The sequence below is a fragment of the Sceloporus occidentalis genome, unplaced genomic scaffold (assembly GCF_023333645.1).
Source record: "Sceloporus occidentalis isolate IW3139 unplaced genomic scaffold, rSceOcc1.0.p SCAF_252, whole genome shotgun sequence".
NCBI classification, from domain to species: domain Eukaryota; kingdom Metazoa; phylum Chordata; class Lepidosauria; order Squamata; family Phrynosomatidae; genus Sceloporus; species Sceloporus occidentalis.
Window position 1 is genome coordinate 914,560 of NW_028317232.1, and position 144,179 is coordinate 1,058,738.

Sequence of the window (144,179 nt, forward strand, 5' to 3'; positions counted from 1 at the left end):
GCCGCGATCAGGCTGGGAATCCTGTATGTTCTAGCCTGAAAACAAGTAATTTAATATATTATTTTTTTTTATTGAAATGCCTGTGCCCAAGCAAAAAAGTGGCCCCTGAGGACCAAAGTTGTGCACTTCTGCTTTAGGGAAGCGTGTTGAAAGTAAAACATCGACGTGTAGACCACCTCCCTGTTTCTGAGGCTCCTTGGGTATCACGTACAAACCTGAGTAAGTTTAGAGTCAGCTCAAAGTCAGAGATAAGTCATGGCAGGAATGAGAAACCTGTCTGACGGGTTCTGGTGTCATTCCCGCTTGCTTTCATTTGCGTCGGTTTTGTGTAACACTCTTTCCCCCTCAACACAAACAATGTAAAACAAACTAGCAGACCGAGCTCGTTCTTGCTCTTGCGCTCAGGAGTTCTGTTCACGCTCTTGTTCTTCTGTTGGGGTCAATGGAGAACGGGGCAAAAATCCGGAATCATCAATAATACAATAATCCTATTTTAGCTCCTCTAAAATGTGCTCAACGCCCCACTTTTTGTAAAAAGGGTCCCGATAAATCCTTTCCATAGAACTCTGGAGTAATGGGCTTGAGAGCTGAGCTCTCAACCATGGGGTGGAAGATATTCCATCTGGGTGACTTTGGATCTTTTCTGAACATGTCCTTTATAAGAGGAAATTCAGATAAAGGGGTTTATTCGTTAAACCGTGCGTTTCCTGCTTAATTATGCCTGATAAAGGGCCAGCTCTGGGGAGGATTTCCTGCAGTGATAGCCCAACTGGCCCTGTATCATGCATAGTTTTTTTTTGTTTTGTTTTGTTTTGTTTTTTTTTTAATAAACTTTCTGGAAATGTATATTATTCAGACATCGGGCATTACATACGGTGACCATGTCCAGGTAAATAAAATGGGGAAGACAGACCAAAATTCATATTAGCATAATCTATTCATCTGGTACAAGGATGTCATCTGATAGAACATCCTCTTTGGCATTGAGATTAAATCCCACTAATATGCATAATTACTGTTTGTTGGGATTGAGCATCTATTGTACCCTACTAAATAAAGTAGATTTAAGAGTAAATTGGGTTTATTTTTGTTTCCTCTATTCAGTTTGATTGTTTGCCGGAGGCTCTTCAGGCATTGTATACATTTTGTATTCCATATGCATGTGAAATGCATTCACTTGCCCAGGAGTTTGCGGTTAGGTGGACGTTGGATCATCTCAAAGGCTTCGCTTTTCATTATAAACGGATAATGTCAGAGAGACCCTCGGAGGGGCTGAATGGCTTCTGAATGATGCATAGTTATAATCACTGAACTCCGGAAAGAGTTGGAGACATGAAAGGCTCACTTGCATATACCTCCCATGTGTCAGGCTTTAGGTGTCTTTAGTTGAAGTTGATAACCTATATTGGACCAACACAGAAAAATATGTAACTTTTAAATAAGCTTTTGGAACCTCCAGAGGTCTTTTCATGAGATGGAGTCAATCTTTAGAAGGCCACCAAAATCCCTCTTTCCTCCCCTGATGTCCATCTTTTCCGGGAGCTCAGAATGTTTGCTGGGTATGAGGGTATCAGAGGGTTCTACAGCCCTAAAAGCCCCGATAATGTGAATAGAAGCAGCAGAAAATGGATTTCTAAATTTAAATAGTGTGAATAAGTTATAAGTAGTTGCTCTGTCAGGAAGTTTCCGGAAAGTCAGTGTTGAGGGTGGGGAAAGTGATTTGAATCATGTCTGGGAATGAAGAGCAGTGAGCTCGACCACATGTGCTTATGAATATAGAACCTATTTTTACAATGGTATGCAGAGAGAGAGACATGTCGTATAGCCAAGTCTATATGAAGAATACAGCTTTATACCATTCCAGCTGTTGTTGGCATTCACCTCCGTTGTGCTCAGCCAGATCGGAAGATCTTTGGAAGATTAGTTATTGCTCATCACTGTTCTCGATCCGCATTCTAATTGTATATAAAGCGAGTCTTTCATAAATAAGCCTTATCTTCTAAAATCACATGTAGCCTTCTGCTTAATCTCTAGAGTAGTATGAGGCAATTGGATTTACACGGGGTTAAACCAACACAAACCTGTGGATCAGCACATGCAAGAACATGGCTCAAAGGGTGGAGAACCATTTAAAATGGATTATATCTCTGCGTGGCGTTTCCCTCTGCTTAGAGATCCTGTGGTAGAAGTGGCTTTTTCTTGTTTTCCTCCCCCTCCAATACGTGGTAGCCGTACGTGGAATCTTTGTGGTCTCCATTGGGTTTAGATAAAATGTCTTTCTTGTAGATCTAGCTGGACCGGATCCCAATGGCTAAAGGGTGGTCCTACATCCTGTTTGGGGTATTTAAAGGCCAATTATTTAGCTGGGTGACATTTAAAAGGTGTATTTCCCAATTAAGACGCCAACACTTCAGGACTGCACAGATGACTTCAACACCTCCGGAGGGGGCCGATGATTTCTGAATAGGCCGATTGTTCTCGAGTTAGGGCTTTTCAAACACGACGCCATCCAGATAGAGGAAGGGAAGGAAGAAAGGGAAGGGCAGGAGTTACTCGGGTCCTCTTCCTCTTTCCTTTTTAACTCTGCCCCATGAGACCCGTCATCTGATTCATACAGCAGATGAGGGATTGGGTTTAACGGAGCAGGGAGCTTGTGCAACCTACAGGAAGTCAGTGATTTAAAGGACTTCATCATTAACAGGTGGGGTGTTGCAAGATTTACCAAACCTTTGGTCGCGTTAACACTGGTTTTTATATCCAGACTCCTACTTCATTGCTCTTCGTGTCCTGTTCTGTCTCGTTGTTGGTTCTAAGTAAAGATCGGAAACAAATTACGTCGGCAAACTATTAATTCACCCAGCTAGTCGGCCCAACGTTCTATAAAACAAAAACAACTCCTGGAATTCTAAGTACTTATTAAAATTGACCTTTGTGACGGTGACCGGCTTTCGATTTGAACTCTACATCCTGCTGGCCAAAATGATTTCAAATGTATAGAGCAAAATATATTTTGTACTAAAACTCTCGAGCAACAAATGTCTTGATCTATTCGGCTGCTGGCTTGGTGTAGCTGTAGATACGACGAACAGTCGTGGGAATATATATATTTTTTTATGACTTTAACTGTATTTGCACAAAGAAACAAAAGGACCTGCCCCACCTAGGATTTCTCTTCCACTTCCTTTTTGTGTGCTTGCGAGTAAGTCCTGCGAGACACGAGTCTCCTAGGGCCAGCAGGACCCGTTAAGACCTTCTGATGTCACAGGGTGTTGATTTGCCCCTTTGGACCCATAATGCACAGCTCACTTAGCTGGAGCCTTGTAGATCCTGGCCAAAAGTATGAGGACAAGCGGGGGAGTATTTATAAACAAAACTTGGTATTTATGGGTCAGGAGTTACATTTTAAGCTCGACTCTAGAAATAAAAAGGAACCAGTGAACTCTAACAATGCAATGCTGTTGGTTCTTCTGTATTGTGGGGGCATTGCATGGAAAGCTTGCGTAGGAGCGGTGAACTTTTTGGCCTCGTTCATCACCGTGTCCACTCCCATAACGTTCTTCATACTGATTGTAAGATTCATTGACTGTATTCATTCCCGTAAACAACGATGTTACTAGGACTGGTCTATCCATCTGCTTCACAAAGGTCTACATGTAACTTGGACCCCAGTACAGTGCCCGCATCTTACTTTATTCGAAACGAAGTACTTAATGACATAGTATAATCCCGTAAAAATGCTTTGTGTTTACTTTATCACCCAACCCGTGTAGTTTAGCTGGATTACTAATGTTTAAAATTGAAATATTGTGTTTCCATTTGTAAACAGAGCACTGATTCTGGGAAATAAAAAGTAGGTGAAAGGGCGCGTCGTTCCTCACAATTTCCAATGCCTGCTTTTGTTCTAGAGGGTGCAGTTTATGATATGTCTAGATGGCAGGGCTTTACCGGGATGTTTTGGGGATTTTGCGGCCCATTGGGCTCTCTAGATTTCATCCAGGTCTCATGGTGGGACAGATCAGTGCCCATTCCCTGCCGTTGCCCTCTCCCTATGGGCATCTAGCGCCTATTGTGAACTTCTGACACACATACTGGCTTTCTGCCTCCTGTAAGAAGCTGGAGACTGGGAGCTCCCAAGAGGTCAGACCTGGTAATGTCCATGTGTGGATGTCCTTTTAATTAAACCTAGTAAGGCATTAAGAATGTATTTTATATAATATATATATAACTCTGCAAATATTCTAAACTCTTGAAAAGAGGGACATTGGGGGAGGAAGGGGTTTGGATCCCAAAGAGGGAATGTCCCTCTCAAGCAGGGGACACTTGAGGCAGTTCATGAGCAGAATGAGGAGGACATCAGTAGAAGTAGATGACAATATCTCATATTTTCCCTGTTTTATTGTCAATGACACCTGTAAATAGTGTAACTCAGTAACTCCTAGGAATTGGGAGAGGCGGCGTTCTGTGTGCTTTTAAAGGCAGAACGTATTTAGGTTCTTGTTGCATCAGAATGTTCCTCAGAATTGTAGAACCTGTGCAGACCCACCTTTTTCTCCAGAGCAAGCTCTTTAGTGATAAATTAGAAAAAGATGATGATGCCCAAGGGTCGGCCGTTGCGAAATTCATTTCTCATCAAAGTGTCACGTGGAGTTTTTAAGTTCGAAACTGTGATCTAAACAAATCGGCACTCGCTGTCTTACAGCGGCAAAGTCAGCATGTCATCTATTTCCTATCCTGAGGTTCTCTCCTTTCTCCTCAACCCAGCCTTTACAAAGGCTGCCTGAATCAATTAACAATCAGCAACTTAACAATTGGTAAGGAATAAGTAAACGGGGAGTAATAATCATGCTGATCATAAGTAAAGGAAGTTATGGTACCTTTCCCCATAATTCATATTAGGTGGATCTTTAAAAAAAAAATGTTAAAAAAATTCCCCTATAAATTCTAGATATGGTTGGTGTAGGTTTCCCTTTTTGAACATTCTCCTCGCTACGTCGGGCGTAATTAATCTCTTTTAACAGCCGGTTATTTTGTTTGATATTTTTTAACATATCACGATTTCTCATAAGTCAAGAAACGTGACATTTCCCTGTAGCCGTGTCAGAGGTCCTTTGTCTACATGTCACAGTAGTGACTCCTGTGGGTTAAGCGTGTGGATTTTTTCCCCCTCGAGTAATTTTACAACCTCCTTCTCATTTTACTACTCACGGCTCGTTTTGCTGAGTTAGATTATTTTTTATTTTTCCACAGATTTTCTTGAAAGAAGATAGGGCGGATAAGGCAAGGCCGGCCTTTATCTGAACTTGCGTTCTTTGTGCCAAAAGGCAGACAGAAGGTGCTTTGTTTCCCGTTAAAGTGTCAGACACCATGGCGTAGCCAGGATCTGTTAAATATTTAGTTTTGCGGTGGAGAGATTTTTTTTTTTTTTTTTTTTTTCTTTTTTATTTTGCTGTTCCTCAAAAGTATGGCGCAGACAAAAAAATGCCTATATATTGAATATTATTATGAGTGAAAACAGTCGGTAATACTTTACATTCCAAATGGGGGGGGGCTCCCAGTATGGAAACAAAAACACGACCCTGCTTATTTTGGCTCAACTGGTGAATAAACACAGTTAATTTCACAGGAAACCAAGATTATCGGGCATTTAGATAATTTATCACTTGTCGAGGGAGACTAGAAGCAAAGCTTTGTTGTTGGTACATAGGGGATATAAATTTAAGTAAAGCGACTCTTTCTTTGCCAAGTATCCATACTCTCTCGGAAAGGATTGGGCCTATTGTGAGTAAAGGGGGTGATATACAAATATGTGGCAATTTATAGCTGCCCTGAGGTTCTCTGCCTTCTTCTCATCCCACTCTTTTAAAGGCTTCCTGAACCAATCAGCAATAGGGAGGATCACAGGAAGTTAACATGGAAGCTTCCATTTTACAGAGGGGTTCTAGTGCAAAAATAATGCTTATTTTAGAATGTAACATATGGTATTTGGGAAAGAGATCCCCATTAACACTTCTCATTATGGAAAGCATTCCATACTTTTGTTGCAAAATGTAACATTTTGACAAATGCTTGGTTTTCGATGCACCGTCCCAATGAGAAAAAAGGGAACAGTAAGGGTATTGACAAAATAAAGTGTTTCTTCCCCCAAAATGTTCCTTTTTCCTTCTCTATACGTGTCGGAGACTAGGTTGCACTACGTAAAGCGTACTTTTTTTTTTATTTTTTTTTTTTTATATGTTTATTACTTGTGCTTCCTCTCCTTCTCGCATCTGAGCCATAACCTCTGAAACCTCTCCTACATTCCGGAAGACATGCCTCGCACACCGCGCATACTTTCAAAAACATGTCGCATTCTGCAAATACGCGGGTGATATATAGGCGAAAGGGTAGTGCTTTATTTACAATTGATGTTTTAGTCTCGTAATATGCGTTTCCGATTTACTGTAAGTGTGGTGAATTTACAATTCAAGGCCGTCAAACAATTTTTTGTTTTGATCAGAAAAATCGTTCTTCTAAGTTACGTGCATGAGATCTAATGGCTGATAATGCTGCATAGGATCTTGGGCTTCTGTCCTTTGTATCTGCAAGGGTCAATGGCGAGTCAGTGTAAAATGATAAGTTTGGAGACAGATTGGCCACGCTACGTGATGAGTCTCCAGATATAATTACATAGGGTGTTCTTGTCAGGCCCTTCTATCGTCTTCCCTTCGCTGATGCTTTTGTTCTTGTCTGTTTGTGTTGAGGCTTCCTATTAGGTAATGAAAGCTACGTGCTTCCTAAGTGTATACGGCGTGAATGAGTGGCAGGAAGATATTTGAAGTGTGTTTTAGTAGATAGAATTGGATCCTGGGTTTGTCCTGAACGTTGGGTTGTGGTGGGGATGGCTTCCATGTTGGAGCGTTCATTGTCATGAGTTGGCGTGTTCTGTAAACGAGTGGTTCTTGTAAACATGGGAAGCTGTATGGGTGTGTGTCCGCATACCTGGCCTTGAACATTTTATATGAGTAACTAAAGCAGACCTACAACATTTTGTTATACAGAGCGTTTGCCGAGTTGAAAAATTTATAGAGATAAATCTTTTGTAATAAATTGTTTACATCTTAAGATATACGAGAAGACTTCTGCTGCACTTCTTTCCAGGCAGTAGGCTGCTGTAATAAATACCATTTTTTTTTTATGTTAATACATTTTACATTCTAGTTCTTTGATTGTCCACTCTACATGTTTTTTTTGTATTTATAATAAATAGCTTTACAAATGTTGTTGTTGTTTTGCAGATTCTGAGGCACAATGCCTATTCTCAAGCAGTCGAGCTCGCACTCAAAGAAGAAAACCCGCATCGACAGAGAGATGATTAGTGCTCCTTTGGGGGACTTTAGACACACCATGCATGTCGGAAGAGGAGGAGACGTATTTGGGGACACCTCCTTTCTAAGTAACCATGGGCCTTCCTCCACCCCAGCTGTGGAAGTCCAAGCCCCCAAGAAAAATGGCCTCACAAAACTCACGACAGTTTCAGGAGAGCACGAAGAAAGTAAAATGGCTGACTCGCTCAGTCAACGTTCACAGTCTTCTGGAATAGGCTCTGGAGCGGGAAGTGTCTCCTCCAGTCCTGTTAACAACGTACCATCTAAAGATGATAGTTTATGGAATACCAGTAACAGCGGTGGGCAACCCGATCAGCTCGACTGGCTATCACCCGGCAGTGACTGTGGTCTGAAGCACGCAGAATCTATGCTGTCCTTCCATCTCGACCTGGGTCCTTCCATCTTGGATGACGTCTTAGGCATCATGGACAGGGATGCTCCTGCTCCAGAGTGGAATATTCCAGAAAACCAGTGCGACTTTGGCTACAAGTTCTCCCCAATTCACACTACAGGTAATGAAAATTGTATATCACCTTCTTCGGCCATAGAGCCACAGGAAACGCACTTTAACCAATCCAGCACATTGCCAGTAGAAAACTCTGGTATAGACTATAATTCCAGCACTGTCTCTGAAAATCCACAGGAAAACCGGTCTGCCTATGATGACGGTAGCGAGGAGGAAAAACTATCAATTTATGAAGGCATTGCAGATGATCCAGAGCAACAGGACAGCAGTTTACATAGAAGTCACCAAGCCAAGGTAGAAGATGATGATGCTGATGATGACGATGAAGAGGAACATGAGCAAGGATATACATTTGAAGAAGATATTGATGATGAGATTGGTGTATAGGAATGAAAGCAGTCTCGCATAAACTTTATTTTGCTATAATGTTTCTATAATTACCATGAACATAAGTCTCCCAATTGCAAATGGGTTAAAACGTTAAAATTTAACAATTTAACCACGAAGTAGATGCCTTTTTAACGGTTCGCCAAGCAAAGAACATATTTTTGTACAGAAGCGATGCAATACACATGGCTTGAAAGTATAACCCTCCTCTTTATCCTTGTGATACTAATTAGGATTTATATATATATATATATGGAATTAAGGCCATTTTTTGTTAATTGTTTTAGACTTTGATGTTTATTATCCCTTTTTTTTTTTTTTTTTTTTGTAGTTATTTTGTCCACTTTCATTTAATAATAAAAATAATTTATAGAGATGTCGAACCTTTTTTTTTTCTCTCTATATATATATGCATGGAAGGGTAGCTTTTTTTGTTTTGTTTTCTTTGTTTTCCAGAAGACAAACAAGGAGAAAAATATAGAAAACAAAACCTAAGAAGGGAGAGGTTAGGAAAAAAAGAGCTCAATTATCAGTTCTGTTTCTATAGATCATTTTGCAATAACAAGTTTTAGTAAAGATGTTTTGTTTTTTTTCTTCTTGTAGAACGAATATAAGATACTAATAAACTCTACATCATGCTTCGGTGCAATACCAAAGAAATATATATATAATTTTTTTATTTTTTTTTTAGATAATAGTGATACAGTAAATAATAAACAGTACTGTACTAGTTATAGGAAAGTAGACTTTTAGAAAGCAAAAAAAATGTTTCCTATTTTTTTATTTTATTTTAAATCTTAATTTGGGGGGAAAAAAAAAAAAAAAAAAAAAAGCGACTTTACAGATTTTGGAGAAAACGGTAAAGCTGTTTCTCCCCGGTAGTTGAACATATCACGTTTTCTGTTTTTGATGGTCACCAATTATTGGTCCAGTAGACCAATGATGAAAAAGAGGATTTAATACTGTGTATATGTGTATATGTATATATATATATTATGGGGAGGGGCGGGGAGATGATTTTCGACATATTGTATTAAACACACTGGTTGGGTACACTTATTTTGTAAAGGAATCCAAAACCGTTCATTGTGTTATCTCCATATTCTTATAGCTACGTGTAAACCATCAAAGATCTACATTCACACTTAAATGGAGACACTGACTTTTTTTTTTTAATATATGTTTTGATCGTATTTGGGGAATTCTGCATTGCTTTTATCTATGGCTGCTGGTCAAAGCGTCATCGCGGTGTCCTAGTTCTCCTGTGGACAACCTTTTTTCGATCCAAAGGAACCAACGCCATTGTTTTTGTTGAACGTAATTGCGGAACATTCTCGCTTTTATGGAATAAAAGACTAAAAGAAAAATAAATTGGTAGGCGTCCTATGGATTTAATTTACGTCGTATTCTCAATTCATATTCTTCATCTGAGTCCACCAAACATTTTGGGTCTGGATTTCCTTCACTGCGGTTTTTAGCCATTGGAACCTCAACCAACACTCCCAATTTGCTACAAAAATGCCCCGCATTTTTTTTTCATAGTTTTCATCTCTGAGAATCAGATTAATCTATGCAAATAATTATATTTTTGTGCTTGTATAAGCGGGGGAAAAAAATGTTGCTTCTGAAATGTATTTCATATTGTATTTTTATAAATGTTCTTGCTGCATTAAAAACGTCTTTTGTCTTTTGTTTCGGTTCTAAAATACCAAAAATAATGAATGCAGAATGGCTTTTTTTAATATATTTTTTGCTAGGTTTTAGTTACGTTTTTGTTATTACGTTCCTGTAAGTGGTAACATTTAAGTAGTTTATTAAAGGTGGACGTTTATATTAATACAAAGACTACTTGACGTTGGGAACACAATGAGTGATAAATGGTTGGCTCTAAGGCAGTTGGCCAGATTCCTCCGTGGGTCATGGCATCTTATTCCTTTCTACTAAGGGGCACACTCAACCTATTCTTTATTCATTCTAGCCCTGAATAAGACGGACCATTATACTCGCCAGAGGTCGGCTTCACAAGCGGTGACCCAACTGAAGACTTTAGAATAAAGCAAATCTATCACTTCTCTCTCTTCCTACAAGCCTCGATGTTCTGACGTTTGTTTCCGATTTCCTCTTTAGAAATCGACGCTCTAAATCCTTAGTGTTTCAGACAAACTGAAAGCCTTTTGTTATATCTATTTTTGTTAGAGAACTATGCTAGAATACTAGGCTATTCACCACACAACTTGAAGGAGACCTCACACCAGACTGTTTTTATTCCTAGGATCAGAAAGAGAGTGTTTAAAACCGTTCTAGCTTTGGCATAATGTTTTCAGGCAGCTGCATATCAGCCGTTTTGTATGAGTTCTCGTTCTGTTATCTAGACAAACGCTAGACAAACACCCTAACTCCTTATCGTACTGTGTCTGTGGGAAAATTTAGAATTGCTCTGTCTTAATCACCCAGCCAGACACCCTGACCAAAGTCTACACAGGGTGGACTTCATTAGCGTTGCCATAAAGCATTAGCTCAGTGTGGTGTTTGAGCAGGGAAAGTCACCCAAACGGGACAGAACCCTAAAAGAACATTGTGGTGCTCCGCTTCAGAGATTCACGAGGAGGCCATGTAGGAGCTGCAATGGGGGTCTTTTACAGCTCCCTGTGATGGTCAGGGGAGATCAGAAGCTCTGACCCACGATCCCCACTGACCTCATTAACGAGACAACCGGATTATGCCCAAAAATCGGAATTGGCCCGTGAGAAACAAGATATTTGGTTGGTATGGGTTCGACCCTTTACTTGTCCAATATAGGAGGTGTAGAGTCCCATAAGTTTCTGGGACCTTGGTGTCTTCGAACATCTGTAACGGGCCCATTGACCAGCAGGATAACACAGGGCCCGATCACCACTACCTAGAGGAGCCTGTGATGCCTGCAAATAACGCATTATTCTTTATACTTTATTTCAACTTTGTAGGATAGGTGATTGGCTGTTTTGGGCCAAATCTGGTACTGCCACATCCAGCCTTATCCTCACTTTTACTAAAGACAATTCTCTCAGTTGAGGAATTTGCTTAGTTTGAGATGTCCAAAGTTGATGTGCTTGACAGGGAAGATATTCTGGTAACCCTGAGAGCCTCGTAAGATACCACTTTGAACACGCTAATATACTCAGCGATCCTATATATAGAATTGTATACATGATCGCAGGAAGCTTGCCTCCCCCCAAGTGATGGATGAGCACATTTTAGCTTCATAACCCCCATTGCTCGGATGCCATGAACTCTAATTCTTCAAAGCCAAGCTCCTGAACAGTTGTTCGAGAAACTTCAGTGTGATTAATAATGGAACTGATATAAAAATTCCAAGCTTTCTTGTAAAGCAGTTTTTCCGAGGCACATCTAAATATACATTGTTTAAAAGAAAATCTCCGTGCCGTTAATGTTATAGTCATGTTACTGACTTCAGAATACAAGTGAGTAATTGGCAGGAGGCCATCACATTGGGGTTTATTCACTAAAGGGACAGGAGAGTCTCGCTTGACCGTACATTATGAAGGACCACCTCTGGCAAGTGTCTCAGCAAGAAGAACTGAGCTTGCCCTGTACAATGCATAACTCAATGTGTATGGAGACATCAAGAAATCGTGCTGGTTAGCTATACATTATACGGGTCCAGCCAAGCCCCTCCTGGGGCAGAAGCTCACTGGAACGCAACGTGCATGATATACACCGTTTTGATTCAGACTTGTGGGGGAACCTGGCTTAGTTCATTTTAGGAGATATAGTCCCCCCCCCCGATGACCCTCATTGAACTATATAATTATATAATAATTTTTACCCACCTTGTTTAATATAACCCCCTCCTGAGAGATATACAAACCGATGCGTTTACAATATGCATTTCTCCTGGAAAAGAGGGACATCAGGGGACGAACTCGAGATTAAAGGAATTGGGTCCCAAGAAAGGAACTGTCCCTCTTCAAAAGTGACACTTGGGAGAGATTCTATGTCTCCTGCTATGGCAGTGAATAAGAGATCTGGTAAATATTGTGTTTTAAACACACAGGGCATATAAAAAAGCCATTATTTAAAAAAAAACCAAAAAAACATTTTTTAAACCCATATATATAATGGACGTGTCTTTCACGGTTTATCGATTTATGTTTTTTTTCTTTCTCCTGGTGACGGGTCTGTTTTTAGCAACATTCCAGTCAGGTTTGTGACGTTTTAATCTAGAAAGGATGTTTGCCGTGGGGCGTTTGGGAGCAGGCGCCCCGTCATTTCACACAACTCGTTTCGCTTGTCATTGTTGTTTCATCTGTACGCGTTTCCTTGCCCGCCGGAACGAGAAAACCCTGCGATTTGTGCTGTAAAAATACCTTTTTTTAAAAAAAAAGAAATGTTTGTTAAACCTCTGTAATCACGGCTCATTGAGGCAAAAGAAATCCGACGGCTTTAATACCCCGATCCATTGACCGCTTTGCACGGTGTCAGTGGACGGGTTATAATTAACAAGGAGAATGTGTAAAAAAAAAAAAAAAAAAAAATATACATAAGGGGACTTTTTGTGGTTTAGACATTGCTTGTGTTTGAATACAAGGGAACCCTTTTTTCTTCACACTTGGAACAAGGACTTCCACGGTTGAAAGGAGAGAAACTTTAGAAGCCGGAGGGGGCGCCCCTTTTTTGTCTATGATCAGCGGGCAGCGTTAAAAATAACATGTTCCTCGTCACTTAGTCAAAACCTCCTTCCGGATTAGGAAAAGCTACCTGATCTATATTTACATGGATTCTTTAAACTTTAAAACCCCTGGCCTTTGAACCCTGTAACATCTGACAAGGTTGTGCTTTTAAAAGATGGAACATAAATACCAACGGGCGGATAAAATTAAATGGAGGAACGTGGAGCTGTTTTAGATCATGAGCTTTGGGGGACCTTGCGTTGTGTTCCTTTTATCACATTTTAATGGTGATGTACCAGATTCTTTCACAAATATAGGTTTGTGTAGAAGAGTGTGATCTTAAAGTGATCAACACAGGCTGGTACACCAGGCAAATGTCCACCTGGTCGTTGACCAACAGTAGCCTACACTTGGGAACTCTCTGGGTTTCACCCGGAGACTCCTGGAGACGCGCCTCTTCTCCAGGTAACCACCAGAAAGCACTGGGTCGTGGGAGCGGCACCACCTTCCCTGCCCATTTCCCAATTTAACAACTGTGTGTCCCTTTACATCAGCGGAAACTCCCACCGACAACAACTGGATCGCCCGCAACGTCAGTGAGACCGCCCAGTGACATCAGCAGGACTTCCTGCCCGCATCCTGCAAGCGTGCTGTGGTTTGCGCTGATGAAGGCCCTGTTTTTTGTGGTCAAAACGTTGACCGGGCTATATAATAAATGCATTAAATAAATTTGTTTCCATATAGGATTGTGCGTAGGGATCAATTTTCTTCTTTTTTTTCTACTTAACCAACTACACCAGACTGAAATAAAAACAAGCATTAATCACAAAGCAACGGTGGCTCTAGGTGGCCAGGAGGCCCTTATAATTTAAGAAATGCTCCACACAGGGCAACGGTCATTGAAATACAGTCCTGCACACACTGCTTACCCAGTCAGCATGTTGCTCACAGTATAGGCCCAAGCGTATGCGTGTGGTTATATTGAGAATGCAGACAAAGGGTTCTATTCACTAAATAGAGAGTTTGCGGAAGAGTTTAACATTCCAGCTCCCAGTATACTTTACAGCTTCCTGGGTCTTTAACGGCTGGGCGGGATTTAGCTCTGACCCTTTTCAAGTTTCTCCATACTGTCCAAATAGATTAATATAATCCAGATTATGAGCGCCAGATGTCGTCTCACCGATTTACTAGCCTGGGAAAATGGATATTAGAGCGTAACGGGATATTCACTGATTGGGAGTTAGTACATGACTTTGGAGCTTTCCCCCCCAAAGTTCTATTCCCAGAAAGTATTTAAAATTTGATTCAAAGGAAACAAAATGGTGGCTTTTTATTGGGTAAACAAGTATCTCTCAGCTCCATGAAGTATGGTGTCCATGACGATTTGCCTGTTTACCCCACTACTAGCAAAGCTGCCACTCATTGAGTTGGTTCCTCACCACTAAGAGTTCATGCAGACTTTTTAGGAGCTGCTTAAGTTTTAAGGAGTTAAGATCTGGGCGTCCAGGGGGTCTCGATTTCCTTATTTCAGCTTTAAAGTATAGATCAAAGGTATCAGGATCAAAAGGCCTGCCTGCGTTACTATATCTCTAATTTGGTGGTTGGGACAACCAGAAAGCTGGGAGCCGCGGATCCAAATACTACGGCTAACCTCTAATTTAGGGTATTTCATATAAAACTCTTATACGCCTCTTCGTTGGCTGCTAATAAGACTATTTGGCAGGAGTTGTATTCTTATAAAAGTCCCACCCTTGTGTGGCCCTCAAGGACTAGAGTCTCTAACCACTGGTTCCGATGTGTTTCTGGAATGGAACCGATTAACACAGGAGCAGCAGGACCACAAAATCCACCGGAGAGACCTGGCAGGGTCAGTGATGGAAAGTAGGGTAATCTCTGCTTTAATCCGTGAGAAAAGGATCTTATTTCTCTCAGGTAGGACTGGATATCATGGAGTGACAGAGAGATAGGAACCGCAACTCGTTCTTCAGTCTGAAAAACTACTTCGGTCAACTGGCCTCTGTCTAAGAACTATAGTGCCGAGCGCTGATTAAACATGGAACCATCTTGTTACCACAATTTGAGATTACAAACAAGTTAGCAAAAGCGACAGATTCCCACAAAAACACATCTTCTGTAATGTCTACTTCACATCTTATAATTTGCACCTACAGGTAAAATTATAAGGTGATCAAAGCAGGAAATTACAAGGATTGTCTGCCGTCTTCAGGCTTGTGCCGGCAAAAATAAAAGTGCTGTTACAGCAAGAGCTTATTAAAATCACTATGAGAATTAGCCGTCTTGGTGTTAGCCTGGGGTATGGGTGCCGGGAAGAATACTTTCTGCACACAAAAGAAAATGCATGTTATTTTTTTTGTTTTTTAAAATGCCCTGCCCTTAGCTGCCCCTGTCCGAGTGCTTTCAACAGCCAATGGAAGGCAGCACTGCCGTCTAGTGGTTAAAATGTGCTTACAACATATGTGTAAATATATAGTGTATATATATATATATATGTTACAAAAGGGTTTCTAACCATCAATTAGCCCTGTTAAACTTAAACTTGGATCAGCGAACACAACGTACCATTGGAACACAGGAGTGATGGGAGTGATAAAGGGCCATTGGAACACAGGAGTGATGGGAGTGATAAAGGGCCATTGGAACACAGGAGTGATGGGTGTGATAAAGGGCCATTGGAACACAGGAGTGATGGGAGTGATAAAGGGCCATTGGAACACAGGAGTGATGGGAGTGATAAAGGGCCATTGGAACACAGGAGTGATGGGAGTGATAAAGGGCCATTGGAACGCAGGAGTGATGGGAGTGATAAAGGGCCATTGGAACACAGGAGTGATGGGAGTGATAAAGGGCCATTGGAACACAGGAGTGATGGGTGTGATAAAGGGCCATTGGAACACAGGAGTGATGGGAGTGATAAAGGGCCATTGGAACACAGGAGTGATGGGAGTGATAAAGGGCCATTGGAACACAGGAGTGATGGGAGTGATAAAGGGCCTCTGTACGCCTATGAAGATATTCCTTTATAAATCAGCCGTTTCCAGCTACAATAGTCATTTACAACATTAACCCCGTCTGCGCTAGATTATTTTAATGGACAATAAAAATTTTCTTTTCTTTAAAAAACAAAGAAGCACATTTCACGGTGACCCCAAACTTGTGAATGGTAATGTATATATTGTGACAAAAAGTTTTTTTAGTTTTTTTTTATTATATCTTATATATTACCGATTCTCTCTTTTTCATGGATTACGTGTGGGACTGGTTATGAAAAGATGGTTGTCAAGGGCGTACAGGCTTAAAAAGAACTACCACGTGCTCTTACCCTAAAGCTCTGGGCAAATACACTGAAAACAGAGCAAATAAGACAAATCTGAGCTAATAAACATAACTCTATATTTCACTTTATTCTCAAAGACCAACCAAAGAAATGATGCTACGAAAAAATCTTTATTATTTTTATTACTTTATATTATTATATCATTTGTATTATTATTACTTTATATTATTATATTATTATTACTTTAATTATTATATTATTTTATTATTATTACTTTATATTATTTTATTATTTTTTATCCTGTTTTGTGCACCGAATGGCAGATTTCGACAGCTACTAGTACCTGATCTGTTACAAAGCCTTGTTGCCGAGACCTTTAGCAGCGATGATGAACGGGATGATGGCTCGACTCTAGTTTTCCGGCTACTAAATGCCACTCATGTTCACACTTTACAAAGAAATACATGCAGACAGAGTCTTAAAAACTGGGAGATTGGCAAGAGTGTGTTTTTTCTTATTATGGACTATATGCAGGGGAGGGCTGGCACCTCCTGGTCAGAGGGCAGATAATGCTAAGTGGGTGCCACTTGCCCCTCCACATTCATGTTAACACACATTTACACACACATACACTCATTCTCACACACATTAATCCTCACACACACTCATTCATTCTAACATGCATTTACACTCACACACACAAACATTCATGCCAACATGCATTTATACACATACACATTTATGCTAACACACATACTTATACATAACTCTCACATGCATACATACACACATACATTCTCCCTTACCCTCTCACTTACTACCTCCCTCATACCCTGTCTCACGCAGCTTTCTTTACCTTACGTGACCCGCTGCGATCACGCCTCCCGGGACCAGCTCCTTGCAAAGAATTTTGGACCGACCTGGGAAGTAATTGCCCCCTCCCGTGACTATATGTTACCCTATTGTGTGTAAATGCCATTAACATAAGTGGTGAGCTAACGAAGCAAACTATAATCCAATTAATTGTTTTTTTCCAGACGTGGCTATTAATGCCCAGACAGAATACATTGTTATGCGGCGACACATCATCGGTTCCGGGTACTTTGCATCACAGATAAGCAACGACGCTTGTATCTTCTCGAGGAACGATCGTGAGTCATCGGGCATTCCGGAAATTCCCAGAAACATGCTGTAAACATGTGTGAGACGTAAGTCATCCGCACATCCTCAGTAAAACCCAACGTCTCCTCTACACCCCAATGTCATTCCTCCGGCAGCGTGTCATGCACCTCGCACCGTTAGCATGCCCCTCTCCAGGCATCGGTGACATAAATGGATATTCAGTGGAACTGCACCTTTAGGGCTACCCAGTGCCGCCTGTAGCAAACATATCCATATCTATGAGGGAGTTGTCGTCCACAAAACCGCTCCCTAGTGCCAAAAAGGTTGGGGGACCACTGGTGTACAGTATGTACACACTGCCAGATGTCAGTATGTCCGGCTCGGAGGAGACAGTGGACGGGAGAGAGACATTTAAAGACCTAAAGGCGTTTAACAAAGTGCAGGAGGGACGTTTATTTCAAAGGAGGAGACCAGAATGTAAAACTAGAGGGTCCGAGGATTAGATGGAAAGCTTTACTTTACGGGAAAGGTGGTAGATAAGTGGAACGGCCTCCCAGCAGAGGTGGTAGAGGCTAATACAGTGAGGGGATTTAAACATGCATGCGATAGGTATTTGGCTCCTGAAGCTAAGACGAGACCAACGGCTGATTAAGGTCTGAGTCTTTATATTTGTCTTTCTATACACATTATTATGACCTGTCCAATTTAAAGAGGAGACCTCTGAGGTCTATTTTTTTTTTGTTAGCCCAATGAAAAGCACAAGTGAAGACGAGACAGTGCGAGCATCCCCTACATGCAGTACCCCGCGAATCCCCAAGAGGGCGCTAAACTCCACGAGCGGCTGCTGGGCTCTCTCGCTGGTGCCGTGTATAAGCAGCAATACCATTGGCTGTCGCTCAGAGTGAAGGGCTGGTTACGTGTTGCGACGGAAAACACTTCCTCGGAAGGACAAGCGGGCGCCATTTTCTGTTCGTGCCGTCGCCGTCCAGTCTCTTTAGTCCGAGTGAGATTCGTTGCTGAGGTTGCGCGAGCAAAGGTCGGGAGTCCGTTAGCTGCCACCGTGTGCCGGGTCATCTCATAATATCGCTGTGAAGCTTGACGGAGCCACCAGCGGTCCGCAGGCCTGGAAGCGGGGCTGTGGGCACTCCCCATTTGGCCGTAGGGCACTCGGTAAAGGGACGGTGGCCTTCTACTCCATGTTCGTGCAGCCTGGGGCGGACGTGTGAGGTAATAAGGCGAAGCTAATTACGGGCTGCGGTACACGGTGTAACAGCTACTACTGCTGCCGTGTCATGGTGGGGCGGTGTAAGGGGCAGTAAATGGCGGCCTATAGGGAAGTGCAATGGCTACAGGCTATGGGGACCATATTTAATATATAACGTTATTGTAGAGAAAGGTTAAAGATATGAAACTACCGCTAGCACTTTGGCCCAAAATTGCTCGTTGTAAGTAGAACGCGGTCTGTTTATACTTTCTATAGAAAGAAGTAACTTATGTCGCCATTGGCTGTATTCAGAGGCATGCAGGGATTCCTGATGTATTGTAATAAATATTTGGGGGTTTTTTAAAATTTTTTTTTTTTTGGATATCTCCCATTTCTTATAGCAAAACATAATATTTATTTGAGGTACGGTACCCGGACAGGTCCTTTACACAGAAATACTCCTGGAAAAACATCTCCTATAAGCTTGTTGTGTCCGGACGCTTGTAACTTTTCTGATTGTTACAAAACTCCTTTTAGGAGAAACATTCCTCCAGCCTATAAATGTTTTTTGCTGATACAGCAGGATACCCCACGGGGACCGGGGAGGACTAAGACAGTATAAGATAAGGATCCTCAACAAGCTGTTTGGGATTCTCTTATCTTTATAAACAACATGCAGACATTTATTTACAACAGGGCTTTATAGAATTATGTAACCGCTATACTTGGTATAGGAAGTATATGTGTGTGTGTATATATATATATATATATGGTATTTGCTCGATTATAAGACGAGGTTTTTTTCAGCGCAAATGCTCTGAAAAATACCCCTCGTCTTATAATCAGACCCTAAATAGGTCTGACTATGAGACGACTAAGATCCGGATCCCCCGCAGCTGCAGGAGACCTGGATCCTCCTGTCTCCCCCGCCCCACTTACCGGTGCTTCTGAGTCCCCGGTGTGCAGCTGGGGCAGTGTCTAGATGTCTACGCAATTCGCGTAGACAATTTACGCTGCAGCTGGAAGGAGGTGTGGATAGCAGCGGGGGTTGTCTGCGTCCATCGCGCAGACCTTCCCCGGCTGTCAGAGATCAGAGTTTCCTGCATGGACGCAGACAACCCCCGCTGCTATCCACGCCTCCTTCCGGCTGCAGCGTAAGTTGTCTACGCGAATCACGTAGACATCTACACACTGCCCCGGCTACATGACAGGGGAGTCAGAAGCACCGGTAAGTTTGGGGGAGGGGGGGGCAGGGGAGTGTTAAATGGGGGCATAAGGCATTTCTGGAGGCAGAAATGAAATTAATGCCACTCTGCCTCCAGAAATGCCTTTTTAATGCTCTATACGCCACTCTGCCTCCTGAAATGCCTTAAACCTCCCTACATGCCACTCTGCCCCATAATATGCCTTTTAACCCCCTTAATGCCAGAGTGGCATATATGGGTATAAGGCATTTCTGGAGGCAGAGTGGCACATAGGGGGTCAAAAGGCATATCATGGGGCACAGTGGCATATAGGGAGTATAAGGCATTTCTGGGGCAGATGTGCATAACTGGGGGGGCAGGTTGGAAAATAGAAGGAAATAAAACCAAAATATTTTTCTCAATCATAGCTTTTATTAAAAAAAGTAATTTACATGAATTAACATTTACTGGTAACTTTTTTCCTATAGGGTCGTCTTATATTAAGGCTTTCTTTTTTTTTCCTAAATTAATATTCAGATTTGGGGGGTCGTCTTATAATCGAGCAAATACGGTGTGTGTGTATATATAATATATATATATATATATTTATAATTATGGTGCGAATTGGGGTTTATTGGCACAAATTAGTTCTCTGTAAGGGAATAAAAAAAAAAACAACTTTTGTTCAAGTATTACAGTCCATTAAGAGAAATGTAAATGTATGGAGAGGATAAGGGGGGTAAAGTTTGATTGGTGTTACCAGGACATCAACACGTTTGCTTTCTACATTTGTGTCTCCTCAGGCTTAACCTTTACTGTTTCTCAGATGGGAAACTGACTCGAGCTGCTCCTTGTCACTAACTATAAAGGACATTTTGTTGTTGCAACTCCTGTTACCCACCAGAAAAGCAGCGGGTGCTTCTGTGTTGGATCCCAGACCTTTTCCAAACTTTTCTAATGGCTACCAACTTGGGCGAGCAGCTGAATCCTGAATGGTGAGCTTAGTAACCCAATCTTACTTTTTTACCGTATGCAAAAAGGCGCAGGCTTTCTTTATCGACCTTCCTCTGCCTCGTGTAACTCCTGTCCTAAAAACAAGGCCCTTTCTACATTGTTCCTTGCACATGCTCAGTAGAGCTCCCATTCTATCGAGGTCAGTGACCGGTGAGCTTACAATCACTTTAAGCAGCCGCCAAGCGCACGTATGCTATCTGATTACTTATGTAGCGCTCACATACGTGTGATTGGCTGTTGCCTCGTTGACTTGGTTTTCTTAGTAGACGCGCTTCATTTTGTAACGAGGCACGGTCATTCTAAATATTTTCTTTTTGTTTGCAGGGTCCAGCAGTACACGGCAGGCAACACCAGAGATAACGGAATGGAAACGCCAATGCATGAAAATCCTGAATGGGAAAAGGCCAGACAGGCCCTGGCAACAATCAGAAAAGACAATACTGCATCTGCAGGCGGCAAAGGAGCCGCAAACGCGCAGGCAAATTCCCAGGTACCCTATCCGTGGCTGCTGATCCCAACCGCAAAGCTCTTGTCTCTCTAGTACGGGTTTAGTAGCTTCTCCGGGGCACAGCGGCTACTGGTCACCTGTTCCTGTCTGCCTTTGGGTGAAACCGTGCTGAAATGTTTAACAATTAAAACCGATTTCCCGTAAAAGTAATAAACCTGACCTATTATTACTGGCATATGTTGGGTACTGTAGATACAGAAGAGGGAATAATTGCAATATTGGGTTTAATGCCTTGAAAGGGTTTATTATAAACCCTTCTTGTCCACACTGTTTTCAGGAATCACTTTAAACACATTGCGTATTAATGCTGGCTTCGCTGTACGATGGGAGATTAGCACGACATATTCTGCATTTAATTCTGCGAGCTAAATGTCTGGGTATTCAGAAATACACACTTAAATACTGAAACGGGTTGATTTCACTGCTTATTGTGCTTTTTTTTGTTTAGCAGTATCCAGCACAGCCGGGCGATGCAGCCATACAACAGCAGCAGCAGTATTACCAGTGGTACTCCCAGTACAACTACAGCTACCCCTACAACTACTATTACCCCATGGTAAGCATCGTGTAACTGCTCTCCTGCAACAAGGCAGCTTTCCACCCAGCGGAATCGAACTTCTGGAAATATTTGTGATGAGCACAGTGCAAGGAAATGTTCCCTCATTGAGAGTTTTATTTCTGTTTAAGATTTTATTTTAAGGTTGTTGTTGCAGGCTCTCGGAATTTATATAACGGCGTCAGTTAGAGTAATAATAGAACAACGTTCATATGTCTTGCATGCTTTATTGTTAACTGTTTTAGCTGAACCCACTTTTCATAAGCATGTTTTAGACCCGAAGTGGCTGAAGCTCCTGCGGCTCGTCTAACGCTCAGTTTAACCTGCCTGTGTGTTTAACTTGTCTTTATGAACTGTTACAGAATATGTACGGTGGCTACACGGCGCAGGCACAGTATGGCATGCCGGGACAGTACCAAGGCGCAGCTGCCCAACAGTCACAAGCCGGTGGCCACCTCCAAGGCAATCATAACCAGGTACGCTGCGGTGACTTCCCTACCGACGTTAATTAAATACACGCGGCTTCGATAATAGAATTCTATCCCTCTTTTCCACAATCTTTCTGTATGTAGTAGTCAGGGCTGGACCGATCTCAAGCCTTGGGGGGGCTTTTTTGTTTTGTAATTCCAATAACTTTACCAATACCCCCATTTGTAAATGTAATGCGGTCTCCTAAATAAGGTATGTTAGTAAACTGTACAAATCATTGTTTTCTTAATGTTTTCAGCCTCCTGTCCCTGGATTGGAAGACGGCATGTCTTATTCCAATCCTCAGCCTCAAGTGTCTGCATCCAACAACCAGCCTGTATCGCATCACCAACACATCAATCAGAGTCTGACCCAGATGTGTCTTCAAGTGTCATCGAATAACCAGTCTGCCCCGCAGCTTTCCTCCTCGAATTCAAGCAACATTTACAATCAGCATTCTTACAACGAGGTGCCCAACAAGAAGAAAGGCCAGCAGCTATGGAATCGTATGAAACGTGAGCAAAGCGCACCTCCTTATTTCTTTTCGTCACAGGCTGGCTACTGGTCATGCCAATTGAAATAGGCAAAATGATCCGTTCTTAGTGTTGCATTCCCCTCCCAAGGAGTTGCAGCCTGTGACTTCTTGGGGGGGAATCCCCTTGCAGTACGCGTCAGCAAGGTTGGCATCGGCAGTCTGACCCTGTTAAAATTTGTAAAGATGGCAACTTTATTGCCTAACTGAAGCATAATCGATTGCAAGCTTTCAAGATTCAAGAAGTCTTCTCTTCCTGAAGCTTAACGCCTGAAGGAAAGATCTCGATAATCTTGAAAACATACATTCTGTTATCTTTTCCGTGGTAGAACTCTATACCTGTTAAGATAACAGGACTGAAATTCCAAACCAAACAAGCTGCGTTTATATGGAAATAGGGCAGTTTGTTTCATGGTTCGGGTCTACACAGTACTTTATCCAGATGTGTATAACAGAGTATATTGTATTTCTCTGAGCCTGTTGGATTGCTCGGTGTTCGGCGATCTGTCCTGCACTGAGATAAAGGCTCTGCATACCTTCTAGCCGTTCTAATGACTTTCATAGTCCAAGCAGTACATATGCTCATTAATGAGTCCTTGATTATACTCTCTTCTGATTTAGCACTTTGGAATTCCATTTTTATAATAGTTTGGAGGACGATCACTTTCTAGCACTCTGGCATTTAATTAACCCCTTAATGACAAAGCCCGTACATGTATTTTCAATGGGTTTAGGGACCGGCCATTGTCCTTAAGGGGCTAAGTACATTTAGTAAACCTTTTTATTTTTAAAATAACTGATAATTTGTACTGTGTCCATGGAGAATAGCTATCTTGCCCACTCGGATTTAGTGGCGGTATTAAGCGGCCTGCAGCTTTCTAATCGGTGACTAAATAGTTTTTGCTGTAAATCTGCTATACTGTGTTAACTAATGTAGCTGTACAAGAAGCAAAGCCAGAATTAATGTATATATTTGAGACTTTAAAGGTGTAAAAGAACTTATCTTAATTTTCTTTGCAGAGGCTCCTGGTTCTGGAGGACTGAAGTTTAATATTCAGAAGCGTCCTCTTGTAATGACAAATCAGAATTTTGGGTCTTCTGAGCACCGTGGGAATAATTCTGGGCAGCAGCAAACACACATACATAACCATCCATTACAGCAAACCGAGAAGGAGCATGAGTCCAGGTAATGGTGGCTTCCACCCTTTGTCATGTTGGGCAACGTTGCTTGTTTTATTTTATGTATTGCCAAATGCTATTTCCCCAGAAATGTACTTTGATTTCTGTTCTCCCAGCAATCCAACTGCAAAGCCAGAAGACTGGCCCACAGCCATGAAAGAATATGTCCAGCGCTGCTTCACGGCTTGTGAGACAGAGGAAGATAAAGACCGGACAGAGAAGCTGCTTAAGGAAGTCTTGCAAGCCAGGCTGCAAGATGGCTCAGCCTACACCATCGACTGGAGCAGAGAGCCACTGCCGGGGTAAATCATTTACTCTCATATGTATATATCTCTGTAAATGCCGCAGCAGTGTTTATAAACCCCGACCCTGACATTAGCGAAGCCCGTGTCTCTTAAAATGCTTTATCTCGTGCTTTATTCAAGTTAAAAACTATAAGTTTAGTGTTCCTTGTTACCCTGGAGCTGGATCTCTACAGTTTCATACTGTTTTTGAGTTTAAGTTGTGTCCTGGTCCATTGAGTTGTATATTTATCCAGTCGCATCTTGTTTTCTAGCAAGGATACAGTAAAAGAGAGCCCCAAGAAGAAGCGCTGGGAACCGCTTTCCCTCCAGTCCCACCGTGGTAGCACCATTACAGTCACGCAGTCTCCCAGGGGTGGCGGGGCCAACAATAGCATCGGAGCCCTAAGAGGCCGCGGAAGCAGTTTTCCTACAAAGTTTGGGAACAGGAACGTCTTCATGAAAGAATCCAGCTCGTCCTCGAGCACAGGATCTCGTTCAAGGTCCAGGTCGCCTTCACGCTCTCCTCACAGGAGACACCGTCGCAGGTCAGAAACAGATGGCTTACTCACCTTGGTTTCCAGTTATCTTTTTTTTTTTTTATTTTTATAATATTTGCACTTAAAAAAATATTTTCTGTTACAGTGATTCAGACTCTGACAGTAGCTCATCTGGAAATGAAATACATGCTGGTGGCCGAAAGAACTTCCAGAAAGGTCGTGGTCGAGGGGGACACATGGGTCGAGGGAGGATGCAAAGGGGCAAAAGGTGAGTAGGGGAGAGATGCAGTAAGACAATCTTGATTGGTTATTGTCCATCTTGTCTTAACTTTCCAACAAGTGTATTTTTTTAAGCTCAGCCTAGGCTGTATTGACCTGAGCTGGTAGGCTGTTCCATGTATGCAACACCTTCACATTAGCGTAAAACACATCTTACTAAGTATAGCCTGGATTGTAACCGTTACCTTTTGTGAATATTTATTTACTGCTAGAAATGATCAAGGCTTTAACAAGAAAAACCGTAAGAAGAACGCTGCCATGGATTTCGAGGACCCGGATAAAGAATTTAAAAAGGAGAAGCGAGCGGCGCGCTTCCAGCACAGCCACGGCCCCAAGAAACTACGCCTCGAGCCCCTCGTGTTACAGATCAATAACTTAGACTCCACGGGATCCGAGAGCCTCGACTGGAACGAGCTAAAAATTGTCGGCACCAGTCAGGATATCACCAAAACTTACTTGCGTCTGACTTGTGCTCCTGATCCCTCAACCGTGAGATCAGTCCCGGTAAGATTTTCTTTGCGACCCCCCCCCCAATCATTCTTAAAACTATCATATGGTTTGAATACACAGATAAGTCATGTTTGTATAATTAGATTGAGTGCAAAGACTTCAGTTGAAAAGTTTTCCCCTTATTGTCACATTCTGGGTTCGTGGGGCTCTTTCCATTAAACGGGCAGATGAAGCGATTCAGCCCATTGCAGCTTTCGAAGCAGGAGTTTCTCTAGCGTTGTGTTCTCTCGCTTACAGGTACTGAGAAAGTCCCTGACAATGGTGAAGGCTCACTTCCAGGAGAAGCAGGATTACGCTTTCGCCTGCGAACAGCTAAAGTCCATCCGCCAAGACTTAACGGTACGTCTTTGCGAGGAACTCTCGGTCTGTTACTGTGTCTGTGCTCACGCTTCGACAGCATAGTCTTTATAACATGTAAACCTTCTTGGCAGGTCCAGGGAATTCGCACCGAATTTACCGTCGAGGTGTATGAAACGCACGCGCGAATCGCGCTGGAGAAGGTACAGCTTTAAATATATTTAATCTATTTACATATCATGCTTCATCTTCGCCAATATAAGCTCGATAGTTCTGCTTGGTCTTGAATATTGTCGTAATGGAAAACGTTCTCACAATGCAATATTAAATCTCTAGTAAAGGTTAGTTCTAATACGTTGGACCTAACCAGGTAATCGGTTAATGGTCTGTGTGTTGTGTAATTTTTAGGGTGACCATGAGGAATTCAACCAGTGCCAGGCGCAGCTGAAGTCTCTGTACGCAGAAAATCTCACTGGGAATGTTGGCGAGTTCGCAGCTTACCGAATCTTATACTACATCTTCACCCAAAACTCTGGAGGTCAGAATGTTCTCGATATATTCTCGTAGACGGTTGTAATCGCAACATCCGTACGACGTAGCAATATTAACATTTCATGTTTTTTTTTTCTCCCCCCGTTGTAGATTTAACAACAGAGTTGGCGTATCTGACCAAGGATTCGAAAAAGGACCCGTGCGTCGCCCATGCACTAGCCCTTCGGAACGCTTGGGCTCTTTCAAACTACCACCGCTTTTTCAAGCTTTATCGCGAAGCCCCGCGCATGTCTGGGTATCTCATCGACAAGTTTGCAGAGAGGGAGAGGAAGGCTGCCCTTAAGGCCATGATTAAAACGTATGTGAAGGCCGACATACTAGCGACCCTAATAAAGCCCGCTTTATTTATTTTTCAGTTCATCGCAGCCTGGCTGGCTGCTTGCATTTCCAGTGCTAGTTCTAGACGTCTCCCTTATTTTATTGGCAAAACTAGAAAAGACTGAGAAATCCCTAATTTTTAAATTGTAAGCTTCGCTAGGAGAGCTTTTCCCCCTTTCGGTGTGAGATCAATCACTCGCAGTACTTGGAAGGGTTTAATTGCACTTGGATGTAAGCCTATGTGGAAGTGTCATGATGGCTTTCTTTAAAGGGATAAGAATGTATAGGCAACTATAGGGTTCTAGCTGTCTGATTCTACTTTGAGGCTCTATATAGTCACTAGCCCCTTATTCCAGCCTTAGAACAGGCTGGTAACTTATGTATTAGTGGCGGGGTATTCCCTTAATGTACTTATATTTTGCCGTTTTTAGTCATTTGTGAGTTTTGCATGTGGCAGGTATGTATAAACCCAACTCCAGATGACTGTCAGACGTTTAGTTCGTGTAGCTTTCTCCTAGAGTAGCGAAACCTCGATAGGCTCCTGAATTTATACTGTTTGCTGATCCATGTCCTGTTGTTACTATTACTATTTTTTATTTTTTTATTGCTCTATACCTTTCTCTCCTCAATGCAGGAACCAGTCAACCGAATTTGCTAGGTGTAAATGTATAGATCAAATAGAAGAGCTGTATCAGCTATCCAATCTGGTCTTCTGTGCCTGTAAGCTTAGTTTCAGAGGCCTGTTTGCTTTTGTGATTCTGTTGTAAATAAGAAATATGAGATGGGATGCCCTATTCTGTAACATCTAAACTAAATGCCAACACTTTATGAACCCGTTACAACTTTGCCAAAGCAAACAGCTGCCGGTCCCGACAGCCTGAATACATCATACTTGACTAGATTTAAACAGGGCTCACTCTGCTTACAGATGTGTACGAATGACACACATGTCACGTTAAGTAGCATTTTTTAACCCATAATTTCTGAACAGTAGCCTTTTTCTCTTCACGTATCCAAAGCAATATGACATTAACCATAGGCTGTAAGATCTAATATAATTGCCTAATACTGAAATGGTACATCTCGTTTTCTCATTGCCTTAAGCATTTAATGTTTACATAAGGTGGGTATATATTTTTGTCATATTTGTCACATGCTTGTGTCAATTATTCTAACGTGTCTCTCTTTTTTTCCCCCCCCCCCCACTCCTTTCCCTCCACTGCTTTGCTGCTGCTTAATTCTTTAGTTTTCGGCCGCTGCTCCCCGTTTCCTACGTTGCGTCAGAATTGGGCTTCGAGAACGAGGAGGAATGCCAGACTTTCCTGGCTTCTCTGTCTCTCGTGTATGCAGGGAACGACGCCACCAAGATCGACTGCAAGCTGAGCTTAGCGGTCTTGCCAAACTTCTAAATTCTCGTTTTATATACATCTATATATCCGACTACACAAATGTGTTGTAGAACACATGTCTATGCTCACACCAAGTGTGTAAAGAAGATCACGTTCAAGAGTTTCTGTACAAATGGCCAGCATTTGCAATCCCCTGCCTCTGGATCAGAGGACAGAATGGTGCGGCCACTTGCTTGTTAAGCAAGTTTTTTTTTTTTGGCAGACAGACTCGTTTTGCCATAAAAATATAGATTAGCTACAAAAAAAAACCTGCTGGCGAGGAAAGTGCTATATCTTGTGTATATATATTTATATATAGTACTTGCATCCCGGAAGCGACAGCGACCGGCGTCCAACCCCAGCATCACACTTATCAGATACAGTGTTAGGGTCCAACGCTCCTTGAGTTTGGTTAACAAATATGAAGTGCTTTCATACCGCTTTTTATAGAGTTCGGCTGGAGAACTTGACCCAAACGGCCGTTTTTTTTATAAAAGAAAAATGCGTTAACAGAGCACCTTGTAGACAGAATCCGTTGCTTGGTTGGTTAGCTTCTGTCGGTGAAGTTAAAGGAATCTACCTTTTCGGGGGGAAAAAACACACAAATTGAAAACCTAACCACCATTATCCAAATTTAGTAGAGTCTACTTTAAAGAAGCTATTGTATATTTGTTAATATCGTTTTCATTTGGAACTTATTTGTACTTTTCTTTTTTTTTTTTTTTTTTTCGTGTTAACACTGCTGTAAATGCTTTTGTGATGCCGATAATAATGGAAACTAACGATGTTTCAGTTTCTTCTCTCTCTATCTCACTCGTACAAGCCTCTGTCCATTTGCTGCACAGAAGTACAAAGATGTGGCTCTGGAGAGAAGGCGACACTCAGAGAAAAGCCAGCTCTGCTAACGGGAGAAGTCAAATTAAGCTTCACGCTCCAGTATCTGGCCAAAAATAGAGACTCTTGCCTTTCAAATGAACTTTTTAACATCCAACACGTCTGCAAGAAAAGTCTAAAAGCGTACGAGAAGACCACTTTATCAACCGCGTAGAACCCCTGCCTCCTGGAACCCCGTCAGCAGTGAGAAGATCTTACATTTAACACTTTCTTGTTTAATTTGGTACCGCGTATATATATATATTTGTTTCTTCCCATCCCTACCCACCATCTTTTTCTTTCGTCTTTCTCTTTCCCTTGCCTATCGTTCCCTTCTAAGTGCTCTGTGCCCCCCCCCCCATATCAGCAGGTAAATATTAAGTTTGTCCCGGTCCTAACTTTATTTTCTTCACCTTTCAGAATTCTCGGTATTCTTCCCCTTAAACACCCCCCCACACACACACGCACACTTTTTCTTTTAACCCCCCCTTATTCGTTTTTTTTTGTTTTTTTTTTGGAAGATGTACTGCTTTAATATTGCGCAATACCGAGCAGCTGATGGTCAATTGCTCTTTCTTTGCAGATGTTTTAAGTTTCTCCCCCCTCATTAATAAATTCATGATTCAGTGATTTGGCTTCTGTTTTATTTAAACCGGTGAATGTCAAAAGCAATAACAAACAGGGCACTTGGTTTTACTGTTCAGAATCTCCGCATAAAGAGATTTCCGACGGCGTGGTATAAAAGCCATCAGAACGGCGTGAACTGTTGTTTAAACAAAAACTAATAGTATCGACGGGTTGCGCTCCGAAGCTGGTAACGTTGGTGTGTCCGTAAACATCGTAGGATAATGAAAGGCTGGGTTTTTTCCTCAAAACGTTGCGTGGAACCTTGGCTATAGTGACATGCAAGTTGTTGCTGGGAGGTTCGATCACCGTTAAACCTTTGCTGCTGAACCTCCGGTTCAGGACTTGTACAAAGTTGGTCAGCTCTGGTATAGAGGCCGCCGCCATGTAGAGAATACGAGAATGGAAATCCTTTAGTCCTTCAAATCGAAGAATTAAATTCGAAGGAAGGAGTTGCCGAATGTTACTTCTCAGTTCTTCGATGACTGAGAGGGCTCTCTGAATGTCCTCAGGGCTGTCCAGATGCAAGAGACCAAGCGTCAAGTGCAGAGCTGCTAACGGGATACAGAATTCGGCAATGTCTGGATTCCATTTCAGCAGTTCTTCTTGCACCTCGTTTGCAGAGCATCTCACATCTTCACTGCCAACACGAACAGCAAAAAAGTGAGTTGGCCTCAGTTTTTCAAAGTTGTGGTTATCTCCGAGGTGGTCGTCATTGATGTTCTCCACCTCTCTAACCAAATCATCAGACTCTTCTTCTAACGTAAGATCCTCTTCCATTTGCACTAAATCTTCGTAGTGGTCGATGACATCGAGAATTGTCATACCGCTTCCCGTCGAGCCGAACACATTATCTGCCCGAGTGGTCTTGTCCCATACCACCAGACGTTTATATTTGAAGTACTGAATGCGGTGTTTGGGAATGGCGAGCACGTCGTGGCTTACCGATGCCAAGTCTTCCCAACTAAATTCTGAGAACGGCTTTTCAACGATACCCGTGAACCTATCGAGATAACCGATTGAAAAGTGTTCCTGGGGCAGCATAGCGTCCCACTGAATCCGGGATATAACGTCTGTGGCTGTTTTCATAGGTGGTTTCTTTCCCTTCGGTCCGGATGCGCTCTTCCCTTTCCCAGCTGTTTTTGTACTCAAAGCACACGCGGCTTCGGGTTGCCCGACGTGTGGGTTTCTACACCTTTCTCCAAATCTACAGCGTCCCAAGAGAAAGAATGGGCATGGAGCGCTCTCTGGGAGCTTCTCAGATTCTGCTGCTCCATCAACTTCTTTTTCTGTTGCTGGGTTTTCCATCGTAGATTTGCAGCGCTCTACAATGGAGTCGTCTTCTTTGCCACTATCATCCATCACGGCGGTGCAGGTCACGCTAAAGAGAGAAGAAAAAAAGCTGCATTTAGAATATTTTGTTAGACGTTTTCTGTATTGTACTTTATGGTGTATTTTAGGGCTGCAGAGCTCGTAGGATAGGGGGAACTTGCACCCCTCTATTTGTGTGGTCATTGTTTGTGTTTTGGCATTTCTATGCATAACCTTATTGTAAAGCAGTCTGAGTCAAGCACGTAACCACCCAGAGCTATAAACCTCTATAATTTATATATTTGACTTATATGGCTCCAAGCATTTCTGCAGAGTCTGACAAAACTACAACGGGCGGATTAAGACAAACCGATACCAGACTTGTGAAATCGCATCTCCGCTAGGTCTAACTTTAACAAAAATCTTTATTCATTTGTATGAATGTCCGAAAATGAGAAAAGAACCCCAATGAAACAACCGAAAAATTGGAGAGGCGGGCGAAGACAGAAGAACGAGAAGAGGCAACGGAAGAAGCGAAGAAAAGGAGACAGGCACACGGAAGTGATCGGCGGAGACGGTAGGAAGACGTTCAGAGAGAGCGAAGGACAAATGTTGTCCAAACTGAAAGTGCTGAAAATTAGATTTGTCCCCCCCAAATACGAAGCAGATAAAATGTAACTGTTTTTGACGCATCTGCACAAGTCTAACCGATAGATTAGGTAAAGAGGGTCCTGTTCGCAAGCTATAATCGACGATGGACATGCTAAACACAGTGGAATAGCAATTAATTATACAATCCCTATAAAAGAAGATTTTTATATTGCGTTCATTAAGTTAGAGCCATATTTAGGACCCATCCCTCGTTGAATTTCTTGCATTAACTAATGTGTGCGGTCAAAAACATTGGCCATTGTAGATTAAAAAAAATCTCTGTACTCGGCCACACGTTTCCTCCTAACATGCTGTTTCTTCAGACGGGGGGCAGACTGCCCATGGGTGTAGGAACGGGGGTGGGGGGGATCTATACATCAATCCTGCCTTCACATGTGATTTTCAATTGATCTATACCTGCGCAGCTGGGTTTGTGTGATATTCTGTTGATCCATATCTGCTATGCTATGTTTTCATCCATTATTTATCTATACCTGCAGATACAAGATTTATATGTTTATTTTATCTATACATCAATCCTGCCTTCACATGTGATTTTCAATTGATCTATACCCGCGCAGCTGGGTTTGTGTGATATTCTGTTGGTCTATACCTGCTATGCTATGTTATGTTTCCGTACATCATGTATGTATACCTGCAAATATTCATGTCATCTATACATGCAAGTGCTGTTGTTTACATGTGTTTATTTGATCTATACCTGAAGTACAGGGAGTAAGTAAAAGAGAGCTATGGCTTAGTGAATGAGGGCACAAGGGACACAGGGGAGAGAACCTGTCAAAGTCATGGTGGTCTCACAGTCAACCCCTAATCTGTAGTCCGGTTTTTGGGAGTGGTTGCATGCTAGGGAGCGTGGAGGGGGGCCCAAGGAAAATGCTTGCCTAGGGTACAATTTTTCAATATTTAAAAAAAAACAAAAAAAGTTGTTACTGATTAACTGTTTTTGATATTGAGGAAAGAGGTATCTGATGCTATCCCCCCAGATTTTTAGGGGTTCCTACACCCATGCCCCTGCCCAATATATGATTACCCTACCACAATGTGCACCTAGCCTGCCCCAGAAGAGGAAGAGCTTATATGGGTAGCCTTCCCTGGGATGTTCTCAGTTATGAAGATATGAAATGACTTGCAGAGTAAACTGTTTTTAAAGGAACGGTCTAATGTCCCTGAACCCCCCTTTAAAGAATAATGCATATTTAAATGCGTATTAAATGTACTCATGTAGTCTTCCTGAAGAAAAAATAAAATAAAAATAAAGCACTTACCTGAGACTGCCTAGCAGCAGCCATCGTCCCCTCTCCTAGATAGACTGAAGTATGCTCCATTAGTAGGCATACAGAGTTAAGTCCCGACACCTGGACTTACATCTTACCCATAATTTCCAGGAGTAAGTGGGGTTCAGAGGGGTCACGTAACGTTGCATTGCGTTCGCCAATGGGAGTAGCACTAAGGTTTATGCAGGTTAAGTGAGTTGCGTGTGTGTATGTGGGCGCTTTAGTGTATGAACATTTGTCTTTGGGTGTTAGTGTGTGTCTGTGTATGTGAAGATGCATCTTTGGGTATATTAGTGTGGGTTTTTGGGTATGTTAGTGTGTGTCTTTTGTTAGTTTAAGTGTCTAAGTATGTTTGTGTGAGTGTCTGGGTGTATGTAAATGTTGAATGTCTAGTTGCGTTGGTGTGAGTGTCAGTGTTAGGAAGTGCGTCCGGGTGCGTTAGTGTCTGGGTATTTTAGTATGTGTGTCTTTGTCTATGTTATTGTGTGAACATGTCTCCTTGTATATGTTAGTGTGTGTGTGTGTGTGTGTGTGTGCGCGGGGGGGGTATTTTAGTGTTTGAACATGTCTGGGTATGTTGGCGTGTGTGCCTGGTTATGTGTTTGTCAGGGTATGTGTGTATCTTTCTAGGTATGAGAACATGTGTCTTTGGGTATGTTAGTGTGGATATGCTAGTGCGTGTCTGGGTAAGTTTGTGAGTGTGTAGTTGTGTTGGTAGAGTGTGCACTAGTGCTGAGTGTCTGGTGTGTGAACTTTTAATGTCTAGGTGTGTTGGTGTGAGTGTGGCTGGGTATGTTAGTGCATGTGTGTGTGGAGGGGGTATTTTAGTGTGTGAATGTGTCTGGGTATGTTAGTATGTGTGCCTGAGTATGTGAACATGTGTCTTTGAGTATGTTAGTGTGTCTGATTGTTCTAGTTTAAGTGTCTGGGTATGTGTGTGCCTGTGTGTGTTATTATTGAATGGCTGGTGTGTCTGTGCGTTAGCGAGTGTGTCTGGGTGTGAAAGTGTGTGAACATGTATCTTTGGGTATTATAGTATGTGTGTCTGGTTATGTTAGTGTGTGTTTGTGTATGTAGGAGGTATTAATGAGTGAACATGTCTGGGCATGTTAGTGTGTGTATCTGGGTATGTGTCTTTGGGTATGTTAGTGTGAGTGTCTGGGTATGTGTGTATGTGTCTTTGGGTATGTTAGTGTGAGTGTCTGGGTATGTTAGCTTGTGTGTGTCTGGTTGTGTTAGTTTGTTATTCATTATCCATCACAAAAAAATTATGGCAAACAATATTTATATAGCACCAACATATTCCACAGCGCTGTACAATAAATAGGACATAACACAGAATAACTTTATAAGAAGTATAGAATGTATTATGGGGTGAGACCCGATCACCCCTTTGACTGTTAAAGCTTAAGATGCTCGTTTTCTCCCCTCTGGAGGTTTAATCTCAAGAACCATCTTTAAAGAACCCTTTTCAATTACTAAGGCAAGAACCTGTGCCTGCTTTAATATCACATGACAATTAAGCATTCCCTCAATAATTCTTAATGAGCCGCAAGTCGACATGGTGAAAAAAATACATTAACCTGTCGTAGGAATGATACTAGTATATTATTACAAATAAAATATATTGGTACTCAAAGGAAACAATATAATATTTCCTAATGAGTGGATCCTCCTGTGCTCGTCAGAAAACATTGTGCTGCGCTACTGAATATGATGGCGCTATATAAATCAATAGTCATGTTAACACTAACAATTTCACCTCAAATTCACCAACATTCATAATAGTGATGATCAATATCCAATTACTAAAGAAGCAATGTATTTCATTAACATGCGCATGTATAAAAGATCGTTACCCTCTTTCACGGCGGTTGCTCGGACTCCAAACTCTGTTGCTCCTTCGTTGTTAGACGATCATAGAGCGAACTCTTTATATCCTAGTGTGACTTGACAAATTTGTTTCGAATGATGTCATTTTACTTAGTTACAAAACATTGTACCGAAAGCAGGAAGCAACAAAACCATAAAGCATGGGGAGTGCGGAGCGAGCAGTGCTTTCTGGGATACTTGCTGTATACGAGTGAGCCACAAGAGGGCAGACTGCTCCTACATTAAGTGCTCATCTAATCTATGTATGACATCATCTGTTAAACCTGATGATTGAATTATTAAGTACAACAGCTAGTTACGTCATGTCAATACTACCCAAATGTCCATATTTAAAAGGGACGCTGTCGCTCTGTCCTTTTCTAAGAGGTCGGAATGTTTGCTGCGTATGAGGGGTATCACAGGGTTCTACAGCCCTAAAAGCCCCCAACAATGTGTATAGAAACAGCAGGGAATGGGTTTATATGAGCAATGTATTACTGGGGCTGCTAGGGCTGTAGAACCCTGTGATACCCCCATACCTAGCGAAATCTGAGAAAAGAGGGACAGTTGGGAGGTATGTCGCTGTATATTTTCCAAGTATCTTGTTTATCATGGAATAGCCCCCATTTTCAGTTGCCCCACATAGCTGCACCTGGAGAGATCGTGGACAGGATGAGAAGATCCCCTGACCGGCCCAGGGAGCTGCAAAATCAGTGTCCCATTTTGGACACCTGAAATTTTGGGGCTGGCCCCCAAGTGCTCTATTACTGCTCTTTACATGGGGTAAGAAGGGGTATGGACATGTTTGGGATGCAGGACTAGCCTTTAAAGGACTTTAAAAGTAGGAGGGCGGTGAATCCTTCGGAGAGTGTGAATGGGGTGAAATGCCGCTCTCGCTCCCAGACGCCCAGTAATCAGCATATATCTCTATCTTTGCACATAAAAGTCTTACGGCCATGGGAATTGTGGATGCAGCTTCATTCCAACATCCAGTGATCATGTAGTATGATTGGGCTTTCCCTTTAAGACCTGCCCAGTGTGTCCATCGTAGTGGAGTTCATGTAGTCAAAATAACTAGAGGGTCGGGGGAGGGGGCAGGATTTGCGTGAAAATGGAGGGTGGAAAAGATCAGCACACACCAGAGATACCAACTTATAACAACACTGGAGGGGAAAGTGTGCGCTCTTTTCATCTGTTTACCTAGCCTCTTAAAGGTGCATTGTGCCGGGCCGAAGTACTCCGTAAAGACTGTGCCAACTGGGCACAGTCTTCCATAGTGTTAAAGGGCTGGCTGGGGAGATCAGTGATGTTTCAGGGACCCTGATCACCCAACAGCGATGGAGTCCATGCTTCCCCCAAAAGTAGAGCCCAACTGAAGAAGCCATGGCAGCTGTGCTTAACACAAACATATTTAATTAGGTGTATTTAACTTTGCTACTTGGAGACTCCTTTTGTAACTCACTTAATTCCATGGTTGCATGTGCATCGGGCACCATGTTTTTTAAGAACACACAGGGTGGTGAACAGGGCTGGTTAATATATTTAAGCGCTCTGTGTTCACCGGGCTTAATGACCTCATAAGAACAAGAACCCAAATGTACATAGAACAAAAAAAAATTCTTTTAAAATTAAGTCTTTTTGTCCCTTTTTATTTCAAGTCAATGCAAAATATGCGTTAGTGTTAAAATGTGCTAATTAAAAAGAGATCCGTCTGTGAAGGAAAGAGTTTTGCAGCAGCAATGTCCATTCTCCTTCGCTCTTGAGCACGTTCTACCTTTGCTCCTGTGTCATGCGCACAGCACAACACGTTTTCTCCGTGCCAGTATCGTGGCCGCTATATCCACTTCTCTGGTTAACTGGGTGTTAGATAGGCGTTCAAACATCTATTTGATGGTTCCGCTGCTTTGTAATGGCAATGTCTCAAAGACAAAGAACCTCCCAATGTTGGCTTGTTCTGGTGGAACCTTCTACAAGTTCTTCTAGCACGATCCCCATTGTAATTGAGAAGGTCCAGTGCTGGGTAATCAATCATGGTACAGAAATACGGAAGGACCCGGAACGGGTAATAAGAACACGGACAAAATACAAAATATATTTATATATATATATATATAAAACCGAAGGCAGTGGGACAATTCAGCCCCCGACCGCTAAAGAGTTGAAGGGTTTCAGGGTCAAGAAAAGGAAAGTTGAATGGGTTCTAGAACCTGAAATGTCCCACCCAACGAGGTTAAGAGCACAAAGAGCCCAGTTCATTATTTTTTGTCTTTTTTTTCAGGTTTTTTTTGTTTGTTAGTCATCTCTGGAAAAGGTTGAGAAATGTGGAGCGACACAGGCCGGTCCTAGGATGGACAGTCCGTACGGCAATGTGCATCAGTCTCTTCTTGGGTCGCACTGATGAAGGATGTTCGCATGCTGGGAGAGTACTGAGCATCGGGTCAAACAAGGAGCAGAGGTCCATCACAGGTGGCCAAAAAGGAAAACAAAGTAGAAGATTAGTAAGGTAATATTTGTTTGCATGAAACCCTCCAAAAACAAGCCATTCACAAAACGTTATAACAATCAGAATGTATTAAGGTTTTTTAAAGGGGTGCAAAAACCTCAAAAGGAGGTTCATCATATCTCATATCTTTGTGGGTCTATCCCTCAGGAGGATCCTATGATCCCATTGATCGCAGGTGACTTATCACATCCTGAACCAGTTTTTTAAGCTTGAGTTCTATTAGCATATAAGTAGGCGTTTGAGGTTAAGATATTTAATAGCTGTATGTAGAACAACTGCAATAGACGGCTAGAGATCAGTCCGAGCTGTTTCACGTTTCCAATATAAACAGGGCTGTCTGTTCCTTTAATATGGCAGACACGCGGGCAATCTTCTTTATCTTAAAGTGCCCGAGCCTCAGATTACACGCTTGCTCTCTATAATTCTCTCTGGGCTACGTGTGCCGCTGCGTTCCGTTCTTCAGTTGACCTTGCGGCGTTACCCATTTCTGTATCTCCCCGTCTGTCACATCCTGGCCCCGTGGAATTTTCACATCAGTAACGTTCATTATCCTCTCCCTTATATTCCGCCACTACTTCTGCATTTTAAACAGTTTAAAGGAGCAAGCCTTCAAAGAAATTGCAAACGACAAATTACAATTAGCTGTTTGATTGCCGTTTGAGTTCCGGCGGCGGCTTTGAGTGTTCTTAGAACAGAATGCGTTAAAATATAAATCAGCTGGGTAATAGAGTGAGCCATGTACCCTTTACAATGATATACATGCGTATATTGGGGGTACTTGGGGGGGATCATCCCAGATCAATAGCGAATAGATCAATTTTGACATATAGTATAACTTACCGAGGGGGGTGGGGACTGCCTCTCAATCAAAGGAACATTTTCAAATCGAGGATTGCCACTGAACAAACCGCTTTGATTCCTATAGGTAACATAAAGAACAAAAAACTCATAACAAAAAAAAACAACATATAAAGAATAGATCTGGAAAAGGCATCTCTAGCAGTCCGTCTAACATTAAATTATCATTTATTATATTTATTCTCGTTTTCTTCATCATGCTCAACGGCCACCTTTAGTTAAAAAACCCAGATTTGGGGCAAAATGGGGCAACTAACATATCCAACTAATTCAAATCCTTCTAACCAAAGTACCCAAAAGTTCCCCTCCTTTCTAAAGAAGTCCTACAAAGGCTGCCTAAACTAATCAACAACAATCAGCAACTTATAAAAGAGAGATAAGTTACTGGGGAGGAGAAAATGTCTACTGTAGCCAGTCCACCCACCCGCCTTATCCGAATAGCCCCCTTGTGGTATTAGTGGCATCACATGGGACCTGCCATGGTGGTCCGTGCTGCAACAGACCTCCACTGATTTTACAGCAACCTAGGAAAGTCAGGGGAGCTCCAAGGATCCCCCGTCAACCAGCTCTGCAAAAGCAGGGGCAGCTAGGTAGGACAATGCCTGCATATCAGGACTGTCCCGTGAAAAATGGGACTGTTGGGAGGCATGCTGTGGCAGCAAGATATTTAAGAGTCTAAAAACAGTAAGAACCGTCTTTAAGCATATATTTGCCCTTTAAGAAGCCCCCATGTGGCTGCCGGCCTGCATGTGCGGCTACTCACATGTACTGTGAGACGGGGGCGTTGGAAATAGGCGGGGCCGAGACCCGCAGGCTGTTGTGGCTGCCGCAGCTACTGCTGTAACTATAGAAACTCGGCAGGTGAGGTCTGCCGGCCCCCCCGCGAAGCATCTCTCTACATGCCTGTGGGTTAAACGGGTCATCCTCGTCCATGTCGTCGTAATCCAGGTCCCTGTAACGGCACAGAAACACGGCACTGTGTTATTCCGGCACGTATGGGGCGCATGTGTAGTTACAAGGAAAGATACACCAGCATGATGGGAATTGCAGTTAATCGGAAATAAGAAAATTTACATTAAGAAAATCCGGAATTTCTTTAAAACATGTAAAAGTAAAGAATTCATATAACAGATTTTAAAGCGGAATGTTGACCCCTCGCAAAATGAAAAGCGGAGAGGCTCGGAAGGCGTAGAACATAGAAAATGAATTTTTCCCATTGTTCCGAGGTTCAGTTGACCGAGGTTCGTCTAAAGAAGAAACCTCTGAGGTCTTAAAAGTGTCCCTCTACATCTTAATCTGTGATGCTGGTCAACTAGAAGGTACCACCAAACTCCATGACTAGGTTTGGAGTAGAAAGGGATTAAGGACTAAAGCTGTGGAGCCCATGACTAGCCCAAAGTGCCCATGACTAGCACCACAAGCCCCTAGCCAACTCAATAGGTGTTTTGGCTTTTTGTGACTATGTCCGCTTCCTTGCTACCAGAGGATCCCAGCTCTAGTGTGGAGAAGGAAGACCTCCGCGTGTCTATGTCTAGCAAGTTCTCAAGTATTAGAAAGGAGAAAAATGGAGGGAGTCCAGAAATCAAAATGGTGGAGATGGTGGGAAAAAACAGAAATATATATGACATATGATGGGAAGTGAACACGGAAGCCGGTTTGATTATGACGGTGGCCCTACGTGCAGTCTACTCATGCATTAGTAGTCATGGGATTCCAGAAAAGAATGTCTTAATATTTTTTTTCTACAATTGGGGGTTTATAAAACCACGTGGTGGCATCTACTTCCCATCATGTCACTGTCAGTACAATCATTCGAACATGGAGCTGTATCTGCCTCTGTCCTACAACAACAGCTGAGAAGCAGAATGCTAGCACATAGCAGTGCTTCACTAGTTTACGACAGAGGTCAGCAGTCGGAATTCTGATACAGCTATACCCTGAGAGAGGACTACAAAATAAACCTGTGTGTCCCTCCAACCTTCATTGGCCCCGTGGGGGCGAAACAGACCTACAAGTACATTTCACTTCAGCCTTTAATCTAATAATCCTGGTTTGCATCAATAAAGCAATTCTGAAGATAGGATGCTGGTGGCCTGCACTTTAAATGATTAGATGAAGGTCCTCCTAATGTTTTAAAGGAAAGGATAAAGGATATTTTTCTGGGGAACACTGAATGACAGGGAAGATGAGAAAAATATCATGGGATTCTGCTTTCGAGACTCCCGAATGTTCTTTAACTCATTGACGAACAAATCCTCACCTATTATTATTTATGGATTTATATAGCAGTGTTGCTCACCTGTTCTGAAAGCGTTTCCATGCGCGGGGTAGGCTGCAGATGGCAGCAGTAAAGGAAAGTGCAGAAAAAAAAGAAAAAAGTAAAAGAAATAGGACGCCCTCCATGCCGTCATAGCAGAGTCCCTTCAGAGCATCCACGTAATCCTACAAGAAAAATAAACTGTGTTACATTGTGACAGCAAAAACAGGGGTCTGCTCCCCAGCTCCCACCCCCGAAATGCATAATCAATGAGAAAACTGACACCAATAATTCTCCTGCTGCTATGGCAAGAAAGTCCTTTAACCTATCAGTGCCCTCTGATTGTTTCAAGTGACTACTGGCCCCCCCTCCAGAAAGATATGAATGTAAAAAGTAAAATCTTGATGTATAAATGTTATATTAGGATATTAAAAAGTTATATTCTGTTGACTATGCTGAACAGATATTGTTAAAGCCAGGCTGGTGAGACTGCGATTTTTATTAGATTTTGTATAAACGATATTTAAATGATTTCAGTTCAACAGGTTGTTACCTTATGGAGCCCCCGACAATTCAGCAGAGCCACAAGGTGATGAAAGTTTCCTTCTGTTGTATTCAGCATAGCCTGGACCACCAATAAATGTTTCTGTTTGGTATGGAAAATAAAGGGTTAAAAGAATACCCTAATCTCAACATCCACACTGTCTGTGGATGCCACAATGTTATTTGCAGGGTTTTTAGAGGCTTTCCAACCCATTTGAGAGCTGGATTTGCTTTGTTCTCCTGCACGGCACGCGGGAGGTTAAACCTGGATTCGGAAAATTAGACATAATAAAAACCAAGGTCTCCCATTCCATTAGCCAGACAGCAGTGAATCAATGTCAAGGTTGGGCTGTATTCGTGCTTGGCGCGTAAATTAATATATTATTCCGTTCACAAAATGATTCCAGAGCTTTGCCTCGGGCTACAGAGGTTAATCGGGCTAATGGGTTAATTTCACAGACGTTCTGACTCCCCTCACCAAAAGCAATGCGATGAAGTGTCCAAGAGGCCAGTGGGCAAACGTGGCAATTGTAAGCCCTGAGGCAATGTTTTTATTTTGTGGGGGTGAGGTGTGTGCCGGCTAAGAACAAGGGACATGAGAGGTCTCCCCAGACCACCCATTGATCTGCAGCCCACTGGTTGCTCACTAGGCACCTGGCAATGAGGGATGGGAGTTACCACAACCTTCTGACCTGCCACCATAGTCCTATGCCAGAATACCCCACTGCTTGAGGTTGCGGGTCTTACATATGTGCTAGCCCATGTAACACGGGTAGAACATGACCATGGGGTGATCATCGACCACCGCGTTATGTCCTAGCATACCATTGTCTTAAAACCAGACAAATATGCTCAAGGACTTTCTTCATTGTTGTAGATGAGACCAATCATAACCTTATTTGAAGAGGTTTAATCCTCCCAATTATTTTAATGATTAGAATATAAGACTCCTACCTCAGCTGTCGGATACTGTGGAATGGCCTCTTTTTCCAGCCCGTGAAGTTGAGAATGGATATTGGAAAGTGCCCTTTGAGACATGGTCAATCTCTGAAGATGGAGATAATTAAAGTTAGTAAGTGGAACGTTACTTCATTAATTGCACCAAGTGGTAATATTTCCCATGAAAAATATCACCTGAACTGAATTCTGGGACTTTAGGAAAGAAAAAAACAAACCCACATGTATGGGAGAGACTCCTGAATATAAGACAAGACCAAGGACCGAATAAACATACTGGAAACTCCTGGGTCTCCTGGTGAAGAGCTGATTCCCTAGGTCTCTGAGTCTGTTTCCTCATTCTCCAAGCAGTAGTGTTTGACCACACCCACTCTCCACCCAGGTTCCATCTACTTCCTGCGTACTAAAGGCTAACTGGAGCTAGTCCTGCCCCCATTTGCACCTAGTCCTGCCTCTTAAAGGAAGCTACTAACCCAGAGAAGGTGCAGCTCCTGGTAGCCTACCCTGAGAGGTTCTCAGATACACGAATAAGGCTTGAGAATTTTTAACAGTTGGAATATAGACTAGAAGAGGATCTACCATCAAAGCCTATGTCTACGTGACTCCGGACTTCAAAGAATTGTAATAAATTGAACTCATGAAGTGTTAAGGGAGAAAGCTGACAAAGGATTTCTGTGGCCAACATCCGTGGCTATACTTTTCATATTTATAAATGATGCTGGGCCCTAACGACTCCTTTTCTAATTCGCCGAAACAGTATTTGGCGGCAACCAGACCCATCTGCCATTTGTTTTCATTCCTAATTACTCATACAGAATCTACTTAAAAACAAATATTGCATTAATGGCGAACAGAAATGTACAATAATAGGTCAAGCGTAGAATGGAATACCAGATTGGGTATTTAACATTTACGTTAATATGGAAAACCGTCATGCCTTCTGGAGCTAATTAGCTGAACGTTAAGCAGATAATTTGTTTACTGTTCAAAGAAAATCTATGCTTGACAGATGTCCGCTGGAAAAAGAGTCAGAATGTATGGAAAACATGCGTGAGAGAATGAACTGCGGCAGATGGAATTCCATACGATCATTTACAGATAAAAAATGATTCTTTGGAACGCTGGGTTACGGCTCCAGACCTTTAGCAATACGGTGTTGTTTCTTTTGTAGACGTTATGCCTGGTTTTATTTACTATAGACATATTAGCTTGTACTTTTTTATTTTACAAAGGAGGGAAGCACTTCTCGATGTTGTCCATCAGGCAATATGGCCGCCTTGAGAAGCCGTCTTGGTTCATTGCCTTGCAAAACAACAAGAACGTATGGAGACAGATTGACAGCTCCAATGGGTAATTGGGCGCTTTAGTGGTTTATGTTTTGTTTCTTTGTGTTAAGCAGCTGTAAGTTCAGAGAGCGTTACGTGTTGCGGATAGAGAACATCGATGGTGTTCCCTGAAACCCAGTTTCCCTGAAACAGATCCACGTGTGCCCTTTATCATATATCAGATGTCAATGGTGGTGTTCCTCTGAAAGGTTGATCCCGTAGAAAAACGAAAAACTTTAAGAAGCATTTTTTTGCTCTATGGCAACAACCTATCGGTTGCAACATAAATGAAGACCATGAAAGTGGCACGTGAGGTTGTATAATGCAGACTGTCCTGTTTCATTATGGACACTAAAATGAATGTATTTAGTGTTAAAATATTAACACTTTAGGCTACCACTTTCTTTAGTAGTTAAGACCTTTCTATACATTTATTGTTTTTATATAATATGCAGGACGTGAAGAAATCAGATTCACTTAAACATTTATTATTCTTAATGGGAACGCAGTGAAAGATTATACCTGTCGGAATGGATTCGTTACGTCCTGGTAACATGAGATGTAGTACTGTAAGATATCTGGAATGAACAAAACAAACGGAAGAAAGAACAGATTTAAGTCGAGTTCTGATGAGAATCCTGTGCGAAGATCTTGTATTTTTACTTTGGCATTGAAGTGGCCTTTGATCCAATTTTCATTAATGCCGATGGTTATTACGGTAAATATAGTAAAACATGATCTCATCATAAATAAGGTGACTGTATAGACAGTAATTATACCATCTGCCTCATCTTCATTCTGCCAGAACATGTCTCCCGGCACACATCAGCCAAGAACCCCATATGATAATTACGCTGAGAGGTCAATGGCTGAATTCGCTGAAGATATGAAATTGTACGTGCAAAGAAATTCAATATAATGTAGCTGTAAATCTTGCAGGCAGGTTCTACTAGGAGAAGCTAGTCATAGTGGCCAACGAGTGCTAAAGCTGGCAAATGACGACAGTCGTTCTTGAGAACTTCCCAGGGTTGGACCGGGAAATTTCCCAGTAGGCCGTCTCACCCGGGGCTGCAGCGAAGCAAGGTGTGCACTGAACCCGGGCGCCCAACTGGCCCCCATGGAGCCTTTCCTCCGCTGTCTTTTAAAGGAGCCAGAAAGGGGGTGGGACTGAGATAAAGCGGGAGGGATTAAACACAGTGACATCAGCCATAATTCTTGGAACCTCCAGGTGAAATATAGAGCGTTCCCAAACATGTAGTGGATGGTGCAAGCACCGGGTACACAAGCAGATACACCTTTGGACTTAAGAGGGTTTGAGACGGTAGGGACGGAAGCCTCGATCAGGAGAATGCTCCGTGAAAATAGCTTCATATGTTCATACTGCCTACGTCAATTTTAGGCCTCTTGTTAGCTATGAACCTAGCGGTGATGATCGCAGAGCAGAGATTGAGTGTTAACGAGGCTGATGATCTACCCCCGGATAACGCACTACACTGCAGCAAGTCTTAAGTGACGCTCTGAAAGTGCCCATTATTTTCCACTTACCTGGGCTGATGTTTGTGATAATTTGGGTCTGATTCATCACGTACGCATCCGGATCAGAGCAAAAGTCACTCAGCCCCTGCGTAGGCATGAACACAAAGAAAAGAACCCTTAGCTTCAAAAGCTAATGAATCGCGTGTAAGATTAACAAAGCTTTTATAATCAAATAATAATGCCTTACGGGTACTTACGCTGGCCAACTCTATTTACAAAGTCAGCAAAATCCGTAAACTATAAGACATACTACCTATAAGAATCTGAAACCAAGAATCTTTCCGTGCTGGATCCCTTACGTATTTACACTATAAGGTTCTGGAGAACCTTGTTCTGGAGAACACCAGATGGGATTGACCAAGGTAGTCAGGAGCTTCCGGGTCAATCAAGCAGCTTTTAATTGAGACAATGGGTTCATTAATTATAAACATACCGGGACATTCCTCAACCCACAGATATTTCTTTCCAATTGACTGCACTCATCATAGGCCATTTTGGATTGGTTCTGGAGGACCTTCCTTCTGCTCTCCTCTGTATCATCAGAGAGGTCATCAGACCTACAGAGAGTTAAACGTGCCTCTGGGGAGCGGACTTTGGCTGGAAATTGGGCAATGTGGCTGGGGTTCGGTGGAACTGCATTGATACCTTGTTGCTTTGGAGGCTCATTAAAGCTGACAGATATGAGAGAGGGGCGAAGGCCGGGGGAATCCACTGACCCAGCACATAAAAACAGACCAATTAAATTATCTCGCTTCACAGAGCTTGATGGGCAGACGGGACACGGAATGGGAGAAGAGAGGGAGGCCAGCAGGAGGCAGATGAAAGACAATACAGAGGCTGACAATGGGTTTGTAAAAGCTGAGGTTTATACCTAGTCGTTCCTCCGAGGACAGACCCAGGGGTCTCTCTACAAGGACAAACCCGTACGTTCACAATGACGTGTTATATTTCACCAGCACAATATTTGCACTGTATCGGATTTTTTATTTTTAGGTAAATTAATTAAAAACAGCAAATCATTTTATATTGAAACCCCATCTCCAGGACTTTAACAGGCAAGAGCGATTTCAGTTCAGAAGGGACAAGATTGGTTATCTGTTGCAGCTTTTAATAGCCTGGTGGAGCTTGGGAGGTAGAGCGTCATAAAAAATGGGGACAGAGGTAGAGCTCGGCAGGACAGCGGGATAGAGTGGCACAAAGTGGGGCAGCTGGGAGACACGTCTTCTCGTTGTGCCAGATGGCCGGCCCCAGTCTGACTTATTATGAATTTCCTGCCCTCTCAACGAAGGCTGCGGGAACCAATCAACAATAACCAGCAAAATGACAATATGGGAGAGATACCTTAATAGGGAGGAATAATCATGTAGATTCTGAGAACAGACATATAAGATGGGTCTTTAATAACTTTTTTTTGTTATTCCACGCCTTTGTCCAATGCCTTTTAGAGGTGGCCCCCAAATCGAGAAACCCCGGAGAAACAGTTAATAGAAGCCCAAAACTTACCACTGCGGTGGCCATCTCTAGCCCCATGGATCCCCAGCTGAGCAAAAGTACAAAGAAGCTCGCCACTGTCATTCTACCAAATGAAAAGAAACAGAGGAGTTATTACCCTGACCTCCGCTGCTTGGAGCAGAGGAATTATTACCGTGTCCTCGCTATCTGACATCAAAATAGCCTTTCTTGTAACCCCTCGGCTACCGATGATTAAACACACTAAACTGCGGGCCTCTTACATTAAGGCTTGGTGAGCAGCAGACTGCGGAAGCCACATAAAGCATCAGGATTCATTCCTACTCATAATGACTTGAGTAATGGCACCTATGGGATGGGATTTTAACCTTTTAAGTGCCATGAGATGCTCTGGAACACAAGAGTTAATATATTTAGTCAACCTTTCTTGCGCAATCCAACTAGACATGGTATTAATGATTTGGTTGTGAAATTGTAACTAAATATTGGATCCATAGGAGACACTCTAGTGCCCCTTTTATTCTGTTAAATTATAGGGTAACTGGGCACTATTAAATCATATAAGGGGGTAGTAAAGGCTTGTATACGTTATATGCAGGACAGATCCCGTTTGAGTGTTTTGCCGTGGCATTTTTTAACCCCATCATTCTAGCGTAAAAGTGGCTTTTTGACGCTATGTTTAAATGGACCACTAGGGGGCGTACTCACACAATTACCAACCACTTGATCTGCTTGGCCAAGCCGAGTAAGGTGAACAGGCAGATAATCAGATCTAGGAGCAGCAGTAGGATGTAGGCCAGCCACCTGTGCGAAGACACAAAGGAAGAACCCCATACAAACATGAAATAACTCCGACAACAAAGCAATAAAAGAGAAAAGCACAAAAGTCCCTGTAATCCGCTTCAATGTAACGCGTCTGGCCTTCATCTTCTACAGAACAGAATCCTAATACATGAATGACGCGGCTGAAAGGGAATTGTTTCAATGTTTCCCTGTAGGAACGCAACTCAAAGGCCCTTGGAGAGATAAGAGCTGAACCATTCAGCAATAACCCATGTCACTGTTTAATTTGGGCTTCAAAGCATCTTTTTCCTCACCTGATGCCCCTTCTTTTCTAGGAGGTCAGAATGTTTGCTGAGTATGAGGGTATCGCTGGGTTCTACAGCCCTAAAAGCCCAGATGATGTGTATAGAAACATCAAAATTGTGTAAATGAAAAGGAGAGAGTGGAATTGTACGACATCACGTAGCATGTTTGCGCTCTATCAAATTAATAGCGACAAATGACCCTATGACATCAAAAAGGGGAGGAATTAGGAAATGAGGGTTATTAAACTAACTCAAGATACAAGAAACTCTCACCTATAATCCTCGAAGAAATTAACTTGCTCCGCCAAGACATTCGGATTCAGGTCGATCCCCTTCCAGAAGGAGATTTCTGCCAAGTGCTGGGCCACCGACTCCACCTGCCGCCTGGTGTTCCGAACAATTACCAAAAATTCCGTGCGTTTGGAGAAGATCTCCTCCAGCTGCGTGAGGTCGCTCTTCACCACCGAGTTCAGAAGCTCCACCGTGTCTGAGATCTGTGGGAAAGCGGAACGAGATTATCGAGAAGATAACGGTGTCACGTCGTAAATAATGTCTTCCCCACGCGTGGGAATTATAAGGTTATAGAAGAAGAGGCGTTGGCTGTAGAAGGTCCATTTGGCCCATCCAGCTTGTTCATCGTTTTCCAGCTACTGCAAGACCTTGTCTGATATTCAGGAGATTTATCCCAACCCCATACATGCTTACATTTACTCTCTGGATTACCTTCTGCCACTTCCGATTAAAAAGATGTTCCACTTATCCCCCAGTGCTGTATACAGTAATAACCCCCCATCGCTGTATACTGTAATAATCCCCCCAGCACTGTATACAATAATATACCCCCCACAGTGCTGTATACAGTAATAACTCCCAGCGCTGTATACAGTAATAATCCCCAGCGCTGTATACAGTAATATACCCCCAGCACCACACTGAGCTGATGCTTTATGGCAATCCTAATAAAGTCTGTCCCTTAATAGACTTTCATTAGTCTGCTAACATGCAGCTGCCCCAAAATCATTATATTATACAAAACCAGAACTGTTTTTAAAAAGAAAACACAACAACTCGATTTGATCCCAGGGATAAAAATGATGGGAGATTCTTAAGAACTTCAGGCTACAGGATGAGTGGCGGGGATCGGCCAGTGTCTGTATCGGCAGCAATAAAACCTCTCCTGTCCTCTTCTAACGACCCCCGCCATGTACAGTTTGAGCCATTTTATTCCAGCCGGGGGCTTCTGGTGCACGATGAACCAACACGCTCTTCTGCATGAGTGGAATGCAGTTTAATGCACAACGACATGCAAACCCCTTAGGACAATAGAGGAGGTTGGAGTTCTTTAGTTGTTCTGAGGATAAAGAGCTGCGGGTTCCATGTTTTTAAAACGACCATCCCCCTAACCCAAATTTTGTTCTTGTAGAGAGGAGAAGCGGAGAGATCCCTGGATTAAAAAGCTATAGATAGCACACATCTGGCGGAACATATTGGGATTATTAAAAATCAGTGTTCCAATACAAGGAGGTCCGTTTACTGACCATGGGAGGGATGGTAAGAGGAGGCAAGAGGGCAATTTCCCCTGGGCTGCTATGATGTAAACATTTTTTGGAAAACATATTCACTTGTTTATTTGCAGTTCCGCCTATGGCCACCAGTAACAAGGACGTTAGACCGCATTTACATCCTGATTGGATCAGGTTTGTGCTCCTTTTTTGGGGGCTTTCTATGAATTACCTCCACGGCAAAATGTGTTCTGCTACTTTATTACTGGGCCAAATAGCTGGATTTGCCCTCTCTGGGCTGATTGGTGCCACCCAGTGACGTAACTAGAAACCACAGGGCCCCATCTTCAACAAGCAACATGCCCCACAGTGCCATCTATGCCCCAAATAGCTTGTGAGTACCTCCGTTGCTCCCAAACAACTTGTGAATGCCACCTGTGCCACCAAGCAGCTTATCAGTGCCCCCAAACAGCCTGCCCGTGTGCCATCTTTGCTCCAGCTTGTTAGTGCCCCCAGCTTATCTGTGCAATGTTTTCCCCCAAACAGCTTGTCTGTGCCATCATTGCCTCTTGCCCTCCCCCAACATACACTCTGGTAAACATTCACATTCATGCTCACATGCACCTATACATAGACATTCATGCTCACATACACTTAATCATGGACATTCATGCTCACATACACTTATTCATAGATAGGCCATGCCGGGAGAGGCCTTTCTGAACAACTATGAACAGGCAAACGGAGGCAGGAACTGTGACCCCTGTAGTTACGTCTCTGGTGCCGGCCCTCTCTGGTGTTGACACCCTTTTAGATACTTAATCCATTGCAGGAAGTGCGGTGTGGGTGAGCCTCTGGGACTGGTCCTACCTGCACCACTTAATGAGAAATGTAAATTTAGCAATACTGGTCCTAGAGAACACGTAAGCGATTCTATATACTCTGTCTCCACCCTATTGATACGGTACTTTTGTACCAACACTGATGTGTCAAATGGACACACAACGTTTTAGATTAGGACAAGAGAATTCTATACTTCCAGCTGTTGTTGGGCTACAACTCTCATAACTCTAGCCAAGGTTCTATTCACGAAGCTGTCACAAAAATGAATAAAAGAAAACTCGGCAAACGTCCTATAGAGAAGACACTTTAGAGGGCAAACTCCCTTTTTGTACTTGGGACGCATTGGTTCAGTACTCACCAGTAGGTCAATGGAGGTCAGCGTATGGTTGGCATTCATCAGAGAGTACGTCACTTGGTAAATTCCATCGTTTGTTTCACTATTTCCATAGAAACCGATGCCGATGCCAGCACTAAAAAGAGAGAGAGATTGAGCGATAAAAGAGTCATTTCTGTAATTCCCGAGATAGCGGGGAATTAATTTACAATGTCTAAATCCCTAATTAACTTGTATCTCAAAAGGAATATTTAAGTGGCTCTGTTTGGGATCTCCAAGGACCTGGGTATCTAGGTCTGTCATGCCCAGAATGTTTTCCATAACCTAAATACTTTTCATACTCTTGTTGAATTTAAATTACATATTATTATGCCCACGCTATGTTGTGAAGATTTGTATTTTTCACCATATAACGTATTTTTCACCATATAACTTATTTTTCTGCCTAGGCGACGCTTTGTTGAAATGGGATCTCTATTCCAGATTATACCCAATCATAATTTTTACGTCCATATAATGTCATCTTTTCATGTGATCATCTAAATTACCCGTGTAATGTACTGTGTTATATGCGGGCGCTGCCATTATAGGCTGCCTCACCCTATAATATCAACTGTAGTTGCATTTAGCTTGGACACACAATTTAGCATTTAGCTTGGACACACAAGCGAATCCTGAGCTGGGGCGAATCTCCTAAGTGACATCTCTAAGTGAGGAGTTACAAGCAAAGAAGGAGAGTATATTCATTACTATTGCAAGGGGGAGCACTGTGTTTGTTTGTGTTGTGTTCAGTGTAAAGTTTTGTTGTAAAAGCAAAAAAAAGGGGTAAGGGCTATTTCAGGTGTGTTGCTAATTAAGTAATTAAGTCTCTGTGAGTTCTGCTTGGCTTTTGCAGTTGCATTTAGCTTGGACACACAAGCGAATCCTGAGCTGGGGCGAATCTCCTAAGTGACATCTCTAAGTGAGGAGTTACAAGCAAAGAAGGAGATAAAAAGCAAGAAGGAGGGTAAAGTATAAATCCTTGTGATTCCATATATTTATATATATATATATATATATATATATATATATTGCACCTTACTGTCTGTTTTTGCCAGTTATTTGAGCTATCCCCATTGCCAAGATGTCCTCCATGTTTGACAATGCGGTCAGGTGTACATCTTGCTCAATGTATGCAATCCTTGATCAGCGCTTCGAGGGTGCATATTGCTGTGCGAGATGTGTGCGGGTTGCTCATTTGGAAGCACAAATCCTGAGTCTAGAGGAGCAACTGGCAACACTGAGATCTATTGACAACTTGGAGAGGAGTCTGCTGCTCACTGAGCAAGCTCTCTCGGGGGTAGAGGTGGGGGAGGATAGCGGGATGGAGGTACAGGACAGTCAGGCAGCTAGCTGGGTTACAGTTAGAAGGCGGGGTAGGGGGAAAAGCGCCAGGGAAGCTAGTCCTGATCTAGCACACCCCAACAAGTTTGCCCGGTTGGCAGATGAGGGGGATGTTAGTTCAGAGTTAGCAGTACTGCAGCAAGTCACTGCCTCTGACCACCAGAGGGGTGTCTGCTCCAGTAAGGAGGGAAGGAGGAGCGCAGGGCAGGCCAGACAGGTGCTGGTAGTGGGGGACTCAATTATTAGGGGGACAGACAGGGCGATCTGTCACAAAGACCGGGATCGCCGAAGAGTGTGTTGTCTGCCTGGCGCTCGCGTTCGGCACATCGCGGATCGGGTTGACAGATTACTGGGGGGGGCTGGAGAAGACCCAGCAGTCATGGTGCACATTGGCACCAATGACAAAGTGAGAGGTAGGCGGAGTGTCCTTAAAAATGATTTCAGGGACTTAGGTAGTAAGCTTAAGGCAAGGACCTCCAAGGTAGTATTTTCTGAAATATTACCTGTACCACGTGCCACACCAGAGAGGCAGCGGGAGATTAGGGAGCTAAACAAGTGGCTCAGAAGCTGGTGTAGGAAGGAGGGGTTTGGGTTCATGGAGAACTGGGCCGACTTCTCTGTCGGATACAGGCTCTACGGTAGGGACGGGCTGCACCTCAATGGGGAGGGTGCAGCTGTGCTCGGGGAGAAGATGGCCAGAAGGGTGGAGGAGTGTTTAAACTAGGTAAAGGGGGGGAGGGAAACTACAATATAGAAGGGGAAGATAGTGTAGATAGAAAGCTGGGGCTTATAAATGTACCTGGGGGTGGAGCAGAGGGAGGGGTTAGAATAGTTAATAGGGATAGGCTTCATAGGGAAAAAAACCATACACCTCTAAATTGTATGCTTACTAATGCCAGAAGTCTGACCAATAAAACTGACGAACTGGAGTTAATAATGTCTGAAGAAAACTATGACATAGTGGGTATAACAGAGACATGGTTGGATGATAGCTATGACTGGGCGGTTAACATACAGGGGTATAGTCTATTCAGGAAGGATCGAAAAAAACTAAAAGGGGGAGGAGTTTGCCTTTATGTAAAGTCCAGCCTAAAGGCCACACTGCGGGAGAATATATGTGAGGGAAATGATAATGTGGAGTTATTATGGGTAGAAATATATGGAAAGAAAAATAATAAAATACTGATCGGGGTTTGCTATAAGCCACCAAATATAATGGAAGCAGCAGAAGATCAATTATTAAAGCAAATAAACAAGGCAGCAAATCACAATGAGGTGGTTATTATGGGGGACTTTAACTATCCCGACATAAACTGGGAAACAGAGACCTGTGAATCTCATAAAGGAAACCGGTTTCTGACTATAAGTAAGGATAATTATCTGTCCCAAATGGTACAGGACCCGACCAGAGGGGGCGCCCTACTGGACTTAATATTAACCAACAGACCTGACAGAGTAACTAATGTGCAGGTCAGGGGGCATCTAGGAAATAGTGATCACAATATGATGCATTATAACTTGTCCTTCAATAAGGGAACTCTTAGAGGAGCCACAAGAACCATGAACTTTAGGAAGGCAAAGTTTGATCAACTAAGAGAAGCCCTTAACACTGTAAATTGGGAAAATGTCCTCAAAAACAAGAGTACAGACACTCAATGGGAGATTTTTAAGGATATCTTAAATTCTCACTGTGAAAGGTACATACCGTATGGGAATAAAAGAGTCAGGAACAAGAGAAAACCAATGTGGATAAATAAAAATGTAAAGGGGGTAATAAATGGCAAAAAAAAGGCATTTAAGCTACTAAAACAGGAAGGCAGTGAGGAAGCACTAAAAAGCTATCGGGAAAAAAATAAAATATGTAAAAATCAGATAAAAGCAGCAAAAGTGGAGACAGAAAGACTAATTGCCAAAGAGAGTAAGACAAACCCCAAAATGTTCTTTAACTATATAAATAGTAAAAAGGTTAAAAATGAAAGCGTTGGCCCCTTAAAAAGTAATGAGGGAGAAGTTATAGACGGGGATCAGGAAAAAGCTAATCTATTAAATATATTCTTCTCTGCTGTATTCACAGAGGAAAATGAAATGCCAGGTAATATACAGCAGGATGAGATAAATGCCCCAGTACATGTCGCCTGTCTAACCCAGGAAGAAGTGCAGTGCCGCCTAAAAAAAATCAAAATAGACAAATCACCAGGTCCAGATGGCATTCACCCCCGCGTTCTAAGGGAGTTAAGTAATGTAATAGACAGACCCCTATTTCTAATATTCAAGGACTCTATAGTGACAGGGTCTGTTCCCCAGGACTGGCGCATAGCAAATGTTGTGCCAATATTAAAAAAGGGGACAAAAAGTGACCCGGGGAATTATAGGCCTGTTAGTTTAACTTCTGTTGTGTGTAGACTGTTTGAGGGTTTCCTAAGAGATGCTATTTTGGAGTATCTCAATGAAAATAAGTGTATGACTCCATATCAGCATTGGGTTTACAAGGGATCGGTCCTGTCAAACTAACCTGATCAGCTTTTATGAGGAGGTGAGCTCAAGACTGGATCGGGGTGAATCGCTGGATGTCGTATATCTTGATTTTTCCAAAGCATTTGATACGGTGCCACATAAAAGGCTCGTACATAAAATGAGAATGCTTGGGCTGGGGGAGAATGTGTGTATGTGGGTAAGTAACTGGCTCAGTGATAGGAAACAGAGGGTGGTTATTAATGGTACATACTCTGAGTGGGTGACTGTTGCTAGTGGGGTACCACAGGGGTCAGTTTTGGGTCCTATTCTTTTTAATATATTTATTAATGACCTTGTAGAGGGATTGTATAGTAAAGTATCAATCTTTGCAGACGATACTAAGCTCTGTAACGTGGTTAACACAATAGAGGACAGTGCACGATTACAAATGGATCTGCATAGGTTGGAGGCTTGGGCTGGGATGTGGCAGATGAGGTTCAACACAGATAAATGTAAGGTTATGCACATGGGGAAGAAAAATCCAGGCTGGGAATATGTATTAAATGGGAAAACACTGGGGACGACTGACATGGAAAAGGACTTAGGAGTTTTAGTTAACAGTAAATTTACCTGTAGCGACCAGTGTCAGGCAGCTGCTGCTAAGGCAAATAAAATCATGGGGTGCATCAAAAGGGGCATAGATGCCCACGACAAGGAAATAATTCTACCCCTGTACAAGTCACTAGTCAGACCACACATGGAATACTGTGTACAGTACTGGGCACCAGTGTACAAGAAAGATATAGTGGAGCTGGAGAGGGTTCAAAGACGGGCAACCAGAGTAATAAGGGGAATGGGAGGACTACAGTACCCAGAAAGATTATCAGAATTAGGGTTATTTAGTTTGGAAAAAAGACGGCTTAGGGGGGATTTAATAACTATGTATAAATATATAAGGGGACAGTACAGAGATCACTCCCAGGACCTATTTATACCCAGGACTGTATCTATAACAAGGGGACATCCTCTACGGTTGGAGGAAAGAAGGTTTCTACACCAGCACAGACGGGGGTTCTTTACAGTAAGAGCGGTGAGATTATGGAACTCTCTGCCAGAGGAAGTGGTAATGGTAAACTCAATAAAAGAGTTCAAAAGGAGCCTGGACGTGTTTCTTGAAAGCAATAATATTACAAGTTATGGATATTAGATTAATAGGGACAGAACGTTGATCCAGGGATTTATTCTGATTGCCATATTTGGCGTCGGGAAGGAATTTTCCCCCTGGTATGGGGCAATTGGCATCTGCTTCATAAGGGTTTTTTTGCCTTCCTCTGGATCAACACAGTAGGGACACAATATGTATATAGGTTGAACTTGATGGACTTTGGTCTTTTTTCAACCTTATGAACTATGTTACTATGTAAACAATCTCTAGTGCTAGCGGCGCATGTACAGGCTGCTAAGCCTAGCTTCGAAATGGGATCATGGGAAACAATGTACAATTTGCATAAATGCCCCAGCCATGCCTTTGGTTCACTCAAATTGACACCGTGACGTGTCGCCATAAACAGCCAGTGTGATAAAGCCAGCCGAGGTAGAATATTGCAGAAAACAGTGCTTTCGGGTATTTTTACGATTTTACCCCAAAATATTTCCGGCCCGCCAATTGTAAACCTTCCGTTGTAGAGTCAATGTATTTCATTCATGCTTCATCAGCAGTTTTGTTCCTCAACATCAATAACTTGAATAAAGACTTTCATTTTCTTCTCATTCTAAGATGATCAACGCTACTCCTTAATTATATCCTGTTTAATTAGGGAGTCATTTACATAGGGATGGTTTCTTATCATATCATATATTTTCACTTTAATTTACAAATCTGACACATAAATGTCCCTAAGTTTTTACAGAAATTCATTATATCATTGACACATATTATTAGTTTAACAAACATTAAAATAAACATCAGCAAACATAACAATTAATTATACTACTGGCTGTTCATCATTGGCTGCAATGAGCTTCTGCCGTGGCAATGACCTTTGCTAATTAGGAGTTTTCTTTTGATTTTATCAGACGTGTAGTGGCTTAAACATGGGAAGAGAGTATGCTGGGGTGTAACACTCATTAAATGTGTACATGGATTTGAGTTGTTAAGAGATAGTTTTTGGGATTTGTGCCGTGGTAGTTGAACGATTTTAGAGTTCGAACTTCATTTTCAGCAAAAGTGTTTTAAGTCTTTAGTGTTTTTGGGGAGTATTTGTCGTAATTCTCTAAATTTGATGTGTTACATGCCAGCATTCACATGGACTCCACACCCAGCCTTAAGCAAATCTTCTCTCTATCTACATCACCCCTTACATCACCCCTTACTATCTCACACATCCGTCTTTGATGATGTAATACTAATTGTGTAATCACACTCTTTCTCCATCTGTTATTAAGTAGGCGGGCAGATTCTAAAAGAGCTCAATGTGAAGTGATGTTATCACACTTATTTATATGCTGCAGCTTGCATGTGTTCAGTCTTTATACAAAGAGAGGGCCGTCATTAGGAACAGCAACCTACAGAGAATGCTCCGTGGAAAAGGGAACAGGTGTTGCCGTCTAAAAGGTGAACGGCAAGTGGATATTCCTTTGATGTGTCCATGGGATAGAATGAACAGGGTACATCATATGGACTATGTACATTCCAGAATTGGATCACCTAAAACAAATGTATATACCTTCTACAAATAGCAACCCTCCGTGACTTATCAATTTAGCCGCTGTTTGGGCTAATAGACTGCAGATTGTGCCCGCGCAGAATAAATATCCTCATACAAGTAATAAACTTCTATGAAACCTTAGATTTTCTCGGGGTAGAATGCATATTTATATTTTTCATCTATGATCTTCAGTATACCAGTTATCTGGAGGCCGCCATTCTTGTCAGTCATGTGATATTTTGTTTGGCTTTCCCTGCTCAGACACCACACTGAGCTGATGCTTTATGGCAATGCTAATGAAGTCTGTTCCTACACACACTTTTGTTATTCAGAGTGTCAGGCTGGGGGATTAAGACTGAGTCATTCTATACAGGCAGTATGATAAGGAGTCCGGGTATTTGTCTACTAGATGGACTCAGATAGCGTAAGTGAGAAATGATAATTCTTACACATAAATAGTATATGTGTAAGAATTCTGACCAGGGATAATCTGGATGGGATAGAGTATGAATTTAATAAACTTCTAGGTGGATGTCCAGTCTTAAACAGATGATCTAGTAACCCTAGTCTATGTTCTCACCGAGAACGATACTATAAAGATCTGGAATGTTTGGAAATGAATTACTTTGAATTTTTAACGGAAATAACTATTCTCAAAACGAGACTATTGAGGTTTTCCTTTTTTGAGTCTGCTTCCCAAGGAACTATTTATTTTACCAAGCCCACTTAAAAGAGATAATAATGAATGCCTTTGTTGGTTTTAATTGTTAAGTAGTCTTAGTTGTCACCCAAAAGATGCTTCTATTGTGTCTTTTGCATGTCAGACTTTCCCTATTATTACCAAAGATTGAACAGGATAATTACACGGCTTTGTCTGACAACAGTAAGGAGACGTCACATTCTAAGCACCTGTGCATTTCTCTCAACCTGACCCAAATATTACAACTTGTAAAGCATTAAGTCAAAAAATAGTCCTAAAAATCTGGAAGTCTCCTCAATCTCTAAAAATATGTAGTCTTTAGTTTCCTGCAGGACCTCAGAGGTCTTTTCTTCAGATGGAAAAGAAGAAGAGACTTCAGTTCTGAGGTCCCTTATTTAAAGTGACATATTTTTATATGTTGGCCCAATAAAAGGTAACTATCAACGTCAACTAAAGACGCCAACGCTAATACGGCTATATCCAATCTCTGAAAGATACTTTGCCTGTAAGGGTATTTTTTGGGGGGTCAATATTTAATTGCTCCAAAACATTTTGGTTGTAAGATTGTAAGCTCTTTGAGCAGGGCCCTCCTCCCCTGTTCTTTTTGTAAGTCTAATTATTATATACTACTTGGCATGTCCTGTTTACCCATTGCGGGTAAACAAGACATTCTGGGGGCAAAAACACCAGTCGGGATTCTTATATGTGATCGCAGCAACATAGAATAGAATTTTTCAGGGTGTGTGACCCTGAAAATCTACACCTTCACCCTGAGATTGGGGCAAAAACCCTGATATATATCTGTATACTGCCATATAGGTATAACCTAAGCTAGAAATAGATTGTAAGCTCCCGGGCTCTCGCCTCCTCCTCTACCAATGTATCTTAAAGTGTGTTAATGTTATTGTGAATCTCCATCCCATTGTTAAATATTTTCACCGCCCACTAGGAATACAGCAATGGAAAAAAGCATAAATTAATACAATGGGAAACAATAACATACACTAGTATCGAGCTTCCGCTCTAATTCCTACAAATGAGGAAAATCCCAACCCAGTTCCTTCCAATGAGTTCGTTAATGAAACACTCACATAAGAAACAAAAACGTATATTATATTTATTTAGAATATATATTATAGTTTACTTATATATTGATATTATTTATATATATATATAGCTATGTAGAATAGTTTTTATATATATATATAATATATATTTATTTAGAATATTTATATATGGATATGTATTATAGTTTTTATACATATTTATATATTTATATTATATATATATAGAATACATATTTATTTAAAATATTTATATATAGATATATTATTGTTTATATTTATTATATATAGATATACATATAGAATATATTTATATATTTATTTCGAATATTTATATATAGATATGTATTATATATATTCCCAAATCCCTAAATCTATATTATAGCAAATCATTTTACTCCCCCAGAATGTTCTAATTTGTTTAAATGTGATAAAATAACGGATTTTTGTAATTTTGTATATTTTTACAATTTTATTTTCGATAATACAGAATGCAGCATCCTCCATTATTAGGAACACCCCCCCCCCCATGTCAATTATGCTACTATTTCGGTCATAAACAGGAGAGCCCCCTGATGAATATGGCCTGTATATGCTTGTTAGAGTAAATGGTGGGAATTGACCTTTGACCTCCGAAGTCTTTTCATGGAGACATTCACCTCCAACTACTCCTCCTAACTCTTTGTATCCAAGTTGCTTCCATCTACATCTCATCGCCATGGAGACAGGTTTCCCAGCTTTAGGAAGGAAACCATTGTCATGCTAATGGTTTTCTTTATATTAGACTGGTGGGAAACTGAGAAAATAGGAGGGGGGATGAAAAGGCTTTGAGTCAAAAAATAACTAGCACTCACGCAAAAGAGAGAGAGAGCAATCGAAATACTATGTTCTACTTGAAATGGGTTTTTTTCTCCTTAATTTTTTAACTGCGTGAAATAAATATTTCGCAAGGATTAGTCATAAAAGTTACTATTAGACATAAACCATTTAAAAAAGTTAATTAATGTTTAATAAAACGAGCTGCACCAGACGTAAAAACTTTCACTTTAAATTCGATCTCTCCGCGGTTTGGTGAATTATTAGCAGATGTATAGATCAAAACATATGCAGAACTGTTTTTTGTTTGTTTATTTTAAACGACGCTTAGAACTTTGACATAAAATATTTATGAGAACAGAACATCAACCATTATATTAAAAAAAATAGCTCTAAATGTCTGATTTATATATTTGATCAACAAATATTTTTTCTTTATTTTAAAATACTATTTTTAGGCCCCCAGCTTTTATCTTTCCATATAGAACTGTATGAGATCTCTACCCTATACATTGTAATTTATACAGCGAGGGAATTTAACCATGCATGGGACAGACATACGGCTCCTGAATCTAAGACGAGACCAACAACTGATTAAGGTTTGAGTCTTTACAGCAGGAGAAACGGGCAGACTAGACGGGGGCCGGATGGGGCCGATCTGCCGGCAAATTAAATGTTTCTGTATATACAGTATATTATTCTGGTTAACTTGTGGGTACAGGCAGCGGATGTGTCAATTTTTCCAGAAGACCTATCAGGGAATCAGACTAAATAATAAGTAGCTTCTTTCGGAAGTGAACTCCGTTCTAGAATCGAATACGGTCTCTACCCCGTACGAACTCATTCACTCGCTTAACAAGACTGTGGAGTTCGGAGAACCTGGGACAGGAGAGGCAGTAGGATAAATACAGGAGCTGTTCTTTCAGAACCCCAGACAGGTGAAATGTGTCTACAGGGTACTGTTACCTTTTATTACCTTTTATTTATATAGCGCCAACAACTCCCGCAGCGCTTCCTACAGTCCCTACATTCAAAGGGTCAAAACTAGAACTGAGAGACTAAGATGAACCGATACATGAGGTAAAGACAGCCCGCCTCACAAGTTTACAATCTAGAGGGTAAACTGTAATCCTTACAATAATCCTTGTCCAACAGCAAGAGTATGTGGCCAGTGGTCAAAATATTTGGCTAATAAATCACAGACATTTAAGATCTATCAATAATATCGAGACAGTTAGTAAGTATATATACTTACTTATTTAATAGGCAGATATATATATACTTACCAACTGTCTAGATCTTTATTTAATAGCCAGATATTTTGACATTTATATACACAGGGTATATACATTCTTGTTTTTTTTACAGAATGGTATAGATAAGTGATTAGTAGCCGCACACGATTTGCTGATACAAATATTGATGCATTTTGTGCACTCTACGCTCCATGAGTCAATCTCATTATAAAACGGCTTTATTGGCAGGAAGAAAATGTTTTGATAAATGAACAGTATTCTTTGACCTATACATTTGCTTAAAGTCTAACTTCAGCAGAGCAATTTCAGAGCCGTAGTTTATATGAGACCAGAATAAGTGTGTGTGGGGGGGGGGGCTAGGAAAAGCCCCATTATAAAAATAGCGTCTGTACTGGGAGAGTAAAAGGGATTAAACGCTATCCAGGACAATGCAACATTTCAAAATGTGACTCGAGTTTTTTTCTTTTCATTCCCTTTAGCTTTGTTTAATCCAATTCTGCCCCAGCCTATATCACCCCTCTGTTTTGTATTTTTGTAGCCGTATCGGACACAGAACCCTTTGTATGACTTTGTGAATATGTCGGTCCCATTTGAATGAAGCCTCTTGTTTCTGCAGCAGGCTGGGCTCCTGTCTCCACTATATGAGAATATCCTCGTATGAGTAGTCAGCGCCATATTTCTCTTGACCTTAACCTCAAACTATTGCAATGAGGGTCTAATAATAGAAAAGACGAGGGGCAAAAATATGTATATGCAGAATAAGTCGTACAGGGAAACGACTCAAGACGAACCCGAGGACCATTGGCTCGGTTGTAGCTATTTTAAGGAAGAAGCCTCATGTTTGGGATAAGACCTTCCATTGCTTCTTTATAATATGTTACAGACTATTGTGTAGATACTTGTTGGCTCTACAAATGTGTTTCTGATGACGTGCCTGTAGATCCTCGGTGGAGCTGTGGATGTTTGTGCTCTGCGCTCCGTCACATCATGTTATGTATATAAAATGTACGTCTGGTCTATGAATAATCTCAATCCAATCTGGGTCAGCAAGAGGTGACTGGTACAAGTTTCACATGTTCTTGGGCACATTTTTGTTCTTTTTGGGGCATGTGAGTAATTTTCATCGATACAGAAATGCCGTGGCGGACCATTTTTGGTGGCGGTAGCGAGCGAGGCTGTGCCTTTTTTGGCTGCCGCTTGTTGGAGATGCATTCGGGCCGAAGTGCAATGTACTTTTATATGCATTAATCATCGGTGGGGCTGTGTGGGACACTAAACTGGCAATTTAATTCAAAATGTGCGTGTCGAGAGGAAAGCGTGGCTGCTCGGGTATCTATAATGTATAGCCACTCTATATTCTTAAGTGCATTTCTCATACTCGTGTCTGTATAACCTACTTCGTATAGGTAATAGAAAGTAATGGATTTGTATTTGTAGAAGTGCATTAATACGTGTCAAATTATATTCCCTTCTTGCGTTAAACGAGGCGTACTCTGTTCCCGTTCTCTGTCCGTAACTTTTTACCCTCCGAACAGCTGAGAATTTTTGGCATTTTTTTTTTTTTACAATTTCACGGCAACACTTAATCCAAAATGTATGACCTTTCCATATTTAATAAAATTAATTGATTTGAAACGATATATACTTGATGGTAACTCGCTGACCATACAAAAGTATACTTATAAGCTTTTAACATAGCCATGAAGCAAAATGTTCCTGCAGAATATGATGGCACTATATAAAACAATAATAATAATAATAATAATAATAATAATATATTTGTAAAATATATCATACAATATATTAGAATACCATTAAAACCATTAAAAAAAAAATGACAAGCTTCAGACCATGAGAACCAGTGGTACGACACTGGGAATAAAAATTAAGAAGGAAGCGGTTTCTTTCACTGATCTGCAAAGCAAATGGGCAAGAACAAGATATGTATTGTTGTCGCAGCTGGGAAGAGAGAACCGAAGCTGCTGCTGTGCCACCCAGAGCCAGCGGAACAAACAAAGCCTTGTGGATCGGACGGCTGTGCGTTCGGCAATGGGTGATAGGTGGAGAGGGGGCAAGACAAAAAGGGACCGGTCATCTGACTGCCCTCCCCATACATGAACGATGAATGGACAAAATAGTCAGGAATAGAGGAAAAAATGATAAATAATATTATAAAAAAAAGTCCCGCAGAAGATAACATAACCTATTTTAGTAATGGTATTAACACCCCCATTCTCGGAGAACGGACAAGGTCAGACACCATCCCACCCTGCCTAGAGATTAAAAGGTAATCAGCTCTGATTTCTAGAGCCTCGGCTCCAAAACTGATCGTTTCGCAGGTATGGGTATAAGATCCTAACAAAGAACGCTCGGAACTTCTCAAAGCCTATAAACAAATTATTTGAAAACAGAGAATTTATTTGTAGTTGAGAAGATCAAATCCAAAGTGTCAAGTAAGGAGTCTGCATACCTCCCAAGTGTCCGGCCTGATTTCAAATCAATAGCGCTCTCTGCGTTTACATCTCACTCCTTCAGCTACGCACGCTAACACCGGTGTCTCAGTTTAGACACTTGAAACAGTGCGGGCTACGTGACTGTAGAGAAATTCCATACTGAATTATCTCAACAACATAAAGCTATGTGAAGACCTTGATGGAACAGCACTATAGGGGTCTGGTGCTATAAGGGCACGTAGCTTGCATTGTGAGCCAATATAATGTTATTAACACACCTCTAATAAGTTTAAACAATGAAACATAACTTTCCCGGCTTTTGGGATCAGTCCTGGGTCCGCTCTACCCCTTGGTTTTATATATGTGTTACCCTCCTTACCAGCAAATGATGACAGCGGCCACACAACTCCAGGTAACGCAGCAGGCCCGGCGGCTCTTAGAGTCCTCGTCATCCTGGGAGACGCAGCAGCAGAATCGTATTAAATACACGCAGATTAACACAAGGCTGATGGCCAGGCATAGTCCAGCAATGCCGGCTAAAAACAGAAGAGCCTAAAGAGTTAAAAAAAAAAAACAAAAACAAAAAAAAACGTGAGAGAGTAGAAATTGGAATGTTTATCAATATAGAAACAATTGTCCTAGGATTGGACAATAAAAGGAATAAAACGTTAATAATACAAAGTGTTTTTTTCAACATCAAAAAGGTTTTTTTTTTTCAAACTTTGTTTAACGACAGTGGGAAAAAACAGAAATAGACAGCAATTCGCACAACGATCTTTCTTTTAACGCTTTTTTTTTTCCCCCTTTGTGTTTCAATTTGCACATTAAGGTGAGAAAACGAAACCTCCTCGAATCTCGTTACAGTGTTTCTTTGAAAGTGGTCTTTTCTAGTTTTTCAATTAATTATTTTTAATTATTTTCTTCCCCCGTCCTGATGATATTCCGGAATGTTTTAAATGATTCTCACCGCGTTATACAGAGATAGCTCGATCTATCATTAGGTTTAAAATCTATCCTTTGAAGCAAATTTTTTGCCAAATGATATCTATTTAAAAAGATTCTTCAGGGCAAAAGAAAGCCCGTAATTAATCATATTATTAGGACCATTTAAGTTTATACAATAAATCGACTAAATAATTTCTAATTTCCCCGCTCTAGTGATACATGGTTCTCTAGAAATGACGGCATATTGTGACCGTTCCTCCATGGTTTTCCACCATGTCATGAGAGGACCTTCACATTGCCCGACAGTTTAATTAAGGAAGGCAACACACATGTTGCATGAAGGACCATGAAGAAGAGGTGACCACCGTTCTATCCTCTTATGCCAAATATATTTACACTCAATGTTACCCTATGAGGGCTGAAAGTAGCTTAACGTTCCATTGAGGAATGTAGATGAAGACCAGGTGTCAATGGTGGTATTTAAACTGAAGGAACGGCCCTCATCTAGCAAAGCAGCAGGATCACAAAGCCTTTCTTATTGTCTTTATATTTATCCTTTTTGTGCAATGGAATCTTTAGAAATCAGCTTGCAAGACAAGCATCTTAAAGACAATAAATAGGAGAGAAACCTGAGCCGTGGGTAATCAGATTAGACACCGTCGGAGATGAAGAAATACAAAAATATCAATAAGTAAAGACTTTCCCGGCTTGATTTCTGCCACCTGAGACTTGGTTTCTTTGTGCTGCTCGCTTCGTCGGCCGTGACCTCTCGCCATCATTTATGGTTTCGTTGAACATGGCTTAATCGTGCCTCCTTGGATTAGCAATTCAATGTTTACACGTCTCTTTGAGCACTTCTGGGAGCTTTCCAGCTGAATGGTTAATCATATGTCACCTCGCAATATCAATATTTAGTATTATGGGCCAACCTATTCATTTAGTGCAATGTAAATCCCCAATACCCCTTTTCCCGCAGTACACCTAGTAATGGATTCTTTGAGCAAAGTCCAAACAATATATAGACATTGTGTCCAAGAAATATTGCTAGAAGGAAGGTCTTCTCAACACCATTAGTTTCTGAAATAAGGTTTTGTAGGTTGCTGTGAATGGTCCGAGGATGTCCATCAAGGCCTAAGCTATAACATTTTCAGAATATGTGTATTTATTGAATAACTAATCTAAAACCTTTTTTTTTTGTTAAGCACAAATTAGTATGAAATCTGGCATTTTCCAACTTCAACCTCTCCACAAAAAAGGAAAGAAAAACTGGGTTTGATAATACTGTACTCCGTCAGACACAGAGACATCTTGGCAGTGGTGTTTTGATGACTACTTGAGGACTAAAATGCCAAGTCAATGAGCAGGAAAACCAAAATAATCACTCACTATTGTAGAAACCACAGAGTTATACATCAGCAGTGAGAAATGCTCATTGTCAGTGAGCCAAAATTGGCGTATAATTCTTGTGGGATTCCTAGAATACTTTGTTAGAAGACAGCAGAAAGGTCAGCTACTGAATCACCAGGGAAAGTCATCCTGATAGTGAGTGCCAGCAGGACACGTGATTTGCACGGTTCTAAATCTGGTTAAAAACCCGTCTTTTTAATTATTCATTATTTCACATTTCCCTATAATTCCCAATAAAATAAAGTAGTCATTTTCACCGCTACCCTGGAGGCCAGTACCTTCAGGTCAATTTAGAAATTATCTGGATTACGGCCACCAGGACAAAACAGCAGTTAATTAAAATGCCATTGGGTGACTTGTTCCAATATTGTTGATCGACGTAGGATGGCTAACAAACAACTCTCTCTCGCCGTGCAGCTGGTGGAGACCCATAACACTTAATTACGTTTTCAATGAATATAGAACCAGAATGTCTCTTCATTATCCTACAACGTTGATGGCTGTGGTCATCAAGACACTTCTAGAGCATGTTTTCATTAAACATACAGTAAGTCTTCACTATGCATTATGGAGGAACAGTCCCAAGGAATGTCTCTTGTCCGAAGAAGCGGGTGGTCCTGCGTTATGCATAGGTAATAAGGCATTTCCTGAAATCTCCATGAACTCATGGTGGCTAAACACACACCGAGCTTGACGCTGATAAATGGAGCTCCTCAGAACATTTAACCCACTGAAGTGATACAGAAGATTATTTCTACAATGCATTTTTTACCCCACTGACATGAGTAGACTTTCACTAAGACAATTCCTTTGCTACTAGTCCAATACACTATCAATCATATTGATTATATGTTGACCTTCCTACCGGGGCTGCAGCTCTAACAAGATTACTTTATTGATAAGTGATAACTTTTTAACCAGAGGAATGGTACGGAAATCTCTCAAAATCCAACAGATCTCATCTCAAATCCAGTAGAGCCTCAGAATGATTGTATAGCTTTACATTCTTGGCTAGGTTGTACATTTAGACCGGGATGGTAGTAAAAGTCGGACATAAGACGTAAGATAATTGTCTTTCTAATTAGAACAGGTGGAGAAAATCATCGAGCCGGCCATGGACTCTGATTGACCCATCAACTAATCGGACTCTAATGCACCTCTATTTTAGGGAAACGTTCCAAGGCTACTTAAAGCCTAGCGGTTTATGAACTAGTCTCTAATCCCTGTGTGCAGTCCAGATTTTAGGGTTATCCCAAATGTTTTACAGAAGAAATATCCATAGATGATTATTTTTGTAAATCCTTGATTATAGGAGTCAACGTGTCAGCTTAGGTAGTCTAAAGGGTTTGATAACACCTTATCTAATATCCCCTTGAGATGGAAGTTGCGATGATGGTTTTGCGCTTTGCTTTCCAGATCTCCTATAACCGCGTGAATTCCTTTTCCCGTCAACATAAACATCTTCCTTGTTACAAAATACTAGTAAATCCATCTCGGTTTTACAATGGCTTTGGTGATGCACACAAGTTCTTTTAGGGTCAAGGAGGAAGTGAATGCGGACCTTCATGGTAACATCAATGCAATTACAGTAATGAAGAAGGGCAGGAACTTCAAACGGACTTTAAGATGAAACCGCTGACATGACAGAAGATCAATTGGGGGAAAAAATGGAAACCACAGACATACTTGATCAGCTAAGAAGATACAAACATCAACAAATTTAAGGGTGAAAAGACCCCTTTATGAGAAGGATAGTAGGAGGAGAATAACGTCAGGCCTCGCCTATAACGTCCATACATGAAAGGATAGAGATGAAGAATATTAAGCAGTTAAAAGTCAACCCTGCTTCATGAATGGCCTTTGAAGGAGGCCATTTTGGTCAAATAGAATTTCCTGTTTGGAAGATATTTAAGAATATCAAGAGTCAGACAGAGTAGAGACTGTTCGCCTCTGGATGCCATTGTTGCAAAATATAATGGACTCATCAATGGGAGTTACTGTGGAAAAGGCAAGATTTTATACCTGCTTCCCCAGTTTCTGACCACCGACATCACTGAATAATTTTGTTGCGGCAGATAACGCGACTTATATGTTATATATATATTGTTTTTCTCAGTTCTATTACTAATTAAGTATTCCATAGAGTGTAGTAACTCCGTAAAAATAGTCGTTGTCTCCTGGGTACGCTGCCTCAAGCCATCATTTAAATCCCAAAAAGTCATGTAAGTGTATTACCTGCTACAGATGGAGACAGGGAGAGGGACCATCCATGGTCCTAAAACTTCACCTTTATTTCTGAATTCAAGTAAAAAAATTCAAAATAATGAATTCCCATACCAACAATATGGATGAACACGCTCTATTGAGGACTTATTTTTTTGTGGTTTTTGTCCTGTGTCATGGAGGAATTTATTATTTTTAATTTTTAACTTGAATTCAGGAATAACGGTGAAGTTTTATTACCACGGATGGTCCCTCTCACTGCCTCTCTCTAATATTCCTGTTTGGGATTTGCTTTTGTCTTTCTTCTTTTACAATTTACATAATGTTTAAACTTCCAAAACAGTGAAAGAAGTACAAAAAACTGGACCTCAATAATTAGAAATACAATGAAGACCAGACAAAGCCGTAATCACTCGGAACCAGATTTTGTGCCCAACTTGGCCATCCTAATGTGGCAAATTATAAATGGTATTTTATCACACTAAACAATGACATGTTTTGCTTAAATGATAATGTTCCCAAGTCGGAGTGTGTTAGAATAATGATAACATTAAAAGAAGAACTTCATGTCAAGTAAAGCACAAAAAAAATTTGTATTTCTTCTCTATTTTGCCTTTTTTTGTGCCATAATATGTCTTGAATCTAACAAAGGGATTTGCGGCTGTAGACATTTATTGAAATACAGAATCCAGGGTTTTTGTATGCGGAGACAATCTGCTCTGTTACATTTTTAAATACATTTCCAAATACTCCATGTTGCTTTAGTGACGGTGCTAAACTTTTCATGTGTGAGTAATAATACCCCGCTAGCTGAATACAGCGGAGAAGCCAGACAGACAACTGGCATGGGAAGAAAGAAAGAGACTCGCAGACAGCAGGAGTTTGACTTGGGGGGGGGGGCAAAGGCGAAATAATGGCAGGGGGAGTGAGATAGAGACCCGAAGTGTGGGAAATTGGGGGGTGGGGGGGCTGAGGCGAACAAACTGCAAAATAAACATCACTGGGATCAGAGAATGGAAGACAGTGAGGGGTGGGGAGAGCAGGAAGGACAACCACGGGGAAAGCCAGACTATAGAGCATACTGGTGGGAAGAGACACCAAAATTATAGGGAGGATGAATGCAGAACTCAAGGTCAGATGTACCAAGGGTTCCCAGGGGTACTGCTAAAGGCATTGAGTCGCATTGTTTCGAATTCACCATATAGCGTATGGAATGGTAACAATGCACTAAGAAGTAAGATCCTTCAGAACAAGAAGAGAAAGATCTCAGTTTAGTTTTAGAGAGTTTATTTAGTAAGCCTGCTGGGGGGAGGAAAGAAAGGGACAGAGGGATCTGGGTCCAAATAAGTTACATGAACATACTTTGGAGCATTCCCTAAATGCAACTTGGTAGACAGTAAACTGAAAGTCTACGTAGCTGAACTTAGTATCTGCCGATACTGATCTTGCCATGGGATGGGTCTGACTCCTATAAAGGGACCCGCCGGTCATTATACTGAACACAATTAGTGGCTATCACAAGCTTTGAACCTGTTGAGTGATCAAGACACTGACCACATTACCGAGAACTGGCCCTCATGGGGTTAATACATCTAGTACGGAGTTAACCTGGCAGTTTGCCATCTGTTTCCTGGGGGAAAAAGATGATTACAGAAAATCCTAGAATTTGGTTTAGGCTTAGCGTGTTAAATCCGTGTTTGTGAGCTTCTGAACAGCTTCAGTCTCATATAAAGAAGCAACAGATGGAGAAGGAGAGTTCATTCCAGGGGTGCCTTCATGTTTTTAGGCGCCATATGCAAAAAATATTTGAGACACCATTTTTATAAATGATGAATATGGATGTTCGAGAAGGCTATATATACTATATGGACAAAAGTATTGGGACACCAACAGGGACTTTGATGACATCACATTCTCAGTATATAGACATTAATATGAAGTTGCAAGGTCCATAAAGACATGGTTTGATGGGTTTGGTTTGGAAGAACTGACCTCAACCCCATCGAACACCTTTGAGATGAACTGGAACGGAGATTGTGAGCCAGACCTTCTCCTCCAACATCAGCGCCTGACCTCACAAACGCTCTACTGGATGAATGGGCAACGATTCCCACAGAAACTCCCCAAAATCTTGTGGAAAGCCTTCCCAGAAGAGTGGAAGCTGTAAAGGGGGCACCAACTTCATATTAATGTCTATGTATTTAGAATGTGATGTCATCAAAGTCCCTGTTGGTGTAATGGTCAGGTGGCCCAATACTTTTGTCCATATAGTGTATATACTAGAATTATACTAAGTAATAACTAAGACGACTATTGCTTACGTTAGACCTAAATTAATTTTGACTTTAAAGTGGAGCTGCCATCAGAAAAATAAGCAGAGAACAATGCAGGTAAAAATAACACATTATGCAAGCGAATTCATTAGCAAATGTCTATACAAGAAGTTATATCTGAATAATGGCAGTCGCCTACTTATCTTCAGCGCTGCCTTTGGCCTAACCCAGGGTAGCGAATTCTCTAAACAACTGAATAGAGGTTTAGTACTACAAGAGACTAGATTGCAAGCTCCCGGGGGCAGGGCCCTCTTCTCCTTTTGTACCCATTTGTTATTGACTTTAAATCATCCCACTGATTGTAAGCGCAATGGAATCTGCTGGCGCTATATAACTGTAATGTAATGTTTAACGGGAACTCCTGCCCCCTGTATGCCTTTAAGTAGCGCGTGATCCAACTGGGCCACAAAAACCAAAACCCTGTTCTATGGTGTTAAACCTGATGTCCTTCGGAAGGTCACAAAATGTGCGATGTGGTCAGAATATTTTCTATTAATCTATGCCCAGCTGGTACTTTATCTCGTAATTCTTCTTCCGCTGGACTTCAGCGAGTGTTTATTCCTTCCCATCTGGATAATGGGCACAACATATTATACAATTACTATCCTCCACCCCAGCCTCTTTTTTCGGCTACTTACTCTATTAGGACTAAAGTCCTTGTTTATTATGAACGCAGCTGCCGCTGGATGTTACTATGCCGCCGGTGTCCCGATAACGTTAATGCATAAAATTTCTATTCCTCGAAGATCGGGCGGAAATCTGATTGAGGCAGAGAAATTGGAAAATTCACTGGGCTCTTCCTGTTAAGCCAACCTTGAAATTAAACTCTATAACGTCTCTCTTCTTCACTCCCGCGTATCGCGCCCCCCTCCCCCCTCCTCGCCCGCGCCATCTTTGTAAGCCCCGTGTATTTCGTTTTATCTTTAGGAAAACAAATGAAACTTATCCACTTATCCAAATCTTTACAACCTTGAACTGAATTTGTTTCTTGTTTCCATCGCGAGGCATTTCGATCACACAATTAGGAAACACAAAGACTATATTGAGTGGATAATCCTTAATCTCCTTAAAATATTACAACCGAGACTCTAGTTAAAAGAGGACCGGCAGAAGAAAAGATACACAGAGCAATAACTTGACATGGTTGGACCTGCCACCAAAAAGCTTTAATGTTTTTTAATCAAAACTGTATATGCTTTTTTGTTCTCCAATGAGGGTAAACCCGTTGTATGGAACTATGGGATATGATGCCATAAAAAGCCATAAATTATAAGAGCAGATTTAAGTACCATGTGGGGTGAAACCAGTTGAATTAATTCATTACTCCAAGGTTCTAAGTTCTTCTACCTCTATTCCAGAACCCAGAAGATACTAAAGGGGTGGAAGAACCTAATGAGGAGTGGGAGTATAATAACCATGCAAATTTGTTGACATTGAGTTAAATCGGTTGCCCTTACTGTCCTGCTTCCACCATGCCTTGGGTTTAAAACGTAGAAAGGGGCCTTAAAAATGTAGAATTTGGGAATATGGTGACCCTGCTTCAATATTACAAGATTGCTTTTCTAGGGGTTGACAAGGACAGTCACAAATATCAAAACATATCAAATGTTAGCAAACATATCCTGGACTTCCACAGGAGTGATCAAACCAGTAGGTGGACATGGCAGGCCATCTTGATCGCTCTCAACGGGATGACAAGAGACACATAGTACAGACAGTGCCAAAGAGCCGTGCTTCTGAAAATTAAGACTTACATCTCGTCTTCTCAACAGAAAAGATTAAAAGTAAATCAATGGATGACCTCATTTGCTTGTACGGCACCAGGACCTTTTCACTAGATTCTTAGGACAATCAGCCATTATAAACTCCGCTGGGGCCAATTAATCCCAGGTTGCTGTTAGTGTTCTGTATTACCTTAAGTGACATTTTACAAGATTCAGTTATTAGGGTTCTTAGAATGTTATAAGAACTGGGAAGGTGCAGTATGATAAACCCTTCATCCCTTGCCATTGCTGGTCCTGCTTGGTCTACAGAACGGATGAGCTGCGGAGACCCTGTGCATGCCATAAACCATCTTTCCTTAATGAGCGTTCTACACCGTGACCATTCTATCCAACATCCATCCCTGGAAGCGTCCAGATATCACTCCCCCAGAACCTTCACTTTTTCCTCTAGAAGAAGTCGGAAACAAAATGCCCCTAAATATCTTGTTTCTGTGGTCGTTACTGCAAATAATGCACAACTTTACTTCTCTTCTCTCCCGCTGGAATGCCAATGCCTGTAGAAGTTTTGCGGACAGTGGCACATTCCATCCTGTTTTAATTATGGTTAATGGACTGGTGAACATGGATAGCTTGGCCATGCCGAACGATGGCACCACTTAAACATTAAACACCACTTAGCCAACAAAGACAGCCTTTTCCCTACGAGGTTGTGATTTTCGAACAGGCTTATGGCGCTGGCCGTGATTTGAAAAGAGGACCAGAGAGGCACACGTGCATTCTGTCTCCTGCCAGCTGGAGTAACTTTGTGTGCCAAGCCAAGGTAAGAATGGACAACACTACCTCGTGGTGGCCCACTAACCTTGTGGAGAATGAAGTTGGCACTGGGGTTGTTCACCTGATGCTTAAATACAGTACTGGTAAGAGGCATACAGAGTCTGGCCTCCCAGAATTGCAGATAAACAATCTTTTTACCAGTTAGAAATAGACGTTCCCAGTTAAGCGAGAGTGGGGTATCCTGTTCCTGCCACTGGTGTGGCCTCCCATTCACGTACATTCTTCTACCTCTTCAACGAAGCGTAATCCGATCAGGATTCCCTGAAACACTCGATAGCCTTCAATTCATTCCTCTTTCACATCGTATGAAACATTAAGGTTCTTTTGATCCGGGATTCTTTTGTAACCTTTAAAAAGGTACATTACTAATGGAAATATCATATCCAGGCTGTGTTAACGTTTTATACGCATCGGCAGGCCCTTTGGTGACCTCCATTCTCTTCAGTACGTCAATAACACAATCTATCCCGACAGACTGTAATGTAATCGCATTTGAAGAATGTAGAACAGATTTACCATAAAACTAGGGTTACTATCCCTTTTTGCTTCTGAAAGTCCAAAAATATTTTTCAACCATGTTCGATTCTCATAGCAGTCATTTTCACCACTAAGATCAGAACATTCTAATCCAGCCTGTGGTCATATGACAAGAAGGGAAGACAGTGATAGGTCAAAAGGCTTTGTTGCTATTGCAGCATATAAAAAGCCTATTTAAGTAGTTATTGGTAATCAGCTGTTCCTTAGTTTTAGGGAAGGAATCCTGTGTGAATAAGAAAACTGGCCAGGATTCTGATATCCAGCCTTGAGAACAGGTGAATTAAAGATACACGCAGCTGAGTGTTGCCTTACACACATGGGCAGAAAGCGTTCCCAATTATGTCTATGGGAGAGCTTTCCTGCCAGTGATCGATGGCTTCAAGTGCTCCAAAGTTTTAACAAGGCAGGCGTTTTTTCCACCTGTGTTCAAGTAGGGACATCAAGAAACCATGGCATTGTTGTGGCCCGCATCCCTATCTGAGATACACTAGGGAGGGAGAAGGTAGCTCTACGTCCTCTAAAATGTTATGGACCCTACGCAGTAAGAGTTCTCCGGTCAGAAACAAGAGGCTCCAGAAAGATCTCCCTTGGAAACATCAGACTAAAGAGAAGGATCTGCAGAAGCCACGGTTCTCCATACAATTACAGCTTTATCCATCAAGTTATCTGGCAAAGAACATAAATGTATCCAACATGCATTGCTTAGATATTATCCATATTCCATGATTCATAATGAGAACCTCAAACACAACACAATCCGAAAGTTCACGTCGTTCACACCTGCAACCCGCACCACCTCGCGCTCTCCTCTCTTTTCGGGAAGATTGCGTGGGACCATATAGATAGATATATAGATATATATATGTCCTTTTTATGTCCACGTTTACAATAGGGCCGGTACACTCGTGATTTATTGCAGTTGTATGGAAGCCTCTCATGTTACAGGTATTGTGTTGCATTCCATCCCGATCGGTTACTTTTTAGATCAATAGAAGGTGTTGATTTCCAGGAGTATATATTACGGCCCATCAAGGTTTCCCTAAAACGACCTGGCGTGACTCTTCAGTAGAGGAACGAGGAACGCCTAAGAGTCTGGGACCCGTGGGGGCGCCTGTGGCTATAGTGAAAGAACAGAGAGACTTAGACGGCCTTGCTGGTTGATGGGTGATCCCCCGGCCACATGCGTAATCTAGATCGGAATTGGGGCAATGTGAGAAATTAGCCCAAATTTCATAAGAGACCATTACAAATTCTATTCCTGATGGAAGGCTTCGGAAACCAAAATACAGTATCTAAAATGCGGACATTTTGCCTACCCCTGCTCTAAAAAACAAGAATTAAAATGGAATATATTATATAAATAAATAAATAAATATATATATACCGTATTTATATAACCCCAAAAAATGGAATTACCGCTTTGGGGCCAAAATTCCCGTCCAGCCAGCTGCGGGAAAATGAAATTGTAATGGTGCCATCCGTACAGGGCTTCTGGCACAAAGATAATTAATCATCTGTAGATACTCTATACGCTGCATGAAGACGGTCTTGTTCTTCCCGTGGCCAAAAAGCTCAATCAACCCTTTCGCTACTAGTGGGGTGTGCAAAGCATTAGTACGCTAACAGTTAAAGTAGGCGCTGAAGTATACAGAGATATTATAATAATCACAAAGTTACACTTGTACCCCCCAAAAATGAAAGTGCCTGTGGGCTTTATTCGCCGCCGCGGCGCTGCTTGCACAAGCGGTAAAAATACAGAACAAAATCAACCGCAATGAAAAACCTCCAGGGTCTTCATGCATATTTTAATGCCATTCACCATTAACTTTCAGAGTCGGGTGGTCTACAGCCCCTAAAAGTGTAATGTTACCAAATTGTCCTCATCATGGAAGGAATTCATCAAATTTCGCATTGGAAATAGATTTTGAGACAGTTGATGGCAATTAAAAAGTAACCCAAAACAAAAATGCCATTAATTAATTAATAATAGTAATAAGTATTTTTTACAATTTAAAATAAAAACCTTCTGCTTTACTATTGATGAATAATTTAAAAAATTTAGCAATTTACAAACTGCTTGATTAAATCTGTAATTTTCATATCCCAGCACCAGGCATAAATATATATTATTTAACCACATATACATTATTTTGACTCAAATGCACCTGCTACGAATCGGAGCGAGCCGGGCTCTTACATCTTACCTGCTGATAGTCCCATTCCTGGGGGGCAAAGTTGCTTTCTACAACTTCAAACTGGAAATTGGTATGCGGGACCTGGTGCAGAGCATAGGTCCACCACGATGGCTGATATCCGTGACTCGTACTCATCGCACCTCCGCAAGCCCCCAAATAAAAGAAAAGCGAAATAAAAAAAAAATCAGCAAAACTAAAAAAAAAACAAAAAAACCCGTAAGTCTGACGGGGGCAGAGCTGGAATTGCAGTTTTTCAGTAGTGTGAATTCATCTTGTTACTAGAGACTCCAACCAGTAGGCATGGTGGGGACTGATAGATCTGGAGGGTAATCACTTGCAGCAGATAGAGGAAAGGAAAGGGGAGGAGGAAAATAAGTCAAGCCGTCCTTATCTACTAAACTCGTATGCAGAAGGAAAAGACGGAGGGCATCAGCACCCCCTAGTGGATCTATAACCACCCGGCTATTCATTAATTTGTCTCGGGGGTGTTTTTATTTCCCACTCGGTGTCCATCAGCGAAGACGCCTGACCTCTCCCAGGGTCCGAAGCACAAAACCTCAGCGGGAGCTTTTTCTACTAGGAGCAAAGCAATGAATTTAGCGGGGGCTCGTCTACATGTCGTAGAATGCCGATCAAGGAGATGCCTTCGATGCTCGGATTATGGAGTTTGCCCAAAGAAAACTGTTGTATAAAAGGACAATGGCACAGAATGCTTGTATTTATCGCTCCGGCAGGAACTCTATTTCCTCCATGAAGGTGGATGCTTCTAGTCCTGGGCGACCCAACATGGAACTATAAACGAATGTATCAGATAGTAATAAAGGGTCAGCCACATCACGAGGATACTTTCTGTGACTCGTTGTTTGGGTGATAAATGGTTTCCTTTAAATTTGGAAAGACTCAACCCTATAAATATTCAACGTCCGGCAGCATGGACCACAGGAACCTCTAACTCATTCAGCGAGGTCCCCATACGTCTTCTTCATGTTCTACGTCTGCCATAATAAATTAACCATACAAATTATATGTCTTCTATGCAAACAGCGTGTAGGTACTGACGTACATGGTTAAGTATTACTACCAACGTGTAGATGGTGATATTATGGCAATTCAACCTGAACCAACATGAAGGGATCACTGGACGTTCCTATGTCCACCCACATTCTAGAAGTGACGAGGGTCCTCTTAATAATATTGCCCGTGTAGTGGGCCCATTCTATAAATATTTTTTGTAAGTAAAACAGAGATTTTTGTTAAAGAGTCCATGCTCATTGGTCTTTGCCAAAGCGTGAGAACTGGGAATGTCATCGATAGATTGCAACCAGCGCTGAACATTCTAGAAGAAAGACCTGACACAGATCTACAGAAACGTAATTTAGAACTTTTGGAGAGCTGTTCTGTAGGTTTTGAATTTTCTATTTTTTTTGGCAGAATCAAATTTTTATTTTCAAGAACAAGCAGAGAACCGGCATAAAATTGTACGCCAGTCAACGATTATCAAATACTATTTCCACTCACAGGCTACACATGAACACATAACTGAGATTTTTAAGGGGACAACCATCTGAAGTGATCCTAGGCTCCTGACTATTGTCCTTACAGCTGAAAATTCCATGTTCTATAGAGCTTCTTGGTTGTCTTGTGAAGAAGTTGGGTTCGGGGATCTTCACTGGATACTCTCATTACGAGGGTCCTTCTGTCATTGCCACATATTGTATGGGCCAGATTATAGACCTTTGGTATCAAAACATGGTTCATGGCCAACAAAACCCTACCATCCTTGGAAGCTTTGGCCATTTAGCATGTAATTAAACCGTTAAATAAACATTTCTTGGCACCAAATATTGTGTTATCCTGAGATTCTTATGCGTTGAGGGTTCTAAGGGGAATGGAGTTGAACATTTTTGGTGTAGATGCTGCATCTACATGCAAGCTATAGATCCTTAATTAAAATCGAAAGTGTATATTAATAAAAAAAAAGATATTAATTATAGGATATAAACAGGTCTATCTACACCACTTAGTGTGGACACTACACAGATAATCATTTTACTAATTTGTCATCAAATTGTACAAAAATTGTAACAAATAATTTGTTATTAAAACAAAAATATTGTTGACAAAATGTTGGCAGAATGGAGATTTTCCCCAAAAAGTTACGATTGGCAAGTCGCCTGGTAGAGCTCATTTCCGAGCGAAGAGATTGCAAAGCGGAACAAACTTTATTTTTTATGGACGTCTTTTTAAATTTTGGTAGTCGGGTTAACCCTTTATATGTTAGAAGACTGATATACAGATGTCTCAAGACTTAAACGTAAGTTTGAGTTCACTTAGACATTTTGTCCATTGTAATAACGTAAGAAATGGATCAACTTTCATTTTTTAATGGAATCTCTTCATAGGCATACAGAGGCCCTTTATCACTCCCATCACTCCTGTGTTCCAATGGCCCTTTATCACTCCCATCACTCCTCTGTTCCAATGGCCATTTATCACTCCCATCACTCCTGTGTTCCAATGGCCCTTTATCACTCCTGTGTTCCAATGGCCTTTTATCACTCCCATCACTCCTGTGTTCCAATGGCCATTTATCACTCCCATCACTCCTGTGTTCCAATGGCCCTTTATCACTCCTGTGTTCCAATGGCCCTTTATCACTCCCATCACTCCTGTGTTCCAATGGCCCTTTATTACTCCCATCACTCCTGTGTTCCAATGGCACGTTGTGTTCGCTGATCCAAGTTTAAAAGGCTGATGGATCGTTAGAGACCCTTTTGCGATTGTGACCCCAAACTTGTGAACGTTGATGTAATAAACATCTGCTGTGCCCTGTCTGTAGTCCATGGACCGCTAGGTCTCTCCACTTCAGGACCTTTAACATGCTCCTTAGGATGATAGGAGTGTGAGAACCCGTGTATCTGGAATACAGTGTGCATACGGGTGGGATATAAGGCGTGGTTGAGCTTCATAACAAAAATAACAGGCAGTGTTTTATCTTAGTTATTATATTGATGTATTTATACGGTTGATGACCGTGATTAGGACGGCATTGGGGGGTCATTATTGGTGTCCAATGACTTTTAAAACACACGAAGATCCAGTGATCTATACAATAATGATGTAAATGTGTTCTTCATTCCATTGATAAACTAAAAAAGAAAACAGCAAAATATATTTTAAAAATATTTATTAAAGTGATACATTTTGTATATTTGATTTCGCTACATTACACCTGATCCAGTCCTACAACTGAAGAATGAGTCATGGCAACGTAAATAATAAATGTTACAGATTTTACTACTTAGGGTGCCTATCTTAATAAAGAAAATCACAAAATGTACAACAGATGCCCAGCCATATTGCCCCTTACCAACCCTCTCTGGTACACAACGCAATCACTCATTTAGCTCTTCTGTATGTCACACTGTCCTCTCTGTGGTATACCCTGACCTCCCACTATGCAGCATACTGCCCTCTCTGTGGCAAATATTGGCACATACTACCCTATCTGCTCTACTGTGTGGCACACTCTGCCCTCTCTGCTCTATCGTGTAGAACACTCTGCCCCAGTGCTCCCATCTCCCTTCGCAGACCCCACCGGCAGCCTGCACTGCACTAGAGTCCGGGGGATGGGTCGCGTGATGACATCACTGCTGCGCCCCCAGTGCCCTTCGCGTTGGTTCAGCCTTTGCGCACGCGCAGTGAGCAAAAACAAAAAAGAATGGGTCCTGGCTGAGCTTATACGGTCTGCGGCGCTGTGCATTGTGCCCGGGTAAGAGGGTTATTATATGATTATTTCCCTTTGGGGCTGCACACTGTGGTGGTGGGGGGAGGGTAATACCCCTGTTATAATCCGGCTGGGGTGTGTTTATTGTTAGCCCACCCTAATGTTGCCCCTACATCATTCTCTACCTTCCCCGTGTGTTTAACCGGGGATTTTAACCCCTTTCCCCCCCCGGATAGTTTGCATTCTGCACATCGGGGTAATAGCAGGTCGCAGCCATCCCTGATATCCTACACTTCAGGTATTCCGCTAGTTCATACCCAGCTGCTTTGACTACAACTCCCATAATGCTCAGCCACTAGAGAGGCAGACTGAGCTTCAAGAGTTGTGGTGCTCAGAGATGCTGCTGCTTTGTGGTAAAAATGTACAGTTTCAGTCCTCATAAACACAGCTGGACGCGTCTATTAACGATTCGTGCTTTATTTTATTCTCAGTCTCCTATTTTTAACAGAAAATGCATTGTTACGACCCATAATAAATAGCACCGAACGTTAGCGGCGACGATACCTGGAGTCTGAGAATTCTGCCGTTTTGTAATTAAAGGGGCAGCCACAAACCTATTTTCAAGGCTTAATATGGAAAACATTTTCCTTTATGTACAGAAACTTAGAACAGGTGGTATCACCATAGCAACAATCCTGCCAATTCATCCAGTCCTTCAGTTGCTATGGTGATAAGAGCACTTTGCAAACTTTTTATGTCTTATGGCCCCTGCTTTCCCCCAACCTAAGCAGCGTTATATGCTCCGTGTGCGCTGTCGGCACGGCGTCCTCACGCTTTCCAGGTAGAGACTACAGGTTTTGCTCCGAGGGCTGCGGATGCGAGTACCTAAAAATTTACTTGGTTTTGAAAGAAAAGCAAATTCTGTCCTATTCTGAGATGGATCAGAAATCCAGCGCAGACGGGGTTAATGTTATAAATGACTATTGTAGCTGGAAATGGCTGATTTTTCATGGAATATCTTCGTAGGCGTACAGAGGCCCTTTATCACTCCCATCACTCCTGTTCATTCCCATCACTCCTGGGTTCCAAGGGCCCTTTATCACTCCTGTTCACTCCCATCACTCCTGTGTTCCAATGGCCCTTTATCACTCCCATAACTCGTGTGTTCCAATGGCCCTTTATCATTCCCATCACTCCTGTTCACTCCCATCACTCCTGGGTTCCAATGGCCCTTTATCACTCCTGTTCACTCCCATCACTCCTTGGTCCCAATGGCCCTTTATCACTCCTGTTCACTCCCATAACTCCTGTGTTCCAATGGCCCTTTATCACTCCCATCACTCCTGTTCACTCCCATCACTCCTGGGTCCCAACGGCCCTTTATCACTCCTGTTCACTCCCATCACTCCTGGGTTCCAAGGGCCCTTTATCACTCCCATCACTCCTGTTCACTCCCATCACTCCTGTGTTCCAATGGCCCTTTATCACTCCCATCACTCCTGTGTTCCAATGGCCCTTTATCACTCCCATAACTCCTGTGTTCCAATGGCCCTTTATCACTCCCATCACTCCTGTTCACTCCCATCACTCCTGGGTTCCAGTGGCACGTTGTGTTCGCTGATCCTAGCTTAAGTTTCAAAGACTAACTGATCGCCAGAAAACCCTTTTGCAATTACATAGAAACAGCCAAGTGACCCCAAACTTTTGGGTAGTGTCAGCAACATACAAACAACATACAAAAAACATACGAAAGTGACAATAACATGAACACACATTGAGATATTCTGGTGCGGATGAAATTAAGGCTTTGTATATAAAATTTGGAACTGGGTCCCAAAAAAAGCCAGGTACCGTGCAAAATGTAACGAGATATTTCAAATCCAGCGATTTATGTGCAGATATTTGAACAAAACCAGTAGTCCTTTTTAATACTGAAGTCCACGAAAGGGTTAAATGAGCATCGAGTGTCGTTTCCATGTTTGTGTGATGCCGTGGCTTCTCTTTATGAATGAATTACTAATTAACTCGCATTTGTGTCGGGTTCACTAGTTTCTGGATCAAAAGCAACGTTAACTCCTGCAAGAACGTCTTAAACCGGCCGGTTCCGGGGCCGCGGGGCCCCCGTTCTGGCGGAACGTTATTTATGTCTTCGGAATGGTCGTCCTCAGTCTCCGGTTGGATCGTGACGTTTTCCCCATCTAACCGCGGACTTTTGTTTTTTTTTAGGTCCCCTTCCAGGAGATGCAGAGCAGTGATGGGAGCTAAGGTCGGGCTGTGGACTCACGGGTGGAACCTCGGCCTCCTGCTGTTGGCCCTCATCCACAGGGCAACGTCGGGGGACTGTAAGGGACAACGCACCGTGCTGCGCAACGCCCCTGGATACGTGAGCGACGGGCCCGGGAACTACTCCGTCAATGGAAACTGCGAATGGCTGATCGCAGGTAAGGGATAGGCTAATGTTCTGAATAGTGCGTTCGGGTCTTATCACCCGTGATGACCGCTCCCCTCTGTCGCTGCGTCGCTTACACGCTCTCTGTTCCCGCAGCGCCGAGCAGCAGTTATCGAGTGCTGCTCAGCTTCTTGTTCATGGACACCGAATGCACGTACGATTACCTGTTTGTGTACGATGGAGACTCCTACAGCGACCGACTTCTGGCGAGTCTCAGCGGGAGCAGCTTGCCGCCAACCCTGGAGGCCACGTCTGGGAAGGTGAAGATCCACTTACGACAGATAGAAAGATGGGTGTTTTCCTCAATGGAAATAATGAAAATATGTATTCCCCCAACCCCCCCCCCCCCAAAAAAAAATATCTATGGAAATAATCTGGTGCTGTGTCCTTAAATAAATGGGAAGTCTATATTGAGTCGAAGTCATCGAGCTTCCTTTGGTGTCCATGCTACAAAACAACTCAACAGTGATCTGTCTGGAGAATTAGGTCTACCTATCCAGAGCAGCATCACGATACATGATGGAGAAGCAATAAATGTATCTAAACTGCTGGAATCAGCGTTTTTATACGAAGAATATTTATATTGTGCAATGGTTGTGTATTCGTTTTAATGGAAACCCTAATCCTGGGAAGCGTTGTATATTTGCGTGGTCTGGTCGCCCCCATGATCTTTTCTCTCCTCTTTTTTTTTTTTTTTTTTCTGCAGATGCTCCTTCATCTCTTCAGCGACGCGAACTATAACCTGCTGGGCTTCAACGCCACGTACTTCTTCTCCCTCTGTCCGCAAGGCTGCTCCGGGCACGGCTTGTGCCAGGAGAACCGGCAGTGTTTGTGTGACGCAGGCTGGAGTGGAGAGGGGTGCCAAGTCCCCGACTGCCGATCCTACTGCAACACCCAACATGGAACCTGCAACAAGGTGCCTTCTTCCAAACAACATCTAGAATGCTGTCAGAATAACGCACCAGCAAATCGTTACTGTTCCATCTCCCATCCTCTGTCCTCCTAGCCTTTATGTCAGGGTATACTGGTGACCATGCGCAAAGACAAGAATACGTTTACCTTCTAGTCTCTTCTGATGAGGAGCGGCTTGATGGTGACCTGTGGTCGAGACTTGGCGCTTAAATGTTCTAAGTATTTTATATATACTTTTGTAACTTGTTTTAATTTTTCATACTTAATGCCAAATTCCAATAGGTTCCTCCTTCAAATCCTGCATTGACACCGGGCAGTCTCAGTCTATAAACATTTAAAGCTTATTTCCCTTTCTTTTGTTTACTTTTAGGAGACCCAGCGGTGTGTATGCTCTCCAGGTTATGTTGGGGAGAAATGTGACCTGTCATTGACCGATAATCAGGGGGCTGGGACGTGGTACAACGTGAGCAGGCTGGACCCCTTATTCTCCCGTCGCACGGCAGCTGCTGGCACCTATCTGGCCTCCACGAATGCTTTATACATCTTTGGAGGTAAGACATCAGTTTGTTGGTGTTGTACCTGGCAGCACATATTTAAGTATCCTTGAGGTCCTTTTGTAGAGAAGAGACTTCCTAGGTGCCTAGCGTGAGGTATTTGTGTTTAACGTCTTTCTACAGCTGGAGGATAACATTAAAGCAGACTGCCATGTGTGCTAGACAATCAAACGGAGATCTCTTTAGTGATCCAGCTTTTGTAGAGTGACATGTAGAGCTTGATAAGACCTCAGAGGACCATTCTTGAGATGTAAGAAGAGACCTTGTGTGTTTCTATGAACCCCGGTCCCCACCAGATATGGGCAGTATTCAATTTTGTTTAATGGTTATTGGGTAAAGACTTATCAAAGTCTTCTCTGTGGACAACTATTCACAGCTGGAGACTGTAACCATGTAAACCTGAACATCTCTGCACTTGCATTGATTAAAAAAAACCTTCCATGACCAACAGGCTCGGTTAGAAATGGAACTAATCTTGTAGGGAGTACTTGGAGTCTTCGCTCAGGATTGTCAAAAGTATCAGGAGGGATGAAGCCTTTAGATTTATTTTGTTTTCTATCTCTACAGGTCTTGACTTGAACTCTGCTTTGGGAGACCTAGTTATTTATAACTTCACGTCTAACACATGGGAGAGCCGAACATACAGCCCTGGCCCGGTATGTCTTAGCATTTCTGCTATTATGGTAGCTCACCCAGTGCATGGTAGACTTTTTCTTCCCTTTGGAGATGAGCTTGAGATTTGAATCTTTGAAATATAATCGATGTGAAGTCAAGTTGAGGACAACCTGGTTGACCAGAGACTTCTTTAACGTTCTTTCCCTGTAGGCTGCTCGCCATTCCCATGTGGTGGTTGCGTGGAACGACACGCTCATTTTATTTGGTGGGGAGCTCTCTGGGGGAAGCCTGACCGGTGATGTCTGGGTGTTTCTACCTTTGGAGGAACGTTGGATGGAGCTGACACCCCACAGCCCTTTCCACCCACCACCCTTGGCTAACCATGCCGCAGACATGGTGGATCACTGGCTGTATGTTTTCGGAGGTAAGAGGCATCGTCGCTTTATCACCAGGCTTTGGTAATCTCGATCTTGCAGCTGCTATTGAAAATATGCTCAAATAATGTCCGACCATAAAAACACTCAAAATATAAGGTAGATATTCCAAACTTATCTCAGCTTATAAAGCAAGATCAGTTCTCCTTCATAAAGGATCAGAACCTCACAAGGAAAAAAGCAGAATAAAGTTGAGTATAGTCTGTATCAAAATCGGCGTATGTAAAGAAAAGATGTACGGCACTCAATATCTATCAAACGCCATTCAGTTACTTAATGTTTGGTACTAAGACTCAGTAGGATATTGGGCCAAGGCTTCTTCTCTATGGTCCACTCTCCTCAAAGACATTGGATTCCATTAGTATCCATATAATTGTGTGATGTGGGTCGTAGATGTTGGCTCTACCTACCTTTATTTGTATTGTTTCCCAGTATTTAACCCCTTCAATCCTAGGGGTTTTTGGTACCTCAAAGCCCAGAGCAATTTTGCCATTTTTGGGGTATGTCGGTTTAGCGATGATGCTCTTTTCCTGTGAATAGTGTACCCATGTAAACTATATATTGTTTTTTCATTATCGTTTGATACCATAGTTGGATGATTAGCTGAAAATTTAGAATGAGACATTTAGTAAAAACTAGCGAAGATTAGAAAAATAAACTGATTTATTTTTTTACATTTTCCCTCTGAATCCTCACAAAATTAGGTAAAGTGATGGAAAATCCCCTCCAAATTTATTAATTCAGGTGTCCTGATTTTTTTATGCCTATGGCTTAACGGGTTTGGGGGTTGTGAACGGGGGCAGGAGGGTTATACTGGCTAGATGTTATGCTAGGGCAATGGGAAGTAAGGTTTTTTAATAATTTTTTTATTATCTTTTTTTATATAACTTTTTAATTTTTTTTTTTTTACATTTTTTTTATTTTATTTTTTATATATTATTTTTACACAGAAATGGTTCGAGGTCCTCCTAGGGACCTCCTGAACATGCCAGTGATATCACAATGACATCACAGCTCACATAATTTTTTTATGTATTATATATATTATTATTTTAATGATTTATTTAATATTATTTTTCAAATGAATTAACTTTTTTTTTCTGCTTTTCTCTTTCAGGACGGGAGGGGGAGTGAGAGAGATGGTTTCTCACTCCCCTCCCCGCGATCCCCCTGCACCGATCACACTGTGATCTCTATGCAGGTCCTCACAGACCTGCGTAGAGATCGCAGCGTCTCTGTGCCTCTTCGGTGGGCAGGATATCCCCGCAGGGGATATCCTGTCCTCCGATGACCTTCCGGGTTATGTCAGTAGTGACGCAACCCGGAAGGGAATACCCGATCACGCGTTTGCAACTGCGCGATCGGGCACTTTCAACTGTAACAGCTTACCGGCTTTCATGCCGGAAGCTGTTACAGGAGATCGGGCAGCAGAAAGCCGGCGATGCCGGCTTCTGCTGCCAGGGGGGAGTCCAGGCTGTCAAACGACAGCCTGGTCTCCCGTGCAGCGGCAGGGATGTGTCCCTGACGCTGCACTAAGGGCTGGACGTACCGGGACGTCCATAGGGGTTTCTTAGTGGGCGTTTTTTGGACGTCCCGGTACGTCTATAGGGGATTGAAGGGGTTAATTGTTATTGATGTAATGATCCAGTTTGTTATCCTGCTGATGACTTCATTCTTTGCCGCTGTTTCTCTCTTCTTCTCACAATGTTCCTCCTTTCCCCCTCCGTGTTGTCCTGTCCCTCCACACATTTTCCTCATCCCCTGTACAGGCCGCACGTCTCGGGATGTTTTTTCCTCGCAGATGTTCCGTCTGAACCTTTACTCCTGGGAGTGGGAGCAGGTTTTCCCTGGCGGAGGGAAGCCTCCATCAGCCGCCGGCCACTCTATGGTGTTCCATGCTGCGTCACGTTCTCTGGTGGTCTATGGAGGACACCGGCCCTCCACTGCACGGTAATGCCAATAAATACGCTGTTTTTCCACAAAATCTAAACTGAGTCACGAGGTTCAGGTGTTTTTTAACTTACTAAACTTTTCATGGCTTAGGTTCAGCATGCGTGTCAACACTACGGATCTGTTCCACGTGGATCTAAATTACTGGACCACACTGAGACCACGCGATGGTAGCCGTGGACCTCGAGAGAGAGCCTTCCACAGCGCCACCGTTATCGGAAACTACATGGTGATATTTGGTACGTTTTTAGATCCGGGCATATATATATATATTATATATATAGTTATAGACTCAAAGTATAAAAACGTGTAATGTGCTACTGAATATGTGTTGAATGCGCACGACTCTTCTCATCGTGTGTTATGTTGCTGGTGGAAACAGGAGGAAACCTTCATATCCACTACCAGGAAGAGAAATGTTATGATGAGGAAATCTTCTTCTACCATCTTGGTTGCCACCAGTGGGTTCCCAACCAGGTCATGAGCCAACTCACCCGTACCTATCAAGGTAAGAGATGGACGGACCTCTTCAACATCCGTCTACAAACTTCAACAGCATAAAGCTTTTCACACTGTGTTCGGTTTAATGCGGGCGAGATACCATATGCTACCAAACCTCCGTCCTGTGAGGTCTACATTGTCCTTGTTTAACTCTCTTCCAGAGCGGCAGGCTTCAAGCAGGGGCCGGTACTCCCATGTCGCTGCCCTGATGAAGGGTGGTGTTCTGTTGGTGGCTGGGGGATACAGTGGTACGCCCCGCGGGGACCTCCTTGCCTTCAAAGTTCCCATGTCTGTGTACCAGACCCCTGTGCAAGACGTGAGTAGATGAGTACAGTGATTATAGGAGATTGATGATGTAACGGGTGTCGGGGTGTCATTAGTATGTGTGTTTTGACCTCTGCAGTATCACCTGGATCACTGCTCCATGTACGATAGTGAATTCTGCTCCAAGGATCCGGAATGCTCCTGGTGCGAGACCAGCTGCCAGACGTCCCAGCGTAATAAACACGTAGGAACCTTCGATCTCTTCTGTTGAATTGACCCTAAAGTCTCGCCCCGTATCCTCCTAGATCCGCGCTGTCATATTGACACCCTTCTCTACTTGCAGTGCCCTGATAAAAGCTGTTTGGGACTGGCCCGGCTCCTCTCCGACTGTCAGGCCTGCTTAGCATTCAGCACCAACGTGAGCACCTCGTCTCGTATCCCCCGAGCGTTCGGGTGGTGTGTCCAAAACGAGACTTGCATGCCGTTGTCTGGTGAGGCCTCTACAAATCATGCAGCATTATTCTTTCTTATTTTAATGATGTTGAGCGTTATAAATTAACTATATATTGGCATACAGTCAGATTATTAACAAAGTTGAGGCACCTCCATTTAAATAATTAAACCTGAAATAAGAATAGTAAGAAAGGTGGTTTTTTTCCCCACCCTCAGAGCGCTCGTCGTGCCGGGTTGGCCAGATTTCGGGGACGTACGGCTGGTGGGGTCCGGTCACCGCGTTCATCACCTCCCTGGATGGCTGCAGGACCCACAACTTTTTGCCTGGTCTTCACCTCATCACATATCAGCAGCCTCGCAACGATTCCCAGCCCGACCGGGTAATTTTCTATTTACACCTTCATGATCGCGTGTAACCGTACACGTCCAACGTTTGCTATAAGGGCGACGCTATTCAGAACCATAGCTAAGCGTGATTAAAACTGACGTGTAATTCAAGAGAACCTCCGTGCTTTTTAAGTAGGATGAGGAGCAAACGGCCTCGACAAAAAGTCTAATCCTACCTCTATTTTACTTCCATCGCTGGTGTATAACATAGGAATTGCTTCCGGTGGGTAGATCCTTCTTCCTCCCACCCTGTTAATATCTAGCAATCCCCATTTTTGTTAGATCATGTGACTGATTTTGATGGCAGTTCTTGTTGGTTGGGAGTAACCCTTTCTCTCCCGCAGGTCTCCATAGTGCGCAGCACAACGATCACCCTGAACCCCAGCACGGAAATGGACGTGTCGCTGGTTTACAAGGGGTTCTTGTACCCCATGTTGAGCCAAGGGGTTTCCCCCGATAGAGTCTCTATCTGGGCTCGCATGCAGAGGTTCTACGTGATCGCCCGGCTGGCGCGGACTCCTAACACCCTCTCTAATCTGGTGAGTTACTTAACCGTTCATCCGGGGTAGCATTCAGATACGCTGGCCTTTGCCCTGTTACCCCCTTCTCTCTTGCTTTTAGCTCCGCTGTTTTTCTTTCCTCTGTTTCATTATTCCTTGCTTCCCGTTTGCTTTTTCCTCTACCTTTTCCTCTGTTCATTATTCATGCTGTGATTTAGAGCTTTCTGCGCACTCTCTGTCTTCGCTTAAGGTTGGTTTCACTTGGCCGAGACCCCTTTCTGGATCTGCACGTTTTTCCATTCATAAAATACTCTGCATGTTATTGCATTGGTTAAAATCAAGTAATTTCAGAAGGTTTACATAAACATGTAAATCCACCCGGGGTATAGGCTCTTGGCTAAATAATTATATTTTTATAATCATATAATTGTATTATATATAATTATAACCAAATCATTTATATATATATATATATATATATATAGATATCATTTTTTTTTATTATTATTATTTTTTTCTGCCACTTTATACATTAAGAATTCTTAATAAATAATAGTATGAGCTCGATATGAAAATTCACAGGAAAATCGCTATTTACTTATTTAAATACTGAAATGAATTTGGATAATTGTTGTAAACGTAGAAACCAAAGCATGGTAGCAATGTGCTTCGTGATAGGTCACACTCTTCCTCACCACCTTATATTTTCATACTGTATTTTACTTTACTGAGCTGGTAGTAGTTACGTGGGGCAGCCTCCCAGCAGACGTTGTAGAGGCTAATACAGAGTGGCAATTTAAACATGCGTGGTATAGGCACTCACCTCCCATCAAATTCTCTCGCCCCCAACCCTGTCCGCCCGCTTTAGGAAGAGGTAGGTCGATGGTCTGTGCACCAGGAGAAGGAACATCGCCCGCTACAGAGGAACAGCGGCGAGCGGCTCTTCCCTATCTTGGAACGCGGGAGCCGCTACGCACTACAGATCGAAGGCTACTTGAACAATACTGGCAACGGGCACACGAGCGAGCTGAGCCTAACGTGGGACCGCACGGGCGTCCATGGAGGAAGCGTAAGACTCTTCCGTCCTCCTTGTGTATAGGAATATGTATGAGACTTCTGTGGTCCGCTGGCCAGCAGGAGCCTGAGGATGTTTGGGCTCGTTTTCATTCACAGTCATATGCCACCCTTCGTTTTCAGGAGATATCCTTCCTCTTCCTGGAGCCTCATCGGTCTGATTTATGCCCGGTGTACCCGTCTTGCTTGGCCTGCCTGGCCGACCAAAGCTGCGGTTGGTGTCCTCCGAGCCGCACGTGCCACCATCGCGTGGTGGTCGACGGAGCTGAGCAATGCCAAGATATACCCCTAATTCTCTCTCCCAGCAACTGCCAGCTGTGCGAGGAATATCGCGATTGTGAAGCTTGCACCAAGGTGAGTGCTTACTCAATAGTCCCTACGGTTGGTGGAGATCTCCCTGATGAGGTGTCCACCTGAGCAGTTGTTGTTGTGTTTCTAGGATCCATATTGCGAGTGGCAAATACACAGCAGTAAGAAAGGCGACTCTTTGTGTAGCCGCAGAGGGCGAGTAAGCAGCTCCATCCGGGCTCCCGAGAGCTGTCCCCGCGCCTGCAACCAGTGAGTTACACTCGTTGGGCTCCGCGTTTGCTGTGAACCGTGGGACGCCTCTCTTTCTGTACTGAGCGCTTTCCTTTGATCTCTTCCAGACGCCGGTCCTGTTCGGAATGTCTCTCGAACTCCAGTCACTGCGCATGGTGCCAGTCTACCGGAAGCTGCTTTTACTTCGCAGCCTACCTGGCAAAGTACCCTTACGGCGACTGCCGCGATTGGTACGACAGGTGAGTCTAGTCGTGTGTAACGGAGCCGGCACGGGGGCCACGGTGAGAGTATTTTTTTCCTTTTACCTGCATTACAAGAGGAAAGCTTAATGCTAGTAAATAAATACATTATAAGTAGATTAGAAATTGCCCTTTTTCGCTTTTTTCGCAGCTACCTTTGAGTACCTTTTAGATTTTATTCAAGTTTCTCCTCCAGATTCAGAGGGAGCTGATTAGCTCTTATAGCCCCAAAATAAAGACAAGAAAATGAGCTCAGTGTAGGAACGTACAATCTCTACCTTTTTAACCAAAATATCGTATTCAACTAGAAAAATACAGGTAGCAAGTCCACTTTCACACAACCAGTGAAAATTCTCGGGTCCGTTTTCCCTTTACTATTTTACTTTTACGCTGTCGTTTCTTGTTAATCTCTTCGGCCCCCGTGGTCTTGCGCGTGACTCCTGTTTGGTTTTCTTCCCCCAGCGTTCACTCGGTACCGCAGTGCATGGACTGCTCGCGATTTAACACGTGCCGCGAGTGCTTGCAGAACTTTGAATGTGGCTGGTGCGGCAACGTCGATAATCCCACGCTTGGCAGGTGAGAGTAGAGACGCGTGTGTGTGTTAACGGACATTAACGTGCATCGCAAGACTCACACTCCGTAATCCTTTGTCTCTCCTTAAGGTGTTACTCGGGCGATTACTCAGGCATGCGTGAATATTCTGGATGCGCCGTGGCTCTGTCGCTGGCTGGACTCGCGGCGATTTCGGAACCGGCTCAGTGGTCTTACGCCTCGTGTCCGGACGTCGATGAGTGCCGACTGGGGATGGCCACCTGCCACCAGCACGCCACGTGCAAGAACACGCTTGACTCGTACGAGTGTCACTGTGATCGTGGCTACACAGGAGACGGCGTGGCACACTGCAACCAAACGTAAGGACTTGCGCTCCATCCAAAGTGCTTTGTGTCACGTGGACATGATATTTAGATGATACAGCTTGTAGGGTTCTCTTTAGGTCCATAATTGACAATTCAGATTGATGTAACCGGGTATTGTTTCTTTCTGTAGGTGTTACAATGAATGCTCTCATGGGACTTGCAGTGGACCCCCGTCTTACTCCTGTCTATGTGACCTCGGGTGGACTTCGGACCGTATCGCTGTAAATGAGAGTGGCGTGGAGTGCAGCGTGGACTGCGGGTGTCACTTCCACAGCACGTGCACACGCGGCCCCGGCACCTGCGATGCCTGCCAGGGTAATGTGATGAGCAAGAACACTGAATGCTTCCGACATTTGAATGCTTTGACATTGTGTTCTGGTAATAAGTACGAATGCTTTCTGTTTTGTGTCATTTTTTTAGATTGGACCCAAGGTGAACATTGCGAAGAGTGCAAGCCCGGAAGTTATGGGATAGCTACGGAGAAGCCCGGGTGCCAGGAATGCGTGTGTAACAAGCACGGGAAAGCCGAGCTGGGATATTGTGACCGAGAGACAGGCGTCTGCTACTGTACCGACAATACACAAGGAGATCACTGCGACAAGTGTGCCCCAGGGTACTACGGAGACCCCAGGTATGTCCCCGGGAACATGGGATAGGAGAGGGTCCTCTGTGTCCACTTCATGAATACCCATGAGGGGCACATTATTCCTTTAAACACTTATATGATATGGATCCCTTATGTCCTCTTCCAGGAACGGGGGGACGTGTTACTTAGAGTGCCAGGGCCGGCAGCTCATCTCCAATGTGTCCTCTTCCGCCCTGGGCTCTCCCGGCGGCTCGTACTGTCTGTGGGTGCTGAGCGTGTCTCAGCGACCCGAACCCTGTCACCCGGAGAACGCGTGCCCCAGGCTCACGCTCAGTCTTCAGCCTGATTTTAGCATTCCGTGCACGGTGAGTGCTGCCGTCAACTTTTGGCAGGGCTGCCTTTTTACGTCGGTAGGTTCGGTCTCCCGTTCTAGCTCCCCAGCCTCACATTCCCAGTTCTGTCTTTACAGCACAGCTACGTCTACGTATTTGATGGGATTCCCGCGTTCTTGGACACTGGACTTTTACAGTCGGATCGGAGCTTGCTAGGAGCCTTCTGTGGCAGAGGAAGAGGAGCAGAGCCGCTTACGGTAGAAGCAACTACGGGTTAGTGTCCGTTAGGAAGAAAATTGTTCCTCGTCTTATTGAAACCTACCCTGTGCTTGTGCAGCTTGGTAAATATCAACCATATGGTCCGTCCATGGTGGGGTACCATCCCAGTGACTCCCAGGATAATGCAGTAAAGTAGCAATATGTCTCTCTCCTAGGTCTCCTGGTCGTTTACTATGAAGCCAACACCACTGAGCCATCAGGGTTTAATGCGACGTACACCGTGCATCGTTGTAACCCTCCCTGCGGGCAGAATCAGGTTTGCCAAGAGCAGACGTGTGTTTGCAGAAGCCCCATGTCAGGTCCAAGCTGCCTACGCACCGCGTGTCCCCGGAACTGCTCTGCCGAGGATGGAAGAGGCGCCTGCAACCGGGTGAGAGAGCCTTCCCTATTGTTACTGAATAATATCCGATTTATTTCTAATAAACTAACTTCAAATCTTTGTGGCATGATTAACTTTTTAGATTTAGTATTTATGATTTCTAAGCGATGGGCACTAACATGATGGTACAGATCCGATTTCTGCGTGACTTATTTCGAGAGGTCCACCCAGTGGAACCTTAATAGCCGGCATCTGCTGTTCCTGCTATTCTGGTGCATAGACTGAGTTCTTAGGAAAAGCCTATGCTCTCCTCTGCAGACACTCGGCCTCTGCTTTTGCTTTCCTGGTTATGCTGGCGAGGACTGTTCGATTTATTTGGACTCCGGGAAGGTTGTGTGGGAGAGTCTCATGGACCCTCAGCTGACGGCGGTAAGTCATCTGCATTTACCTGCACGAGCTGACCCTTCCAGGACCTTTAATGAGGGAATGGTAACTGGGTCAACAAAGCTGGTCCAGTGGCCAAATGGAATCGGCCCGCTTTTTTCCATCCCACTGAGATATTTTCTCGCTAAAACCATGGAGCTCACTTTTGCCTTAGAGTCATCCCCTGTTGACACCCTCTGTTTATAGGACACGGCCAGTCGCTTCCTGCACCGATTGGGCCATACCATGGTGGAGGGACCAGATAATACACTGTGGATGTTTGGGGGCCTGTCACTTCGGGACGGCGTCCTGGGCAGCGTATATAGGTGAGTTCTGTGTCTTCTCAGAACAGATCTGATTTAGCCAATCAAATATTTTTTAATCTCATCTCTTTCTCCCTGCCGCTAGATACTCTATCTCAGAGAGACGTTGGACACAGATGTTGGCCGGCACAGAAGGTGGAGGACCTGGTCCAAATTCACGCTATTTCCATGCAGCTGCATACAACAGCATGCGCAACGCCATGTATGTGCTGGGGGGCCTTACGAGCAGCGGAGCATCCAGTGACTTTTGGATTTTAAACCTCACTACTCTCCAGTGGAGACGCGAGCCTGTAAGTTTACCTTTTGCTTTCTTGGCTCATGTATATTTTGTTTCTGCTGACACAAATAGTGCTGTTTCCACCTTTTAAGCCTCATTCATTCATTCATTCATTCACTCATTCATTCACAATTAGCACAACTTCTTATTTGCATAAAGTCTGCTGTCACTAGTAGATTATATTTACTTCCACAACTTCTCAGTTGACAAGCAAAGAGACTTCTCTTCTCCCCCACCTAGGCCCCTCTGGTGCCACCCGCAGCTGGTCACACACTCACTCCTCGTCGTGGATCCTCGCTGCTACTTATCGGAGGATATTCCCCTGAGAATGGCTTTAATAACCGCGTGCTGGAGTACAACATTGAATTAGAGACCTGGAAGGTGGGACACCAGACGGGCACACCTCCCACAGGTAAGTAATTCAGAAGAGTCTACTTTTCCCGAAAGGGTAGTAGTTACCTGAAATAGACTTCCAGTAGAAGTTGTACAGGCAGTAAATAAACATCAGCCTGTCAAAAGAGCTGTGTTAAAGAATTAAAGACAAATTAAGGGCAGAGTGAAGTTCTCGGAAGTACTTGATAGCGTTGTGGCTACTGCTGTAACCATGACAACCACTTTTGGTGTTTTTTTTGCCTTAGGTCTGTATGGCCATTCGACTGTGTACCACGAGGCCACTGATGCCTTCTACGTGTTTGGGGGACACCGTTTCCACGTAGAGGCTGTGACCCCATCCCCTGAGCTCTACAGCTTATATTACCCCAACCTGACCTGGAGCCTGCTTGCCCCCTCTCAGGGGAGGAAGGTAATTTCCCTTCTACAGCCATCCCCCCAAAAAAGGTACCCGCTTGCATTTATGACCCTTCACAATCTCGTTACACATTTCCATTACTACTACCCGCTTTGCAAATTAATAAATCGCCCATGTTTTTGTCCCCCCCACACGGACAATTTGCCCTTTTTTTTTGGTTCTTCGTGTTTATGTAGCAATTCTGTGTTATGTAAATAACTCTTCATCTACTTGCCATATCGTGCATCATGGAAGTCATTCCAAAGTTGAGAGCTACCAGTTGGGACTTCTGTAGACGCAAGAGCAAATCCGGCCACCTTATTTTTACCTGGTGACAGATCTTTGACTATCTGCGTGTTCTCCTCTCTCATACGTTTCCTTATCTTTTCATAGCCCTTGTCCCACTTCTTCCATGTTGCGGCCGTGCTGAAAGACACCATGATTGTGGTTGGAGGTCGCACAGAACATCAGGAATACAGCAATCAGGTTCTTTTTTACCAGATCCACTGCAATACCTGGATTCGGCCGAACAGGACTGGTAAGTGGGCTGACACCAAGCAGAACCAAAAAAAACACAATAACGAATACAACGCCCAACAAAGCTCTGGTTGGAGATGGAGGAAGAAGGACCACCTTGATAGCCCCTTCTGATCGTATGTTCTTTGCAGAAACGGTGGTGGGCATCCCCATGAATGAGTCAATAGGACACGCCATTGCTGTGGTCGATGGGCGTCTCTACATCTCCGGAGGGTTTAACGGTGTTGCTCTTGGCCGCATGGTGACGCTCTCCATTCCTTCCGACCCTTGTATGCTGTTTACCTCCGCCTCGGCCTGCAACCAGAGCGCCGGCAGCTGTGTCTGGTGTCAGCGCAGCTGCATGTCTGCGGAGACCGCCGAGAGGTAACCGTTATATCCTTATAGTCTATAGTTTAGGTTTCACTTTTTGCTTTGTGTGGTTTAGTTAGTAAACAATAGAATGCCTTGAATGCCTAGAATGTCCTAATCACCCAAAGGACTCACCATCTAACTAAGGACATAAGCTCTTCCATAAACAGTTATTTTTGTGTGTTTAAGTAGGAAATGTATCAGAACTACGCCATGATGTGAAAGTTTTGCCCACCTTTGCCTTGTTCCTCCTCCTTATGCTCACTGTGGGATCTCCTACTCCCAGGCGTAGTTGCCCCATGGCTTCCAGCTTGTGCTTCCCGCTGCCCCGATCGGCTGAGGACTGCAGGAGACTGAAGACGTGCAGTGAGTGCTTAGCCCAGCACCCGCGCTCCATGGGCGCACAGCTCGCAATGGTGAGTGTCGACCACGAAACAATTGTAGCGCCCATAATGTAGAACGTTGTGTGGTGGGTATCGGGGGCATCGTGAGAGGTCCCACTGGAGAGCGGACATGTTGTTTCAGTGTTTATGGACTACTGTAGTGTTGTGTTATGAATTTAACCTTGTGGTACATGAGCGAGGTCTTTAAAGCGCATGGATTTTGGGCAGTAGCCATTTACATCATGCTGTTTGCCGTAACACCTTACGCGTCCATCCTCCCCAAGGGGTCTCCTCGTTGCAAATGGTGCACCAACTGCCCGGAGGGGGCCTGCATCGGCAGCGATGGGAGCTGCACGTCGGAAAACGACTGTCGCATTAACCAGCGCGAGATCTTCCTGGCCAGTAACTGCTCCGAGATCTCGTGCGAGGCTTCTGATTGCCACAAATGCACCGCTTCTGGGAAGTGCATGTGGACTCGGCAGTTTAAACGCACAGGTGGGTGACCTCCTGTTAACAAATTTAACGTTTATATCCAATTCGTTGATGCTTTTTTCCTCCTGCCTTATCTACCTGGTGTCTTTAGTTGAGGTTGATACCTCTTATTGGACCAATATAGAGTCTTGGGACCTCAGAGGTCTCTTCTTTGGATGACACCCTGCCGTAACAGAGCAGTTAACCCCGTGTCTCTCTTGGTTTTTTTTTTCCATCCCAGGAGAGACTCGACGTATTCTCAGCGTGCAGCCCACGTACGACTGGACGTGTTTCAGCCATTCCCTGCTCAACGTGTCTCCGATGCCAGTGGAGTCGTCTCCTCCTCTTCCGTGTCCCACCCCGTGCCACAACTACACCGCTTGCCACGACTGTCTGAGCTCCAAGGGGGCCGACGGAGGGTGGCAGCAGTGTGTATGGAGTGTAGCGCTGAAGAAGGTATGGTCACGGACATGCGTATAGATGATGTATGGATGTACAGATCAAATAAATAATGTACGGGATACTAAGGGGCATGTTTATAGCGAAAAGTACAAATATACCATTGCTTTTTAGGGTATTTAGGGGTTGGTATCAAGTTTTGCCGTCTCCTAAACATGCGCTTTGGGTCTCGTAGCCGTGGTAATGCCAGATTTGTCTTAAATTTGCCCTCTTTTGTGCTCCGGCAGTGCATGAGTCCGACCTTCCTGCCGATGCGCTGTGCCGCCGGGGCGTGTGGCAGGGTCCTCAGCGGCACGGAGAGCTGCTCGCCGTCCTGTTCGCGTCACACTCACTGTGCTGCCTGCATCCAGCATCCGCGCTGTGGCTGGTGCGCCCGCAGAGGCGGTAACGGAGAGGGACAGTGCCTGGAAGGGGGGCTCAGCGGTCCTACTAAAGGTAAGGCACGAGGCATACGTTATGAAAAGATCATGAAGGTAAATATTTGAAGGCTAAATGGAGCGGATGATTCTCCGAGATGTTCTAAGGATGTTTATCGTTTTAGCTGTGATGAGGGAGCAGTGCGCTTCCGCCGAGTCTCACTGGGCCTTCATGTCCTGTCCTCCGGAGAACGAGTGTCTGAACCAGCACCACGACTGTAACGAGACCCAGAACTGCAGCGACCTGCCTGTCGGGTACAAGTGCACGTGTAAGAAAGGATACCTGCTGCACAAGTGAGTGATGGGAGTCTGCGCCTTTCTTTTAAATAGAACGGTGATTATATCCCATCATCATCATAATATCCCGTCCCTGATGATAAGCTCATGACTGATCCCCGGGGCTGTCGGCAGGATCTCTCGTAGGGAAAGTTTTAGTTGATCACCGATCGGACCCCGTTTGGTACCGCTCATGTGATTGCCTCTATCTTTTTGGCACCGTGGCAGAGCTGGCGAAAGAGTAAAGGCCGGCCAGTAGGAGGCATGGAGTAGCCCAAGGTGGACCAGCTGATATTTGGCCCCAGATCTACAGATCTATTAATCGAAATATCATTATGTGTTCGAGCGGCGAACGCCAGCGCTTCTGTTACACCAAGAGATAGACTGAGGTGGAAAAGGTTAAACTCCCCACTTTACCGGTGTGAACAATGCAAGTGTAAAGCCCAGTATATCATTTCCTACAAGAGGAAAAAAATCAATGTTACTAATCATAAACATATATTTGTGGAAAACCTGTCTTATGAACATTTGTGTCTCTCCGGATATGTCATCCTCTTTATTCCTAAGTATCATTTCACTTTCTTTCCTTCCTTCTTCCCTTTCCCATTTTTTCCCTTTCCCATTTTTCCCTTTCCCATTTTTTCCCCCATTCTCCCCTTTTCTCCCCTTCTCTCCTTCTCCCTTTTCCCCTCCCCCCTTCTCCCCTCCCCCTCTAACTTCCCCTTTTCCTTCTCCCCCCCTTTTTCCCCCCTTCTCCCTCCCCCCCCCTTCTCTCTTTTTTCCCCTGTCACCCTTTTTGTCTCCCGTCTCCCTTCCCTGTCCTCCTCCTTGACTTCTTTATATGACTGGTATTTTTCTTTTTGCAGCGTGACCGGGCTGTGTCACCCTGTTTGCGAGCACGGCTGTGTAAACGGGACCTGCGTGGAACCCAACCAGTGTCACTGTGACTTTGGCTACGTCGGTGAGAACTGCTCGGTGGCCTGTCGGTGCAATAAGCACAGCAACTGTGCGGGGCTGGGCGCCGAGGACAAGTGTCTACAATGTCACAACAACACCATGGTGAGAGAGCTGGACAGAACCGGCCACTTCTTCATGTGATCGTTGGTGTATTTAAGCGGGCGCTGACGTAGGTCTCATCCAGGGAGGTGGCCCCAGTGAACCCCAGAATCTACCTGTAGATCGAGAGACAGGTTATATGCCTAACGTGTTCTGCCCTCCGCGCCTTCTCCTGCCCTCCGCGCCTTCTCCTGCCCTCCGCGCCTTCTCCTGCCCTCCGCGCCTTCTCCTGCCCTCCGCGTGCTCTCCTGCCCTCCGCGTGCTCTCCTGCCCTCCGCGTGCTCTCCTGCCCTCCGCGCCTTCTCCTGCCCTCCGCGCGCTCTCCTGCCCTCCGCGCGCTCTCCTGCCCTCCGCGCGCTCTCCTGCCCTCCGCGCGCTCTCCTGCCCTCCGCGTGCTCTCCTGCCCTCCGCGCCTTCTCCTGCCCTCCGCGCCTTCTCCTGCCCTCCGCGCCTTCTCCTGCCCTCCGCGCGCTCTCCTGCCCTCCGCGCGCTCTCCTGCCCTCCGCGCGCTCTCCTGCCCTCCGCGCGCTCTCCTGCCCTCCGCGCGCTCTCCTGCCCTCCGCGCGCTCTCCTGCCCTCCGCGCCTTCTCCTGCCCTCCGCGCGCTCTCCTGCCCTCCGCGCGCTCTCCTGCCCTCCGCGCGCTCTCCTGCCCTCCGCGCGCTCTCCTGCCCTCCGCGCGCTCTCCTGCCCTCCGCGCCCTCTCCTGCCCTCCGCGCCCTCTCCTGCCCTCCGCGCCCTCTCCTGCCCTCCGCGCCCTCTCCTGCCCTCCGCGCCCTCTCCTGCCCTCCGCGCCCTCTCCTGCCCTCCGCGCCCTCTCCTGCCCTCCGCGCCTTCTCCTGCCCTCCGCGCCTTCTCCTGCCCTCCGCGCCTTCTCCTGCTTCTTTGCACCTTCTCCTGCCCTCCGCGCGCTCTCCTGCCCTCCGCGCGCTCTCCTGCCCTCCGCGCGCTCTCCTGCCCTCCGCGCCCTCTCCTGCCCTCCGCGCCCTCTCCTGCCCTCCGCGCCCTCTCCTGCCCTCCGCGCCCTCTCCTGCCCTCCGCGCCCTCTCCTGCCCTCCGCGCCTTCTCCTGCCCTCCGCGCGTTCTCCTGCCCTCCGCGCGTTCTCCTGCTTCTTTGCACCTTCTCCTGCCCTCCGCGCGTTCTCCTGCCCTCCGCGCGCTCTCCTGCCCTCCGCGCGCTCTCCTGCCCTCCGCGCGCTCTCCTGCCCTCCGCGCCCTCTCCTGCCCTCCGCGCGTTCTCCTGCCCTCCGCGCGTTCTCCTGCTTCTTTGCACCTTCTCCTGCCCTCCACATGCTCACCTGCCCTCCGCGCGTTCTCCTGCTCCTTTGCGCCTTCTCCTGCTTCTCCGCGCGCTCTCACGACGCAGCCGCCGGCTGTCTCTGTGAAACAATGCCAGGATGTTATGTCGCTTTGCAAAAGGGGAAAGTGGGCAGAAAATCTCACCGATCTCTACAACCAGCCCATTAAGAGCCATAGTGAACTAGGAAGCCCCTCAATCCTGCCACCCTGGGCCTTAGTTGACCTAAGCCAGACTATATGACTTCTTATTACAACATGGAGCACAAACAGAGTCATACTTAATGTATTTATTGTTATTTTAACCATTATTATTATTTTAACCGCCGCTCCTTCTCGTTCCTCTCCAGGGAGATCATTGTGAGAAGTGCAAGCCCCTCTTCGTGGGTTCAGCTCTGAATGGCGGAACGTGCAGACCCTGCCTGGATTTCTGTCGTGGAAACAGCGAGGTTTGCATGACCCGGGACGAACACAAGAAGGCATTGAGAGAGCCCGAGAGATACCCCCTTGATCCCAAACTGGTACGTGGACAGCACAGAAATACAAGCGACCTCGCGTGCCGTGATCGCTGCTCATGGCGCTATCTGGAGCGGAATGATTTAAAGCGCTGCCAAATCTCTCCGTTCTATAAGTGGCTGATCACAGCACAAATTGTAGGTAGTTTTAGTTAACAGCTTTGGTGAGAGATGTGTCAATTCCCCTTTAACATGCGCCGAAATCCCTGGTACTTTCCCCACCAAGTTCCACAAATAACCACCAGGGGGCGCTCAGCTAGTGCCTGATTTTACCGCTATCACTAAAGCGCTACGGAATCTGCTGGCGCTATATGAATAAATATAACATGCGTTCAGAAAAATAGACATCGTATTTTGGGGAGTAACTTGTTGTTTTGATCATTCTTATTAGCTCCAGACGTAGTTACTGTGCCCCGATATCTCTTAAATTGCTTTGATAACAACTCCTAGATGGCCTAGATCAGCCGCGTTAAGCTCCAAACAGACCAGGAATCTGTGTATAGCCCAGAAATAATTTTCTGAACGTGAATCGAGCGGCTCAAGCTGCTCCCGGAAGTCCCGGCCTGTTTGCGAGCTTTGACATCCCTTGCACGGGAAACACGCGTAAACCTATACACGCATTAACTCGGATGGGCACTCGTATTTTATACACGGAACGTTAGGCACGCGTGTAACGCGGAACATTTCTAGTTCCCTGTTAGCGCTCGGCGTGCTTCCTCTATTTAAAGTGCGTCACGCCGTCTGTCAAATAGCCTTAAACCTTTTCCTTCCCGTTCGTAGATCCCAGGATGGGTGAGCCAGGGGCCGGCCGAGGACGCGGCGCTGTGCGTTCACTGTCAGAATAACAGCTACGGAGACAAATGTGAAGGCTGTCTCCCAGGGTACTTCTTGCTGGATAAGCACTGCACCAAGTGAGTTACTTCCTTAGCGTGTCGCGTGCACGTGACGCTCCTGACGTAATGCCGTGCTTATTAAAAAGCTGTTGGCTTTGGGGTCTGGTTATTGAAATATGAACAAAGAGGTATGGCCTGAGGGCTCTTAATGCTCCTGACGTTCACCTAGGGGCTCACAGTGGTGGCATGTACGAGCCTAGGCTCCTCTGCTGCAGAACCAGGGGCAGATGGCCGTGTTGGGCGATCGGGCTCCTAGGTTCACCGCTGCTTAATGGAGATCAGAGGTCTCCCTTGTAACCGGCCCATTTATGCTAAGGTGGTCTGAGCTTAGCCTCCGACAGAAGCATAACGGCAGAGAACGTGGCGGCTCTGGACGTAGGGCACGGGGAAAAAACTTACGGGGGGCTGCCCAGTACCCAACCAGAATACACGTCTGGCTCACAGCAGTTATCTTCCCACATTATTCTTTATTGGGTTCTCCAAAGTTAAAAAAAAGAAATGAGTATTGCAACATAAAATAATACTTTTTTTATTGGACTAACATTCCATTTTATATATAAACTTTGACCCTTCCTCGCTCTCGCTCTCGTCAAGTGGAACCTGGAAGCGTGTCTGTGGATATTCAAAAGGAGTTAAAACCACACACAAAAAAAAACAAAACAGATACAGTGCAGTATTGCAAAACTTCAATTTAATATACAAAATAAAAAATATATCACATAATTAGCTCGGTTTTCCTAAAAAAAAAATAGACCGTTAAACTGACAATAAAAAAAAAAAAAACATCCACCAGGACATCTGACTACAAGTTGGAGCTCCACCATGATGTAGAGGTGAAAGTTACCCCATCCAGGTCCTGCCATTTAGTGAATTGACCCTTTTGCTGTCACTTGCGACGTTCTATATGGTGAAACCCCGTCTCTCAACGCCTCTGTCTTGGAGCCTTTCTTCTTTCTGTGCTCTTTTGTTTGCTCGGTCCCCTCCGTAATGCTCTCACGTGCCTTTCGCAGATGTCAGTGTAACGGGCATGCAGATACATGCAATGAGTTCGACGGGACCAACTGTCCTTGTAATAACAACACGGAAAGTGCAAACTGCCAGAGCAGTCCCCAGAGCGACAGGAAAGACTGCTACAAACATCAGGTAACGTATCAGGTTTTACCTGTTATGCCAAAGAACGTTAACCCGCCCCGGCTTGTTTGAGACCCCACCACTGCTGGTGCTTTTGTATAGTGAGGAGCAACACCTGATGACATCTGCCCGGTAAAATTGTGGCCGGACGCATCTTGGGAACCTTGGAGCGAAGGTTCTAAGGTGTAGCGAAAGCATCTTTAATATTTGAACTTATTGCACGCAATCTATTATTAATATTTTTTTTGCATCTTTTCGCAGTGTTCCAAGTGCAAAGACTCTTTCCACGGAACTCCCGTCAATGGCCGACAGTGTTATAGACTGATGACCGTGGAGCAGGAGTACTGCTTTGACCCAACCTCGCAGAATAACTGCTTTCACGAGCCCAACATCCAGAATCTGCCCTTCGGACGCACCGTCTTTTTTGGGGTCCAACCGAAATTCACCAATGTGGACATCCGGGTCACCGTGGACGTTACCTTTGGCTGTGTGGATGTGTACGTGTCCACGTCCGCCGAGAGCTTTGCCGTCGACGTGAACCCGTTCTCAGGCGTTCACTCTGTCCGCGTGTACAAGCTGACCGACCATGATGTGCATGGTGGCCCCGAGCCATTAACCGCTTTTTCTATCAACGGGAGCACCGGTCATGTATCTGGGAAAGCTAATTGGCTTCGAGAGGAACGTCCACGTGGGTTGATCACCTACATCACAGTTAGCAACGAACAGACCGTGCTTATTGTACGGGGGGTTAGAGACCGAGTGGTCATCACGTATCCCCATGAGTTGCACACGCTTAAGAACAGCCGCTTCTACCTGCTGCTTCTCGGGAACACATCTGATGGATTAGGAGAGTCTCAAGGCCTACTTTTCTTTCGTCAGGACCAAGCCCACATTGACCTCTTTGTCTTCTTCTCGGTTTTCTTCAGCTGCTTCTTCCTCTTTCTCTCGGCCTGCGTCCTTCTCTGGAAGGTCAAGCAGTGGCTGGATGTGCGCAGGGAACAGAGGCGACACCTGCAGGAGATGAGCAAGATGGCCAGCCGACCTTTTGCCAAGTTAACTGTGTACTTTCAGCCTGATGTGGAGGTGTTGGGTGGATGTCATCATCCAGGAGGACCAGTTTTGCCACCGCTCCAGCACCATCACCACCACCACCATCACCACCACCACCGCTCAAAGCCCAGAGTCAAGTCGTATGACCCCACCGGCCCACAGCCTCCAACTTTGCGTCACTCGGACCCTTTCTTATCACAGTTATTGGGATACACGTACTCCAACTTCAGGGTAGGTCCTATCACTCTTGAACCTACAGACGATGGCATGGCCGGAGTAGTCACGCTACTCTTGCAACTACCCGGAGGTGCCCAAGCACCCAACCGAGCATGTTTGGGCTCTGCGTTAGTTACTTTGCGGCACAATCTTCAGGAGTACTGTGGCCCAAGCCACGTCGTAAGCAGCTCCAGAAAAGGACTTCTGAGCCACGAGAACCTGACTAGCATGTCCATTTGAGGGGGGGGGGGGGTGGTATTTATAGACTATCCTGCAAAGGAAAAACGCCTTATTATTTAACAATGGACAAAAAAATGGACCTGAATCCATATATTCTAAAGACGGTTACAAACACAGAAAAAACGTGAAGCCCCTTTTTATAAATTTACGTGCCGGAAAGGACTTGTGACGGTTCAGTGCAATGGGTTTTTTTATTATTTATTTTTTTGTTTTTTTTTGGTTTTTTAAAGAGAGGGTTTAAGACAGATTTATCAAACACTACATTGTAGGTCCGTGTACACGGGGACCTCAACCTGGAACATCTCCAGCCTGGGAGAAGCGGTGCCTCGTGTATAGGCTGTGGCACATAAAGGGTGGTATAGAGGAACGCGTATCACGGGAATCGTCCGGTCTCTGAAGGAATAAGTCATTTTGGGGTACCTGTTCTGAATGTATTCATCATCAAACTCTGACACCCTATATATATATATAATCTATATATATATACGGGTAAAGAAATCGTTTTTCTGTAACTGGCTGATATTTCATGATTCAAGGCCTAAGTAAGGAGAGGAACCATGTTTTCTAAGAATGTTACTGCAGGATCTTAATAATTTTTTTTGCAGTATTTTTCTCTGTCCACGATGGGCCGGTTTAAGCATGCCTCCTCCTCTGTTTAGATGATTGGATACATAAAGGTTGTTGACTGGAATCTGTGTAAAGAAAACACTTATTCGGATCAGATTGTGTTATAATTAAGGGGACGTTTTCCCCCAGGATAGCTATACTATTCGCATGTAAAGTGCTGCCCCGCGCAGGCTAGGGGATGTATAAGCTCATGGCGCGGGATCAGGTACACTGACACTAGGGGGCAGCGCTTTACATGTGCTGGTCAGCGGTTTTTAAAATGCATTGCGTGTCCTGGAATAATGGATGAAGGGGTAAATGGGTAGGTGCAAGCTGTTTATGGATAGATCTGGGTAAAATACTGGCTTAGTTACCACGGTAGGCTGGTTTTCAACTGCCATAGAAGTGACGATGACAGCCGCACAGTTTCTGACATCACAACGCACGCGACTGATGACATATGTCATGGTGCTTGTAATGTGGATGTTGGCAGAAACACAGACGTGAGAATCAGGCTTCTCCCCAGTATGGGAAGGGCTACTTTCCAACCATTTTTGGAGATGGGGTGAAGTTTTACTCCAGCTCTACTCATACTGGGAACTACCAAGGGCAAGCTACCCAGAACCCTGAGGGGCTGACTTTGTGGGGGGTGGGTGTCACACTATACTGGAGCAGAGCTAGCCCCAGATCACATTAAATAGTTTAATCGTGGATGTGGCTAAGCTATGCTTCGGGTGACTCTGAGATCCAGGGAAGCCGCGCTTTGTCCGGAGACTCCGGGTCAAACTCGGAAAGTTTCCAGGCATGCGTATGCCGCTGCTTCCTTCTTGGTCTCCCAAATACAAAAAATATATATATCAACTACGTGTTTTTCCCATCAAGAAGATTTCAGATCCACGAGTCTCTGTTCACATAAAGCTTTAGGTTCCTGACTATACCCATTTCTTTATGCCATATTTCCTGCGTTATGTATACATCATAACCAGTGTCGCACTTGCAGTCATTAATACTCTGAAAGCTGATGGCTGTTTCTGCCCCCCCAAAAAATAAAGAAAAATAGCAGCTCTGTGAACCGAGTAAAATAAATAAAATTACACTGAACAATTTTTCCATTAGTTGGGAATTTTATTGAACGATATTTCAGGATGAACTTTGCACATAGCTTTGGGTAAATACTGTATTATAAAATATGCTTCCAACATTCTTCAAAATTCAAAAACCAAGTCTTTGTTGAGCCACTCCATAAGCTACTTTGCGTAGGAGCAGGTTATGCACTTAAAGCTAATATTAGAATAAATGTACGAGTTAGCAGCCCTGAAATACCTATAGAAGAACGCATATTAAAATACTCAGAGTACCCCATACCCTCCGAGTAACGTTCTTCCAAAAAACAAAACAAAAACTGACCCAGAACGCGTAGCCACGCTGCAAAATCTTCATTCTTTATCATTGATCTCATATTTCTTGCCACCGATTGGCTGCTTGAGCTGTCAGTCAGTAGCCGTAAAGTGCTCCCAACGAAATCAATGGGAGTGTGCCCCACCAATGACAGCACTAAACCGGCATCATTCACCGGAGTCAGCGCTGGAGCTGATTGGAGGAGAGTACATCACGTGCAGCGAGATCTACTGCGGGGTATTTAACGGAGGGGGGGGGGATTCTGCAGAATCACCCCCCCATGCATTTGCACCAGACCACCCACCTGTCATATACATTGCATACGATGACCGGAGTGTCGCATTACGCAGAAGATACGGCTAGATATAACGGGACTGGGTATGCCAAAAACCCATGATAGAATTGTGCTCATGCTATAAAAAGAGCCCAGAACGGATTGTTTCGCTTAATTCTTGTCGTTGACAGAGACTTAACCCAATTTTAGAAGAAGAAGAAAAAAAAAAAAAGGACCTTTGCAGATACGCGAGTAACCTGTGGTTTGTCACCTGCTTAATTATAAGGCACACGTTCCAAACAGAATCATTATCTTTGTTTAGGAGTAAAATCAAAGGGGAGTTGGTCCCATGAGCACCTCAACCTGACCTCCAGATGAACGGATGTTCTTTGCACCGTGAATGAAGAATAGACCTTTCGTGGGAAAACCCACCGCGAGCCGCAAATAAAAAAAAAAAAAACAACAAAAAATTACGTCGATATCCGTAGATCCCACAGCCCGCTGCAGCTTCCCTTCCCGGACACAGATTGAACCGTCCTTGATCCGGAGAACTGCGGGTAGAATTGACTTTTAGCATTTAAAGTAATTGTGTTACACGAAAAGCTGTAAACCTTCTACAAAACCCATCTAATTTATTCCATCAAGAAACAATAGTTTCAGAAATTCTTACTTTTAAAAGAATATCACAGCATGAAGACGACGTGTGGGGAAAAAGCGGCAGAACTGGCCGATGTTCTGCTCCAGAATTATAGTTCTCTCTCGTTTTATCCACCTTAGCTGGTCAACACCAATGGCCAGAAGAAATAATCATGTAAAGCCTACGTGAAGGAAAGATGCTGCTCCTATTATATTTCATATTAATGGGCTTATTAGTATTTATAGAACTAATATTAGAATTTGGGAAACGTGAGAAATCCACTTGAAGGAGTTGGCGTTGCGTTTGGTCCTGCGGTAGGAACAGGGATTCGAGGAGGTCCATGGTTGGTGGGACATTCTGCATTTGGAATCCGAGCCACCGGATTATTAGCCAAGATCTAGAACACCAATGGAAGCAGACATACTGAATAATTAAACTACCCCCTTGTTACCCCCTCGCTTGTGAATGAGCAGGGTGTACCAGTAAGTCCAATGGTCCAACAACTAGGACTCTTAAGTTAGTTGCTATGGCAATAAGACAACTTTTATTCCCCCAAAAAAATAGATAAGTCATTTTAGTCATAGATACCACATTTTCATACACAAGGCAGGCAGCCACGCATCATATACCCTGCTGCATTCGCTCACCGATAAATGGAGAGGCTTGACTTCTGTATGATAAAAGGAGTTTATTAAGTTATTAAATATAAATAAAATAAGTTACAGGGTGTATATATATATATATATTAGGCATTTAATCCCACGTCACCACCTCGGACGTCGGTCAAAGTTGACATGAAAGTGAGCGCGGGGCATGGGGAACTTCGCGTGCCGCCACTCGCGGCCCTTTATCTCCCGAGCCATTTGGCACTGAGCGCACGCCAGGCAGCAGCATATGGAGCAGTAATCGTTCAGAAGGTCACCCTGTGGGACACAGAGCAGATACACGTCAAAGATTCCCCAACACATACTGTAGCTGTCCTAGAGAGCCATACAGCCTGCACCGAGGGCACTAAAATATCCATAATTCCCAAGTGTCTCTCCTGTCCATCTTTTCTAGGCACTCAGAATGGTTTTCGGGATACCCGTGTTCTACAGCCCTTAAGGTCATGTCTTACATGGAACATAGACCAGCACAGCCTTAACATGATAGACTTCACAGACTTCAACATGCTTGATGACAGGCTAACCCAAGCAAGCATCTTCTGCAAGGGCCGAGCAGCTTCGCTTTAGAAGGATTCTGCCTACTGAAGGTCAGCCGCTTCCTAAACTCCGGATTCACTAAAGGTCCAGTTGCTGGTGACCAGAGCCCGGGTGTCCTACTTATATCCCTTGGAAGACCAGGTACCAAACCCAGATCACACGCAGTTACAGAAGCAACTTTGGTTCCACCACAAAACGTTGACCTTTGAAGGAAGACCTTCCAAGGTCCAAAATGCTACTTTTTTTTTTTTTTGGTGGAATAGCAGTAGTCAGTAAAGCTTCTGCTTCTTCTGTGTTCCTGGTTTTCCAACAGACATACAGGATCCTTCTAGGTTTACTCACCGGGATCTTGTATCTCTCACGTATGCCGGTACGTAGCGCAAACATGGAACCCGGTAACACGCCAAAGAAGCACGTCTCTCCGAAGAGCGCAGACAGGTAGCACGGCAGAATGAACGGACAAAGACAGCCCAATATGCCTGGGGAGAGGAAAATGAGGACCCCCGCATATGCCGGGTTGCATAATATACCGTAGGCATAGCAGGGAACGCTCAGAAGCATTTTAAATGAGCCCCCCCCCAGTTTGTAGAGCTACCGTATTTACTTACACATTGGAATGTCTTCAAAACACTGGAAGAGACCGGTGCTCCATGCAATGGGTCCAAATGCTATGGGCCCCCCCATTTGGGGTAAGATAGGCAAGACAGGTGCTTGGGGTCCAGTCTGTATATTAAGGACAACTTGTGGCTGAGGTTGCCCCTGGGGCTGATTAACCACTAAAACCAAAATGTTTTAATTACTACATTATACAAAAATGTAACAAAAAATAAATAAAATGGTGGGGGGGGGGGGGTTTAAAGACGCAGTTCCAATTGCATGCTTTAGAATGTTACGTAAATGATAATACTTAGTAGTCATTCTACGGTTTTCCCTGAAAGTGTAATTACAGAAGCCCAGCATCCACTATTGTGTCGCATAACAAGTGCTCCTGTCCAAGCTTGACACGATTAACAATTCTTTTTAGAGGTTTGGGTATGAAGTTTCTAATGCTGTATTCATTAACACAGATATTTAAATTCAGCAGAGCAAGTGGAACAGCAGACAAAAGGGATCAATGTTACAGACCAGGAGCAGCCATAGGACGGCCTAGTTGCGCCTGCGTAGCAGCCATCGGTAGGCCTAGTTGCGCCTGCGCAGCAGCCATCGGCATGAGTCCGGCCGCCATCGGCATGGGTCCGGCCGCCATCGCCGCGGGTCCGGCCGCCATCGCCGCGGACACTGTGGATACCTGCATGGTAGGTCAGGAGCACAATGCTTCACCTACCAAAGGGAATGAGAATTAGTATTTTCGCCCCATTAGGGACACTCTATACACCAAACCAACTTTTTTTTTTTCATGCTGTAAAGACTCAAACCTTAATCAGCCATTGGTCTTGATCACCATTGGATGATAAAATACCCTCTCTGTATTAACTTCTACCACCTCTATTGGGAGGCAGGTCCACTTACTTCCCTCCCCATAACACTCTAGCTTACAGCATGATATAACCAGCGGTTATATAGGGTAAGAAAAAAAAAATACATTAAAATAAAACCACTTTACCGCTACATTCCCATCCTTCCTCATGAAATATAAGACCCTCTATAGTATGTGGGCTAATAAACTAATAGCAGATCCTTTGAAACCTGGTATTTCTTGACCAGACACCAAGAAGCCCTGAATTAACCTGCGTTTGCCTCTCCTCCCTTTTATTAAAATCATCTGTGTTAATTAGTCTCATCAGCCACAGGACCGGCTGGAGCCGAGACCGGACCGGGGCCAGAAACCGGCCCGAGCGTTTAAATCTCTGTCCCTTTAACAATATATAGATCTTTACGGTTAGTAAAAAAATGCGCAAATTTGTAAATAAACGGAACATTTAAAAAAAAAAAAAATAAATCCAGACAGAAATAAGATTTATTACATAAAAAAACCCATATTAACGTGGATGCAAACTGTATACATCGTATAAAGAAGGATTTTAAAAATGCAGAAAATGGGGCAAAAAATGGGGAGGGGACACCTGATAACCTGATTTTTTCTAATTTTTAATAGCGCTTATGGGTATTAGGAGTTGGATTAGTAATGTGACTGGCAGAATAAATCACTGCTTAAACTATGCATGATGCGAGTCCAATAATCGGAGAATCTCAGCGGCGTGGGCCCTTTATCCTGTATAGCGAAGCTGCCAATTTGAAACTGTAACCCTCCTGCACCAACGGAGAAGTGGTCATCACTTCTGGAAGTTTGAGTAACACTTGAACTCCCCAGTTTTGGTATACACCCCACCACAGTCCGCTGCCTTTGCCCTGGATAATGCATGGGTAATGGGGGGGGGGGGGAATTTGCTATGCATTATGCAGGGCCTTTCCAGTAGAACCTCATCGGTTTGACCCATTCTACTGATCTACTAAGATCCACTAAGTTACTTGTGTTCTTCAAGGCCGCACGAAACACATTGTTACCCTGCACGATGCATTTTTCATATGAGTTCCCAGTTAAAGGCAACATTGGTCGCCTTTCTTCTCCATGAGATCCTCTCAAATCCATGATTTCAATGCAGCCCCAGATTTTCTATAGATGGTAGCAGTTATAGGGGTATATTTTAATCTAGAGAAATGCTCCTCAATGTTACCCCTCCAGTATTACCCCAGTCCATACCTGTTTTGAGGATCTCCTCTATTAAGAACAGGTGGAGCAATCAGTGTCTCAGATCTTCCAACAGGTCTATCAAAGGTCCATCTGAGCTCATAGAAGGAGATCCTGAAACCTGAGAAGATCAAGGTAGTCATAGAAGCACCCGATATTCACGGTAACTTTTAATATATGTCTTATTTTACCCCAGGTATATTTATTACCTAAAGTATACAGTGATTGTACTTTGTTGCCTGACAGAGCATGCGCAGGGAAGGTAAAAGTCCAAAAAGAGAATTTGACGTGGAAACGCTCTTGTGTTCTTTACAAAAATTCCTTATATATCTAATAGATCTTATGTATATTTTTGTGCAATAATCTGTCCCAGTTATGACCCATCTTGTTTGTGTTAAAAATGCGGCAGAGCCCCCAAATCCCATAAACATATACCCAGTGACGGTCAGGGCCGGTCTGGGACTGAAAAGCAGCCCTGGAAACATTTGGAGAGCAGTCCCATATAGTTTATCTCACGGTCAAGCTCTTATACCCACACGCACCCCCTATACATACCCGAGTCGCACTATTCGCCATACAAATAACATCTGCCCACAGGCTTGCCACTCTGCCCCCAGAAATGCCTTATATCCCCCTATATGCCACTCTGCCTCCCTGATATGGCTTATACCCTTTATATGCCACTCTGCCCCATGATATGCCTTTTAACCCTCAATATGCCACTCTGCCCCATGATTTGCCTTTTAACCCCCTATATGCCACTCTGCCCCCAGAAATGCCTTATAACCCCCTATATGCCACTCTGCCCCCAGAAATGCCTTATATCCCCCTATATGCCACTCTGCCTCCCTGATATGGCTTATACCCTTTATATGCCACTCTGCCCCATGATATGCCTTTTAACCCTCTATATGCCACTCTGCCCCATGATATGCCTTTTAACCCTCTATATGCCACTCTGCCCCATGATATGCCTTTTAACCCCCTATATGCAACTCTGCCCCAGAAATGCCTTATATCCCCCTATTTGCCACTCTGCCTCCCTGATATGGCTTATACCCTTTATATGCCACTCTGCCCCATGATATGCCTTTTAACCCTTTATATGCCACTCTGCCCCATGATATGCCTTTTAACCCCCTATATGCCACTCTGCTTCCAGAAATGCCTTATATCCCCCTATATGCCACTCTGCCTCCCTGATATGGCTTATACCCTTTATATGCCACTCTGCCCCATGATATGCCTTTTAACCCCCTATATGCCACTCTGCTTCCAGAAATGCCTTATACTCCTATATGCCAGGGGCATATCATGGGACATAGTGGCATATAGCGGGTTAAAAGACATATCATGGGACAGAGTGGCATATAGGGGGTTAAAAGGCATTTCCAGAGGCAATGTGGCATAAAGGGGGTTAAAAGCCATATCATGGGGCACTCTGCCTCCAGAAAAGCCTTATGCCCCCCCCCCGACTTAGCACTGCTTGTGACTCCCAGGTGTCCGGTGAGGCCGGCATTCATGAATTTAAAGGGGCTGGCGTGCACGCACTGTGCCGCCCAATGGCTGTGCCTCAGCTCTTCGTCCCACCCCTTTTAAGACGTGGGACGAAGTGCTGAGGCATGGCCATTGGGCGGCGCGGTGCGCGCACGCCAGCCCCTCTAACTTCATTAGGCGCCGGTGGCCGAAGAAGACGTCCCGGCTGCCGCTTTCAATCTCGCTCGCAGCCGCTTAGCGGCGGTTTGAGTGTTGGTCTGCCGGCCGCCCGGCCCACAGATCGACCGGCCCACCGGGGCTGTGGGAAGGTGCACGGGAACCCTCGAGTGACCACATTGCCCATTTTTGTTCTGTGTATATCTTGTGACCATAGATACATAGAATGTGATGGCAGCTAAGAACCATTCAGCCCATCTTTTCTAACCCTTTTTACCTGATATCACATGCATGTTTAAATTCCCTTACTGTGTTAACCTCTACCACCTCTGATGGGAGGCTGTTTCATGTATCTACCACCCTCTCGGCAACATGTAAAGTGTTGCTTTAAGCCTGGTGGGTTGTATGAGTGATCGATCCTTTTCCTTGTGTTTTATGCTCTGCTTGTAATGTACGAAATGCATTTTTCTTGGCAAAAACAAAAAGGATAAAGTGGTCATCCTATCTGGTGTTCTTCATATAAAAATTCAAGCAGGGTATCTCGCTGAAGGTAGGTCCTCACTGAGACTATGAAAGGAGGATTTGGGGTTAAATTGGGGAAAAAATGTCTGTGAGGAGAACAAAGACTAACTCTTTAGCTCTATTACAACTAACTGTTAAATGAATAAACCTTCATAATGCCGAATCATGACCCAAAACAGTCCATTTTAAAGGGAAACGTGAGATGCAACCGTGAACCTAATTGAACCCACAAATAAATAGACGCACCCAGAGTAACTACTCAGGACAAGAGCAAGTTATCGAGGAATACGGTTCCTGCCTTTAAGCTCTAACGTGGCACTCCCTAGAAAGGTGGGTGTGTTTGGAATGTAATGGGTTAACGGAGGTCAATTATGAAAAAATACACAATTCGGTGTTAATTTTAGAAAATCCTGGAAGTACGAGAGGCAATATTTAAATTGTAAGAGACTTTGTTTCATCATCCTAAGTAAAGGTGTGCGCTTCCGGGGACATGTAGGGCGTCCAGAAAATGCCGGCAGGGCTGTGAGGTGCGATGTGTATGCGGAACGCGTAGAGATCCAGGAGAAATATGTGACTACGATATACTTAACTGTTCTGTCCCAGCACTGCTCTAAAATCAGGTGACCGGAATGTGTCTTTAATCAGTGATGTTGTTAGGGCCGGACAGGGGACAACAAGGAGGCTCTGGCACTTTAAGGCCAACGATCGCCAAATGACGTAAGTGTGATATCACCATTACAGCATCATGATTGCCGGTTCTTTCCTTAAGAGCAACAGGGTGGTCATGATGCGGGTCCTTAAGGTCACTCTTTATAGAGGGATACCGACCACGAGGCCCTGGAAGTTATGACTTCCACGAAAACGGTGGAAATCCCCTGGCTTCTTTCTAACTTCTGATGTCACCTGTGCAATATAACGTGACAAGTGGCCGCATGACATACATCGCAGTGCTTGTGACATATATGTCGCTGGAAACTGCAAGAGGTTCCCAGGGGCACGATGTTCCAAATCCAGTAAAGGGCGAAGCTCCCTGCCCCCAGTAACGCGTTGTTTGTTCTTTTGTTTGTTGTGTTTCGGGCATTCCATTACGGGGGGAATGTGTCTGAGATGCTGATGGAGATCGTATACAATGGCACAAGCGGAAACCAATTTGAGACTCTGTTACCTTTTCATGGATGACATCATGCCACACAAAAGGTGGCAACGCAGCTATAGCCGTAAATTAATTATGAGCTCAATCATCGGATCCTGCATGGTTGAGAAATTCCCGACATGTTCCAACATAGAAACTGCACACCGATCTTGGCCTTTTCCGGATTTCTCAAGCGCAACGGCCATGGTTTAAACAAAACAAAATCTCGATGTAAACAAGAACCCTCATTTCTCTTATCTCATTAGGCTATGTATTTTTATGTGCGTGTAAAATTAATGAAACGCTAATCCACCCCCCCCCCCCTTTTTTTATTTATTTAAAGCTTCGAGCTGTATGGAAATTTCAGGTAATTGCAAGACATCAAAGATACAATTATCTGATCCCAGGTGTAAACCAGGGTGGCTTCGTAAAGATAGAGTAACGTGTATGGAGAAGAGTCCTTCATCAGCTCTGTTCCATCAACGTTCCTTTGACTGCTGGTGTTAGAAAAATGCTTATGTTATCGTAAATATTATTCCTGACAAAGACATAAGAAAGCAGGGAATGTCTAGTCTATGATATATGCACGAGTTCACGCCAACACGTCTACTCTATGTTGTTGTGTATATATATGTGCAAAGGGTCAAGTCTAGGCCATTCTTAATTATGCAGTTTAAAGAGGCGTAACCTGCTTGAAAAGTAACCAATCAGAATGATGCATGCTATTAGAAGTAAAGAGGTTATATAAACCCTGTAATCCAAACATGTAATCAGACAACGCTTCGACTTTTGTGTGTTGTGTGCCTTGTCTCGATTATGCGCATAATCTAAATAAAGGAAAACGCTTTCTGAGGAGAATTCGACCATTAATTCAACCAACAGCTGGTTTCTATATGGGTTCTGATATCTTTAAGGGACCCTACACTTGTTTAGGAGTCAATGGACCTATTTTGAGGGTCACGTAGTTTGGAGAACCCAGGGCCGGCCCGACAATGGAGCCGAGTGGGGCAACCACTCCAGGCGGCACTTTTGAAGGGGCGGCACTTTGCCGCCCCAAGCCCTTTTTTTTTTTTTTTAAACGAAAGAGAGAGAAAGGGGCGCCGAGTGGTTTTCGCTTACCAAGCTGTCAGTACCCGCTCGGCGCCCCTCTCTCTCTCCTCTGCGGCGAGTCTTCCTGTTCGGTCTCGGTGCCGGCTTGTAATGCTGAGTGCCGGAAGATTTCTGGCGCTCAGCATTACAAGCCGGCACCGAGACCGAACAGGGAGACTCGCCGCAGGACTGCTGAAAGGTAAGTACGGGGGGGGGCGGCAGGGACGGAGGGAGAGGAAGGGTAGATAAGGGGTGGCGGCAGGGACGGAGGGAGAGGAAGTGTAGATAAGGGGTGGCGGCATTTTAAAATTCGCCCCAGGCGGCATTTTGCCTTGGGCCGGCCCTGGGAGAACCCTTTATATTCTTGATGATATCTGAGCCTATTGGTGATTTAGTATGACGTAGTTGGAATTCCTGATTGACAACATATTTACGAAGGATTTATTTAGTCACAGTTTTTTACCTTGAGTTCTCTAAGATTCTAGGCAGAGCTTATTAAGCAGCTCTGCCTATTTTTATTCATTCCTCGAAAGTCTTAAACACACAGGGGGGTTTATCACTATATGGAGAGTTAAGTCTGCAGAGGGAAAATGTGAAGACCACTTTAAAAGTGGTAGGTAGGCTAGAAAGGATGATTCTTGCACATTATTTTTGGGGGCTCCATCACCATGTCATCATGTTTGTACATGAGTATAGCCTTATAACTTATCCCTTTGGACCGACACATCGGGAAAATGCTCACGTATCATGTGGGCCTACGTATCTAGCTGCCGGCCGTGCTTTTGTCCTCACCAGTCTGACCCTGTGTTTGGAGAACCACGTCCAGAGTCGCAGGCATAGCTAAGAACTTTCAGGGTTTGATATGAAGAACTGCTTCTCCAGGACTCTGGGTTTTCCTTGAGACGGCCACATACACGCAGAGAGAGTTGGGTAGAGCAGACCCAAGGATGCCAGTTTCCATTATTTTTACAAACATACCTGAAGATTTGTCATTGTGCCTTTTAATATCAGTCTGCTTAGGGTTGGGTTTGGCAGCTGGATGTCGTAAGGGTTGTTGACGACTTATTTTTAGCACAGAATTAAACAATACACCCTTTGTTGAGTTATTCCGTGCAAAGCAAACCTCAACAAGGTGTGTTTGTGATCAACCATGGAAGGATCAGGAGTAATGTACCATGCGCTGCATAAAGAGAATATTCAGGGACCTAATGATTGATTGATCTAGAGGTCAGAGCAAGGGTTGGCTGGTGTCCACTTTCCACATAACCCTTGTTTAAGTTGGTGAAACTCAAAAAGCCTTTATCTCACAATTTTTTTCATCTATCAATTTCTAGTTCAATGTCTTAATTGGATGAGTTGTATATATCTGACTCATAGAACAATTAGATTTTTTTTTTTTTAGGGTTCAAACGGTAGAATAACAAATTCAGTTGTGGCTGCCCCAGAAGAACTGATGGACAAGAGTCATGTGACTGCGGTGATCTTATACATTCCTGTGGTAAGCCAGCTGCCGTCTTGGTGTATTAAGGTGGCTTGGCCAGGGCTGATTCAAGGCTCGGGTGGGCCTGAGGCAAAAAAATATAATATTGGGCCCCTTCCACCAATACCCAACTGTGTTTCCAATGCATCCATGCTGACACATTTACCCATAACACACCTTTGCTCACACATGCACATTCATTCTCCCACATACTTATAAACTCAGTCACCCCCCTAACCTCAACCGCATCTTTCCCTCGGCCTGTGCAGTTTACCGTGGGGGTCCCGTAACCTTGCGTTACATGATCCCTCTACATTTGCCGGGCTGCCCCTGGGCTGGTCGAAAAATGGTTCACAAATGGCTGGTCCCATGGACCTACTAGAACCCATGTATGGGCCGGTTCTGGTGGGGCCCCCTGTTGCTGGTGGATCCCGGGCATGTGACCGCTTTGCCCATTTAATATTAATCCTATAAACAGTTTGATTTGTGTATGAAGTATCCAACGTACAGTTGGGCTATTATTTTCTGGAGCGTGGTTAGAATAGTTAGATTCTACTGTAAACCTATTCATAACCAAATATATACAATGTGGTATTAATCTATACATGACAGATTTGTGTCTTTTTCCCTTCCTTTCCAGATTGCTAATTTGCATTTGAATAATACTCATCGTAAGCGGTTTCATGAAGCCCGGCTATGATACTTCATACCATCATGGACAGCGTGAGTGGCCTACAAAGGAGAAAAGACATCTGTGGGTTGGACGCCAGGATCTCCTGCTTGATGTCGATGTTCTGAATAAGGTAAAACAAAAATCGGCCCGGAGACTGAATTTGTCATATTGTAGGAGTTCTGACGTGATGAATTATCCACTGGCGCCCAGGGATCTGTCTACATAATACCAAGGTAGGATCTATGCCCAATAATAAGGCTAAAGAAGGAATCAAAAAGTACCAAGTTATTAGAAATATATTTATGACTGGGGCTGCCAGAAAGTTTTACATTTTGCCAATATCTGAAAAATAGTATTTTTGTGATGCAGACTTTGTGATGTTTGTTACATGACATCACAACGCATGATCAGGAAATCACATTGCTGTGATGTCAGCAGGCGGAAACAGCAACTTTTCCTGCGTCTTTGCTCTGTAGGGGTTATCTTGGGGCAAAGTCACGAGCTTTCTGCAAAATATATTTGTGTTTCTCTTGCTTCTGTCAGAAGCTGTTTTATTTCTATGTATGTGATATACTTGCAATTCCAAATATAGCCACAGGGGTATCAGAAGTTACAAGGGATTACACCTTGACTGGATCCTTTCAATAACCTTTTTCAGCCTCTTTTATTAAATGCTTTTTTTGTCCGTTAAATGCCTAGAATCCCCAGTCACCAAGGCCTGCATTCATGCGCACTGACCTGTCCTAAAATAATTATTCTCCTCAACCTATTACCAGCTAAGGCTTTGGAAGGCCTGCTTCATTACTTTCTCAACAGGTTTGCCGCTAATGGAAGAACTGTTTACATTTGGCTCCAGGTAAACCATGGGCTATTGTCACCACGTGAGTCAAAGTTGCTGGAACATTTGTCTTTAACATTCATACAATGAATTCATGTTGACAAAAGTCCCACAAAACAAGCATTACTAAGGTGTGTAATGGGGCAACACAGAAGTGAGATTGTTCTCCATGAAGGAACTGGCGAGTCAGGCCAGGAAGTGTTAATGCTTTGGGGAACAAATATGCTCTACATGTGATACATTGTAATAAAACACTAGCAGGTGAAATGTAGGGTAGTTTTTATTTTACGGAGAAGGTGGTAGATAATTGGAAGAGCCTCCCGGTAGAAATGGTAGAGGCAAATAAAGTGAAAGATTTAAACACTGCATGGGATTGGTCGTATGGCTCCTAAATCTAAGACGAGACCAACGACTGTCCCTTTGATTAAGGTCTGAATCTTCAGGATCAGAGTAGATGATCCAAAGGGGTCTTATCTGAACTCCCCATGTTCTATTTGTGTTATGAAATGTACAATAATGTGATGGCGTCTTCCTTCCAATCCATAACTCTATTAGTTTGCATTTCCATCGTTAAAATGCTGGTGAATACTGATGACGTACATGTTTCCTCATCACTTCATTATGACCTCCTGGGGTCTCCTGTAATGTAACGTAATCTAGGCTTAGGACTCATATTGGATGAGAGGGTTAGAAAGTGATGGAAACTTGGAATCAAAGCAACTCAAGAACTATTACCATGGCTGAAATGTGAGATGAGGTAGAGAGGTATTAGGCACCCAATGCAAGAGACCAAAATCCATCCTGATTACTGTATGGAGAAGCAGCTCTGCTGTCCCATGCATCACAAAGCAATGAAAGCGGAAATCTCATTTACTGTTTTTATTTTTAATATACAAAAATATATAAGTTCCAGATATGGAAGTCGGAGGAGTATAAAACATGGTTTAATTCTGTGTTAGGCTGTAAGGAAAAGCAAGAATGTTTGGCTATAAAGAAAAGCTAGATTGGGTCTACAGTGCTAGAGAAGGTGGTTCTCGCTAAAACAAAATGCTTATGAGAAGATAAAATAGTCTTAAAATAGATAAGTGAACAAGTCACAGTGGACATCATACATATACTCAGTGGTATGGAACATAACTGGTTGGGAAGAAACTGAACAACTGGAAATCCTTGACTTCTTAATGATGAAGACTTGGGCTGAAGGTTCCTACACGGAATGTGGAAGAAATAGCGTGACCAGAAAATGCTCCCACATTACCATACTTTTGAGTTTGTTACAGTTCTCTTGTCTCATATGGAAGCGTAATACAAAGAAAGATCGTTGTAATTAGATTTTCTGGTGTATTGATTCTAAAGATATGCCAACATTCTAAGATCTGAGTCCAAAAATGGAATCCAGAAAACATGGACCATTCCGGAACTGTTGAGCTGAAATGTTACTATGGTGTTCAGAGTGTCGTGACTGGGTTTGTCTCTCTCTGCTCAAGTGAGCACCGGTCTAGCTTTAACCTGGTGTATTTTAGGGTTGTAAAGACTCTTTAGCTAAATAAATTTTACCAATATTATTAAATGTCAATTTCTACTGTTTCTGCATATAGGACAATCAACTCCAACCCCGTATAAGAAACGGGGGAAATGTCATAGTCCATGAATTTTCTTCAAGTGTGGTCTATGAGGATAGGGCCGAGCTATTCCATATTTCATATACTCTTTGTCCAAGTGGCGGCGGATAGGTCCTCCTGCATGTTCCGATTTCATCAGTTTCTAACTTTGAGTTCACGGGCCATTTGGCAAAGCGTGCAGGGGGTGCAGAACGTAAGGCACACGCAATCGTTGCAGATAGTGCCCTGTAATAAAGAAGAGATTAGTCAGAGAGAGAGAATTTCCTCTGAAAGCTCCTTCACTTCATTAGATATGAGAAGGCTTCAAAAAATGTTTGGGCTTGGTCCAAAAACATTGATTTTTTTTTTTTCCCCTGCTTATTTTCAGTTCCCCTTTGTGGATTTCAACCACGACTCACAAAAATGAGATTCCTCAATAGTATAAAAACTAGATGGTTTATGCTAGGCTCTCGAAGGTCTGGGGTAGATTGTGACCCATGTGAGTGGTCATCATATGTTGACCTCCAAAAGCTACTAGTGAATGCTCATCAGATGTTTAAACTTGGACTTTTAGTTTGGCCAACTTTGCCCTCGGTTACATTACATCTTATTTATAGAGCTTCACAGACTCCATAGCGCTGTTTCGAGGAGGAGTGGTGGTAATTGGACAATAACATTGGCATACATGAGACATCTTGTTATAGAATGGGACCCTGTTCTGTCATTAAGTGTTAAAGCAACATCCAATTATACACGTTTTCACAACTTCTGCCAGTCTACAATCAGTGTTTGTATTAGTAATCCGTTTACTTTGTTGACCCAATTACTTGAAGGTGAGTTATCCACTTCGTATGTTAAGATAGATAAGTACACAAAGCCTTGTTCTAAAAGAATGTTGGTACTTCTGGAAGAAGTCTGTAAGCTTTGCGTAAGGTGTAAAATGTATGTAACGTGTAATTACCGGGATGCGATGTCTCTCTCGGATTCCTGTGCGTAAAGCGATGGTGGTGCCACCTAGGAAAGGTAGACAGCAACACTCTCCAAAATCAGAGGCTACTTTACAAGCCAAGATACATGGCACGAAGGCTCCACATAGACCTGGTGGGCAGAGAAGAGAGCGATGAAAATGGTTAATAATAAGCTTGTGTTTCCTAGGTGTAGGCACATGTATGGCTGCTGTCACACATCATGTCCCTGTCCATCATGTCATGCAAAGAGACTTACAGATGCCCATGTCTTCACAGCAGTCGAAGACATCAGAATTCCATTGGCTACTTGTTGTGGTGTACCCCTGCACCGCCTGAGGCTGATTGCTAATTGGATAAGCCATTTTGATCTGCAAAGAAAACATAAAAACACATAAAAAAACAGATCCCCTGTGGAGCGACCTAAGGGTCTCCTGTAGGATATCTGAGATATATCTTCCAAATAGCCCTCGTTTCGCCCCTGATGCCCCTCTTTTCTAGAAGCTTAGAATGTTTGCTGGGTATGGAGCTATCGCAGGGTTCTACGTGTTAAAGGCCGAGAGGTAGGGTAAGGGGTCTGTGTCCTACAAGTTTGGTTTTTTTGGCAGCGCTCACACCACTATTTTTGGTCATTGAGAGGTTGCCTTTGGCTTTAATAGTAAGTTTTTGGACCCCCGATCCGGAGAATAGTTATTGCCTGATTGAGACTAGGATCTCCGTTTTAAAGTAATCCCTTTTCTGTGTGGTGAAGGAGATACATTTCCATATAGCGCACAACCGACTAGATCCATAAACACTAATAGAGTTCAGAGCTTGGAAAAAGCAACTTCTGCAGCAGGCGGCAAAAGAGGAACAAATTTATCACGAAAAGGAAATGGAAAACTTTTGGTTGGTGAAAGTTTCCGATGTTTTTCATACATACAGAGGTACCGAAAGGGATCTGTTATACACGTGTAAGGCTAAAAGGGATCCTCTGACATATACAGGCAGCAAGATGGTACAGACTGATATACACAGGGTGGGGTGGGGGGGGGATAATTATATGTACGGGGTGTGTGTGTGTGTGTGTGTGTGTATATATATTATATGTGTGAGTTAGAGAAAAGTGATATTTTTGAACGGACACGACAAGAGAGAGATTGATCTTTGCAGACCTAAAATTGATCAAGAGTGGAACGGAAGAAATAAGCTGGGAAGAATCCTAATAAAAGGGTATCTGCATCTTTCTACAACATAATATCCAAAATAAAACTATAATATGTGACTCGCTGTGGATTGGACCCAGACTACCATAAAACAGTCATAATTATGCAGACTTTAATCCAGTTAACTGCCCCCCATGCAAATTAGCCACCCAAATTTAGGCGAGAAGGTATGAATATAGAGGAATGTAAGCATGAAAGTTGTGCTCATCATAGCAGCCAGCAGTATTCTGTGGAGGTTCCACACTGCAGCACCCATTTGATACATATATTAATACAATTAAATCATAAAATATAGAATGTACAGGTCTATGTATGCAATCTCTCTCTCTCTCTCTCTCTATATATATATATATATAATATATGCAAAAAACTAATTCTGGTACATAAGGGTAGTTAAAGCATTGGTTATAACAATTAAATTCCTGCATTCACACAAGTATCTAAAAATTAGTTTCTAAATAAGCCAGCAAAATTCTAATATTGGAGAAAGAAAAGTGGTTTTTTTTTTCCTTTTTCTTTTCTATTTTAATCATTTTCTCTGTCTGTTATAGCATGAGAATTGCTATAATACCCATAACCCCATATATATGTTTCTGAATATTTTTCTGGCTATCACATAGTTAATAAGCTGTTGGATGGAAGGCAAATAAGCTGAGTACACATTAAATAGCCCAGCGATGGGTTTCCTAGCACAGGTAGCAATTGTGTTAACCCATCAGTGTCCAAGCTGCACTCAGAGGAAGAAAAGGTGTGGATCCCATAAAAAAAAATAAAAAATCAGTGTTCCTTATTTAACCATCAAACAGATTCCAGAGAATAGGGGACATTTTTAACCCCCAGAGTGCTGCAACATGGATATCCAGTCTCTATGATTCAATAAAGTGAAATCCATTCTGTTACAGGTTGTGCACCCAAAGGGACTTGCACAGGTCCAAGGGGACTCCACAAACATCTCCAAATTAAATGAGAGCATGGAAGAGAGAGAAATGCATAGCTGTGTCTGTCAGTCCTACAGATGGAGAGATGCAGGCTGTGGGGTAGAGCAGTGACCAGAAGAGCTGACACTTACTTGCAGTGGTGCAGAGGCGTCTCAGAGGAAGGATGCTGGGTGTGTAGAGTCAACCTGTGTCTTAGGTATTTATAGTAAAAAGGCACAAGGGAGGGGGCATTAAGGGCAGGTGAAGTGTGACATCAGCCACCCCCCTCCCTGACCAAAACTCTTTCCCTACCCATGCTATTCTCTGTCTCTATTCATCGGTATTAAGACACTGCCACTCCCTGCCTTCCTTGTGTTGCTCAACTCACTCCCTCTTTTTTCTTTCACATAGGTATTCACATTCATGTATTTCTTTCTCCTCTTCATTCTCTACCTTTTCCCCCTTTTCATTACACTCCTTTTTAATTAAATCACCCCAGCTGTACCTTCCTATCTCTGCCCCCTCTTTTCCCTTCCATCTCTTTTTGATTCATCTTTTTTTTTTTCTCCTTCCTCTTTTCCATTCCCTTTATCTCTTCCCCATTCCCTCAACCTCTCTAAAAATGTAGCCCCCCCCTCCTAATCCTTCCAGGGACCATTGCACTTTAAATTTGGAATTTCATCCCTGATTATAGGCAGTACCATTTATTTTTTGGAAATTATCCTTGAAAACTGGCATTATGCTTTTTATGAGATTTTATTCTGGTTGTATTTCTTTTTTTATGCACGCTACGTTGGTGATCTCTTGTATTTGTAGCAGTTCCTTTTGGTCACCATCCCTTTTCCCACAAGATTTCAAGAATTTTTAGGAAATTAACAGAATGTTCAGATTAAAATAATCTATTTTGCTCGTAATTCTAATTATTGATCCTTTGGAGTTCTTAAAATAGTAAATATAATGTATAAAAATCTGTAAAATATGAAGGGATCATTTTGTGCTTATTTCACTATTTTTTTCCCCAAATTATGAGGTTCTTGGCAAGTATATTGTTGGTAGTCATATATTGAAATAATGGTCAAGCAAATATAAATACATTTTATATAGAAGAAACAGAGGGAGTAAATGAATTAATCAATTTATAAAACAGATAAACATGATGAAAAAAAACCATTTAATAACGGGATGCCATTTTTATATAGATTATAATTTTAAAAAAAATTCTACATTCTTAGCTACTAGACTTAGCCTTCATTATAACCAGAGATTGTCATACCTTAAGTGCAGTGATCCGCAGAATGTAAAGCTGTAATTTATGCAAAGTACAGAGCGAATTCACGTTATAGTCTCTGTCGGACTGATCTGGGCTACAGTTCTGGGAAATTAAGATTAAAATTAACTTTTTTTAATCTCCAGTATTCCATAATTAACAATCCGGATCTCCTCCTTGGATTTTCTTCTGTTGATGTTAAGTAACAAATTATTGTATATTGTAAAATGAAATTGTATCAGTTTGCAACAAACTATTTCCGTAAGATCGCTTTTAAAGCCCAACAAATAATCGTTCAATTAATGTGGATCCGTCATGGTACAGTTTACCCCCTCAAATTTTTGCACAAATAGACTAAAAATCACGTTTTGCTTTTTCATTTATTAAGGTGCCTTTTATTATTCTCCGTTGCGTTGTATGTGATGCCAAATCACAAGACTTATGTTAATGGTTAACTCTAATAATTAGGATTTATAGCCCGGGGTGCTAAGACAAGAGGCTTAATTGGAGCCGCCGTCTCATACAAGTGATGGGAAAAAAATAAAACTATAATATAGTTATAGTCTTATTTGACTTTGCAGATAAGTGGAACAGCCTTCCAGCAGAAGTGGTAGAGGGTAATACAGCGAGGGTATTAAGCATGCATGGGATAGATGTATGGCTCCTGAATCTAAGACGAGACCGATGTCTGATCAAGATCTTTACAGCAGTTAAACAGGCAGACTAGACGGGGCCGAATGGTGGCCGCACCTCTCATGGAGGGCTACACAGTGGCAAGTATTGTCTAGCGCTGGGGGGTAATCCTGAAACAGTGCAGATAAAGTCCAAGAAGCTGATTAAGACCACCGACTGGGGCTGAGAGTCGATCAGCTTTCACCTAAGCATCATTATTATTATTTTTATTATTTATTGTTTTATATAGCGCCGTCATATTCTGTAGCGCTGTACAATGGGTAGACAGGACATTACAAGTAGTATTTAACATCATAATTTGACTTACAGAAACAACAGGTGAGGAGGGCCGTGCTCAAAAGAGCTTACAATCTAGAGCTCATGGGAAACGAAGGTTAATTTGCATGCGATGTCCTGGCTTCGGTGGCAGGAAACTATAAATCTTGCTTGAGTTATTCCCCCCCCCCCCCATTTTACAGTAATTGTTTAACCTTAAATTAAATCATAAACACTGCAAATCTTTTCAATGATTCCTGAATGTTACGTCAAGGGGCAAGTTGTATAAAGGAAGCCTTATAACAGGAAGCCGAGGGTTTGTTGTAAGTCAGAGATTTTTTTGTGGTAAATGTCTGAAAAATGTATAGATGAGCTAAACCGAGCAGTGGGTATAGAAAGACAGATATAAGAGTAGCCCGTGTGTGTGTATGTGTGTGTGTGTGTGTGCGCGTGCGCATGCGCGTGCGCATGCAGTTTTTTGTTTTGTATTTTCAATTCTTTGTTTTTATATCTTGGGTTAGTGTGTGTGTGTGTGTGTGTGTGTGTGTGTGTGTGTGTGTGTGGGGGGGGGGGGGTAGAGCTAATTTTTCATGATCTTCCTAACTGGCCCATTTACACGATGGAGGACTGGGCTGGATATGACATTATATAACCCGGCACTCTGTAGTGTCGGGACGGTGGCCGATGGTGGGGGGGGGGGTCCTACCTTAGGTCAGGCCTAGAGATCACCCACCTGTGCTGGGGCAGATATACTGATCCTAAAGGAAGAACGTTATTCAATCAACGGAGTTAAATGGGGACATGAGGTTTATTTTAACTACACCTGGCCGTAGAGAGATACCCAACATAGTGAGATTTAAAATAGTGTGGTAGATAAGTGGAACGGCCTTCCAGTGAGGTGGTAGAGATTTATATATAGAGTGAATTTAAACAGGCATGGGATTATATTCTACGCATCTGTTTTTTTTTTACTATTATTATTATTATTATTATTATTATAACGGAGCAGGGAAAGCTGTAACAGGTCGGACATGGTCCAAGATGGTCTCTTCAATGATCAAAGCCGGTGGGACTTGTTTAGCAACATGCATCTGGAGACGCCGTTCAAGGACACGCACTAATCTTAGATCACTTACATCTTCAATCCCGTAGCAACCATGGGTTACAAATGACAGACGCAGCTATCCACGAATGACATCACCGGTTTCAGGAAGCTCCTCCACTTGATTGTTTAGATTCCGGTCTGCACGGCTGGATGTAGCCGCGCAGTCAATGGAAACAAATACACAGAAACCTGTTTGTTGGGATGCCGTTTACATACAGCTTTCGGAAAAACTGCATTAACTGAAATAGTGATGTCATGATGATCTTGCGGGTGTGTTGCCTAAACCCTGAGCTTTCCAATTTTAGGTTGGGTGGTGCATCTTGAATACCATTGTCTTCAACCCCACCAAAACCTCTTAGTTAATTCATACGTCACCGACCACGAGTCCACATGGAATCCGGTCACAGCTCAACTTGGGAAATATTTTTTATTTTATTTATTTTTTTTATTAATTGTAATAAATTACAAAACATTGACAATAATAAATAGAAAGAAATTCTCATTGCCACGATTAACAATAGTATTAGAATTCTGTAGATGCCTAGATACATAGATGTACTTAACATACATAACAACATTTAACTATGAGAATATGATCATCAGGCCCATCATGACAAAAAAAAAAGAAGAGAAATAAAAATAATAAAAAATAATAAAAAGAAACACATTCACACGATCCATTCATAGCCTCGGGGGGAGTCTTATAGTTATATCTATTATATATGTTCGTAAAAGATTGGGTCAACCAGGGCTTCCAAATTATATAGAATTTGTTGTGCTTGGAAAAATCCACGTTCCATTTAACCAACGTATAGGTGGGTGCTTTTATAATACCTAATCCTTAGTTGAAGAAAATATTTTATATCTTTTTAAAATTCAATATATCTCTTAATTCTTTTATTTCCGAAGCATCTCCGGTTTCCAAGACTTCGCTGAGAGATATTGTTGTGGAGAGTTTCTTAAGGGGCCGATGAAAGAATTTTGTTTTTCGTTCCTATACGATGCTTAAAAGCATTCCAAAAAAAGTAGGGAGAGACTTTATCAGTATAATTGACCTATCCTGACGCAGCCATAGCAGACATTCCAGGTTTGAAATTCCCGTCCGTTCTTTTTCTATACGGAACCAAGCTTCAATATGACTATGCTGGCCTGAACGTATCTCCCCAAACAAGGCACATTTAAGCCCTCTTTACGCTTACTTGCATATAGGATTTTCCTGGAGATTCTACCCAGAGTATCCAAGAGATCGGGAGTCTGATAGGTATCACCCTTAACAGGTATAGCCATTAGGGCATTATATAGGATCTAATAATGTTCATTCTGCCTAACCAAGATACAAGATAGACCCTTCCACTCCGATATTTGTCTTAACAATTCGTCCCGTAACTTGCTGTCATTAATTTCAATAATATGAGAGATCTTAAGCAGGATAATAATCCCTAGGTAGTCAATCTCATTAGTTTCTCATATAAAATCATATTCTTCCTCCAATTTCATTCTCATCAAACCTGGAATGTCTACCATAGCCGCTTGTGTCTTTTTTTTAAAAATTTGTATATTTAACTGATAATTAGAAAATTTGCTGCAATTTGAGATTTCGTCCATCAACGCTTTTAAAGATTTCTCTGGGTCATAAAGAGATATTAAGAGATCATCAGCGTATAAACTAGTTTTATTTTCTATATCCCCAATCTGGATCCCCTTGATTTCCACGTTGTTCCTGAACCTGGACGCAAAAGGCTCGATAGTAAGAACATATAATAGGGGTGCCAAGGGGCAACCCTGTCTAGTGCCGTTAGTAATACTAAACCAATTTGAGTTAAACCCCTGGCCTATCACGCTGGCAGTTGGCTTGGTATATGTGACATAACTGAGCTGATGAAGCCCTCACCTAAACCGTAACAGCAAAATGTCTCCTCCATAAAGGTCCAACTAACTCTTTCGAAAGCCTTTTCTGCGTCCAGGGCCAGGAACACAGCAGGAACCTTATAGGCGGATACATTTTCCACAAGATCAATAATTTTGCGCGTATTATCATTGGATTGTCTACCCTTAACGAAACCTGTTTGATCCTTATGGCTTAACTGAGGGCTTACAACCTTCAGTCGTTCAGCAAGGATGGCAGAATATATCTTTGTGTCAGTATTAATTAAGGAAATCGGCTTAAAGTTAGTCATTTTTGTACAGTCTTTCCTTGGTTTTGGAATCGGGAGAACAGTTGCCTCCAACATGGAAAGGTCTTAGTTGGTTTTGTATCGTTAAATATATTAGTTAAATGGGACGATATAAAGTTCTTATAAAATAAGGCTGTAAATCCATCCGCTCCGGGCGCCCTGTTTGTTTTTAATGATTTTATCGCTCTGTATACTTCATTCAGTAAAATGACATATCTAATTGTTCAACCAAGTTCTCGGAAATTTTGGGCAATCTAGATGATATTTCTTAATATGTTGGTTAGTTCATACGTCACCAAGCATGAGTCCACATGGCATCCGGACACAGCTCAACTTGGGAAATATTGACACCCCTGAGTAACTGAGATTATTATTATGTGCGATGGTGAACGGCATTTGCCCGGTGCCTTAGATAGCCAGCCCGGCCCTGGCCATTACTTAAGGACAGTAGGAAATGTAAATATAACTTAGAAAATGGTACTTTCAGTAAAATAATAACTGCACTTCCAGTGCCTGTTTCAATTACTTTTTACTTAATTCTTAACATTTCCACTAATGTTAGCATTTAGTAAATACTGGCAAAAAAAAAAAATGCTTACGTACAGCAGTAGCTGTGACTACCGTGCGCTTATCAACCTTGTGTTCTAAAATCACCGCACCTTAAATGATAGGAGTTGGCTGAGCTGTTTGAAATACAAAAGGTTATCGCTGTTTTCTATGCCAACGACACACGGCTACAAGGCTCCTCGTTCAAACGTTACGGACGCAACTTTAATCTTGTTCTTTCCACAAACTCAATAAACTGTCTTTTATTATGATATTGAGGCCTCCCCATCTCTTCTAGAAAAAATATACCGGTCTAGTTCTAGAACTTAAGGTCTCTCCAGATTTTGAGTTCCCAAAACAGGCATGGCTGTCTCCTCAACTCCATGGCAAGTCCTACCCTACAGTTTCCACCACGTTTGGTCAACGTGTAGAATTTAATTACTTTTTATCCTCGACTGGTGTTCATTAGGGTCACACCAGGCTGTAGCAACCCAATGGTTTAGATGGATATCCCATCACCAGGCCATCTGGCACGCCGGGCAAATGCAGAACCTTGTCTGGTCCCGTCCTGGTGAGCGAGATCTGCTTTTGAAGGGAACCACCGTTTTTCTTGTAACCCAGCTACGGTTTTCTGCATGCTCCTCATCTAAATGCATCGTATCTTGGCCTTCTTGGGTCATTGAGTCGGTGAGTAACCTGAGCCTATGCGTTTTTTGTATCTTAGCTCAAAATTGGGCCACCCACTATCTTTTGTTTCCATAAAACACCCTGTTAAAAAAAAACCAACACAGATGCGCTTTATGTTGACCAACCCTCCTAGAAGCAATTTGATGACGTGTGCCGTTGGCTCTGGCAAACCGGTTACAATGTTTATTCTTCTCTGCCTTTAGAAACCTTTCTTTCAGAAGATCAGTGGGTGGCGTTCTGCCTTCTTGGAGATCGAAACCATGGAAAAAAAACCCCCCATAAACATCTACGCTCCACTACTCTTAGCTGTTGTCAAACAAAACGGCGTTATCACAACGGGCCGACTCCTAAGAGATTTACGCAGCCTACAGCTGACTTTTTGTATATACATTCGCCTTTCTGTTACAGAATCATTAGCTTTGTAGCTTTAGCCGTAACCTTAAGTTAATTAGTGAGGGTCTGGCTTTCTCTACGCAAGAAATTAACTCGATTCCAGATATCTGTTCAGAGAAGACAAATCCAAAACCCTTTTTGTTTCCAGAATTAGTACAATTTAACTTTAAAGACTTTGTACATATAAGTCCCTCTTTATGGAAAAAAATATATTTTTTAAATATTTTCCTTAAATGTCGCATAACATACACATTATGATGCTTCAGTGAAACAAGGTTTTTGTTCTTGGGAGGGGGGGACCCAATGTTTTTGGTGAATATATACATGGAATGGCAAACCGTATCTTCACTTATTTTTTTTATACATTTTATTCGTATTCGATTTGAATCCATTACAAACGAATATAGACTCGCATACATATAATACAGACAAATTAGACAAAATGTAAAAATTCCCTTTGTTCAGTGATTATTATCACTATCGTCGTGTTCGTATATTACCAGCATCACCAGGATTTATATATTCTTAAATTATATTGGTGTTCTAGGTAATCGTTCTTGAGTACCTTTGTCGTCTTCTTTTTTTATTAGTTTCACTACAAATACCTTCAGCCATCATGACTATTTAGCTATTTACAAAAAAGATGAAGATTAGTATCTATCAGTCCACCTCTGAAAAGGTCATAAACGCTTCATTTCCAAGAAACGAAGCCCTAAGCGAGCCTTGGGCAGAAAAGGACCCGCAGCATCCTACATGTCAATAGCTTGTCTTGGAAATAACTTCTAAATTCTTGGGTTGAAAGACTTTGTTGCTGGAGTAATTTGTACAGATCCTGCCATAAAAGCCAGTTAAGTTACATTCACCAAAGCGAAAAGAATTCTTGGTACTCAACAACTGATTTAGCGTATGTGGGCGTTTCAGATGGAGATACAAAAAATGCCTCTGACGTCGGGCACCCGGTTTTTGATAGACCTGCTAAGCAAACATGAGCCCAGGGTATGCAAATTGGTTCCTCCCTGGATATTTGCTTTTTATTTTAGCCTTCTTACTAAGCGATGGAAAGAATGGTTGGATATTATATAGCATTGTGCCAGTGACCCTCTAAAGAGAATGTGGATGAATTAGCCCAACAAGCTTCATTGAGTGTCCCATTTGGGAACCCATGAACTCATAATACAGAATTTTCGCAGTGAGTGTGTATGGATGCTGTGTGGATGTGGTCTTCAGCTTTTATCATGGAGATCAATGAAATGACAAATAAGTGCATAAAGATACTGTAGACCTTCTCTTAGAAAGCTTTCCCAGCTGTCCGTCCATAAAGCAGACTCGGCACTTGCCTTAGATCAACCTATTTAGGAAGCCCAGAGGTTACTCGGTATAAGCCACGTCATAGCGCCACTCATATTTGCGTTTATTTACACCATAAGAATTAGGTCCATATAGATCCAATAAGGATATCTACATGGGGAGACAGCCAAACCCAGCTTGCAGGAGGACCCCAGGATCTTGGGTTAAGTCATTAAACAGTCAGTAACATAATAGTGAACTTCACTGACTGTAATAGGTCTTTTTTCTGCTTTTGTAGAGTGACATTCAGTTTCTCAATAGTCTGAAACTATTCTATGTTTAAACACGTCTTTAGGCGATTTGTTGTTGGACAATATCCAGTTTTTCTTCTAGCTCCCCATCCTGTGTAATGTACTTTTTGATAAGACCTGAAAACCTGCTGTTCAAGGTCGTCATTTCTGTAACACTTGAAGGAATGTCTTCTGATATACGTGCTTGATATAATGCTTGTCTTCAACAAGGCCTAATCTGTGTGTCCATTGACCATTAATTTTAAACGACAATGGTAGTTCCCCTCTCGAACAAATGAGACATCGGACTCTCTAAAGAACAAATTCAAAATAACGAAACCCATAATGATCCATTATTACTGGAATCTGCATGACTATGTACTGATACTCTATCATGACAGAGACCTTATAATGTCTCTACTCGCTCAACCAAGAAATGTTTTCGAAAACCCGGATCTACCATAATACAAATGGTTACCAGGGGATGATGATAATAGACAAATATTGCTTTACGAGACTTTCGAGACACCAGATGATAGGTTGGATTCCAATATATAAACTGTAGGGCTTGTAAAAAATCCATGAATGGTCTTCACCAATTCAGTTTAAATTGCGCTGTTTATTTGTTTGCTGGATCTGCTAAATGTATCACCATAATTGGTTATCAATACTCTGGACAAAAAAAAAAAAACTTTTCCTGGTAACAGTGGCATTTTTTCCCAATTTTTTATATTTTAGAATATTAAGATTTTTTTTTATATATAAAATATTGGCTTAGTTAATTGGTAAAAAAAAAACCCCACTACATAAGCTAATTTAGTGTATTTGACTTTAAAAATAGGTAAAACGGGGCAGATCTAATTTAAGTCTCAGAGGAAAAACTCCTGACTTTTCTTCTCTTTTTCTTCCCGCTTTTGCATTGGTTTTTGTGTTGCTTTTCACCAGTTTTTCAGGTTTGGGCAGCTATCGTGTGCTCGGTTTCTGGGAAGTGCTTACACATCTGTGCTTGAACAGATTATTTGCTTTGGTGATTATTGTGTAAACGTTCAGTGATGTTGGTTTTCTCTGAATGAAAATTGGCCATCCTTTTTCTCGGACAAGTTAGAGGATGATGACAACCAGTGAGGGGTCTCCAACTGGCCCACAGGGTTACAAATTAGAGAGCATTCTAAGTGAAACAACTAACCGAGGATGACCGTAGGATCCTCAAATACCCATTTTACTTTTTAGAGGAGTAAGACTAGCCTCTGAGGGGCCCATAGGTTGTAGATGGACCTCTGAGGGGCCCATAGGCTGTAGATGGACCGCAAAGGTTTCTTGGGGCCCAAGTGGATCCTCTGAAGCCGACACCAATGGTACTAATGTAGAAAATTAGCACCTATGTTTTATTAGCTCCATAATTGGGTTCTGATGTCACACAAAATGACGTTCAGCTCTACAATTGGAAGGACGCAAGGAAGAGGGGGTTCCTCAACACATCTTGCAGACAGATGCCCCAACATTGCATGTTAGGACTCAGATTTGAAGTATCTGTGGCTATTACATGTGCATGATTTCTTAATCTTTTTATTGTGTGCAGTAGTTCACATTCAACTTGCTTACTCAGGATATATAAATCCATAATAAATTCAGAAATTACAAAGAGAGGTCTAACATCTGACGTCCGTGGCTGACATGATACCCAGTCAACCCACAAACATCCTGGGTGTTGGCTGAGGGGTAAAAACGTACAGGGAAATCGTGATACTTTGTATTGAAAATGTACTTCCTTCTATATAAAGAGGTCTGGGTGCGCCAGGTTCATTATAAGCAGAAGTACAAGAAACAGGGCAGGTAGTAAAAGGGGTAAATACTTGGTAGATGTCTCATAGCTCATTTTTGGTTCTTCAACATGACCTTCTGTCTTCCAGGAAGGTTCCCGAACTAGGATTCTAATTTTTGTTCGGGAACCTTCCTGGAAGACAGAAGGTCATGTTGAAGAACCAAAAATGAGCTATGAGACATCTACCAAGTATTTACCCCTTTTAATACCTGCCCTGTTTCTTGTACTTCTGCTTATAATGAACCTGGCGCACCCAGACCTCTTTGTATTGAAAATGTGCTTCCTTCTATATAAAGTATCACAATTTCCCTGTATGTTTTTACCCCTCAGCCAACACCCAGGATGTTTGTGGGTTGACTGGGTATCATCGATGGAATGACTTCCTGCTTTGTGTGCAACCGTTCATATAATCCCTGGCTGCCGAGCTTGATTTATTTTTTTATATCTTTGTCAAAGGTTTGGGCTTGTTTATCTTCCTTATAAAATGTTTATTGCCAACAAGCTTTTTTTTTTTTCCCCACCGCGAGTCCTGAAGTTACTCTAGTTATCTCATGGAAAAATATTGATGTTTAGGGGAGATGGAGTAATACCTGAATAACCAGTCATAGTTTTATTGTATGCATCATAAAGCAAACATTTGTGTTTTTGTTTTGGGTTTTTTTTCATGTCTAACTTTTAAAAATAGTCCTTGAGGTTTCTAATATCTCAAAAGGTTGGGCTACCTCCATGTTCAGGGTGGATCACTGTGTTGGGGCGATGAACGCCCCCCGATGGGCTGCAGCTTCTTGGGTTGGTTGGGGGCAGAACTGGACTGGGTATGATGAGGTATCCCTGGAACTTTAAGGCTGGCGGCCACCAGATTATGGAAGTGTAACCGCCAGCTGGATATGAGAAGATGCATGTTACAGTTTTATGTTCGTTTAGCGTGTGCCCGGGCGCAGCCTCCATAGTTTAAATAGGTCATTGGGGAGAATAACCGGCACATTGTTCGGCAGCGCACAATTTTTTGGAAGAAAAATTATTTATTTGAACACGTTTGTTCGGTTGTTTAGGGCCAATCAGCAGGAGCCCTAGTATTGTTTTAATAGTCTGAGCTCCACATTCTAGAATCACTCCGTTGAAATGGCCGGCAGTGACCTTGTACAAATGTTTCCTTGTGCGTTTTATACGGCACTACAATAAAGATTATACAGAGGAGAACGTTGGTTATGGGACTTTGTACTTGGGTTTGTGTGAGAACTAGTGTTTACCTTTCTCCTACATTACACCCAGACTCTTCATCGTACTTCCCAAGTGTCCAGATATTTGAGGAAGGTCCTGCTGTCCCACTGGACATGTCAACTCTCTATTATTCATAACAAGAAAGTGTCATGGCAAACATAATAATAACAGGAGACATTAGTGTAGGTTGCTTTTATTGCCTGATTTACTTGCATACAAAGTAAAACCAGCTCTAAAAAGAATTTACTCCAAAACACAGTTCCATTCTGTACCCCATTTGGGTCAGGCTGGTTGGTGTAGACCATGCATGGTGTCTTTCAAATGTGCTTTAGGCCGCTCTATTACTGGTCCACCTGGATGAAATCGAGCCCGGGGCTGAATGTTGGCAACCCTCTCTTGGCCATGTATTTAATATACATTTTCCTTAATAATATTATTGAGTTTATTGAGCTGACATCCGTCAAGGATCCGTGGGCTACCCACGCCACCCATATGTCTAAAGATGGAGTACGACGTCCTGGATGCGTATTCCCAGCTCTTTGTAAATCATACTTTTAAACTAAATTACTTTATGTTGCTTCATAAAGAGGGATCCAACCCATTCTGTGACATTTATAATCCATGATTGATCGTTTTGAGGGGCCACGTATGACTGCCGGTGATATTCTTCAAGGCTCTTCTGTCTTCACTGTCTGGCTTTCAGCTCACGAGCCATCTGACACAAAGTGCAGGGGCTACAAAACGTGAGGCATACGCAATCATTACAGATACTGCCCTGTAATAAAAAAAAAAATTGGTTTATAGCGCAGCCCACGTTCACTTTATTGCACGGCCCTTGTCTCTGTACTCGCTGTTGGCCTTACTTACATCATCAAGTGGCCACTGGCCATAAAGTGCCAGGGCCGCCTCATGATCTCCAGTCTGGCCCTGGTAGGTATCTGTTTGATGGGGCACCAATGACCAGCGGCCCATTGGGCATTTGCCCGGTGTGTCAACTGGCCATTTCAGGCCTGGTGCCTAAACCCCAGAGCTGCGTAGTATATTTGCTTGTGGTTGTGTTGCCAAAACCTTAATCCTCTTAATCACGCGTTTGTACGCATGTCATAGTTCACAAGTGTCATAACATATTTATCATACGTATAATAATTAGCCATGTATAAGTGTTCAGATGACATCATAATTGGCAACAGATTGATATCCGGAAATGCATTTTACTTGGTTTTTTTCGGTATGATATTGGGGAGAATACTCGTAAAAGCACATTACCGGGATGTGATATCGCTCTCGCATGCCTGTACGCATGGCGACCGTTGTGCCGAATAGGCAAGGCAGGCAGCAGCACTCTCCGTAGTCCTTGGCTACCCTGCAAGCCAAAATACAAGGGACAAATCCCCCACATAGACCTGAGGAGAGAGTGGAAGAGAAGGCTTAGTAACCGTATATAGAATGATTTATTCTGGATGTCATCGTGACTGCAAAAAGACTCCTCCAATTTAATAACTCATTGAACATATGTAATGGTGAGGGCTGGACCGGCCATGAAGAAGCCACCCTGGCACTTTAAGGCCAAGGTCTGGCTGATGTAGCTGCGACGGCACGTAGCGCACAGTTGGTGTGCCAGATGGCCATTCTGGGTCAGGTAATGATGTTTGCAGATTGTAAACAGAAATACATCGGAAACCATTGGGTGTGTATACCATGCGAGCAGCCATTTTAACGTCCTGCATAATTATTCCCTGTACTTCTCCCCTTGAGTTATGTTATTCCCCCCCCTTTGGTGGAAAGTGATTGGATATTGCAGATTTACGGGGATGGGGCGATGAGAAGAACTGTGGAATAGCTAGTTTTTGCCAGCTATTGCCACAGATTCAACGACAGTTTCTCTTGAAGTCTCTTTTTCTCTGGTGTTGAGGAGGGAGATCCTGGCATCCATGTTTGTAGATGTCATGACCTCTGCCACAAAATGCCACTTTCTTGTCACTATGTGGACGCTGAAACCACGTAAAGTAATTTTATCCTTAATAACTTACAGATACTTGTGTCTTCACAACAGTCCATGACATCAGAACTCCACTGGCTGCTAGAGGGGGTGAATCCCTTTACCTCTGTAGGCTGCATTTCGACTGGGTAAGACATTTTGATCTGCAAATGACGGCACAGAAATTAACCTAAGCTCTATTATATAGGATTCATCTCTCCCTCCAAATTAGACAAACTAGAAAAACAATTTCACCCAACCGAAACAAAATCAATGAGACTCACACACACAAACACACACACACACTCACGCTAACACACACACACTCAGAAGATGCGCTGCGGAAATTGTTGGCGCCATGAAAGTAAAGCAATAAATAACCAAGAAGCTGAGACAGAGTGCACTGCCATTGACTGTGCATGCGCATGTGTGGATACATAACTTGCTTCACATATCTTTTAAAAAACAAAATACTTCATCGCAATAAATATTCTAAATGCTAATAGATCTATGTGATAAACGCTGTTATCGAATTGGCATTTATGATGTCATAACTCATATGAAAGTCAAAAAAAATAAAGAGGAAACAAGTTAGGCATTTACTTGTTACAGTTTTCCTATAGAAGCCTCAAGCTGCCGCCCTTTAAATCCAGTTGTGTCTACGTGCAGATTGGGCATTGCTGCTGCAGATAGACCCTAATGTCAACTGATAACCAGGGGCCAAAAAGTGCAGAGAGAAGGTAACCAGAAGAGCTGACACTTACCTTGGGCTAAGCGGAGTCTCGGTGAACAGATGTTGTGTGTGTGTGTGCGGACCGAGCTTGCCCGTTATTTATAATCCATACTAATAGCCACACGCTAGGTGAGGCTGCCTCCACCTTTATTGACCCCCTCCCCATATCACAACCAATTCCTTCTTTGCAACTATGTTTAACATCATGGCTACTTAACATATTGATCCACTTCTTATCTTTATTACCAGATAGTATTCATCTTTTCCACTCCCTATACTGTCACCCAGTCTCGGTCTCTTTCAGTTTTCCATGATGTGTTTCTGGGATGATCGGAAAATGTATATTACGTGGCGTTACCCCCATCTCTCTACCCTAGGACACCCCCCTCTCCCCTCTATCTATCCTGTTCTCTTTTCTTTTCTAATCTGGCTGGTATTATTATTATTATTATTATTATTATTATTTTTTTTTTTTTTTACATTACAATATTTCTTTATGTATTTATGTATCGGTGGAACATTTTGTTGGATGAGAAGACCACTTTTACGACTTTGCACAAGAACCACTTTTTCTACATAGACCCCAAAGTCCTTATGATAGACAATGTGGGATTTTACAGGGTGGTGACGATGTTGACGTAACGATTTGCTGGTGTGACCGGTATCCATAGGTGGCTCCAGAGAGGGTCCATTGACGCGGGAACCCTACCTTGACGCTCACAATTAGAATGAGGATGAGTTGGCCTCCTCAAAGACCTTCTCAAAGTGTCCATTGAAACATTGTAACATGCTGATATGACATCAATGCGCACGTTCTGCCGATGTAGTGCATCTCTTGTGATAGAGGATCTGGATCCAGAGCTCAGATTGGGCTGAGAGCAGGCCCCGACTGGCCATCGGGCACACCGGGCATTGACTTAGGGGCTGATGGAGCTGCAGCTCCAGGCCCCCACCTTAAAATAGGCCCAGTCAGGACCGGACTGACCGCATTTGCTGCTTGCTCCGGCAACAATGTAAGTAGGGTGAGGGAGGGGGGTGCAGTGAGAAGGGGCAGAAGGGGGTTAGATAGTGAGAAGGGGCAGAGGGGGGTTAGATAGTGAGAGCGGGTACATATTGATAAGGGGCAGATAAGATGGGGAGAGGAGGTAGTGTGAATGAGTATGAGAATGAATGAATAAATGTGTGGATGAATTGTGTGAATGCGTATGACAATTAATGAATTCACGTGTGGATGAACTGCTTGAATGATTTGTGAGACTGCATTAATGAATGTGTTACTGATTTGTGTGAATGAGTAAATGCAAAGATGGTACATGAAGGGTGGGGTTTAACAATAAATAAATAAAAATGGGCTGCTCAGGCTTAAATGCCCGGGCCTATTTTTTGTCCCGGGCCTGGCTGAGAGGTATGGGATAAATTGACTTTATTAAAGCAAAAAGTGGCAGAACTCGCATAATAATTCCGTGCCCTGATATCACGTCTTCACCTATATCTACTAAGCCAGAGACGCAAACTTTTCTTCTTTGTCTATAAACCTGTAATCTAATCTCAAAATTTTGCCATGGTTACAAATGTTTCTGTCCCTGACATGTACAGCGTTTTTATGTGGAACATAGATTATTTTAAACCCACGTACTCCTCTCGTACATTCCAGTTTATGGTGCTAATTCATATATAGCGTTAATTTAATAAGATTAAAAAAAAAAGTGCTGGATTCAATTATGGCTTTATCTCCTATGCAGGTCCACCATAAGGGGGGTACAACTAGGGTCCCATGAAAGTGTGTATAGGGGGTTGCCCTCCAGGACACGGCCTACATGCACCAGTATCCATGTCTGGGGGTCCCTTTCCTGACTTTTGTGCCTGGTGGCCCCATTGCATGCGTGGGGTGAGACCATGCAGCCCTGTCTTTAGCTTTGTATTAGGGCCCAAAATGTCCACGCTCTCTAAATCTTTCCCAGCAGATCTAAAGTGCTACCCGATTACGTGTAGAATTAATGAACTCGGTCAAGGAAATCAATAGCTGGTTTAATAATAAGATAAAAAGCGGGAGACGAAGTGAACAGCTCATTCATCTTTATATCTTTGTTTTTGTCTTTATTATTAGAAGCTTTGCAGAGGTTAGGGAGGCCCTAAGTATCTCCAAATCCAAAACATTCAAGAACTACATCTAAGAATCCTTTTCATAATGGACCTACAGCACATGTTCTATCACACGTTCTCATTATCACTGCCCACGCTTTTATAGAATTTGCCCCGATGCCGAGCTGTCCTACTTTCACCACGGGTGAAGCCAAGCATGAGGAGGCTGTAGGACCATTCGTTTAGGTCTAAATGCCCCTTGGCACGAATCAGGCTGTGATGGCAGGGGGATAAGAGAGTATTTTCCAGTAAATCCTCCAGGACGGGAAAGGGTGGTGAAGTCCAAAAGAATTATTATTTTCCGTAATGTTTCGAAATACGGTATATTCAGCCAAGATTGTTACATGTAACAAGTAGACAATGCCTTCTAAGATGTCTTTCTCAATTTACAGTCCGTGTTTGGGTTTTGTTGACACGCGTGGCTGCCTCGAGATTAATTCCAGTAAAGTGTAACATAAGTTGGGGAAGGAAGGCTGGGAGGTTCTTACCAGAACGCAAAATGCCAGGAGTAGTTTAAAGGTACTTTGAAGCTGGAATAGACTTAACTCTGCTCAGTAATAAACGTTTCAAGGTCAGTTGTCTTTCTTTTGAAATGATGTCATCCATGACATCATAAAAGATGGACTGTGGGAGCGGCCAACTTCCATTAACCTGATCTCTCAGCCCTATCATATATGTTTTTAGTCCTTGTTTATATAATGGATGACATTGATGAAGAAAGTAGCCCTGATGGGCTTTATTAGATGGTACATGAACACAGATGGCTCGCAGACTTTAGTTGGTCTGGAATGAGAAGAATGTTACATTTTTAATTTACATAAATATGTTATCCCTCCAAGTAAAAACATAAATAATCATGAGCGTTGTTATCATCTAAACAGGTATTCTGCACAAACAAGTAATCAGCTCCTTTCTTGTTGGCATGTGAGTACACGGAAAGGCAGACTACTGGTGTGATCACACGTGTAGCTATGTCATAACAATGTTGTAAAATATGCATTATCTACCCCCCCCCACCGGTACTTATCCTTAAACAGTCCTGCGGCGAGTCTCCCTGTGCTGCCACAGTGCCGGCTTGTAATGCTGAGCGCCGGAAATTCACGTCACTTCCGGCGCTCTGCATTACAAGCCGGCACCGAGACCGAACAGGGAAACTCGCCGCAGAGGAGAGAGAGAGGGGCGCCGAGCGGGTAAGCGAAAACCACTCGGTGCCCCTCTCTCTCTCTCCTCCGCTTCAAAAAAAACAAAAAAAAACCGCTTGGGGCGGCAAAGTGCCGCCCCTTCTGAAGTGCCGCCTGGGGCAATTGCCCCAGTCGGCTCCATTGTAGGGCCGGCCCTGCCAGTGAGTGTATGTAACCATACGATGTAACTTATGATGCCTGAAACCAATGACTCCTTCCTATTCAATAAATCCTTTCACAACCTGATATACGTCACCAGTAATAAAACCTGTGGGTACGTGCCACATTTCATAACTCCTGGGATTTCAGAATGTCGCAACATCCAAAATTTTAGGAAGAAGACGTAGCCAAGTGTTATTCATTCGAAATTCTCAGATCCTCGGTCAGAAGATTCTTAGAAAGTATTTTAAGATTCCCCTTTATCGCATTTCTTTCCTAATACAAGAAGGTTTACTGGTTACTTCAAGTGATGTCAGAAGAAATGTTATATTGTAACAGGTCCTAGAACAAATAGTCTTCTGAGCATGTTGGCAAACAATCCAAAGATCAAGCCTGATTATCACGATGGACAAGCCTATGCCGTGATGAAGTGTTGTTAAGTATGAGTTGAGTAAGTGCTCTTAAACACAGTTAAAGAAACATTTTTAGAGTACAGTATAGTATGATATCTTAACGCGGGTGTAATAAAATCATTGAGGGAATGCCCACGCTTGCATGCATGAGCTCTACGTTTGGTCAATAGGCTTGAATTCAGTCAACAAAAAGATTAAACAAAGCATAGGAGGAAAAGAAGGAGGAGAAATGCTAGATAAGAGGCTATAGTCAAAGTAGGGGGTCAGAGGTTTCATATATGAATGCAGGCCTGGAATGGCCGTCTGGTACTCCAGGCAGTCGCCTGTTGGGCCGCTGCAGGACAACCCTTCATACTAACCCTATCTGCTCCTTCAGAGGCAGATCAGGTTCTACAATGTGGGGCCACTGGTTGTACATGATGACCGTTTACTGAGCAAGCATAGAAACCCAATGTGTGGCCTCTCGTATCCAGTTGTTGCCCACACTTACGTAATTTGGGGCCGATGGCCTTAAAGTGCCAGGGCCGCCTCGTTATCCCCAGGCCAGCTTTGGGGATAACCAGCTTTTTCATTGAAAGTGTGGTCGATAAGTGTTAGACTTTAAAACCGTGAGGGGATTTAAGCTTGTTTGAGATATATGTAAGGGTATTCTAAACATAAGTCAAAGCCGAGGGGCCAAATTCAAGCCAGCCTACTCATGGAAGTGGGGCTCAGTGAGTTCATGCAACTCGACCATTACTCAGGCTCTACACAAGGTGTGTGTGTGTTTAGTATGTGTGTGTTCATTATGGTGAGGTGCTGGGGGGCTAGTAGGCTTTAAATGTCCACTAGGCTATAAGCATGTAAAAAAAATGGGCAGAACAAGTTGATTGAGTGTTTTATCTAACATCTAAATGTATGTCTCTAGCTTTTTCTTGGGTATTTAGCGGTAGATGACCTGGTTAATGTACTACGGGGATTATCATCTGAATTACTGTAATTGGCTTCTTTCGTGATAAGAACCACTTCTGTTGTTTTTTAAACAATCCAGGAAAATGTAAATGTAAATCGTGTTTCTCAATTCTTTCAAAGACACAAAACCAGGCGTGTTAGAACAGGTGTCAACACGAAATCTAAGAGATACCCAATACCCCAAACAATCCGAGGTACGAGTGATGTCATCAAACACACGGCTCGGGTTACATTGAATGGGTTTTTTCACAATTTCAAACAAGAACACAAAGGGATTATGATCCTCTGTAGTAACTCCTGTTTGAAAGTACTGCTGTTTGGTTTCCATAAGGGATCTATTAACCATTTATGTTACTACAGAAATGTTTAAGAGGCTGAGTTTCTCATATCCTCCAATCGTTTCAAGTGGGGAGTTTGCACGTTCTGGGTAAAATCAAGCTTTATTTTTTTTATTTCCTTGATAGTCGTGCCTTTGGAAGTGTATAACCTCATCTCGCCCTTGTCAGCATTACACATTAAATTTAGCAACCCCTTTTCAGACTTTGTGCAGTCAGTGCAGGGAGTGTGGGTTGGCACCATTATCATTCATCTTAAGTAAACGCGTACAACAAGCGAACCAGCTGTGTTCCCACACTCAACTCCGTGAGCGTTTTGTTAATTGATATATTCTGATTACGCTGTCAAAGGTGTTTTTTTCTTTTTCTTTTTTTTTTTTTCTTTCTTTTTTCATAATATATCTCGAAAAACAATAGAGAATGAACGTTTAAATGTAACGTGCAGGAAACAAATTGATACAATGTATAGGGCAGCTGATACTATTTATAAGTAGGCCATTCAACCCATTATTTCTAGAAATACTTTTTGGGAGGGGGGGTTGGAAATGGAGTAATAAAAAGAGGGATTTGTTTATCTACAAATTCCCAAAATGTATGTTTGTTCCTTTTTGTATGATGGATGTTTTGTTGTTTTTTTTTTTGTTGTTTTTTTTTTACATTTCTCAAAAGTCGGTACAGTCAGAATTAAATTGTAAAAGTACAACAATGAGACCTTTTTTTTGTTTTAAAATTCTGTTTATACTAAACATGTAAGATTACCAATAATTAAACCATATAAACATACTTAAGGACGATTCTATTTCCACAGCCGTCAACTCCAAACTCAAAGTTCCCTTTCTAGGACAGAAGACGCATAATTGATGTTTAGCGTAAACTGGAATGACTGCAGAATATTCTACGTTTTATTGTTAGGAACTTGATAAGAGTGGCTTCTAATGTGTGGTTTAATTAGTCGGAATAGCAGAACACCTCGGGAAACTATGAGTGGCCGATATCCAACAAAGGGCACCAGGTCATAGTCCCCATGGTGAATTGGTGGGCATTCATTAGCCGTGGTTAGTGAGTTGGCCGCCAAAATGCACTTTTTGTGAGTAGTAAATAAAAACGAATTGGTTCTTATGGGTTTTTAGAATGCCACGGACTATTGTAAAGACATTTTACTAGCATTTAAAGCAGACAAACTGCTTTTGAAATATAAATTACGATTTGACCTGATAGTTTCAGAGGACAATTGGAGGACTGACCACTTGATGTAGGGTTACATCAGGTCACCCAAGTGTATATACAATTTATTATGTCCTTATAATTTATATACTATGGGTCCATCATGATGGGTATGTTCTTTATTGTCAAGGGTGATGGCTGGAACATCGAATTCTTCCGTTCCCCTCCATTGATACATTTCACATGTCATGTCAATATATATATATATATATATATATATATATATATATAGTGCTTTAACAGACTTGGTTAAGACAAGTTAAACAACTTTTTAGGATTTCTAAGACTGACATGTAATTATAGACTTAAAGTTAAATACTTGATTAGTTACACCATAATTAAATAAACAAAAATAATAGGAAAAGGATTATCATTTCACGGCTAGTATTAACCTAACCTATTAAAACGGATCCATGACTTTTGAGTTGAGTTTCGAACAGGCACTATTACATCTCTAGCGCTATTATCTTCTGATAGTCATTCAACATTTTGAAGACTGTAAATGTCTTCATTTATCTTGGAATCTTGGGACAGTGATTCATGCCTTTATCAATCAATCTTCCTTTACAAACGTCATGCTTTGTGAACGTTTAAAATGTGTTCCTACACCTACACGTCTTTGCTTATTGTTCGTATTGGGATTCGACTAACAAAACAAGGTATAGGATTGCCCCTTGCTTGTAACTGCAAGTAAGACTATACAAGAGGTATGTTCCTCTTCAACAAGGGAAGAGTTGGCAAATTCCAGGTCCAAAATACATTGGTACATACTCGGTGAGGGTTATCCAGTCCTGTCCCAATACACTTTCTCCAAAGGGTAATGCGTAGACAACTCACAAAATGTCCATTGAAACTAGCTATTTGAGTTGTAAATACTTCCTAGAGATTTTTGTCTTAGTCGGTGACCGTATACGAGAGCTCAAGTAACTATACCCCTCCTAAAATCTACAAACGAGAAAAGCAGAGCAAGGACTCCCCCCTTCAATGACCTCACCTGGTATGGTCCAAAAAATGAACAAATAACACATTCTGTATGTATGTATGTATTCAAACCCCTGAACGTTTATAAAGACTAGTTATAACAGATCACCAAAACCAAAATGCTTAAACATGGGTTCTTGAGATAGTCCTCGTTTATCAGGAGACACGGATATCTCTGAATGATACACGAAACATAGAATTTGATGGCAGATAACCATTTGGCCGTCTAGCCTGCCTGTCTTTCCTGATGAGAGTCAAATTCTAATTAGTCCTTGATCCTATCTCAATTCAATCTTGTATCTAAGGATAGATTACTAGCGTTTGTAATCTAGCAGGGTGAAAAGCACCAATTAGGATACATAAATAATAATAAAAACTCTGCAGAA

General features: G+C 43.0%; 6 protein-coding genes across 6 annotated transcripts; 2 read left to right on the forward strand and 4 right to left on the reverse strand.

Annotated features, from left to right (window-relative positions):
• Window positions 1–20,649: 20,649 nt before the first annotated feature.
• Window positions 20,650–28,095, forward strand: LOC149276022 (leukocyte receptor cluster member 8 homolog). Its single transcript, XM_089504032.1, has 15 exons — window positions 20,650–20,687; window positions 21,031–21,196; window positions 21,666–21,770; window positions 22,498–22,753; window positions 23,791–23,956; window positions 24,066–24,251; window positions 24,389–24,394; window positions 24,506–24,778; window positions 24,876–24,998; window positions 25,222–25,513; window positions 25,757–25,858; window positions 25,951–26,019; window positions 26,225–26,354; window positions 26,459–26,666; window positions 27,933–28,095. Exons 1-15 carry the CDS (start codon window positions 20,650–20,652, stop codon window positions 28,093–28,095), a joined length of 2,283 nt encoding a protein of 760 aa, XP_089360158.1.
• A 1,545-nt stretch (window positions 28,096–29,640) lies between these two features.
• On the reverse strand, window positions 29,641–30,933 carry LOC149276023 (leukocyte receptor cluster member 9-like). Its single transcript, XM_089504033.1, has one exon. The coding sequence runs from the start codon at window positions 30,931–30,933 to the stop codon at window positions 29,641–29,643; it is 1,293 nt and encodes a 430-aa protein (XP_089360159.1).
• Window positions 30,934–37,042: 6,109 nt separating this feature from the next.
• On the reverse strand, window positions 37,043–75,083 carry LOC149276024 (protein tweety homolog 1). Its single transcript, XM_089504004.1, has 14 exons — window positions 74,958–75,083; window positions 63,130–63,302; window positions 49,941–50,052; window positions 47,511–47,731; window positions 46,858–46,953; window positions 46,183–46,255; window positions 44,689–44,764; window positions 43,666–43,721; window positions 41,816–41,908; window positions 40,872–40,964; window positions 40,361–40,503; window positions 38,825–39,013; window positions 38,044–38,122; window positions 37,043–37,126 (listed from the first exon to the last, which is right to left on the reverse strand). The coding sequence occupies exons 1-14, from the start codon at window positions 75,081–75,083 to the stop codon at window positions 37,043–37,045; spliced, it is 1,614 nt and encodes a 537-aa protein (XP_089360130.1).
• Window positions 75,084–80,929: 5,846 nt separating this feature from the next.
• LOC149276025 (multiple epidermal growth factor-like domains protein 8) lies at window positions 80,930–103,075 on the forward strand. Its single transcript, XM_089504034.1, has 42 exons — window positions 80,930–81,116; window positions 81,221–81,384; window positions 81,831–82,040; window positions 82,407–82,587; window positions 83,158–83,246; window positions 83,416–83,629; window positions 85,409–85,589; window positions 85,683–85,828; window positions 85,972–86,097; window positions 86,252–86,406; window positions 86,494–86,598; window positions 86,698–86,845; window positions 87,024–87,187; window positions 87,539–87,733; window positions 88,563–88,763; window positions 88,892–89,122; window positions 89,208–89,326; window positions 89,416–89,547; window positions 90,010–90,123; window positions 90,210–90,458; window positions 90,595–90,779; window positions 90,885–91,095; window positions 91,217–91,415; window positions 91,520–91,655; window positions 91,817–92,031; window positions 92,299–92,409; window positions 92,611–92,729; window positions 92,812–93,016; window positions 93,244–93,415; window positions 93,642–93,805; window positions 94,184–94,328; window positions 94,459–94,690; window positions 94,962–95,091; window positions 95,343–95,553; window positions 95,771–95,985; window positions 96,216–96,423; window positions 96,530–96,698; window positions 97,547–97,739; window positions 99,381–99,551; window positions 100,326–100,456; window positions 101,449–101,581; window positions 101,831–103,075. Exons 1-42 carry the CDS (start codon window positions 80,930–80,932, stop codon window positions 103,073–103,075), a joined length of 8,211 nt encoding a protein of 2,736 aa, XP_089360160.1.
• A 15,950-nt stretch (window positions 103,076–119,025) lies between these two features.
• Window positions 119,026–120,199, reverse strand: LOC149276026 (cornifelin homolog B-like). Its single transcript, XM_089504014.1, has 3 exons — window positions 120,094–120,199; window positions 119,831–119,967; window positions 119,026–119,115 (listed from the first exon to the last, which is right to left on the reverse strand). The coding sequence occupies exons 1-3, from the start codon at window positions 120,197–120,199 to the stop codon at window positions 119,026–119,028; spliced, it is 333 nt and encodes a 110-aa protein (XP_089360140.1).
• Window positions 120,200–134,381: 14,182 nt separating this feature from the next.
• Window positions 134,382–135,832, reverse strand: LOC149276027 (cornifelin homolog B-like). The gene is made up of 3 exons (XM_089504012.1): window positions 135,727–135,832; window positions 134,963–135,099; window positions 134,382–134,471 (listed from the first exon to the last, which is right to left on the reverse strand). The coding sequence occupies exons 1-3, from the start codon at window positions 135,830–135,832 to the stop codon at window positions 134,382–134,384; spliced, it is 333 nt and encodes a 110-aa protein (XP_089360138.1).
• Window positions 135,833–144,179: the final 8,347 nt, after the last annotated feature.

What these genes read in the sequence shown, in the direction of transcription:
- LOC149276025 (XM_089504034.1), top strand. Translation starts at nt 80,930, where the DNA reads ATGGGAGCTAAGGTCGGGCTGTGGACTCACGGGTGGAACCTCGGCCTC. An exon ending in CTGCGAATGGCTGATCGCAG is followed by an intron (nt 81,117 to 81,220) that starts GTAAGGGATAGG and finishes CTGTTCCCGCAG; the next exon opens with CGCCGAGCAGCAGTTATCGA. An exon ending in TGTCCCCGCGCCTGCAACCA is followed by an intron (nt 89,327 to 89,415) that starts GTGAGTTACACT and finishes GATCTCTTCCAG; the next exon opens with ACGCCGGTCCTGTTCGGAAT.
- LOC149276027 (XM_089504012.1), bottom strand. Translation starts at nt 135,832, where the DNA reads ATGTCTTACCCAGTCGAAATGCAGCCTACAGAGGTAAAGGGATTCACC. An exon ending in TTGTGAAGACACAAGTATCT is followed by an intron (nt 135,100 to 135,726) that starts GTAAGTTATTAA and finishes CTCTCTCCTCAG; the next exon opens with GTCTATGTGGGGGATTTGTC. An exon ending in GAGAGCGATATCACATCCCG is followed by an intron (nt 134,472 to 134,962) that starts GTAATGTGCTTT and finishes TTTTTATTACAG; the next exon opens with GGCAGTATCTGTAATGATTG.
- LOC149276022 (XM_089504032.1), top strand. Translation starts at nt 20,650, where the DNA reads ATGGCTACCAACTTGGGCGAGCAGCTGAATCCTGAATG. An exon ending in GCTATGGAATCGTATGAAAC is followed by an intron (nt 22,754 to 23,790) that starts GTGAGCAAAGCG and finishes TTTTCTTTGCAG; the next exon opens with AGGCTCCTGGTTCTGGAGGA. An exon ending in AGGATGCAAAGGGGCAAAAG is followed by an intron (nt 24,999 to 25,221) that starts GTGAGTAGGGGA and finishes ATTTACTGCTAG; the next exon opens with AAATGATCAAGGCTTTAACA.
- LOC149276026 (XM_089504014.1), bottom strand. Translation starts at nt 120,199, where the DNA reads ATGGCTTATCCAATTAGCAATCAGCCTCAGGCGGTGCAGGGGTACACC. An exon ending in CTGTGAAGACATGGGCATCT is followed by an intron (nt 119,968 to 120,093) that starts GTAAGTCTCTTT and finishes TCTGCCCACCAG; the next exon opens with GTCTATGTGGAGCCTTCGTG. An exon ending in GAGAGAGACATCGCATCCCG is followed by an intron (nt 119,116 to 119,830) that starts GTAATTACACGT and finishes TCTTTATTACAG; the next exon opens with GGCACTATCTGCAACGATTG.
- LOC149276023 (XM_089504033.1), bottom strand. Translation starts at nt 30,933, where the DNA reads ATGGATGATAGTGGCAAAGAAGACGACTCCATTGTAGAGCGCTGCAAA.
- LOC149276024 (XM_089504004.1), bottom strand. Translation starts at nt 75,083, where the DNA reads ATGAGTACGAGTCACGGATATCAGCCATCGTGGTGGACCTATGCTCTG. An exon ending in TAGAGATGGCCACCGCAGTG is followed by an intron (nt 44,765 to 46,182) that starts GTAAGTTTTGGG and finishes ATGCCTACGCAG; the next exon opens with GGGCTGAGTGACTTTTGCTC. An exon ending in TGGAAACGCTTTCAGAACAG is followed by an intron (nt 39,014 to 40,360) that starts GTGAGCAACACT and finishes GTGCCGTTACAG; the next exon opens with GGACCTGGATTACGACGACA.